General features: G+C 42.0%; 3 protein-coding genes across 3 annotated transcripts; all 3 read right to left on the reverse strand.

The window, feature by feature from the left end:
• Positions 1–4,405: 4,405 nt before the first annotated feature.
• col15a1b (collagen, type XV, alpha 1b) lies at positions 4,406–32,712 on the reverse strand (the record flags this gene model as incomplete). The annotated part of the gene is made up of 44 exons (XM_079228913.1): positions 4,406–4,628; positions 5,505–5,620; positions 6,164–6,361; positions 6,513–6,587; positions 8,372–8,476; positions 8,575–8,706; positions 8,920–8,984; positions 9,074–9,218; positions 10,110–10,208; positions 10,403–10,425; positions 10,705–10,786; positions 12,588–12,632; positions 13,099–13,158; positions 13,457–13,513; positions 14,261–14,314; positions 14,406–14,441; positions 14,647–14,736; positions 14,880–14,942; positions 15,295–15,330; positions 15,742–15,804; positions 15,905–15,988; positions 16,666–16,701; positions 17,611–17,673; positions 17,943–17,984; positions 18,118–18,153; positions 18,277–18,336; positions 18,455–18,583; positions 18,713–18,748; positions 18,880–18,933; positions 20,478–20,642; positions 21,709–21,858; positions 21,948–22,010; positions 22,095–22,172; positions 22,293–22,355; positions 22,446–22,472; positions 22,658–22,840; positions 22,943–22,983; positions 23,433–23,547; positions 24,138–24,230; positions 24,832–24,906; positions 27,151–27,303; positions 27,675–27,884; positions 28,579–28,766; positions 32,313–32,712. The coding sequence occupies 44 exons, from the start codon at positions 32,710–32,712 to the stop codon at positions 4,406–4,408; spliced, it is 4,311 nt and encodes a 1,436-aa protein (XP_079085039.1).
• A 23,756-nt stretch (positions 32,713–56,468) lies between these two features.
• On the reverse strand, positions 56,469–91,973 carry LOC306740034 (solute carrier family 12 member 7-like; the record flags this gene model as incomplete). Its single annotated transcript, XM_079222136.1, has 27 exons — positions 56,469–59,847; positions 60,687–60,820; positions 61,114–61,128; positions 63,458–63,627; positions 64,845–64,940; positions 66,389–66,496; positions 66,682–66,813; positions 67,478–67,647; positions 67,826–68,021; positions 69,684–69,852; positions 70,237–70,341; positions 70,492–70,611; positions 70,728–70,826; positions 70,935–71,053; positions 75,326–75,500; positions 75,751–75,808; positions 75,924–76,022; positions 76,216–76,383; positions 76,539–76,750; positions 77,112–77,216; positions 77,326–77,450; positions 77,549–77,679; positions 78,209–78,263; positions 79,527–79,673; positions 84,310–84,441; positions 85,113–85,204; positions 91,808–91,973. The coding sequence occupies 27 exons, from the start codon at positions 91,971–91,973 to the stop codon at positions 59,756–59,758; spliced, it is 3,390 nt and encodes a 1,129-aa protein (XP_079078262.1). The 3' UTR covers positions 56,469–59,755.
• A 19,181-nt stretch (positions 91,974–111,154) lies between these two features.
• Positions 111,155–121,623, reverse strand: LOC306749667 (cysteine-rich secretory protein LCCL domain-containing 1-like; the record flags this gene model as incomplete). The annotated part of the gene is made up of 14 exons (XM_079232984.1): positions 111,155–111,206; positions 111,470–111,603; positions 111,817–111,886; positions 112,337–112,409; positions 112,520–112,563; positions 112,654–112,784; positions 113,074–113,140; positions 113,363–113,423; positions 113,541–113,708; positions 113,964–114,064; positions 114,405–114,520; positions 114,969–115,101; positions 117,341–117,459; positions 121,363–121,623. The coding sequence occupies 14 exons, from the start codon at positions 121,621–121,623 to the stop codon at positions 111,155–111,157; spliced, it is 1,530 nt and encodes a 509-aa protein (XP_079089110.1).
• Positions 121,624–121,896: the final 273 nt, after the last annotated feature.

The raw sequence follows: 121,896 nt of genomic DNA on the forward strand, positions 1-121,896 counted from the left end.
ATACTTCTGTTTCTCTTGCCAGATGGCAGCAGTGGGAGCAGGCTATGGTGGGCTTTCTCTGTTAAAATCTCTTCTCTTCTTGTCACCAATATCACAGATGCTCAGTAGATGGTACCAATGATGTTGTGGGCGGTTTTAATCACCATTCATTACCATACCAACACTCACTATTCATCTATGTACAGTATTAATTCAGCTGTTTAATATCAATGGTTCCTATGATCATAATGTGAATTCAACCATTCAGTTATTGAATTATTGATTATAGATCTATCTTGTATTTTTTGAACTGAGGCTTCTACCGTGGAATAGAGTATTATGTCATCTTAAACATGTACTGTACACGCTGTGGAAAATTATTACTTCTTTACATAAATTGGAAGTGAAATGAAAAAAAATGTATATCGGCTTCCAGTCGCGAAGGTAAATATGATGATTCATGAGCTAATTCTCTGAGTTATAGAGGAGTATATGTGTATTTATTCTGCTTTTTTAACACGTAATACTTAATCATTCAAGTTGTTTATTGACTGTTTTCTATGTCACAGTTTATTTTACATTTATTAGTTATTTTTTTACTTGTCTGGAACATGTTTGAAGTAAATTAATAAATACGGATACAATAATACAAAATGGTTTTCACTGTCCATTCGTACTTATGGATTCATGTTAATAAATACACGACCATGAAAAATAATTCTTAAATCTGTCCAAGATGGGCATATCAATCGTTTTCATGTCTTTTGATATAAAATGTTCATGGCATACTACATTATGACTTTATTTTGTAATTACCCACCATGCTCTGATGGATAGAGTGAAGGAAACTGAAGGAGTCACCAAATTAAAAAACAAACACAAAATAAGACATTTATTCAGTCAGTACAAACGTTCTCGTTCCTCAGTAGCTCAAGTCTCGTTTGAACAGTAATCATAATCAGGAAAACTACTCGGCCTCGTCATCATCTCTACAGGCCGAGCTGGAACTGCATCTCTATCAATGCTTGGTGAGAGAAAAATGATTTAGTGTGTCATACAAAACCTACCTCTACAGTGTAAAAACAAAAACATCTCAAAAATAACAATAACAACAAAAACAAACACACACACACACACATATATATATATATATATATATATATATATATATATATATATATATATATATATATATATATATATATACACACACACACATCCCAATTTCATCAAACAATGTGAAAGTGAATTTGCTAGATTGTCACTATGCTACGGTATAAATTAATTAAAAATCACACATTGATTCAAACTCTAATACTAATGCACTTTTGTTAATGTTGATACTTATTTAATCATTTATTGCAAGCAGCAGGGCTAAAGTTCAGCAAACAATTGTAGATTTTTTTTCAATCTCTAATGTTGGATTATGGGATGCCAATTAGTGATGAGCAAATACAAACGAAACAGTGTTTTCTGCAGCGGGCACCATACTGCGTTTCTTTTTTCTTTTCTCCATCTTGTGTGACTAATTTCTTTCATATTCATATAATATCTGTAACTTCAACAGTTAGAGAGAATATCTTACTGGTAAAATGTTTTTGGTAAAAATCCAGCCAGTTCTTTTTTTTGGCTTTTTTTAAAAAAAAAGACAAAATGGAGGAAATGTGAGTGATGCTGTGATTGTTTTGCTTAGCTGGGAGCAAGTCATTTACATAGATTGTATTTAGATCTAAAAGATTACAAGAAGACGGACACCAAATAAAAAAAACTCTCACATATACAGTCTGTGTTTCTGTCAGGTAATAGTTTATATAGTCCAAAAGCAACAAATAACTGATCCAACTCTAAGTATTTTGTGTGTATCCGTCGCCTGATATTGTTTTAAACCAATAAAAACATATCAATGAGCACATGTTCTTTTGTTACATTGACCATGCACACTGAAGTTTATTTTGACACCTTCCTGCTGCCAGTAGAGCACTGGCTGTGTATGAATCCGCCACTCAAATAGTCCCCAAAACCAATGCACTGTTACTTCCTGTGTCCTATACTAGCTAACAGGAAGTAACCATTGGTTCTGGGAACTATTTTGCTATAAACTTAATAGCAAACAGGTAGTATATATTTAAGGTATAAACTACAGTGCACAGCTGTTTTGGGAAATTACTGAAATATCGTATTAATTTAGATTTTCTAAGATCTTCAGTAGCAACGTATTGCCACGGACAGGCTAGGACAGTTGTGGAGTATCACGTGATGACTAACACAGTGTTGGTTTTGATCTTTTCATGGGGTTTGATGACAATATTAGAAATATAGAAATTGTATTTCCTAAAAACTCTGTAGAGTAAATGCCATCTCTTCACAACAGCTTCGATGTGCAACACTTGGGCCGAAACTAAAATACTGTAATGTTCTGAAACAGGTTCAAACAAACGACAAACATATCATGCAGCTTGATGCTGTAAAAACCAATAGCTGCATGGAACTGAACTTTTAAAAAAAAATTTTAATCTAAAATTACGGGATGCATTTGAAAATTATCAGCAAATATGTAAAGAATAACTTCAGAATCCCTGAGAGGCAAGTGAGAATTTTTTTTTTTTTTCTGTTGATCCATTTTCAAAATCTGATCTAAATAATGTATGTTTAGAACAGGGCCCTATTTCTCGTACCTGGCTTAGCCGCGGACATTGATCACCACAGGCGCAGCTGATCGCCCGTCTCAGACACAGACTATCAGCCGCTGCATGCCGCTGTTCTTAAGTTTATTTAGCTCTTAAGAAACTTATGGATGTGTTGATAGCACTCATAATTATATGACAGTGTTATTTAGTTAATTTATTTTCATTGCTTCAATTGATTGAATTTCTGATTATGAATAATACATACATACTGATCCGCCCATACACATATCATCATCATACATACATCAGTATGTATGTATTATTCATAATCAGAAATTCAATCAATTGAAGCAGTGAAAATAAATTATGTGTGATTATCTGTATTCTCATCACGATCACCTTAATCATGTTCTACAATAATGATATGTATGGTGTACTAATAACACTGTCATATAATTATGTGTGCTTTCAACACATCCATAAGTTTCTGAAGCGCTAAATAAACTTAAGAACAGCGGCATGCAGCGGCTGATAGTCTGTGTCTGAGACGGGCGATCAGCTGCGCCTGTGGTGATCAATGTCCGCGGCTCGAGAAGCTTTCGTAAATAAATTATTTCTTGCCGGCAAAATCTATAGCGCCGCGTACAGGAAGTCATGATGATGTAAAGGATGGATCCTGGCGATCTGAAAGATCTCTCTCCCTATAAAACTAATATAACTAATATCGCTCCTTCATCAATGAGGAAGGGAGCTGCCTTTTTTGTCCATGGGAGTGGCCAGCTTATCCAGTGAATTTCAGTAAGCCTGCCCGGGAGCAGGTTTAAATTTTTGGATGTGTTGCTATGTTGCTATGGTGATTTATCTAAGCTTGCTTCGAGAAACCGAGAAAGCCAGACCTACGTCATCTTATCCTTACAATTAGCCCGCTAACTCAGTAAGCCAGGTGCGAGAAATAGGGCCCAGGTGAGACTGGGAGGACCAGTCATGATCATTTTCAGGATGAAGTTGTTGTTGTAATACTCATTTTGTCCACGGCAGTGCACCACTATCCAATGTTCTAAAAAGGACTTTTCAAAGAGTTTTACTTGCTAAAACACAATCTATGTACCTTGTGTTGAGCATGCATGGAGATTTTTCTTTCCTCAGGCAAAACCTTTTTCCACCTTTTCAGAAAACTATCTGAATCACACTTAGAAAATGCATCGCCATAATTTTATGTTCTTCTTTCTACCATTACTCGCCTCTCAGGTCTTCTGTATACAACAGATTTTCAGCTGAGGAGATGCCACTCGCACTGACTCAAGTCATTGAGCTTTACTCAGATCAGTTAGAGACGCTGTCTGATATCCCTTCATACCGAGTCATCTTTCACTTCAACAACACATACGTGTCCGTCCCAAATGTCCTGTGTGGTGATATGCTGTGCTGGAACATGTTCATAGTGGATACGAGTGATGGAGCTGTAGGCCGGGACCTGGATGCGTGCAGCATTACGCAGTGTTGGATCACGTGTAAAGGAACTCAAACGGGTGTTTTTTTTAATTTCCTTCTGCGCTCGAGTGTAAACGCCTGCTTCAGCTACGTTAACGTGAGTGTGTATTTTGTCTGCACTTATGAACAAAAGAGCCTTTTCGTCCGTGTGTATCTTCCATGGAATGTAGCTTCCATGCACGGACGCGTCACCGCGGTGTGTGTATGTGTGCGTCACATTTTCCACCCTGCACAAATATGCTTAGTGTATGTGTGTGTGTGTGTGTGTGTGTGTGTGTGTGTGTGTGTCTGTGTGTGTGCGTGTTTCCTCAGGTCCTCCTCTGATGGGCGTTCCCCACATACGTGTTCTCCACGCACAGCACGATGTAGTGGCTGGAGCAGGAGCGGGTGTGCTGTCCCAGCAGGCGTCCCGTCTGCAGCAGCGCGGCCTGGCCCGTCACCGCCACGTCAGCTGTCCTCCACGCCTCGCAGTAGTTGGTGGTCTGACGGATGCCCACCGAGTTGGAGCCGTGCCATACCAGCTTCTCTGACCTGGGGGGGGGTCAGAGGGAGAAAGACGTAATGAGGGGAGGTTACATGGGCCGCTGCTGTGCTAAATCAAGACTGAGCTGGGGGAGATTAGAGTGAGACAAAGATTCAACAAAAAAGGATGCTTCCGGTTTCTCCAGTGGTTAACCCTTTAAGCCATAGCCCGAGCCCTAACCCTAACCCTAACCCTAACCCCTAATCCTATTTATTGTTTGAGTTGTGTTTAGAGGTTGTACATCGGGATTAAATAGTATTGTAGCCCTGATTTTTATGTTTAACATGATACCTAACATGTTTATTTTTTTTTGGGGGGAGGGCTTTATACCATGATTTTTTCTTGATTTTACTGATATAAAAGGGTCCCCCAATTGGGAGACGCTAGGGCTTAACAGGTTTTTATACTGCTCTGGTCTGCTCCCACACGTCTCAAGACATGCAGATTATTGGTGTTTTGAGTCCTGTAAAGGCCTAAAACCGAGACCAGAGGCCAACCCACACCCATGTTATTAGGACCCCCACTGCCGGATGAAGCCAAGTCTGACGGGACCCGCCAGGCTCAGATCAGACGGCAGAACTATTGGAAGTGTCTCATTTCGATGTGTTTGAAAGTCTCTTTAGACCTGCGATGGATGAGTGTTTTTTACCCCGACTGATGCCAAATGCATGCTGGGACGGGCTCCAGCCCCTGCAATCCTGACCACGAAAAGGTGAAGGATGCCTGTAGGTGCTGGCATAAAGCTTTTCATCACCTCTTGCTGCAGCTTGTCACGTTTCCCCCCGTTTTTCTCCATCAACATGGACGACTGGCTTTCTTTTCTCGGCACAAACTAACAATTTCCCGTATTCTTGCTCAATGAGGTCCCACATGCTCTCACTCACCAGGCCGAGTCAGACATCACGTTGCGCCCGTCAAAGGAGTAGATGGGTGTGGAAGGGTTGAACGTGCCGCCGTTCCCAGAGAAGATGGACATCCAACTACTAAACAACACTTCCCCCTGAGAGGAGATAGAGGGCAGACATGGATATGTCTCAAGATGCAAACAGTAAACATACCATCTATTCTGAGAGTTCAGCGGGACTGTATCTGTATCTACTACAGGCAATACACTACATAAATACCACAAACTATAGTGTAGGAAATTAAATAAATATATATTTGGGGGACATTTGTATTGCCCTCAATATCTTAATGATGGGCATAAAAAATGGGGTCTCCTTAACAATTAAGTTAAAGTTGCCGTTTTTAATGTGAAATAGAGCCATTAAAAGACCAATAAACCCATGTTTAATGACGATACAATTTTTTTTTTATGGCATGCTGTATTATGACTTTTCTTTTTTTTTATGACAAACTAGACAGTGACTTTTTAAAATGATATACAATGATACAGAATCCAAACTATTCCTTTAACCCATGTAAACTATTAAAATGTCTAAAACAGTGAAACACATCATTGACCTGCTTCCATTTGTCCTTTGGATCTCTCTGTGTCATCTCTGAAATGAAATTGGAAACGCAGACAGAAATGTCTCCTCACCCTGAGGTTCACCACGGGCATGTCGGTGCGATCCGCCTTCCTCACGATTGTGGAAAGGTCCTGGAGGTGTGAGGAAAGAAAGGCTCTGTAGGTGCTGGTGAGCCCCATGGAGCGGGCCTGCTGGTAGCACTGGAAGTCCGCCCCCCGGATGCCGCGCATGTCCCCTTTCAGCGGGGCGTTCAACGCAACCAGGTGGAGCTGGGAGAGCGAGGAGCAATGGATGAGGAAACAGAGGCCAGGAGAAAGTCCACTTGGTCCAAACCTGACACAAGAAATTTGTCCCTGCGTGGTCTTATGTATGGGTAGGAGGGTGTGTGCAAGTGTGTGCATGTGTGTGTGTGACGCTCACCCCAGGTACAGCGTTGAAGGTCTGCGGTAGCACGTTATAGATGGGCTGATATCCTCTGCTGCCCTCTTGAAGCTCCTGTTCAACAAAAGCAGGAGTTGGAGGCTCTTTTAAAGTAGTTATGAATGTAAAGATAGGGTTAAAGTAGTTTCCATACATGTATTACTACATATATGGTGAGAAAAGCGAGAGCTAACTGAAGTCGGGGGGGGGGGGGAATAATGTGACGGCTAAATATAATACAACCATCCGCCTCAAGCTAAAACGTACTTCTGTTGAGGATTGGGTTACGTAAAGTAAGAGTTCTTTTCTTTTCTATGTCCTTTTCATGTTCTCTTTATGCATTATAACTACATATGCATTATAACTAAATTGTTTTGAGTGAAATAGTCTTTTATCACGCTGCATTATGCTAATTGTTTTGAGTGAAATTGTCTTCTATCAAGCTTAAATATGCTGTAGTACATTCCTGTTTTTTAAAATATTTTTATGACATTTATATATGGTCATAGTAGATGGTATCTTGTTGTAGACGGAAGACATGTCTAAATAAGGTCATAGTAGATAGTATCCTGTTATATACGGAAGACAGGTCTAAATATGGTCCTGCGGCTTATCAGCTGACCTTGAGTAGCTTTTGCAGCTGTAACCACAAACACGCTATTTAACGTGTGACTAAGGTCAAAGCATATTGTAATCACACGCACCTGTTACTCCCACTTTGTCTCGATAAAGATCTTCCCACGCACTTGCCTATAAATACAATGATAACTGTGCACTTCTTCAGTTCCTCTTGGGCTCTGTCCCTGAGAAGGAACCACTCTTATTCGAGAAATCAAATAAGAGATTTTCCCACAATGTAATTTTCTGGTAACTGCTTCTAAGCGCTGAGGGGATTCGCTCCAAGACAAAAAAGAAACGGTTGATGAATTACAATGTGACTTTTACTCTTGTAGCTTTTTAAAACATATGATACTGGTGAACTGACTCTTAGCTACTGAGGGGATTTCCTCAAAGTAAAGAAAAATACTCAGTTACGGTACTTTGTGTATAATAACTCTTGTTCAAATCAAATGTATACTCTCAAATAAGAGTGTAGAACTTTACTCAATGGGGACTCCCGTTTAATGGAATAAGATAACTTCCAGGTTTTTCGAGACGAAGAAGGTAACACCGGGCCATTGACCAGGGAACACAATCCAGCATGATCCTGCCTTGTTTCCAGATCCAGACAAATGTAAGTAATCGTTTGGGTTGCACTGTGTGTAAAACGATTCATCTTCCTTTCCTGTTAGAGGAAACAGTTTGGTGGATCACCGTGGCTCAATGAAATAGGTAGGCCACGGGGAAAAACTGAACGAATGTTTTTTTTAACATCCGTCATTGTAATCGAAAGCAAATTGAGAGGGAAACTTCAGGGTTCTAAAATGGGCCCTCCTTACACGGCTGGCGTAAGGAGTAGGCGCTCCCCCTAAATTCTGACCAGGTCAGAGCCGGTCCCGTTACACTACAATAAATAGGAAATTCCAACAGGGTATGGTGTAGCCAGCGTATGTATTATTTGTACAAGAAACATAAATGCACTCTTAACAAACAAGGTTATTTTAAGGCGGAACATGTTAAAATTACATCATGTAAGTTGCTGCGAGCGGTGTTTTCCGAAGCAGCCCGTCTAATGCGGACGTCTCCTGTAATATTTGTCACAGATAGATCGCAACTGGATCTGCTCCAGATGTGTGTGTGTGTGTGTGTGTGTGTGTGTGTGTGTGTGTGTGTGTGTGTGTGTGTGTGCGTGTGTATGTGTGTGCGTGCGTGATATAAGCTGAGGTCCACATCGTGCGTGCGTGTGTGTGTGTGTTTACCTGGCTGTGGCTCTGGCTCCTGTGCGGTCTGCTCAAGTCTCCATGTCTGCTGAGGGACTGAGACGTGGCCGAGGTGGTCGGACCGGATTGGATCAACTCCCCGAGCTGAAAGTGGAGGAGTGTGGTTAAAAGCTATGATCTCATGCTGATGGCCCCCGGGTCACGGCCACTTCGCTCTGCGCGTTAAATGGCACGGTACACACCTGGATCTTCCGCCAGCCGTTGCGTGCTCTAATGTACAGCTCTCCTCCCTTCTCAGACACGTAGGCCAGGGTTCCCTCCGCCGCCCGTTGACTCTCTCTGCTCAGAGCGTGGCTCGTCTTAAAGCTCGTCACCTGAAACAGGAACCAGTAAAAAAAAAAAATTCTCAACTGCTCTCCCCTACGGATACATTCTCACTGGACTGACAACCAGTGTCAACATTGGGGCAAATCATGAACTTATGGTCATAATAAAATGTTAGAATATACTGTATATTTCTTGAAATGTACAAGTCAAAATAAAGCAGATCGAGGGGAAAGTGCCTTGCTCAACGGCCGGTATCTTACAGAGTTGGCATTTCCTGGAGACCCTGTTGGGCCGGGAGGACCAGGAGGGCCAGGGATACTGGCGCCTGATAACGACACATCAGAAACACATTCAGCAGACATATTGAATGAGGTCTCTACGTTGTATTGATATAAGCTGAGGTCCACATCGTACCCGATCCATATGCAGGTGCAATTCCTGGGGGTCCAGCAGGGCCAGGGGGCCCTCTGGGACCGGATCGTCCGAACCCAGGGGCTCCAGGTTGACCCACGGGACCGACCGGTCCTGAAGGGCCAACAATGGACTCGCCTTTTGGACCCTGCAGGAACATACAGACCGACCTGTCATCAGTGTTGGGGGTAATGAGTTACAAAGTAACGGATTACAGTAACGATATTACTATTATAGGTAACTAAGTAAAGTAACGCATTACACTCAAAATATTGGTAACTACACTACTTTACTAGACCTCAGTAACGTGCTTTCCTGCATTACTCAAGCCATTTTTACCAGTCCGAAAATTTCTCTTTTAGTGTCACATGACACTTCCTGCATGAACAATAGCAACAAGCTGCTAGCTAGCACTGCTGCTGCTACTGCCCGCGTCCCCTCTGCCCAAGTCGGGTGTCGAGCCTGGTCCCGCTACCTTCGGTGGTTTTCGGGGAGCTAGCGGAAGTTAACGGAGAGCTAGCGGAAGTTAGCGGGGAAGTGACGGAGCGCTAGCAGGCGCCCCAGCTGGCTACAGGGGAGAGCTAACGGGGGCTCGTAACCCGACGTTTACGGTAGATTGTTCATGCAGGAAGTGTCGTGTGACTCGCGCGATTATTGTAATTGGAAATTATATTAATTTATAAGAATAATAAATTATTATTGAAAATTGAAAGTAAAGTGATGAAAGGGCCATGATGTTTGTCCATGTATCTTTGTAGTTCATTTAGACATTTGCTTAAAAAAATGAAAAGTAACGTAACTAGTAGTGAAGTTACTTTTTAAATGCAGTAACTAGTAAAGTAATCTAGTTCCAATTTTCAGAAGTAACTAGTAACGTTTTCTGAGTAACTACCCCAACACTGCCTGTCATTTACTGTGTGGGACTCAAAGGTATCCAACAGCACCGAACTCTCAGCGACAGGAACACTGAGGAATCTGCTGTGATCAGACGCATTGATAACAATTCATCATTTCAATACCTGATTACTTAGTAACTTACCACAAGACCTGACCTCCCGGGCAGTCCTGGAGGACCCGGCAGACCGCTGTCACCCTTCTCTCCCTTCTGACCTTGGTATCCCTGATCACCTCGAGCACCCTGAGAGATTCACAAAAACAAAGAAACAAACCCACTGAAGAAGTCCAGGAAGATTATGTCATTGTCAGCATTGCCTCACAAACGATGTTCCGTTTTGTTCGTAAATATCACAGTCAGTGATAATTCAATTTTGAACTGGACATTTGCAGTTTTTGTCCTGTTCGATCTACGGTGCATGATGAATCACTACTTACCACAATTTCATCTGGAAACTCAGCTGCTGAGAAGAAAAATGATGAGGCGTAAATTATACACGTTCCAGCAGTTATTTATAATTCAATATATATGTACTGTATATAGATCTAATTTTATATTTATAGATAATTTTTTTGAGGATGCTACTTTTACGTTCTTGCAATTAAATAATTTTTTCCCTCTCGCATCGATCCCCCCCTACATTATCTTTCCGGGGCTTCGTACAAACCGAACGGGGACCAAAGTGTGAGGTGAGAGTGAAAGTCAAAGGCAATCGAGATGTCTGTCGTAAAAGTCTTACCGGGTGTGCCCGGCTCTCCAGCTATTCCCACATCTCCTTTATCTCCTTTAGACCCGCCTGCATCTCCCCCTGTCACTGCGTCCTACACACACACACACACACACACACACACACACACACACACACACACACACACATACACACACACACACACACACACACACACACACACACACACACACACACACACACACACACACACACACACACATATTAACATTACATGCCGGCGCCTGCATGTGCACATGTAAACATGTAAACAATGTACAGACTGTTGAACACATAGCTTGAATTCAAACTTGTTATGAAAAACACCTGTTAAATACAAGGGACGCATGCTTGAGACAGCAGTACGTACAGCCCTCTCTTGGCTCTGGTGGTTAAAAAACAAAAGCTTGGGGAACACAGGGTTAAATCAGGTTGTTTCCATTAAACAGATCTGCATCATTAATTAAATGACAGTACGTATAAATGGTTCCTGTTTTTTCATGGGCGAATACGTTTTACAGTCAGTTGCTATCAAGGACTTCTTGGAGGCCCAGGAATATCCTTCCATATGGTTTATGTGACATGATTTACTAAATGAACATCATGTTGTGTTGAAGAAGACTTGAAACTAGTGATAGAGACCATAGACTTGTGTTTACAATCAAACCGGATAAAAGTCACTTAGTAACTTTAAAGTGTTTCAATCTGCAGGCTACAAAAAACAAGCTCTTTCTGTTTTTCTTTTTCTATCAAATTGGTTAAGATAAGATGATATATTCCTTTATTAGTCCGGGGGATGCGACCTGCTGCAAAGTCATAGGTCCAGTGTGTGGGATTTTGGCGGCATCTAGTGGTGAGTTTGCAGATTGCAACCAACTGAAACACCATGTGCCAAGCATGTACAGGGAAACATTAATCACCCTCTAGAGCCAGTGTTTGGTTTGCCTGTTATGGAGCAAGATACGACAACACAACAACTCTTATTATCAATTGATAATACACTGATGAAAACATACTTACTAGTATTGTATTCCATTTCTGACAATATATCCTCTTATATGCTACACACTGTTCCTTTTGTTTGATCATTATAGTGTCAGGATTGTGATTTAATTCACACTCATCAGTCAGGTGAAAGTTTAGAGATGGTCACACATGCATGGAGGAGCCCATCACCACACCTAAAACCTCTGTGTGTATCACCCCCCCCCCACACACACAGCCTTTCACCAGTTTACTACAGAGGCCACAGGAGGCAGAACCCACAAACCCAGCACCGTGAGAATAGAGAATCTGGAGAGTTTGATACATCTCAGTTTACAATACAATCTGTTGGATTGAGGCTTTTCTTTGGAATAAATCAAAATGGAAAAAAGCCTGTCATGGTCAACATTTTATAGCCTTTATAGAATCCTTCTTTGAATTGATTGAACTGAAAAGGGATCACCAGCTTTGATGAGCAGAGAATAATATCCATATTGTTTCTCCTCGTCATAGGGTTCACTCAGCTTCCTCTTTACCACTTTACCAGGATGATGAGGATGATGAGGACGGTAAGGACAGACAAGGAAAGCCCCTCCCACCCCTTTAACACCTGGCATCGACATTCGGCGTGGTTGATCAGATTAGATTTAACACACATAACATCTGATGAAATACATCACGAGATACAACCTGTTGGAATGTTAACGCCCGGTGAAATGGACCAAGAGACATTTAGTCGTTCTTTTTAAGGATCATTAGAACAGTTGGAGAGCCGGGAGGAAGGAGAGGAGAAAATGAAGCGGTTTGTAGCCCGGACCAGAGAGCTGCCATGCTGTTGCACCCACACACCAACAGAACAACAGATGATCCGATTTCAAGGTAAAACGGACCAATCGGGGGGTCCAACTTACTCGTCCCTTTTTGCAGTGCGGTCTGGGACGCACTGGAAACACTGTCTTTAGAATACAAAGAAGAGCAGCGTAGTCAGACTAAATGAGTCATGAGCTTCACAGACATGGTTTCAGGCAAGAATAATAAGGACACAAAGCAACTGGCTTCCAACACTTCATCACAGGGCATTTTGTGACGAAACCAAAACTTTCATGGGATTCATGAGACTACGGTATTTTTCTAATAATTCTAATGGCCTGCAGAAAAATGTGACAATCTCTCCTTGAAAATTGGAGCCGACGTCATAATTTTCTAAATTCTAGTACATATCCACATGTACATCTTTAGTAATGTTCAATGGAAGCCAAACCTGTTATATAATAATGCATTTCCTCAATAAAACAAAATTCCTATTTTTGTTATGCCCAACATATGTGTGTGAAACAAGACATATTGACAAGACAAGATATTGTCAGTCAAATGAAAATAACAAATTAGAGAAATACAAAGATTCCACAGATGAAAACTTACTCCTTTGAGCCCAATAACTCTTCCTGGGTGTCCCGGAGGGCCCGGAGGACCAGGAGGTCCCTGAGAGAGAAAATGTATATCACATTAGTGCCAGTGGCCTGTTTTTTTTTCTCTCAAACAGTCAGACAGTTTTGAAGTGAAGAGAAAACTAATTTAAGGGACAATCCGTGATCCTCATGTTAAAAAAAAGCCACTTCGCCATCAAAATTCTAATCTGAAGATTGAAACATCTCAAAGGTTTGTTTACATCAGCAATGCTCCTATGTTGTCTTATTTGTAGGTGTCTGAACACATCTGTCTCAATTCCTCAAATGCATAATTGATAGAATATTTTTACTTCCTTTCCTCTCGCTCTTACCGGTATGCTGTCAGAATCTCCTCTGTCACCTTTCCTCCCAGGCATTCCAGATCGTCCCTACAGGAAGAAGAAGAGCGAAGCACATTAGAATATTATATTAGAGACGAAGAAAGCGCTGGGCCCACAGTGTTAATAAAAGATCCTTAATAAAATGCTTTTAATTGCTCCCTTTAGTGTGCTGCCACTACCACAAACACTTGTGGATTCAATAATCACAATATGGTAAATTGACCCGTAAATGTATAGCGCTTTTCTAGTCTTCCGACCATTCAAAGCGCTTTAACACTGCATGACATCATTCACTTATTCACACACTGATGAGAGGAGCTACCATGCAAGGTGCCACATCAGAATTATCAACCATTCATACATCGTAGGCGCAGCTACGGGAGCAATTTAGGGTTAAGTGTCTTGCTCAAGGACACATGGGCTAGCAGAGCCGGGGATCAAACCGCTAGCCGATCCTCAGATTGAAGGACGACCCTGCTCACCACTGAGCCACAGTCGCCCATAATATGTAGTCAGTACAAGTGCAACATCTAATTTGACTGAAAAAACTGCACGATGGGGAAATCTATTAGTCGCGGCCATTTAATATTGTTTTGTTATTTTGACTGACAATCTTAATTTTGCGAATCCTTATCTCAGGTAATGAGTGACCAAAGCATCTGTTTATGAATAGGTGAAATTAGGATTTTTTTGCATTGAGTTTTTGGTACCAGTACCTAAGTAGGCTGTAAATATACAATGGGGATGCTCATTTCCGGACAATTTTTCAATATACAACAACTACTCGGTACTCACTGGACGACCAGGGAAGCCATATTCTCCTTTTTGTCCAGATGGTCCTATTGGGCCCTGAAATAAACAGAAACACAGTGGTGTACACAGCAATTATAACAAATGCGAGTTTGTAGATACTTATGTTCTATTCGACATTCAAACTCACCATAAGTCCGGCAGCTCCAGGGAACCCACGGTCACCCTGCAAATTACAACGATGTGGCGTTAGATTTATATCAATGGCAGCAATAGACATGTCTTCAAACAACACATCCAGACATTTGCTGCACTGCTGATGCATCAACACCAGAAGAGTTGGCAAGAAATATTGACTTCCACTCTTCAAATTCTCCTCTGGATAAGGTATGGTCAATTCTGATAGGGGTAAGGGGTAACTTGTATGGTACCTTGATGCCTTTGTGCCCCTGGGGGCCCTTTGGCGCTGATAAGAGGGATCCGTCAGCAGCAATGGTCACCCCCGGCTCTCCCTTCTCTCCCTGTTATTGCAAAGAAACCAAAAGTATTATTATTTCATATATTTTCCTGGATATACTTTGGGGGCTCCTTGTCTCAAACGTTACATCTTTGAACATCCTCAACATTTATTTGTTTTATATTCCATATCCTGTTGAGTTCTCACCTTGAACCCTGCTGGTCCCTGGACACCTGCAGGGCCGATGTCTCCCTTAGGTCCCCTGGGGCCCTGTGGAGTGATCAAAGGGCAGTGAGTGAGTTGGGACGTTTTGTGAGGGTGATAGCATTTTGTGAGGCAGTGGAGCTTTGTAAATTCTAGAGTTGATATTAAAATATAAATAATCATGGATCTTGGATTTATAAAGGGCTAAGTAACCTAAAAGGAAGAAAGAAATACTGAAATCCGAGGCAAAAACATACCTACCCTGTTTAGCTCAAAGACAGCAAAAGTACACACACCAAAAAAAGAAATGTTACATTGCTTTTAAATAACTGTTGCATATTCACTCACGAAGTCAAATTTTAGGGAACAGTTAACAGGTGATACAAATTGCTCAGCAAGTGTTGTGAAATGCTCTTACAGGAAATCCAGCTCTGCCAGCCAAGCCTTCAGGGCCCTGCAACACACCGACCACACACACACATTAGTGCCACACACACACATACACACACACACACACACACACACACACACACACACACACACACACACACACACGTAAGCATGCATGCATGTGCAGACAAAAATACACAGATGCACGCTAAAGCAGTAGTGCTGGGTTAATGATATTTTTCTTTCTTCTGATGAAGCCAAAGAGCGGCATGCTCACGCAGCATCATCGCACAACTGCAGCCGAAGCGCTTAAAAAATGCATTGGTGACGCTGCAGTAAAGTATTGGCACATCTACAGTATGTCCATCTTTCTGTTACATCCATCACATTCCTTCTGTCCTCATTATCAGCTGTTGTTGGCTCACAGTCAAACATTGGCAGAAGACATTGTGCTTAACAGCTCAGTGCTACGCACCACTGGGCCCGGTGGTCCTCTGATCTCTGTGAAGTTGAAGATCCCGTCCGTCACATTGAGCAGCAGCTGTAGGGGAACTAGGGAATGAGTAAATGTGGCCACTTTCAGCAGAGTACATGTTCAGAGATTTGCACGATTCACTAAATAGGGTGGGCGCACGTACGTCCGACAGATTGATGAAAGGTCCGGGAACTCCAGGAGGCCCAGGTGGTCCTAGGACACTGAGTCCATCAACGCCACAATCACCCTTCAGGACCCAAAATAGAAAGTCTGTTTATTTAAATAGAAATGTGAATAAAAGGGTAGATCATCTGGAAGGCAGTAGCAAACAGGAATATGAAAAAAAAGTAAATGCAGGATGTTAGCTGTTATATCTACATTTTTAGTTACCATTGCTTAGAAATTGCCACAGAGGTTTAATCCAAAATCCCTGAACAAACACAAGTCATGCTGACTTTCACGCTCACACATGCACACATGCATACACACACGCACACACAGACTTGACATGATTACATTATTTTTCTTTCTCTTCTTTCTTCCTATTGTTGTCTTTCTTATGCATATTTCAATTTATGTTTGTAATTTTGTAAAATTATTTATTATTATTATATAGGTGGAGGCTTCAAATAAGCCCAGTTGGCTTTTTGTCTCTTCCTGCACAGTGATATTCATTTTCTGTTATGATTTTTGTTTTATTGTTTGAATTGTGCAAAATAAAAGTAGCTCTTTCATCACCACCAGCGACCCCTTTTTTACTTTATCACATTCGTTTTCACATTATCATTTGGTTCATAGCGTTAATAAAAAATATAGATCATGGCCTCTAAACATCGAGCGTAATACAGCATGACAAAAAATGTGGAACAAACTGTGCACACAGCCCAGGCATCACTTAATATCCACATAGTATGGCAAGCCTACCTTGGGTCCTTGATGGCCCTTTTCTCCTTTGGCCCCCTGTTTGTAGAGAAAAGAAAAATAGCAAGTTATTTATGTGTTGCCAACCATCATCTAGAAACCATCAGTGTGATGGTTTCTAGATGATGGTTAGCAACACCACTTAACACCACATATACCACTCAGACTGGAATTCATATAATCTTCAGGTTAAGTTACCGACCAAAACTAGAAGCTCATGATTAGCTCAGGACAATCTAGCTTGTTCGCTACTACTAGCACTTTAGCTAACTTCCTGGCTACATTCAAGACGTGTTTGGGTGTTTGCATGTTGCTGATTGCTGACAAATGTGATCACTAAGCCAGTGTACTGTGCTGTAATGAATTATAATAATTATTCAACATGAGAAGTAATTATTCATCACACTCATTTCAGTCCTTGCTTCCCACTGTGGTTTGACAAGCACACACACACACACACACACACACACACACACACACACACACACACACACACACACACACACACACACACACACACACACCTACTACTAACTGACCATCACCAGCTAACAGTAACGTTAAGTTCTGCACACAAAGTAGTCACATCCATTTTAATGGACTTTCCTGGCGCACACTCTTTCCTCATGTCGGGGAGGCTAGCTGTTTGCATCTGCTTCTAGTTTTGTTACACTAAGCTAATGCTAAACACGTCCTGGACGTTTTATCGGAATGCACAGGAATTAAGCCAACGTCCTGCTGGAAAGACAGCAAAATTATTAGTTTACAAAATATTATTATATTATTTGTATCATATTTAATTACACAATTTGACACCTTAATCCCCAATTGTAAAGTGCACAGCAAAACTGTCATTCTCCCTATGAGTTAATCACACATGATGTTTCTACATCCGTCCACATCCGTTACATCATCAACACATTTGTTGGGGAGACACCCGCTACATACCCTAGCGCCTGGTAGTCCAGCAGGACCTTGAAGACCCTCTGGTCCCGGGTCCCCTGACTCACCCTGCAATCACACACAGCATGGACAGAGGTAACACAAAGGTATAGCGCAGAGCTGAAGGGACTTCACTGTTACATGTTTAAGGTAATATGTGGTTTGTTTCTTTGTGGGATTTAAAACCAACTACTATGTACTTTTATCCACATAATGATAAGAAACGCTTTTCAAGTGATACGCCTCACTATTAAAGTATCAGTACACTTTATAAAACCAGAAAAAGACTGAAAAATAGCACCATTTCTATTGCCAGTGCCCTTTCAGAATCATCTTACCTTGACAGAGAGCCCTGGAGCACCTGTGGCTCCGTCCTCACCCTACAGAAGACATGATGGAGCATCTTCAATCACTGAGCAATAACAAGTGGCAACGCTACTAACAGAGCAATCATACATTAAGTATCGTATTAAGCCACGTTTTGCAAGCAACGGATTTTCATAAATATATTACCTTGGTACCCTGCGGGCCAGGTATGCCGGGGATACCCTTGAAAGAAAAGAAAAAAACATTCACTGGATATGAAACAATGTGTACAGTCTATATAAACACACACACACACACACACACACACACACACACACACACACGCACGCACACTCTTGCACTGACCTGTGGGCCTCTGACTCCAGCTCCAATGAGCATGTCACTCTTCCCAGATCCCTCCATATCCTGAACACCAAAACACAGTCTGGTGTTACACATTGGACTGATCCTCATCCATTAAAATAGGTCTTACACAACAGCAGTGATATGTGTGCGTGGATCTTTTGGTATGAAAGTGGGTCACCTCGACAAAGAATTTGGTTCCTGGAGGGCCAGGGGGTCCCGGGGGACCCGATGGGCCTCTCTTCCCCTGAGGACCACTTGGCCCTCGTGGCCCTGGGGACCCTGCTGAACCTTCAAACCCACATTCACCCTGCAGATGATAAAAAAATGGAAAAGCTGCGTGGTTAACATTGACTAACTAACTACCAGAAACGGGATATAGAAATGCACACAAGCACATGGTGGGCAGTAGATATATTAGACTTGAGTTGTATATTACCTTTGGTCCGTGTGGCCCAGATAACCCTTGGTTACCCTGAGGATATTCAGAAGGAATAAAGAAAGAAGTGTTAGCAGGCGAAAAAGGGGATGACTACGACTATGTGACTTTGATAGAGTCCACTGAGCTGCCAGAACCAGGGCACAATCCATCTTGAGGATCCATACCTTCTCTCCCACAGCTCCTGGTAGACCTGGATCCCCATCTTTTCCTGCTGGACCCTGGACACGTGAACAGAGAGAGACACGAGTAGAGGCAGACGAACAAGAAAAAGTGATGAGTCACAGAAAATATGCTGAAATGAAGAAAATAAGATTCTTAGCTGTGCATTGACCCTTTAGCCATTCCAAAAGGTGACAGCGTGTCAGTCTAAAGGAATACCGGTCACAAGTCAGTTTCCTGAAGTGATAAGATCATCCATGCCGACGTTTGTCTGACTCATTACAGGAGCGTCAACCTCAATACATAATGCTCACACCGTTAAATGGTTAGTGTTACAGTCTCGTGAGACCAACTCCAATGCCATATGTACTCAAATGTCATATGTCATGTGGACTGCATTCAGCTCAAATGTAACATGAAGCAGTGGAGTCAGTGACTGTAAAAGGCAAGGATGATGTTGTCGTCTGTTTTCTCATCACTTAGCAGGAAAGTTGAAGTTATTCTTTTAAGAAAGCAGCATCAGACCAAAGTACACCAATGTCCCTGCACATTTATTTGTACAAAATGACAACATGGTGTACCAGAGGTCTCAGACTTTTTCAGTGAAACACTAAATTCCAAGGCACACTGACTCATTGGCTGCTAACGCGTGGCTCATTAGATTACTACTAAGAGTCTAAACTCGGACCCAACTACGAGATGGGGACTAAAGATGGAGATAAACCTGCCTGTTGTACCGTTGAGCACTTTAATCCAATGCAGGATATTTTGATAACTATTGACTAACCTGTTGTTGACTAATTCCTCCGTGTATATTCATGAGGATTAATGCTGCATCCAAACGGACTCAGGAAAAACAAACAAACAGTCTGCGGTTTTGAGCGAAATCTGAGCACATCAGTGTACCTTGGTGCTTTGCATTGACTGAAAACAGCCAATATATAGGAAAATGCAAAAAGAGAAAACAAAACAGATCCTTAAAAAGGCAGATTCATTCCTTTACCATGTCGTATGAAAAAAAAGGCAAAGTAGCAGCTCAAGCCAAGATTACAAGAAATGTTTGAGTTCACTTCCCCGTGAAAAGTTGCGCTTCATGTTAAAATGTTTAATTTGGAAATTACATTTGAACTCTAAGTAAGTAAACCAAAGCTTGTTCTTGACAAAGCAGCTCATGCAGTAAGCAGTAACATTGGCTGCCACCAGGAGGGATTAATAAAGGGGCAAAGAAAGCAGTGACACACACACACACACACACACACACACACACACACACACACACACACACACACACACACACACACACACACACAAACCCGTTGTGGCAGCCAGCCAGCAGATAAAACAACATGGTTGGAGATAATGTACGATCATTGTCCTGAGTATTGGGAAAGAGCTAAAATTGGTGTGTATCACAGATGTGATTGGTTTAACAAGATAAAAGAACAATAAAGCATCATGATTGTCTCAGATTAGATTATTATAATACAGATTATAATACAGATTATTGTTTCAGATTGTTGCTTCCTCAATACTCAGGCGTTTGACCGGAACACTGCCTTTTATTGTTTGCTGGTATCACCGAGCAAACTGGGAAAATGTATACCTCGCCCGAACCCCAAGCAGACCCAAAGTCAAGCCCAGAACCAAAGGCAAAGCTGGATTCGGGACTGAACCCAGAGCTGAAACCAGAGCCGAGGTCATAGGAGAGCCCCGAGCTCAAACCTGAATCATCGGGCCCAGAACCACTAAACCAATCCTCATCAAACATCTGAAACAGAGTGGGGAATACAGATTTGGTGGAGGAGATGAAGAAAGAAGAAATAGAGGGGGAAAATAGAGAGGGAGTTGGGGGGCACACAGAGGTAAAGGGAGAATCCAGAATGAAAGACAGACTGGTAATCGGCCATGACACACACAAATATGGATCACTACAATATGATTTGAAAGCAAGAGGTGACTTTGAATTGGAGGAGAAGGTGGAGGTGGAGGAGGAGAAGGACGGACAGTACACCATGATGATACAGACAGGAATACAACAACAACAAGTAAAAGGTAAAGGCAGAGGCAACATATTCACATGTCAGTAACGGAGTTGAAAAGATCGCAAATCTGAACATATTTTAGAGCCCATCTTCTCTTTTTGCTTCAATGGCATCTCCATGTCTTCAGTTTGTATTTATATCGTAACTTGATACCTGATAGATGCTAAAAACTGAAAGACTGAAGACATGTATAGCCAACACTGTGCTGGAGTTATATAAATTGTCATATAGACAATGTTTGATCAACATAAATAGCCCTTGCACCGCTTTTGTTGTCTAGTTAGTCATTGCATACTTATATACACTTCATATACACTGCACATACTTTACATGCATTTTTGCACTTTCTTTATTGTTTAATTTCCTAAATTAATACGCCCTACTTTTGTTTTTTGCATTTCTGATATTTTTTGTGTCTTTTTGTGTGTCTTCTGTGTAAGTTGCTGCTACTGTGACAAACTAATTTCCCCTTGGGGATAAATAAAGTATACATCTATCTATCTATCAAGTATTCAGTATCTTCCCTCCATGTCTTTTCCATTCGGAGTGGATCATTTGTTTGAAACAGCATTTGCAACAATCAATAGGTTTTGAAACAGTGTTCTTAAAAGGACCAGTGTGTAGGCATTAGGGGGAATTAATGTAATATTCATGACCATGTATTCATGAGTGCCTCTGCGTGACTCTATATGAAGAATGAATTCATGAAACAATACTTAGGGGCCGTCACATGGCCAGTTGTTTGCAGTTCCTCTGTTTATCTGGTGTTTGTCTTTCATGCGGGTGACTTACTGGTATTCCAGGTTTTCCTGGGAGCCCGTCTCTGCCGGGAGCCCCGGGTGGTCCAGCATGCCCTGAAGAGAGGCCTTCCCCTGTGTCCGATGATGACAGGGGTCCCGGGGGACCAGGAGGACCAGGAGGCCCCGGTAGACCAGGGTGACCCTGGTGGAAAGAGATGATTGATTATTTCCACTGTGCCAATTAAACTCAACTCCGACTATCCCGTCTCTCCTCTGCTGCCTCTCTCTCACCCTGATGAGATCAGCTTCGCTGTCCAGGTCTTCAAACCCAGAGCCCAGGGCATCCGCTCCATACTGTAACACACCAACACACGTTATACGTTTCACTCAGGTTGCCAACTAGGCTTAACCCTCATCTGCATTTACTGTGACACTCACAGGCACACTGCGTGATCTGGGGGGTCCAGGAGTCCCAGGGAGGCCAGGAGGGCCTGGTAGACCAAGTCCTCGGTCTCCCTGCAGAGATGGAATGCAAGAGTCTGTATTTTACAGTGCGTTTGGTGACATGCAGGTACAGTGATGTTAAATTAGGAGTCCACTCGTAATAAGTCATTAGTTGCAACTTGTGAGCTCTACCTTCTCTCCTTTAGGTCCTGCTTCTCCACCCAAACCTGTAAATCCCTGAGATCCTCTATGACCCTGGGTGGAAAAACACATTTGAGTTATTGCATGTGATATTTAATATTTAAAGCACAACAAAGGAGACAGAAGAAGAGAAAGATGACTCACTGGATCTCCTTTATCACCCTTGCTTCCCTGTGAAGGGAGAGAGAGAGAGATTTAGATCAGTATTGAATCTTAAGAACTCAGCCATACCTCTATCTCGTTTGCACACACACACACACACACACACACACGCACACACACAAACACACACACACACACACACACACACACACACACACACACACACACACACACACACACACACACACACACACCCGCTGTCCGTCTCTCCCTGACAGTCCAGGGGATCCAGGAGATCCTGGCGGTCCCTGTGTCCCTCTTGGACCAGGCTGAGCTTGCTCAGGTAGGGGGCTGGATCCTGGGCGACCGGGCAGGCCAGTTGGGCCTCTGAGTCCAGGCTCTCCACGCTCTCCCTTTGACCCATGTCTGATATGACCCTGGACAGTCAAATGAAATCAAGTTAGCATGTGGAGACAACATGGACAACAATAGAAGTAGGATGTTGATAGATTGGTGAGAAGGTCCCTGTCTGAACTCACATCTCGTGACCTCTCCCCCGGCTCCTCCGTCTGGTGCGGCCCTGTGCACAGGACGTGACATCATCAATGTTGCTGCTTTAATACATTTTCTCATCTGCTCCTATCATAAAAGGACAATGTGCATATCATAGGCCTCCTTACGGATTCTTGATCATAATTTAAGTATGCTCTTTTTATTTGATTGTTTGGCATCACTCACATATTCACATTCACATTAATATCACAGTACAGTTAGTGGCAGGACATTGGAGCAGTAATCGTCCTCAAAGAGAGGTTGAGAATGAAGGACAGAGTGCTACTCTTTCATTTCCCCAGCCCACGTTAGTCACGCTCGTCCCGGGATCAAGCGCCTGCTTCTCTCTCAGCTTATGGGCCACCACCGGCCCGGTTAAGGCTAGCAGTAAACTGGTACTAAAGTACATCGAAGGCTCCAGAGACCGTCATAGCGGTTACATTAAAAACAATACTGTACATCAAGGTTCATTCTGACCTCTGATCAGCATTTCTTCATTGGCCTCTGTTGGGGTCTGGTGACCCGAGTACTCGTCAAGCTCCACCTCTGGAGCCTCAGTGGGCGGAGCTCTTACTGGAACGCTGTCCTCTGCCTCCTCAGGGAAACCAAGAAGATGAGTGCACTTTAAAAGAATGTCCACCCACATCAAAAAATATTATTCCTGTCAGAGTGGGACATTGTTAGTCAAGGGAACTGAAAACCTTCAATTTAATTCAACTATTTGTCTGTTGCCAATCCATCTATCTATGATATATATATATATATATATATATATATATATATATATATATATATATATATATATATATATATATATATATATATATATATATATATATCTGGCAACAGTTATTCAACTTCTGAAGGACCATTTTCTTTGAAGCTTTAAAGTCAATACTGATTATGGGATGTTTGGGGTCAGACTGACTTCCTCGGCCGAGGGAGATACCGGAACAGAGCAGAAGCATACAGAACCCCCCCACCCCCACTCCAACAAACCAAATGCAATTTGTTGATGATCAGCATATTTTGGCAACTGTCATTACTGCATTCAGAGCCCTGGTCTACACCTATTTTGTGGTACAGAACATTTAAAAGATATGACATACGCAGAACACGTCTATGTTTCCATTTAATACAGTGATGCAACCAACCAAATCCAAGCCCCTCCCCCCAGTTTACCTGTCCTGTGCCATGTTTTTTCTCATGTGTTTTCTTCATCATCTCCTCCTCTCTGTCGTCCAGACCGTCATCTCCACTGGTGTACCCCGAGGCCTTTGACAAACATCACATCATGCGTTGGTTTACGAAAACAAGCTCAGAGCAACAACAGAAAAAAGAAAAAATATCTCAACCAAAGATGCAGTCACCAACGTTTTGCCAGTTATGCATATTGTTACAAATGAAATAATTAAGGAAATAATGAAAGAAGGAAAGAACGTTCAACTGAAAACATTACATTTCTGATTTTCTCTTCTGAAAATTCCAGCTGCTTGCTGAAATGAGGTTAAAAGTTCCTCTTACTAACTTTAATCATATAACGTATAAAGTACTTCCTATGCCGCTTACAGAGGGCAGGAAATACAGTTGTCAGAGTACAGCTACAGTTTATTCATTTCATCATTCAGTTGGAGAAGAGGACCAATCCTCAGCATCTAAGTTTTCTTGTTCAGTGAAATAATTTGACCACTAGAGGGTACTGTTGAGTGATGTGTATGATATTTGATCTTTGATCTCACCAGAGGAAAATCCTGTTTTTAACCTAAATAGGGATTTCCTGAAAGAGATAGAGAGAGAGAGAGAGAGAGAGAGAGAGAGAGAGAGAGAGAGAGAGAGAGAGAGTGTGTGTGTATGTGTGTGTGTGTGTGTTCCTCACATAAGGATCATCGTCTTCACACTGCTCCTCAGCTGCTCTAGGATCATCTTTTATCACCAGCTGCTGAATGGATCCCTGGACGAAAGAGAGAGGATTAGATAACTGACTAACTAGTCTAAACACCTGATATGGATTAGACAGGTGCAACAACTCAGGAAAAGTTGGGTGAGAACACAGGAGCGGCATTACAGGAGTCAGACTTTCACTCTTATTTCAAAATGTTGATCATTCATCATTACAACCAGGATCCTCCAGATCAACACACTTTACATAAAGCTAATCTTCTGTACAACATGAAGTACAACACAACACAAGTTAGCACAACATCTTGGAGAAAATGTGTTTTCTGCCACAAAGTAACAAACCTGAACATGGTCAGTGTTAGAGAATGTGTGGAAATGTGTCACATGCCAATAAAAAAAGCTAAACAAGGACTTTATGTGTATATATATATATATATATATATATATATATATATATATATATATATATATATATATATATATATATATATATATATATATATATACATCCTGGCTTTAAAAAGCAGAGGAACACACACACACACACACACACACACACACACACACACACACACACACACACACACACACACACACACACCATGGCAACGAGGGACCCGTCGCTTGCATTTATCCTTTGTGAGCGTCAATGAGTGGAAAACGGACCGGAGAGCAATTCAGGTAATAATGTCAGTGGGAAGAGAGGTGTCGTAGTTGAGTCTTTAATGTCTTTGGAATCTTCCTGCTGACAGACACCCCCCACACCTGGAACACTGCTTTGAGCTTAACCTACGACAGCCTCATACTTGACATGGCGGCAGACTCAAAGGCCCGAGTCAAGCCCTTGATCTGACCACAACTAAGGCTTGTTGACGTCTCGGACTTCCTCATCTGCCAGCCGCTTACTCCCCCCTGTCCCCAATCCCATACTCCCATACCCCCATCTCCATGTCTGGCCTTTCCTTACTTCCCCTCTCTTTCTCTCTCTCTCTCTCTCTCTCTCTCTCTCTCTCTCTCTCTCTCTCTCTCTCTCTGATCTTCTATTGCTTTGTAGAGTAAAACATGCTCCAGAGGAAACTCATGAAGTTGCACCGGAGGCGGTCATGACATTTTGACCCCGCATCTCCCAATGTGGATGGCATTTGATGCGTGTGGACTTTGGAAAGTTGGTTGCGCACCCTGGTCTCAGTGCTCCGTCAGCACTAGCTTGGGGATAGAGGCACCATTAGTGGTATTACTATTACTCTGCAGGTGATTGGTTCCAGTTCTTACATTTCAAGAAGAAGATGTTGTCCCGCCCCCTCAAAAAAATCCTCAGTAAATATGAACGAAAAGTAGTCCATAAGTTGCAGAATCATGCTTCATTTTACGACCTATGTTAACAAGTGGAGGCAATGTAGACAAGACGTGAGGATAAAGCACTCAGGCGCCACACTCAAGTGTTTGTCAGTTTGTGTATCATTATTTATTTTATTCATTTTAAAAGTGTATCACTGCCACTGTGCAGAGGCTGGGAGAGGTGATGTCTTTCTGCTGTGCACTGTTCCCACTTCAATTTTGTATATGACCCACTTAACCATGAGCCGGGACGAACAGGGCTGCCTCAGGTGTAGCGCTATGAAGAGATACACTAAGTGCACTTAGGGAGGTGGAGTCACAACGACTTAGTTTAACTGACTTTTCTGACACAACGTACGTATTTAATAACCGCAACGTACGTACATTTAACCCAAACTACGATATCTTTCTCAACCCTAATCCAATAATTTTGTTGCCCTCACAGGTTCACGGACATTCATACGAGAACGTATGAAAAATGTATTTGTTGTATCATCAATTCATTTCTGTTCACTTTCTGGTGGTTGTCTGGCACTTCAATACCCACAACCCAATACATTTGAAATGGTGAAAACATTCACATGCAGCATTATCTTTTTGTATCTACTTTTTGCATACGCAACAGGATACTGAAAATAAAAGTAAAATTGTCAGTATTTTGCATAAATGTCAGAGTATAACTTGTGTCAGTATAGCCTGGATGCTGAGAAGCTTCCAGAGGAGACAGACTGAGGGCAGACTCTGTTTCGTGGTAATGAGAAGCCAGAACACACACACACACGCACACGCACACGCACATGCACACGCACACGCACACACACACAATCCTGAGGCCAACCTCACACACTGATATTGACACAGGCCTCATTCTTTCTCCCTCTCCTTTGCCCTTTCTGCAGAGTAAAACTCCTTGACCTCCTTGACCTCCACTACGTTCAGTGGATCTTTATTCGCTTACTACAAACTTGTCAAGTCCCGTGCTGCCTGCATTGGCTACGAAGACGCCCGAGTTGTGAGAGAAGTTGAGACTATCGGGCCTCCGGTGGAAGGTGGTCCTCTCGGCCTCGCCGCAGTCCATGTAGAGACGCACCTCTTCATGCTCCACCACCACCTGATGGGCGGGACACATACAGTTACTTGATGTCTAGTTTTGTCATGGAGCTTCTCATGGTTGTCAATAAAATTAAGTTTTTGTCCTTGTATTTTTGAAAACTGATAATGTGAAGATGACATGGTCCTTCTTTGAGATAAAATTATCTTTTTTTCTTCTTCTTTTTTTGCTTATTATGTCAGTCTTTGCAACATGATATACCCTCAAAGGTTCAATACCTATGCCTTTTTTAACGTGAATAAAATAATTAAATGCAAAGGTTACAAATATAACACATTTGCCTTTTTCTTCACTGAGGTGGAGCATGAAAATATTGAATACAAATGTCTGTATCAGCTGAATGTCTCTCATGTGCAGAACGTAATCGTCACCGTGAACCGTGTCCACTGGTCGGTCATGTCCGGGACACTGAAGGTCGCGGCCTTGTGGCTGTGGGAGGCCTGCTCCCTGTCAGTGTAGTAGAGTAAGATGCTCTGGAGGCCCCCGCGCACCGGAGTGAGGGCCAGACCCAGCTCCACCACCCTCTGACGGGCGTCGGTGATGGCGAAAAGGACGCCTCCCCTCTGAGTGGCCGGACGCACCTGGAGCAAAGGCAGAAGACATCTGAGTGTCACCAAAGGGTTTTGCTTTGGCATCTCTCTCCATATGATTATACCATTGGGCATATTAATACGCAAGGCAGAGAGCCTAAGAAGTCCCAGGGGCATTTGGAATGGGTATCACAGAAGGCATTTACAGATCTAAATGGTTATTAATTATGTCTGAGTATGCAAGTTAAAGACAAAATAAAAATAAAAATCTGAAAATAGAGAAGGTTCCTGGATATGGATTCTTGCTGTAGGATAAAAATGTAGTGGAGACATAACATGACCTTAACCATAAAGATTAGTGTAAAGATACCGATGTGACTATAGTGTACATACATAATACATATATGGCTGTGACTAAAGCATGTTACCTGTGTCCCTAATAAATTGATGAGAAAATACCACAGAATTGTGAGGAAAATGACTTTAGTCTTTGATCTTTGGCTGCTGTCAACAAAATAATAATAGTTCCTGACAATGGCCGATACATTTGAGTTGAAGACTTCTCTTATAGATACAAAATCTCGCGATAACAACATAAAAAAGTTGCGTGAATAATGTCCCTTTAGGGCTTCTGTACTTTCAACTTTTTAAACACCCTGTTAAATAATAATAAAAAGGGTTAACATGGCTTTATATGCAGCATGCTATCACATTTTAACTCAGTATACTATAAAGTACAGCATACCGTGACGATGATGGCGAAGTCCCTGTAGAAGGACCCTGGCACGAAGGTCTTGGTGAGGCGGCCGATGTTGGCGTTGGGCCCGAAGCTGTAGGCCGGCAGGCCCTCATAGCCGGGAGCGAAGGAGACGGAGGGAGGGAGGGGAACGCCAATCAACTCCGTCAGGTCCAGGTGACCTCCTGAGCCTTGCTCTGACGCACACAGAGATAACCATATGTTGGAAACAATGAACAATGAAGGAGTAACAGATACACATCTTTTTTCCCTTCTTTTCTTGACCCAAACATCCACCCATGAGTGAACCGTGCGCCCGAGATGCACAGCAGCCGTTCCAGCTGACGTCAGTGGGAACCGGCTCCTTTTCGCATGCTACCTTCGTGTCTTTAAATCCACGAGACACAGAAGAGAGGCTCCCGGGAATCATCTTGACACGGCTTTAATTTGACTTGATTTGATCCGGACTCGCGCACACTTGGCTGCTCTGCCCCGCATGGACATAATCCTCCGAAAACAGAAGTGCACACACTATGGCCGGCAATTAGGAGTATTCAGTGTGTAAGTGAAAAGATGGCTTCACATTCCCCTGATTCCCTCACTAAGGAGTCCGTCCCCCGTGGCTCTGACTCTCACCTTCAGCATTCCAGCCAGGATCACTCCTGCTACATATATCTGTCACGTACACACACACCTGCACACACACATATAAAAATGCATTTGTATGCATTGGGCACACATCAAACACACATCTCGCCCACGTGAACGCACAAACCCCAGACCAGAACAGACATGCCAACATTTGGGGGTCTTTAATTTGTCCGTCCGACAACTGGAAGCGTACCTGATTAGAGGGTTGAAGGAGTGTGTCTGTGTGAGGGCATTTGGCTTCTGGCGCGCCAATCACGCCCCTAGAAGTGAAGTTTTGCACATTTACACGTTTAACGTCGCAAACAGGTGGGCACTCAAGATGTGCAAACCAAATACGCTCACACAAAAGAAACACACCAAAGTTGCCCCCTCTATCGGTCCAGATGAAAAGTCATTAGTGGTCCATAAATACTGAAAAGGAACAGACGCCATTGCTCTGAGAGAGCTCATGATGCAACCAGCGTGCTGTCCGATTGGCCGGCGTCTACAGGAGTTTGACTTTTCATTCCTGCACCGTGAGAGACACAAGTTTGAAAATATAGCAGCCGACGTGTTGCCGTTGGAACATGTTCTGAGAAGGACTTGGCAGCAGCAGCGACCTGGTGGAGATTACCGGTCATGACTTGGATGGATGCCATTTCAAGACAGAGATCCATGTCCACGTTGATCCTGCTGTCCAGAGTTCTCAAGGTCCACGTTGGCCAGAAAAAGCGAGGGGGGGGGGGGTCAAATATATGGGTTTGTGAGAAAGGGTAACTCCAAATCTCTCAATAATCTAGTCCTGTTTGAGGCCTACCTCGTGGTCAAACGTTTTCGCATTTTGTAAAAACGATATCTACAAATCTACAAAGCGTTTAAAGCATTAAAGTAACCTGTAGAAAAACTTTAGTTGGTAGTTTAGTAGCTTTCCATGAATCATTTGTTAATAAATACCTCAGAAATCAATCTTATTAATCAATTTGCAATATAAAGAAGTAGCTTAATCACAGCAAATCAGGAATTCCACGACCATGACAGCAACGAAAGTGTGACGCTTTGCCATGAGCTGGTGAACATTGTGGATCATTGAGCGGCTCTAGAGCCATACGTTTCCCCCGGGAGTTGGTGGAGACCAGACCAGAGCTCAAAGGAGAGTCAATCATGGACACACATTCATCAGGTATCGACAAACAGAACTCCAAATAAATGCTTATGGTGCTCGGACTAGAAGTCTCATAGACGTGTAAATAGACAACCGTTTGCGAGGAATCAAATTGACTTTACAAGATGTCAGTAATCTATTAATGTAGCATTCTGGAGCTGGTCCCACTGCCCCAGAATAGCCCCAAACCTGTTTTTTAACAATACCAACACGTTAAAATGCATCAATTTAAGTGAAAGTCCAGATTCATGTCAGAACATGTTACAAAGGTACTTTCAGTCAAATGTATCTTAACATTTACTGAGCATATTTATCTAAAATGCACCACGATTGAAAATCTTGTGTGCATAAAATCTTATTCCACTAAGTGAAATTAAGTGGGGTGGATGGAAGTAGTAGTAGTAGAAGTAATGGAAGTACTCAAGTTAAGTACAATACCTAAAACAACGGGAGATAAGTGCAATTCTTGAGTAAACGTTGCTTTTCGCCACTGGAGACGCGCACAAAACACACGCACACACACACACACACACACACACACACACACACACACACACACACACACACACACACACACACACACACACACACGCACATGCCTATAGAAAGGCCGGTGGTCTAATTCCACTCTAATGACATCATGTGGTATGGTTTTAAGAGTAAATGCTTCAACTTCATTTACACTGTCATGAAAAAGATTTCACATAAACATCTTGTAAAAACGTATTTCTGATCAATATGTTTCTGAGGATTTATTGATCACTGAATCGAATCGGCACTCTTTGGCTCGTTCTTGAGTCAGGCTATCAATACGACAGCCCGGTGGTCAGTCAGGCTTCAAACTGTATGGGTCTCTAAGCCCATTGCATTCATGTCGCCAAATCAAACAGTCCGTCGGTCATCTGATCTCCATCTGAGTCATTTCGCGTCACATTTTTCCACACTAACTCCATCCTCCTGAACCTAATCCTCGTCATGTTGGCCGCATAGATGCTTGATCAGCTTGCGGGGACTTACAAGACCAATATTAACAACACCCCCCTATAGCTTTGCTACATATAACCTTTTAAACCCACCTTGACCCTGTTGCGACACACAAAAGGCTTCCCGCTGCCCACGGATTTAATGTGTGTCACATTACCAGCACACGCTGCAGAAATAACCACTTTTGTTCCGATTTGCGTGACATGATGGCTTGATGACTTATCTGAGGCTCAAAAATATGCTGGATTGATGGTTAAAAAGCTCACTCACTTTCTCTTGAATAATGTGTTGACGCAAAGCACTATTTTCTTTACAGATAGGATTTATGTGTGACAGTGTCTTGGGTGCACTAATCAATATTTCCACATTTACAATGGATCAAATCCCTAAGTGTCCTGCAAAGGTGGGTTGCTTGTAGTGGCAAACCCACCTTTGCAGGACACTTAGGGATTTGATCCATTGTAAATGTGGAAATATTGATTCAGTCATCAAAGAGCGCCACTTTTCACTTATTTCATCAGGTGTTGCATTGTGTATATACATGTGTAGTTTATAAGGTGCTACTATGTTGGGTTTACTTGTTTCTGCTGCCTCTAAGTGGAAAACAAAAAATGTATTGATGGGAACAGGTTAAAGAATATTTTTGACGTTTTCTTTTCTGCAAACTGGCCCTTGCTTGGACAGGTTGTGTGATTGTGTTGTTACAGAATAGTCAAATCCAGTCAGTTCCCAACCTGGGAGATGATGAACAAGATAGGAAAACATTTCTACTACACAAATTACAAACTAATTTTCCTGAATCTTTGTTTTTTAAAGTAATGAAATACTGTGTAGTTTACATCTGAGGCTTTCTGATTTAATGTCTTGCAACTCATAGGCACTTTTTACCTCAAGTTATGGTGGCTGGCAGACATCGCTTCTCTTAAAACTACACTTTTTAAAAAGTCTCTCCTCTCTTAACACTCACCGCTCTTCCAGTGTTTCAGTGCTTTGTATCGGGCCCTGGCTTTGCTGCCTTTGCCCGCGTCCCCCTCCGGACGCAGCGGCCCGGGTTCTGCAGTGCTGCGGCCGAGGATCGACGCCCTTGGGCTGGGCGTAGGGGTCAGAAGCAAACCCTCCGCCAGAGTGCTGCCCGCCGAAGCCTTCCCGGTCACCCCTTCATCCCTCACTGCCACCCACTCAGTTGCCCCTGGGGTGCCAGGAGGGCCCAGGGAAGTGATGGATGGAGAAGGGATGGAAGGAAGTATGAAGGGAGGAGCAGAGCTAGTGCTGGTTTTAGGGTTCGCCCAGAAGAAACTCCACCACTGGGCCCGCACGGGAGAGGAGAGGAGGAGGAAGAGCGCGAGAGAGAGGCGAGGGGCTCCCATCCTCCGACTATGGCTCGCATGAATGTACAAAAAACGCAGAGCTCGTCAACTGCAACACGTGCAAATGGGCATGTAGTCTCCTGCTCTGAGAGGATGCACATGCAAGTTAACCTCACTAGTCCAGCAGATCCAGTGGCGCAAGAAATAGTCAGCGGACGACCTGTTGAGCTTCTTGCTGTCTCGCTGTTTCTTCTCCCCTCTTCTTTTCTCTCTCTTTTCTTCTCTCCTCGTCAAGTCCTCCCTTTCTCCGTCCGTCTCTGGCCCCGTTTTTAACTGCCTGACATCTCACCCCCCCCTCCCTCCCCTCGTCTCTGCCTGTGTAATTACCGACTCCCCCTCCTCTGGCACTCCACTCCACAAAGCAGACTTGATTTTCTCTCCCCTTTTTTCTCTCAGACAGGCAGATTAGAGAGTTAGTTCACTACTCCCTCCCCCTCCTCCTCCCCCCATCTGTGTGGGTGTATGTTCTGTGTCGTATACTTGCGGCCTCTCGGCCTACCCCTCACCCCTAATGTATAGCGTGTCAGGTCTAATGAACAATAAAACACAGATTTAGGATAACCTTCACAGTGCTGTGTTGAGCAGCTAATACAGCAGATATGTCCAAATGAAAGCACCTTGAGGAAAACACTGCAACGTCTTGACGTCTCAACCTCTGTGTAGGTCTCTACTAATGATGAGGCATCAGGTGAGAAAACAAAGTACCATATAAAATCACAATAAATGGGTTCAGAGAACATTGAACAGGTATTAGCAGGGATTCACCTTCATAAGGACATGAGGTGAAGCATTACTCCCTCATCCCTAATCGGACAAAACACAACAACTTGGAAGTCAGCCATTTGTCTTAAGAGTAGACTGGAATTTGGAAAATGGGATGCAATTATGCTGTCCCATAAGCAATGGATTAACTGCACAATGATTTCACTATTAATACTAATTATACTGATTGTAGGTAACATATACTGAACATATTGGCCAAAAATATATTTAAAGCATGCACTGCCCATTCCTTCTTCCTGTTCTTTTTTTTTTTACAGCATTATAAACATGTACAGTAGAATAGGAAGAAGAGGGTCTATTCTTGCTCACTGACATGTGTGATTGTGGAGTTATGTTCAAACAGATCATTATGACCGTTGTATTATACTATTTCTCTTCTTCATGTTTCTAAGCCTCTATCCATTCTTTTTTTAATTTTAATTTTATATTTAGTGTCCACTGAATACACAATATTCTTCACGTGGAAAAATGGTAATATGTACCTTTTTGGACGCACTGAACTGTGAAGACCACGTCACTTCCTGAGAGAGCCAATTGGAGACGCGTGACCATGGTACCCTGTGGCACTGTGACCAAACACTCATTTGTTCGCTGATCTAATTAAAAAATAAAAATAATACAAAATATTACACCTTGAAAGTTCAAACTTATACTTACACTTACATTAAAGCGTTATTGACGTTACAGAGCTGTCAGCCATTGTCTGCTATAAACACTGGCATCACTACCGCATTGCATTGTGGGATCTTTATGACAATGTAGTGTTGTTGCTGTATTTTTCCCCAAATAGTTTTACCAGAAATATTGCAATCACTTCCATACTAAGGTTTTGGACATGCTTTAGCACAGCGGATCCCAACTACCGGGCTGCAGCCCAGTACCGGTCCGTGGGTCCCTTGGTACCGGGCCAGACAGAATGAATGAATGAAAAAAAAATGTATTGATTAGCAAGCCTCTTGACACATGTCAAGAGGCTCAGACGCAGAGGCAAAAAAGGCAGAATATCCTGAGATCGCCAAAAAAGCTCTGAAACGCTGCTTCCATTTCCAACTTCCTGTCTTTGTGAAGCGGGTTTTAAGTTACGGAGTAGACTGGACATAAAATAAACATACGTTGGGTGTCATATCTCCCATCACCCCGAGATGGGACCTCTCGTTGCAGAGAAACAAGCTCAGGGCTCCCACTAATTAGACGTAATGAGTTGTATTTTTATGAACTTTACATTTGTTTTTATGTCGGTCGTATAATTTCATCACGTCATATTTATGACGCTATATTTATGACGCTATATTTATCTCCCACACCATGAAGGCCGATCCGTGAAAATATTTTCATACACGAAACCAGACTTAAGTTTGGCATTTTGCCCGTCGCCATCTTGTTTTTTTTTTGCAACCTGAAAGGACGCGAGAGGGGGGAGCTAAGTACAACCGCACGCTGAATAAAACATTTTTAGGCGTCTAACATGTTACAATTAACTTTCATGAACTTGACTGTGAAAGGACACACAGGCAACTCCCAGACGGTGGTTGCGACCTGTCAATCACACGGTAGGTGACTCTAAATGGACCATAATTTACTAAATGAACATCATGCTGTATTGAAGAAGACTTGAAACTAAAGATTGAGACATAAACTCATGTTTACAATGTTTACTGAGGGAATAAATCAAGAGAGACGTAATTTCTCTACACAATCAGACTCTCTTTTTTTTGCAACGAGAGGAGTAGCCCCCTGGTTGCCAGTAGAGAGAACAATGCTTGACGTCTGTAAACCCATCTCAGCTGGTTGAATTGAATAAAATTAAACTTTACTGAACTGATGTAGAGTCACTTCATTTCTAGGTTCAGATTTATTTTTGTTAGAACACACGTTTATATCGAAAAGTTCAAATTATACTTTTAAGGGCAGATGCATAAAATAAATAATCGCAACCTGACTGAAATTAAGATCGAAGATTGGGGGAAAAAAAAAAAAAAAAGGTTGGATGGAAGCATTTATAAAGTGGACTTTCTCTCTGCTGCAGCTGACTGACCAGAGAGAGAGGGTCAGAGGCCCCATGTTGGGGATGACAAAGGGATGCCTTTCGGGATGCCATTCGAAAGAGTACAGAAAACAACCAAAACGCTTGACATGATTTTTTAATAGATACTGTTTCTTTTCAGATAATACTAAAAGGTTCACGTCACTCATGAGAATAAAAGATGGAACAGAGCAGCGTCTTGACTTGTGCCGCCGCAGAGATGCGATCAAAGCATCTCAGACGCTGAATGTGTAACACGCTATTCACACTGCGATTGGCTTGGTCATTGGGTTGGTATTTTCTGAGTGTGTGCAAAGAGGGACAATCTGATTGGCTGAGGCCAGCGAAAAGGTCCGCCATGGCCCACTTGTCTCAGCTGAAAGCTTGTTGACTGCACACACACATTGTTTTTCGCTGGTTGCTCAGCCCTATGGACAATAACCGTGACACGTTGGCTGTGTTGTTTATAAATCAGAATACATAACTGCGCATGAAACTAAAGGTATGCGTCCAAGGATATCAGCATATAGAGTGCATGTGGCGCTATAGGGCCCCTGGTTGGGAATCATTGTTTCACATACTTTTATGACTCCAAATGTGTCGCACTCCCACTTCTGATTCTTATCCCTGTGATATCACCTTCCACTCCATTGCTCTCTCTTCTACGCTGCCTTGCCTGGGGGGTTGTGGTTTCGAGCGCTATCTTGATCAGATCCTGGGGAGCCCGTGCTGGTCAGAGCACACTAACACATAAACAGCCGTGGGAGGAGAGGGTTGAGGTGGTCTCTAATGGAGCAGATGATAGGTTTAAGATTTAAAGAGCGGGTGAGGGAGGAGAGACCCCCCAGGGGGAGAGGCTTGATTAGTCATGGATTAGCAGGGATAAGGGGATGTGGAATGGGATGGGATGAGGATGGGTTGGAGGGGGTCAGGAGAAATTCCATGTATGTGTAAACTTACATGGCCATTAAAGCTGATTCTGATTCTGATCAATTGGTTCAATTTACACATAATTTTACCAAATAGGTATTTTGACCGAACTCTTGAGAGTTCGGTCAAAATAATTTAGCAATTTTATAATCTTCACGTGTGGCTAGTTTAAGTCAGCCACCTGCGTGTTTACTAAGAGCCACTTGCAGGGGTTGTACGGTTTAAAAGTTTGTTTGCAAGTTTGTTTATTAAATCCAAAGTGGTTGAAACGAGACAATGACTCATATTTTTGTTTCGTCCTCTCTGATGCCAGCCGCTGGAGAGCAGGTTGCTCTGGAGGCGGACCCTCAGATACTGGCTGTAGCAACTCTCATTCAGCCAGGTAACGCGAACCTGCATAACGGCAACATAGAAAGTGTGACGTGGCAGTCCTCAGGGATCAGATGGGGTTTGCACTGGCTGCATAGTGGAAGTTGCTCCAGTTTAACCGCCAACTGAAGGTCTGTCTCCTGGAGCCGCCTCCCAATCTCCTTCTGGCGAAGTACGTTACTATCCTCATGGCGGTGATGACGAAAATAAGTTGTTTGCTCGTTTCTGCCTCTTTGGATTGAATGAATTAACAAATTAACAAATCACCGAAACATATTGGGACTGAGGACAGACTGGACGTGACAGTGACTCACTATCGCCTCTCCAGGCACAAAATGGAATTACAAGACAGGATGGGGCGGGGTTACAGTAGATACTGTATATCTGCAACACAAATAGATGCATTTTTAACCTCTTCCCATTATGTTGATAATGTTAATACTTTTTCTAATGTTTCAAGCGAAAATCATGTCCAGATAATGTACTTTTTGGACAGCTACCCCCAAGTAAATGACGGTCACAAAATGCAAATACAAATCTAAAGTAAAAGTAAAGGATTAATTAAACCTTGTAATGTTTTAAAAGCTTTACATACAAAAAAAAGACTTGCAACCAATGGCTATATCCAAGGGCATGAATCAAGTGACAGGATGCAAGAGCGTTAGCTTCTATTAGGTGTCGCCAAATAACAAAAAAGGAAGTGGGCCCTTTCGTGTTCAGTTGCTGTTGAAAAGCTGCCATATTCTGTTTTGCGGTCCCTCTTTCTTTCTATACACGGTGACCCCATTTAGGGCCTCTGGATTCCAGGAAGAGTAACCCCATCACCCTTCACCTCTCTCTCTCTCACTTGCCGCTCTACCTAGCAACCACCCCAACAACACACTTTAATTGGTTTACTGTCACGGCCAATCACACGCAGATCATAGGAATTTATTTGGCCAAAAACAACCACTTAAGTGGCTTCGGGAGACAGAGGGAGACGCTAAATTCGTAAAAAAAACATTGTATAAACATGTCAAATTATTATATGAAATATGTCCTACAGGTTGTATTAATTAAAACATGCTTAGCCCATAAAAAGGATGTTATACATTTGGGTTCCATGCAGTTATTAGATGGACATTATCGGAACATAGAAATATGATTGCATATCAGCTTACTATTGTCAATAGCTACAAAACCAGCCCAACAAAGGAGACTACTTAAGTGGACACACAGGTCCTGTAACAAAACCTTGTTCACAAAGTATAGCACTCTGGCACCACCCAGTGGCCATAAATAGTACGACACACCATCTTGCGTAAAGACTAGGGCTGCAGTCAAATAGTCAAAAACGTACCTCCTTACGTCTAACCCTAAGCACTTTTATTTGACCTCTGTGTAAAACGTCACGGGGTCAAGGAAAGATAGGAAGGAGAATTCATGAGTTAGGAAAAGACAAACGCGGCGTTTAGCAAATCCAACTCCACTTTCACTAAGTGACGTAGTTATGATGCAACGGCAGGCTCCTGTTAGTGACGTCAGTCTGCAGCGGTGAAACTACAATGTTGTAGTCTATCTCGGACTACAATAAAGATCATCTTAAATACTTTGTCCGTGTGTTCTTACAGTGTTGCATCATGCAGACATTTTAAACAACCAGGTTCAAAGTATTACTTTATCAACGAGGTTGGAATAGAAATGAAAGAAGGAATATAAAAGTGAAACCAAATAATTTTTCACAGAGTACAAAGCGACTAAACTGTCTCTTTGTTCAGTTTCAAACATGTTGAATTAAATAGGTTTTCACACTAGCAATGTCTCATATCCCTTTATGTTGTTATGGTTTATATGCAGATTATAATCTGATCCTAAAAATATGCAGACAACAGTTGATGAAACATCACACAACTCGTGTTGACTTGATAGTGTTTTATTGTAATGTGACAAAATAGTTGATTAAAAAGATGATAATCAGAAACATGACTCAGACTCAAGAGCTCGCCGGTTTCACTCTTTCATTAAAGCTTCTATAACTGAAGTAAAATAAAATAAAAGAATGAGGGCTGAAGCTGCAGTTCAACACCAGAGAGAATTTCAAATACAGCGGTTTCATCACTTTACAGCAGTTTTCAGCAACGTAACGTCTGTAGTTTGCGAGCAAGTTTAACAGATTATTGATTCTGTTTATTCTGTTTATATTTATTTCCAAGTTATGCTAATGATTATATACATGATCTGTGTTTGTCAGTCATGATCGTTAGTTCTTGTGACTGGCCGAATGATACGTCACTTTAAATGTTGCCGCTGCAAGGAATTGTGGGTCGGCATTATCTCCTTTCCTTTCATAAAGGCACGTCCAGTGTTTCCTATGCTAAAGGAGCTAAGTTAGGAAGCATGCAGCTCCTTTGCGTTTAGAGAATTCGACCGGCACAGTTAGGAAGGCTCCTAACCAAAAAGGACTATTCGACTGCAGCCTCGATCAAACCAAGCTGCCTATGGTTTAAACTCCGTCATGTTATCTTTATAGAAACTACCAAATTAGAGTAAGTTATAAGAAAAAGTGCACCTAAATGCATTTAACTGATAAAGTGTGTTACATAACATCCACTTTGAAATCATTTAAAATGCACACTTTACATGATGGGTGGTGTTGATGAAGAGGTACTTAGGAGATAGGGATGTGTTGGGTACATCAGAGAAAAACACGGGGTGGGGTACCACTGCCTGAAAATATTTCACATGTTTAAAATAGTTCATTACAGTCACAATGATTTACCCATACTGTGCCAAATTATAAGGTGTATCGGCAATAAAGACAGCAAAGTGTTTCCGTAACAGCCAATTCAGACCCATCGTCCCGCTCAAAGATGCTTGTGACGGTCCAAAGCTGTTACATAAGAATGAGTTCATTCCTGTTTGTGTGTACAGAAGTCCTACGTGTGCGTTTGAGGGTGCAAGTTGGTGCGCTCTGCCAATTGGAGCGAGAGAGGTTTTTGGCCTACCGGCCAGTGATTTAGTGCCAGAACAACACAGGAACTCATTTATTGGGCGCTACAGATGCTAACAAAGTGGGGTTTCTCAAGACATTGGTTACTTGTTCTGTCGACCAAGCACAAGGTCATATGTGTCCCTTAAAGGGGCTTTTTGTGTTGGGTTTTCTTTTTCTGTTGTGGGATTACATTTGATTCCCCCCTGCCCCCTCCCAGTAGGTTTTTGATTGACACACCCTCTCAACCTACCCTATATGGCAAGACCGTGGGTGGGCGGGCTGCAGACGTCAACAGAGAAGACCTGTTCTCAGGTAACGGTAAACCACACACACATTTTCAGACGCTCGTGTACAGCTACTAGGCCGGCAGTCAATAAGGCCTGTGTTGTAACGCTGCTTTTCTCATGCACCCCCCCTTCTCTCTTCCGCTCCTCCTACAACATGTTTTCATTTCATTTTTCTAGGCCATGTCCAGTCAGGAAATGTTGTTAAGTGAGTACATTTATAAACTCTGATGGGAAAGCCCAGCCAAGAGGGGCTGTTCGGCCCACTAAAAGCTAGCGCCATCATCCTGTGGTGGTGTGTCGTTATGCCACTGAAGCCGCCGGTGTGACACGACCATTGAAGCCACAAACATCAGGCAATAGTAAAGAGTAAGTAAAGGGGTGTTTTATTTCATTTTTAAATTTTTGCTATTCAGAACTGTTTCAGGAAAATACTGGGTTGCGATCCGGATTTGATCTGTGATTGATGCTAAAAGTCACATATGAGGCACAAAAAATGAATAAAAGAACAAAAGAGGAGAATATCATCAAGTAAAATCAGAAGGGAGTAGTAAAATATAACATTCTCAACCCCTTTACACTGACACAAATCATGAAGACGTCAATTCATAGAGTATAGGAAAAATAACTCAGTATTATATATTTTTATTACTCATCTAAGTTGTCTTTGGGAGGAAAAAGTATTGGGAAAAATGTCATAACTTTCATAAAAAGTCTGTTGTTTTTTGCGTAGAGGTTTGTTCCCCCGACATGCAGTTTCCAGCTACGTCACTGAGGGGCAGCAGCACTGCTGCTCACAGTCAAGGTTCAGTGGGGATCTGGTGAGTGGGACAGGACCCGCCGGTCTGATCAGATCCCCTTTTGTGTACGTGACATGCCTGGAATGTCGGGGATGATGTTAAGACGTGCACAGATGCAGACATGCTCAATGACGCGCACACACACACACACACACACACACACACACGCACACACACACACACACACACACACACACACACACACACACACACACACACACACTCTCTCTCTCTCTCTCTCTCTCTCTCACCCTCACACTCTTTGAACCTCTCGCTTAACCTCCAACCCCTATGAAGACAAAGGGGACTACCTGCAGGCAAAGGGGCGGAGAAGCCTGGGAGAGATCAGCCTCCATCAGTTCTCCTCCGAGGAAGTTTAAACAACAGATTGCTACGGCCAAAGCACAAAAGTGTCAGTGATTATAATGAATATAACCACTAAGCCCTGATTGGAGGAACATCTCCATACACACCTGCTGTGATGGAGGAAGTATTCAGATAATTTACTTCAGTTAAAAAAAAGTACTAATACCACACTGTGAAAATACTCCACTACAAGTAAAAGTCCTGCATTCAAAACTTGAGTAAAGTAAACGTATCATGAGCATTAGATACTTAATATAAAAAGTAAAAGTCTGATGTTTCTGGATTATTATCACTGCTGCATTCAAGTTCATTTTGCATTTCCCAGAGGATCAAAATAGTTTTTTGAAAGATTTTATGCAGCTTGAGTGGCGGGATGTTTCTGCTAATGGTCACAGAAACATCAGTAAAAGCAGTGTGAAGCATTTTTATCTATGTCCTTTTTGTGATCATTTTAGTAGCGACCCTTGTGACAGTTGTTTTTTTTAGTATTCCTATTAAAATCTTTTTGTGACAAGTTAATCTGCAGCATGGGACAAGAGGGGGAGGATGTGCAGAGGAAGGGAGTGGGAAAGAAAAGAAGCAGGCACGGACAGGAGTTTCTTCAAGAGAAGAAAGGAGGAAAGATAAGTGGAGGAAAACAGGAGAAAATTGGGAGTCAGAGAGGTTATCAGAGGAAGAGAGCTTGACCCCTGTCGGTAGGATTAACCCAAAAAATTGACTTGCCCCCAAACACACACACACGGACACACCAACAGTCACCAGACGAGAACGCTGCAGGCCAAACGTTTGATACGCTTATCTGATCTCTCGAGAGACGGGTTTGTGTCTTGTATTGGAGGATACAAATGTGTGCACACGGCTATTTCATCTCTGGCAGTGGATCACCAGTTTGGGAAAAAAAAACTGAACATAAATCTATCTGAGGGGAAAGTGGCACTAACAAACTCCCCCGTTAATCTCTCAAACTGTTAAATTAATTTCCGACCTGCATGCTTTTGATGAAAACCCACATCGCCAAGATTAGGACATTTTTGGATAATGACCGGAGCAGACATCCAGTGAATCCCATTAGAGAAGTCACGGGGCCTCAGATAGACACACAGCCGACAAGTCCGGAATGTGACTTGCAAATTCAGTTTATCTAACCTTCATTATTTTAACAGATTACAACAGAGTATCTCAACGTTACCGAGTGGACAGTGTGTGCTTTAACTCGAGGTCTCAAACATTACATGGACCACTCATCCTGCTGAAGACACAAGACACAGTTATACAGCTATATCTATCTCGGTTAGCTAACTTTAGCGATACCGTAAACTACTCGTCACACCGCCAGGTAAGGCAGCAAAACATTGATTTATTGAACTGAGCGACAGTGCCTTTTATTGCTAATGGATTTAACTTTTCATTTGTAAAAGGAATATTTTTTTAGCTTCTGTCAAAAGTGATATAGTCTCTCTCTGTTTGGCAATTTACAGGCAAAGCAAAAAGCGAACGAAGCACGTTGACGTGTAGCAACATTTGCATATATTTGTAGTTGTGTTTCTGTCCACCTTGTTAATTTTAGACCCTGACCCTCACTCACCTCACTCACTCCTATTAACTCCGTTTTTGTCTCAACCAACTCCTGCGGTCAATATCTGCAAAATATCTATCTAGCTGCTAAGTGCTCCGCAAAGTTCAATAGCTAAAGTTGCTAACTTGATGAGAGCCGTGAGACTCAACCAAAACAGTAAGCTGAAAGATGCTAAAATCTCTTTAAAGCTGAGCGAAAACACAGAGTTGGCTGATCATTTTTACGTTAATTCGTCACTTGGCAATCTATTCTCATATAACACAAAGTCATTCAATTATTTCTAAAAATAAAAATATGGATAAGTGCAGCTTTAAGGTCAATTTAAATATCAAGATCTCAATCATGTTCTGATTGAATGGTTTAGTGGCTGTTGCAAAAAACTAATGTTTACTTCTGCCATAAAATGAAGTTAAAACCGTCTTACGGTAAGTGACGCGTGAGTGCAGCATGGACTCCGCAACATGAGGGCTAATTGGCTTAATGGCTCACAGGCTGCCTGCCGATCCACAGGTTATTAACACAGTAAGCTTTTGAGTCTGCTAACGTTGCGGATGAACTTCTGACTTTGAACACACACTCTCTCTCTCTCTCACTCTCACACTCACACTCACACACACACACACACACACACACGCACACGCACACACACACACACACACACACACACACACACACAGATGTTCGCTCTATGCCACACTGCAAGGCCTACACCATTATTGAGATAGAAGAATGCATTGTTTAGAGCGGTTAGGAGGTCGGGGATGGATCTGCAGAAGGGCAGTTTCCATTACATAAAGTGTCCTTGCTTTCACCCCAGACATTTCTTTTTTCTTTGTTTTGTGTAGCTGATCCCATTAGTATATGAAAACTAGTAAATGTGCCATGAAATGTAGCATTCTTCCTTAACCTCTAGAAAGGTTTTCTGTAATACTGTAAACTTTATTTCAGACAATGCCTTAAAACATTCTTTGAGATTACAGTAATGTTATGTTCATGCTTTCTGAGAGCAGACAGGGATCATTTGAGATGATCTGATTTGTACCCAACCAACCAAGCCGGTCAATCAAAAAAAAATCAAAAAAAGTGGTATCATAGATACAAGTTGCTACACTATTTACATCTGTTTATGACCTGATTATGCGTGTGTAGGGCACAGGGCATTGAATGTGAGACTCTGTGTGTGTGTATGCGTGTGGGGTGTTGGGGATGTTTGCTCAGCTGCAAGTGTTGTCGCGTAGTGCAAATAACCTCTCATTGCTTCCCGCATCGACTCTCTCCTCCTCCAAATACGAATGTTAATGAAACACATGGGAGGCACAGTGATTGGGGCAGGGGGATTCCTTCCCGGGTCTCAAGCCGGATGGCCCGGAATGAAAGACAAGCTTCAGAGAAATGTGACAGGAAAATATTATCTCATCGTGTTCCGTCCGCAGCCCCTCTGGCAGAGTTCCATCTATTGACGTGCGCCCACTGGAGTAGCACCACAAAATTCACTATTGTTCGGAACGGCAGGAGCAAAATGGTATTTTTCTGTGTTTGTGTGTCTGTTGCGACAGGACAATGCTTGAGAAGATATGGCAGCACTGAACTGAGGCGTAGCACTGATTGAATGCACAAAAAACTATCCTTGAAACACATATTCCTGTTCAGGCCCGAGGTTGGGTCGATTATTTACATGTGTTGCGGGCCGATTTCTCCAAAAGATGAGTTTACATAACTCGTCCGAATTTAGATTTCCCCCCTCTAGTCCCTAAAAAGGATCTGGGATATGTATCTTATATTGGTAAATTAGTCCCAAGTGTCCTGAGCACATTCTGTCCTCCTTCAGTCATAGAAGTAAAAACATCTCCATGGCTTTCTTAAGCTGCACAGCTCTCCGAGCCTGTGGAGAGTCCCTGAGGAATTGTAGATGATATGGAACGTACAGACAGAGTGAGCGATACAGACGTGAAAGGAGACTGAGAACGACTGAGAAGATTTAAAATCCTCGAACGATGTTTGACCAACGACGATGGCTGAACACAACCTGTGGAATGCTTCTGGCAAAATGCATAGTTTTTGAGAAAAGGTTGAAAGAAAAAAGAGATACGATCAAAAACGAGTGACGCTAATATCGCAATGAGATATGATTTTTGTAAATTTAAGTTGAGGTATTTCAGTAGTGTTTCACTTCCACCTGAACTTCTACTTAGAGGATCCCAACAGAGGTTTCTACCTCTAGCAGCACTATGGAGTCAGCTTTTTAAATGTATTATTATGAGCGGGTCCCCGTTTAGTTTGACTCACAAGGACAAGGTTAGAGGTTAGAGTTTAGGAGTCACAGTTTGGTGCAATTACTGCACAGTGGGAAAATAAACCCAAATGCAGACAATTACTGTCTGTTTGAACATAATAATGATATTTAAGGTATGTATTTTATTTTTTTATGTTGATGCAGTATTTGATATTGAGCCACTGCTCACTGCTCATGGTTTCACGGTATTGCATTGAGCTACAGGTGGCGGTAATACTCTGAGACACGCAGCAATGCACCAACAAAGAAGACGACACAGAAGAAGAAGAAGAAGAAGAAGAAGAAGAAGAAGAAGAAGAAGAAGAAGAAGAAGAAGAAGAAGAAGAAGAAGAAGAAGAAGAAGGCTGCAAGCCAGCAAACATAGATGGTAACAGTGACATGTTTAAAATATATATTTTTTAATCGGCTTTGCTAACCTTTTGTTGGAGTTCAAAGATACGCACAATGCATTTTGTTAAGAAACACTGACCTTTAACCCTCTGCAAAAGTATTCGAGTGGGATGTTTCTATTCCCTATGAATTACCATTAGAATAATAAGAAGGTTTGGAAGGTCAGAGTTCGGCCAAATTCGTTTTTCAAGATTATATTCCAGTTGAATTACCGAGGATTTGAGAATATATGCGACACGTTGCCGTATTGTTATTCCATAAAATTCCCCATAGAGGACGGAGCAAAGGCCACAACATCTGCTATGATGACGACGTTAGTAAGTTAGTGTCGTGACTGACCGATTTGTTTTAGCAAAGGGAAAGTGCATAATTTCAATAGCCACAGACTCGGACCAAAATATGCAAAAGCATAGCTAAGAAGACACACACACAGAAGAACCGTGTACTTTCACCATTTCCCTTAAAACCAGTTTCTGAAAGTGTCTTTCAAATGAAAAAAGAGAACAACCAAAGTAGCCAGCACAACAAACTCCTAGAAGACAGTGTGGTCTTTATGGGTGTCACAGATGAAGGAAACAAAGCGGTAGGAACAAACCAAAGTGAGAAAGGTAAAGTAACCGCCTTACATGACACAAAACTAATTGCAGGTCAGGTTATCATTGTCAGTGTGCCAACTATTTACTGGCTGATAGCATCTCATTAGCTCACTTTCGTCTCTGTAGGCCTACAGAGGAGTTTGGCTGGCATAGAGGTACTTCTACATTGTTATCAGTCTAGATACTGTGAGTGAGTCTCACATGACGGACAGCAGACGCAGGAGGCCGCCACTGAGGACAGGGGCAATGACACTGATGGGTAGCATAGAATGCTGTCCTGTTAGCTTCAGGCTGCATCAAACATTTAGGCCTTAAACATGTGACCTTTCTGAATTCCCTTGATCATTGTTGTCCCTTTAAAAAATCTTGAAAGACATTAAAGAACTGATATGACATGGTATCAACATGAGCATCGCTTCACTTTTTTACACTGAACAAAAAGGGAAAACTGTTGGTTAATTACCGGATGAGCTGAGCGCCAGAAAATAAATTGCCAAAAATTTCAATTCAAGATTTAAAAAGTTACTTTTCCTGTAAAACAATTTGCTGGATTTCACATCTCAAATGTGAGGCTATGCCTCATCTAAACAAGCCATTTGAAGACATCCCCTTTGGATCTGCATTTCTTCTCTATTTTCTAACATTTAAAGAAAAAGCTAATCAAATACTTAATTAACTGACAATGAAAACAACCAAAAAGTGTTGCAGCGCATAAGTGTTGCGAGTATTATGTATTCACATGTAATGCAATACTAATGCATGTAAAAGTCTCAAATAACAGCCATAAAGTGTGCACATAAACAGAATGTTAACACTCTCCTCGAGTAAATAGAGTTTTTAAATCTCTTAGTTGAAATACTTTCTTTGTACGTGTCTTGCCCCAACGACCAGATAGCATGGAACAGACGTACAATGATAATGATTCATGCTCCACTTTTTAGGCGGTAACTATGGAAACGGTGTACCCAAACACCAACAACAGAAAACATTCTGTTTCCTTTCTAAAAAGAAAAAGAAAAAGCATTACAGTAAAAGTTGTCGTTTTTAATTTCTTAAAAACACAATTTAACACATGCTTCTGATATCAGTTTAAAGTCCTCTGCAACAACACAGCAGCTTCTTCTCTCCCTCATCTTGGGAACGCCTCCTCTGTACAGGAATGGGAACCAAGGCTAAAGAACTACATCACCTCAGTGAGCATCACATCATGGAAAAACAGAGAGGCATGAGAACCAGAAAAGAAACACCCATTCTTATTTTCAAGTTTCCAGTGACTGATCCCCCCCCACCCTCTCATCCCATAGAGCTGACCGTTACACACATACAGCAATGACACCTTTTACAGTTGCCCCATTGTGCCCGACTCTGTTCGAATCAAAGTCACTCCGGCTGAGTGAGCACATTCCAGACAGGACGCCGCTGCAGCGAGGGCGTTCGGTTCCTCCAATATACTGAAGACATTTAGGTGCAGGCCCGTTCATACAGCTCTATGACATTCACGCTTGCCAGCTTTTTAGACTCATAAAACACTAAATGGAGCACGGTGGGAGTTTCATTCCCATAACATCAGAGACCAAATCGGGTCAAGAGGGTCAATTGAAAGGCTTTGTAGGTAAAGGCCGACACTAAAATATGTTTTTGACAGAAAATAAAATAATGTGAATTTGGTTTTCGCAGTACAGAGGCGCGTCTCGTCCAAAACAGACTCCTACTGGGCTCACCTCACAATCATTTATATTGGCTAAACATGGAATCCTTTCAGAGCAACTCAACCAACGGTAAATGGAAAGTGAAGGTTCCTGGAGGCAGGAAAAAGAGTGTTTTTTGGAGGGGGAGACAGGGTGAAGTTTGGAGTGAGGAAAACAATAAGTAAAAAGTTGCTCTTTCAGCTGGTTCTGTTTCTGGAAATGTAGACGCTGACAACGAAGCTCACCCTAAACCGAACACACTACAACTAAACTAAAAAGGTGTTTAAAATGTGTGGAACACTAGTGTTTTCAGATTTTCAGAAACTTTTGTATTTTGGATTAATACCAGAAAATGGTGGTAAAAACACCTTTGGAGCAGCAAAAGAGACAAAGAGGCCTTTTAATTGACCTTAACTGAGTGTAAAACCAACCTCTGTAACCACATAAGAACATTGTGAATGATTTTCAGTATGGTTGGGTGATGCAACGTGAGTTAAGACTGTGATCCCTATATTATGCAGCACTACAACATTACTTGTATATTTGCATGCGGGTTAGGCAACTTCGGTCTCCTGCATGAAAGTTGTTGCGCTAACATGCCCATCCACCACAAACTGGATACGCTGAAGGCGTCGTCAGTATGCTCCAGGCAAACTGCTTGTCGGACGGTCAAAACGTGCTAGAAAGCTCCTGCCGCCACAGTTGGATTATAAAGCGACACAAAAATTCATCTCAGGCTTCTAGCAAAGCGTCCAGATCAATCGGTATCCCGTGAGGAGCTATATCAGAACTGGAGAATATTTTTCTTCTTAGAATAGAATAGTAAAGAACGGCGCTGAAGGCTTTTTTTTAATGGAAAAAGTTGTTTTCGCGACTGGATTCTGCAATAGTTTGACAGACAGATGGTCACCTTTGTTGAAGATGCCTGGGGTAAGGGTGGGTCATCCAAATAACGTTTGTTGTTTTGGGCATAACCCCACTCTTACTTCTCATGTTGCTACATAAGGACACCAGACTTCTTGCATTGGCACTTATTGTTGACCACAAATCAACAACAGGATACTGGGCTGACTAAAACATACGTGACGTCTGAACCGATGTATGTTGAGTCTGAACCGATTATTAACACCACAGTCTCATATAGCAGGGCCCGATACTAAGGTACTACGGTGTTTTCAATTATGAGATTTGATTTATGCAAAGCTTAAACATTCATATGCCATTAAAGTTACCAGAATATGATAGTTAGAACTACCAAACACCAAATACAGTTGGAATAAACGTTGCATCCAGGATTCCAGGAGTTGTAGAGATGACATTTATTGTGTTTTGCCCAAGAGGCAAACGCTTGACTTGGAACATACGACTTTCTAATCACAAGACTATCTCTAACCGAGCCTGTGGCAGTCGGCAATGTGATAAACTGTGTCGCGTATGAGAATTGGCTTTCTGTAAATGTTCAAAATAGAAAATTCATTCCTTGATCCACTGCCAAAAACACCACCCACCTAACCTACACCTGCTGACATCCAACTGGCACGGGGACAAGTGTGTTTCCCGACGTGCCGCTTCAAAGCTCCGCCTGAACCAACCCACACTGGTCCTCTCTGATGTTCTCAAGCACACAACCAGCACCAGTGCAGTGCGGCCGAAACCCCTCACCTCATTACCATACACAATAAACACTTAATTTCTCACCCTGGTGTAGCGTTTGACTCGTCCTGCCACCTCCAGCAAACCTCATTGTACACACACACATACACACGCACACACACACACACACACACACACGCACACACACACGCACACACACACACACACACACGCACACACACACACACACACACACACACACACACACACACACACTGAGAGAGAGAGATTGTGGAGGCTATAGAGGGCAGAGAGAGCCTGTTCTATCGCCGAATAAACAAACTATCTCTCTCCAACAGAGCTGTATAAGAGGAGCCTCACAGCAGGGAGTAACTAAACAAAACCCACAGCTGCAGACAGAGGTGTGGAAATGGAAATATAAAGGGTCTCGTAATGGGTCTTGTGAGGGAGGAGTGGGTGAGTGAAGTTTCGAGTCCTGCCATTGTCCTTAAAGATGAATACGATTTTACCTTCGTTATTTGGCATGTCGTGGCCTAATTCACTGCAGCCTTTTGGCTATTCACCCACAAAAACGTCATGCTGGAAGCCTCCTCAGCCTCAAACCCTGATCAATTAATTTCATTTGAATGTGTAGGACTATGAGTCAAGATGACTTAAGTTGGGTTCTAGATTTTACATGTGTGTAGTCGTCAAAGTTGACTAAGTGAAATGGGTATTCAGTTTAGTGCTAGTGGGGCATTTTTAGGTTTTCTTGCAAATATGCAGGTTAGTGTAATAACGGTGGCAGATTTACCGAGCCAAATTATTCAGATATTTCGTAAAAAAATGTATTTAAAAATGTACAAGATTTGAGGGAGCGGTTAAATAAAGGATTCAATTTCCCTGTCTGCTGTAATGACCACTGTTGCGCGCAAATTTCATCCACCGCAGATTGGCAGTAAATAAGCAAGTTAGCATGTTTGGCTAACTAGCTTTTTACTACAGGACCTAAGCCGTCATTTCTTTCTAGAAAGGCTCATTTCATGCTTAATGAAATGTCTTTACACGGTTCAAAGTTCTCGTTTTAAGCTTGAAAACATTCCAAGTCAAAAGCCGAAGTCAACGTCAATTAGCCTAATTAGCTTTACGTTGAAAGTTTACATGAGAACAAACAAACACACGGATGAATCCATTCCCTATACTTTGACTCTGTTTGCTTTGAGAGAGGACGGTGAACGAAACCACCATCCAATCAGCCACCATAACAACTTTTTCACTTTGAACATTAAATATATTGAGGCTACATCTGCACTTCGAAAACTATAACAACTGAATTATTAACAAAGATCATTCTATATGGTCAACAATTTTGACTTTAACTTTGACTGGGAACAGGTTTTCCACAAAATGACAAATATTCTTAATTTTACCTGGTCAACTTTATAACATGACTGGCCCCTAATGTGATTCGTCTGAAGCGAGATCCAGTGCCATCAATGAAATGAAATAATTTTGAAATGGTAATCAACAACAAGACTGCTTTCCACGGTCATAACATTTTCTAATGGGATTAGAAGATAAATTGGAGCTTCATCAACATGAGGAAGAGCTCCTTTACTGTTGAGTCCATGACAAACAGTTTTAGCCCTCCTATTCTCCAGTGGTGGAGCCAACACATCTGTATATTGCCTGACAGTGCTGCAGCAACATACCTTCTATAACCTGCAGGGCAGCGGCCAGCCAACACAGCAGGACTGGATGCAGGGCAAGAGACCACCTGAGGAGACATATCAGTCACATAAGTTGCATTTCATGCAGACTTAAAACATTTAAAAAAATCAGGTGTAAAAAGTGTCAGAACAATAATTCAAGAGAGCTGAAGAAATGTTGCTACATTGTTGGTCCACCCTGAGGAGTAGCTGAAGTGAAGATACGAAATGGATGGTGAAGTCAGGTAAAGTCCACTCTGCTTTCTTTACACGCAGAACACTTTGGAGGTAACATTGAATTTGCTTACCCTTGAAACATTTTAGCGAGTAAAGGAAAAAAAATCCAGGTTTGGACGTGAACTCCAAGTGCATGTGTGTGATGGAATTCCAGCAAGCTCCGTGGTCCCTCTGCCTCACTGTGCAGACCTGAAGTCCCGCTGCTGCTGTTTCTCCCTCTCTCTCTCTCTCTCTCTCTCTCTCTCTCTCTTTCTCTCTCTCTCTCTCTCTCTCCCAGTACAAAGGCTCTCTCAGTTCTGAGCTGAGTGACTCTCAGACCCACTGAGTTGGGAAATTTGACTCTCTTGAAGGAAAACACTCCCCCTTACTCACTGAGTGGACCCTCTCTCTTAACCTGCTGCTGGACTCAAGTTCCTTTTACATAATGATATGATGTACATGTATGATTCATCTATCCACCTTTGTATCTATCTTAAATATGGGGGTGCCGTTCCAACTCTCTCCACCCCATTTTATTTCATGAGTGCAGCTAATATTAGACTAAGATTACATTTTCCAAAAACAACTTTATCAGTGAAATAAATGAATTGTGAATTAATAAATATCGCAAATAGCACGGCCAAATTATTCTGTAAAATGGCCATGGTGCGAATTTTTTTAAAATATAAATCGATGTTAGGGGTTTTGACAACCCACTTCCCACCTTCTATCTATGCACCCTGTGTCTAGCCTCTAAATTCACATTAGGTATGGTGCAAAGAGGAAATTACACATGGCAGCCTTATTATATGCTCTGAGAACCAGAAAACTACTCCTGTGGTGGAATAATACTACCTGATGCCAGGTACTGGTAGTTAATTAGTTGTTATTGGAACAATCCTAACTTTATTTGGAAATATGCAGCATTAGCGAAAATAAGTCAAATGTAACTTTATAGTCCAATATGACAACTTTGCATTAAGGGGCTTTACAATCTGTACAATGTACAACACCCTCTATTCATAAATGTATTCTAAAGAGAAAAAAAAAAAACTCCTCGGACAAATATACAATAGATTTACTGTTTGCCGTACGGACCAAAATAGCACAATTATTTATCTGAAATCAGATGACAATATCACGGATGGAATGTAAAAATTAAGAATATGGATCCTGAGGTGGGCGAGCCACTTCCAGGTGCCGCCCAATTATAGTGAATTCAACTAAAGTCTTGAAGCGAGACTACTTCACTCTTACAGAACAGTGGCCACGAGTGGGAGCCACATTTCACATTTCAAAGGACACACAGGCAGACTGTGGGACATGCTAAAAGGTAGTGTAACAATTGCAGTGAAGTCATAAAATCAGTGAACTGATGAAGTATCGTCAGTTTCATAGCCATAACTGTTTGAAGTTTACTAACAAAAGTTCAATTCAATTCAATTCCGTTTATTTTGTGTAGCCCAGAATTACAAATTACAAATTTGCCTCGGAGGGCTTTACAATCTGTACACATCGGATCAGGGCCCTATTTCTCGTACCTGGCTTACTGAGTTAGCGGGCTAATTGTCAGGATAAGATGACGTAGGTCAGGCTTATCGGTTTCTCGAAGCAAGCTTAGATAAATCACCACAGCAACACAGCCAAAAATGTAAACCTGCTCCCGGGCAGGCTTACTGAAATTCACTGGATAAACTGGCCACTCCCACCGGACAAAAAAGGCAGCTCACTTCCTCATTGATGAAGGAGCGATATTATATTAGTTTTATAGGGAGAGAGTTCTTTCAGATCGCCAAGATCCGTCCTCACATTATCATGACTTCCTGTTCGCAGCGCAAATCATTTATTCACGAGAGCTTCTGGAGTCGCGGACATTAATCACCACAGGCGCAGCTGATCGCCCGTCTCACAGACACAGACTATCAGCCGCTGCATGCCGCTGTTCTTAAGTTTATTTAGCGCTTAAGAAACTTATGGATGTGTTGAAAGCACTCATGATTATATGACAGTGTTATTAGTACACCATACATATCATTATAGAACATGATTAAGGTGATCGTGATAAGAATACAGAGAATCACACACAATTTATTTTCACTGCTTCAATTGATTGAATTTCTGATTATGAATAATACATACATACTGATCCGCCCATACACATATTCAAACTCATATACACATATATAGTACATGATTCATACGTGCATACAGTACATATATCCTCATAAGTATATATTAATTCGTAAATATAATCTGATTGATTTGGGTGATGAAGCACTTCAAATTAGCCGATACATTTTCTCAACACTGACGCATTTAACTTGTCTGATATTTTTGCGACGCTTATGTCTCGCAGCGGGGGCTGTTAAAGTTGCGTTCACGGCAACAACGTTGCAAAAACTTTGGAATATTCGCAATACGTTTGCTGTGAATGACTACGGTATTGACTTCCTCATATGCCTTCATCATCATCTCCTGCTTCTCAGCAGAGGAATAAAAAAGAGGTTCATTTGAGTTTATTTGCCATTGTACTGTTAGAACATCGTGGTGTCAGTGCTCGATTATTATCCCTTCTGAAGAGGAGCGGGCGCGCGCATTTATCCAGATGACTGACGTCTGGTTAGAATTAACGAGACCGTTTCAGCGCGGATCAGCCGTGAAGATACCCAGATAGTCAATCATCTCGTTAATTTAAGATGGAGATTAGGACATTTGCTTGACTTTGTTTAGCCAGGTACGAGAAACAGGGCCCAGGAAAAACTTCCCCCGGAAAAAAACCCCAAACCCTTTCACGGGTAAAAAAGGAAGAAACCCTCAGGATAGCAACAGAGGAGGATCCCTCTCCCCGGATGGACAGAAGCAATAGATGTCATGTGTACAGAATGAACAATGTAAAAGAGTTACAGCACATTCAATGAATATGACAGAAATTATTCATATACGGTCCTGGCTAAGCTGCCATTAGCCAGCGTAAGCCACTGGTCATACCAGACCAAGCCAGTCTGTAGCCACTAAGCCACTGTACGTATTGAACTGAGCAAAGGTTTGTGAATTCACCTTGTTACTTGAAAGAGGGTGATTGATTTAATGATTCATTTCAAAGGGTCATCATTCCACTTTAAAACTAGTCTTTGATGCAGGGCCCCGCCTTCGGGCCATCAGACAGAACCAATATTAACCTCGTTAGGAACACCGCCTGCCTCGGTGAGTAGAGATTAGTTTTTTTGGTCTTTTCTCCACATTCAACAAACTCAATTATTTTGGAGATACAAGGTTTCATATACACTACCTGCCAGCTCAAACAGTTCGGTCCAGAAGTCTACCAGTCATAGCATTGCTCTTGCTTGTTGCCTTCCCATTACATTTGATCTCACTCCCTGAGTGAAATACACTACTCTCCCAAACAGCAGTAGGTTTGCCTTTGACTGATGGCAATTGTTTGGTCTCCAAAACGACAAATTAATCAATATTTTAATTTTAAACAGAGACCATTTGCTCCAGAAATATATTTTAAATCAGACATGTAATGTATGCATCACCCAATTGTTTGGCGGAGATGAAAATATGTTCAGACCATATAGTCACACCCTGTGACACTCTGGCCATACTGATAACAAACACTGATTTTATTTGATTATTTTTACAATGCACAAATACCCATAAATTAAGTGTTCTGACTGTTATTTTACATTTCACATCAGGGTAAAGAAGTCCAGTTAAGTGCTGGACTTCTATCAGGGGTCAACAAGATCAGAGGGAGTCTCAGGGAAATGATCCATGTTGTGATGTTAACACCCCACCATTAGCACATGCTGGAATGATAATGGCTCAGAGAGAAAAGAAAAGGTACTCCTCCTCCATCCTCTGTCCTCACGGACTGCATTCCCTTCTTAAGCCACGTGTTGTCCCTCTTTAGCTCATCTCCCAGATTTAGCTCTCAGATATAAGTGGAAGAAAAGAAAACACTTTTTAGCCAAAGGTCTGTGTGTTACTAGAAGGTCAGTGCAAGCTGTGGGAAGATGATGACGAATGTCAATTTGCAGTATTTGGTCAGAAAACAAAACAAGTTTAACAATTAAAAATGATGACCGGAAAAGTTAAGGTGAGTTCAAATTCTGGTAGATTTTAGTTAATTTAATTTGAGTGAATTCATTTGTGTTTCTTAATTGCCAACATACTTATACCGGTAAACTAATTATACTGTTTTGTTTAATTGTAGTTTAGTTGGTATTGTATTTTTTTGTGATCAGTTTTTTGTGTCCGATTTTTTTCTTTGTCGGGTCATGTTATATGTATATATGTTATATATTTAAATACATATAAAGGGGTAATAAAACCCTCTCTACAGGACCAGTCTGTATTGGCTCGTCTTCCGTGTTCAGGCAGATCTCATCGAAATAAAACAATTTAATCTTTCATGAATTTAGAGGCCTGTCAGGTTGAGATAATCACCTGCCATACTACACAGTGGCAGGCCGTCAGGGCCTGCTAAGCCTTCTCTGCTGGCCTAAACAGAATCACAAAGTTATAGCTATTTTATAAAAAAACTACATGTATTATAATAATTTTCCCTATTAGCTTATTTTCTCATTGCACAGCTCCTGTCTTGTCTGTTCCTCAGCTTCTGGCCAGCTGCCAAGCTGGTGCAGCTTGGCAGCTGGTTAAGCAGAGCTCATCCAATCAGATTTCACCTCTGTTTCTCTCTACGGCAGAGAAGCTGGTTAAATACATGGTGACAGCCAGCTAGATGGGCTCAGCTGCAGCTGCAGACTTTCCGTGTGGACACTGTATAACACTTGGACCTGCTGTGGACCCTGCCTGGCCACCCGAGGCGCGATGGAAAGCAGGTCTGTGCTAGCTCGCGAGCTAACTAGCGCTCGCAGTTAGCAAAGGCTGTTAGCGAACAGCTGATCCACTGAAGGCCCAGGTAGAATATCCACGGCCCACCACTGATACTACACATATACAGTAGCACATAAATAATACAGATATATGCATGCTTGTGCCCTTCATGATCTCATAATATGCTCATCTGAGCCACGGCAAGTAGAGGGCATCTCTCATGCTTGCTGCACGTCTGTTGAGCTGAACTCACGACAGAAGCAAGATCGTGCAAATCTTTGGATGTTAAAACCAAATTTACACAAAGTAAGATACAAATACATAATTGTTTTATTTTTTATGTGCATCCACCACACAAGATTCCCATCAGGGAAACAATACAGTTTGATTAACTGTCCTGAATCTGAGCAGAAGACAGCCTGTGCTTTACAGTGAGGAGGACAGACACAGCACAGCATGTAGCAGAGACGTAGCTCAGACAGTGATCAGAGCATCCGACCTAGGTTGTTGTTGTTGTTGCTGTTCTCTGCGTGCTGACCCAGCTAACCGCTCAAACAGGAAGCCATTTATCCAAGGCCAAGCTTCTTACTGCAGCTCCAAGATTGCCTTTGTTCTTTTGTGCGACGGCAGACAATGATGATTTTGGGATGAGATTGATTTTTGGAGACTGAGTCCTGGTCCGGTTACGTAAAGGGCGATCCAGCTTGGACAAAAAACACAAACAAACACATTCTGGTATATGTCACAATAGGAAATCTGCAATTTTTTATGACGGATACAAACATAGAAATAGAAAACAAAAAGCATCAAAATTGATTCAGGTTTTGACGCATTACATCTCAGTTACCAGAATTAATGTTTCTTATACAACACAGACGATAGCAATCAGAGAAATCACAGTGATCAAAATACGACCAAACACTCATTCAGCTTCATTTCCTTTTTCATTTCCTTTGTCTAATGACTTCCTGCTTTGACGTTTTTCCTCCTCTTTTACGTGTGTGTCTGTATCTTTCATGTCATGTTATGGGAGTTTGTCTGCATAAACATATTTAATTCTTTATAGGCACAAATGGTACCTAAGGTTGTGGGCTGTACGGTGGTGTAGTGGCTAGCACCCTCGCCACACAGCAAGAGGGCCTGGGGTTTGGATCCCGGTCTGGCAGGTCCCACTGTGTGGAGCCTGCATGTTCTCTCCGTGCCAGCGTGGGTTCCCTCTGGGTTCTCTGGCTTCCTCCCTCAGTCCAAAGACATGCAGCTCAGGTTATTTGGACTCTAAACCCTGTGACCCTAAACAGGATAAGTGGTTTGGAGAATGGATGTTACCTAAAGTACAGATGGACATGGTGTCTAACCCGTTGTCAGAATGTGTTCTTGATGCCGAATAACTAACGGCAGAATACAGAATCTCATTATATGGTGAAAACACCAGCTTCCTAGTTAGACGAAGCTCACTCTGCATTTCAGTTTATAGTCCATCAGTTTAAAAGAGTAAAGAAACAAGTAAGTTCTATGCACACAGGAACAAACAGAACTAGAATATAACCAAGGAGTTTTACTTGCCTAAAGTACTGCTGAGCTTGCATGTTTGTCTTTACATTCAAGGGTGTGTGACAGATCAGCTGCAAACCTCTTTTTAATATACTGGAGGTATGCAGACCTACAGGTTGTCTGGAGACATAGTGTCAGCATATCACCCAGAAGATGGAATTAAAAAGAGCAGACTTCTCGTGTTAGGTCCAAAGCATCAACAAGTTTTGTTGACATCGTCCTTTTACGGGGACACAGGAAATGTACGAAAAACAACTCGATACGCGAGTGTTTCTGTCTTTTACAGACTAAAGACTCGAGGGGCGAATTTATAAAAGGATTCCGCAGCTTTTACGGCAGCTAAACCGGCACAAATAAGAAAAAAGAAACGATAAATTCTCAGATCCACCCCTTACTATGCTGACAAGCAAATAGCATCTCAGTGCTACGTTCACACATTTTAATTAGGTAATATGCATATATTTGGGCACAGAAATCATAAAAGTGGTGGTCACCATTAGTGGTGAAAGATTATCTTGCCAAACTAAAAAGTGTAAGTATCATAAACTTGTGTTTGCAACATAGTCTATTTTCTGCAAAAATCTAAATTTTCAATGGAAAAATCCCAGGAATCAGTGAGAAGCTAACAAACATACGTCATACTCACAGTTACAGTGAAATTATTAGCGACCTCAGAGAGTTGGCAGCAAATGAAGCGCATTTCTAAGGGGTGTCATGCCCAGACTTTCCACTTTCCATCTCATTTTACAGCCTGAAGGTATGCATTTTGAAAACACCATCAGCACTGACAGCCTGGGGATATTATATCCCAAATTAGGGTTTTCTCTCCACCACGTTTAGATTCCCTGTCTGAGGTTTAAAGGAATGCCTCTGCCCCTTGGCGGTCGGGTCCTCTAGCTCGTGGCCTGAACATTTCGTTTGTCTCTCTGCCATTGTTCTACCTGCAAGTTAATTGTCGCAAAGGCAACATTTATACTTTGCCAAATGGATAATTGCAATCAGATGCAAAGAAAAGGGCTAATAGCACTCAACTGCAAAACTTGATGGGCGTGTTTGAACTGTGACATCATGAGCCGATATCGTTTGCGAATTAAACCGTAGATATCGGTTGCAAGTGATTGAATTGATGGTGCTATCAGCGGCCGCAATCCTCTCTTTGTCAATTCGCTTGTCAGAATTCTGGACTTTCTTGTTTTGTTTGTGTCCTTTTTTGTTGAACAAACACGTGACACATTGTACTTTAAAACAATAGCAATGTTAAATGAAATATAGGCTCCACGTTGCTCAGTTTTCCTCATCAGCGCACACTAGCTTGTTATGTACTCACAAACATTTTGCGCCAATACAAACACACGTCAGATACATTGTTAACTCAACTAAAAATTTACTAAAATGCTAAAATCATAAAAGTTGCATTTCTTCTTGCATTCTCACTTCCGATCAGAAGACAAACAGTTGATAAGCAATGTCCAAGCCAATCTATGGATTACAATCAGTTAAGTTTGCCCTTGAACTGTCCTCGTGGTGATCAATGGCATTTTGGCTTTGATTATAATGACTCTAAAGTCGGCTATTGTTATACATTGATAAAAGTTTCATCAACGGTACTGAGATAAATAAAGACACTATGTTTGCAACCTTTGCTGGACCCAATAAGCCTGTAGCCAGGTACAACAATCAGTGGAATACTAAAAAGGACAACAGACTTCACAGTTCAACTGAGGAAAGGGTATCTCCGCAGTGCAACCACACAGTAGTCATTTTACAGTGTACAGATGAGTCGGAGTTAGGGAGCCCCAGGAACAAGGGGTGCTCAGAGCCCTCTGTGGTCCCAGACGATGCACTGAGCTCAGGCTGTGGTGCACATAGAACCTCCCCTGTCCTCCAAAGAGATCACAGTCCCCCCCCCCAACAGAGTGAGAGGCAATGTACTGTACATCCTCCAACATCTTTGCCAATGATGCATCTCAAAGTCATGAGTTTTCCCTCCGCCAACACCCTGTCCTCTGGGGTTCCACTGCCCAACAGTGTTTCCATCCAAAAGGATTCGGAACCTCTTGGCGCTACGAGTAGATGGTGATGACCTCCCGGCCACCTCCACGAACCAACAGGACGCGGTCCAGGCCGTCCATCAGGACCTCCAGGAACTCCATATCTTTGAGGCACATTCTGGTTAAGGACATACTGCACATCACAGCAACACATCAACACATGCAGCTATTTTCTGATTTATTCATTTTTTACAGTTTTAAAAACCACAAATTTTGTGTGTGAAAAATGCTCCTGTCAGTGAAGGAAGTTACTCAAGAACTGTACTTAGACACACATTTGATGTGCTTGTACTCTACTTAAGTATCTCCATTTTATGTTTCTTTAAACTTGCACTTCACTGCACAGTAAATTATTACAGAAACATACCTTATTTTTGTATTAATTTATTTTATGATTAACCTAAATAAAATAGTTAGTCATTTTCGGAAATACACTTATTCACTGAAGAGAGAATATCGATAGCACTCTAATGTATACTTTGTGTGAAGCTATAGCTTTGTGGGTAGTTAGCTTAGCATAGCATTAAGCATGGCTGTGTCCAAAGTGAGAAACAAATGGCTACATTTTAATTGATAAGATGACTGGCATTGGAAGGACTTTAAGACGCTCATGACCTCTGGCTACTCCATTAGCTTCGCTTAGCAATAAAGACAGAAAACAATGGGAAACAGCTGGCCTTTGTAAAAATATCTGCCTTTTTCTGTTTTGGTTTTGGTTTGTCGCACATAACCAACAATATAGATTCAACAAAAAAGATATCCCATGTATCGTGTACTTATATGATGAATAATTTGTACTGGATTTCGGGTTACATAAAGATTAGCTGGTGCCATTGATATACACTCTTGTTCAACTAGTCCTTTAACACGTCAAACTTTCTCTGAATGACTGATCGACTTGTTCACTAAACGAATGGATGATATGCTGAAAACACAAGGATACAGTTGTCGTCCCCTTTCTTGTTCTTCGGCGGGCCCGGCATGTTGAGCAAGACCAGCTGCGAGTCGCGAGACTTCTTGAGCACCACCTCGTTCAGCTTCACAGCAGTGTGCATCCTCCGCACGTTGGACTGGTTGCTACGTCGGAACACAAACATTAACGAGAGCATCGGTTATCCTGCCATTCTTTTTCAGGACGATAATCTTATGATCAATCTACAGGAAGCACAGCATGAGTGGCCGGGGATATGATGATCTTGGAGGCAAATGCACATGCAGCTTTCATATTTTTCACCATGCAGCAACATACAAACAGAACCGGTGATCTACTTTCACACAAACATGCCAGCACGGACATTGTTTTCGCACATTATGTATGCATAGAGAATGAATGTACAAGCAAACAAAAAGCAAAAGATAAAGTGACTTACAGATTCTCCCACTCGCTGGAGGAATGGATAAAAAAAGAAAAACATATTCAACATTAACACAATCATAAGGGTTGCTTCTGTATTTATTTTTAGATGATTTAGATGCAGGTAGGTCTTGGATAATTAGCGCTCCTCCGCCATCAAACAGTATGAGCAAATTACATTATAAACTACAAGTCAAAAACAAAATTATTGAATGGGATATGTTCATTTTACTAAGCCCTGCCCCTCTCTCCTACTCCGTCAAGCACGGTTGGAGCGAACCGATGGAATGCTTCAGGCCAGTTTGAGGGGCGGGACTCAGCGAAGATGGCATGAAGCCTTTTTGATAACTTCAGTGGTGGCAGGCCGTGTATTTCCTACCTACGCCTTCAGTGGATCAGCTGTTTAACAGCGCCCTCCGCACGAGCTAGAACGTGTCCCAGGAGTTACTGTCAGACACTCTATACACGGCGCATTCATACAGTCCACCATGTGTGGACAGCAGACGCCCACTCCGCCACACGACACCACCACGAGCAAGGGAGGTCACACGGGACGTGGGGTCTGACCCGCCTCCACAACTTTGAGAAGAAAAAAAAAAAAGAGAGGCAGCGCACACTCCCGTTGAGCAATGCACGTTTACAGAGTGCCATTCTGGACTCGGGGAGAGCTCACGCAGCACCTCTCGGTCGGACGCACAACCTCGCCGAGTCCTGACCAGCCCACCGACCAGCCCAGGGGTCAGCAACCTTTCCTATCCTAAGAGCCATTTTGCCCTTTTTTCCACCAAAACAAATTGTCTGGTGCCGCAAAAGCTATTTCATATCACAGCTTCTGAAGTTTTATATAGTCCTATTATATATACCAAAAAAAATATAGTTTGTTGTATTTATGAAATTATAGAGCAAGAATAAAGACAATGTTTGACATATGTATTGCTATTTTACCTGTTTATAACTATCAAACAAAAAATAGTAATTTGTTGGCTACATTGAGATCCATTAAAAGCACAACTATGCTGATCTTTATTACTGTCTATATATGTGGCTCATGTGATAGAGGGTTCACCCTGTAACCACAAGGTAGCAGGTCCAATACCTGTCCTCCTCATGTGAGTTTTACATTTTAAACGCATATCTTTTGCTTCGCGGGGCTCTGAATCACGAGTAGCCACCTGCAGGGGAATGGATGTGATGCACATTTTAGTTAAAGAAATATTTAAACATATATTTTTATTTTCAATGACCCACTATCACCTAAAACTCCAAGATAAGAGGAGTTCCCTTAGAATTTTTTTCCACTCGGCAAAAAAAAAAGAATTAAATAAAAACATATTTTTTTGTTTTTTTTTGTTTTTGTTTAGTTTGTCAAAGCCTCAGTGAGCCACAACAGACGGGCTAAAGAGCCGCATGCGTCTCCGGAGCCGCGGGTTGCCGACCCCTGGACCAGCCCAACCCCGTCCGCCCACCGGGGATTTCCTCGCATCAACAAGAACCACACTTAGTTATAACTTGACAAAACAATCCATGATAAAAAAAAGGCAGCATAGACACATCAACAAAAAAAAAGCAGCTTACCAGATGATGTTCACTTAAGAAAAAGTCCACCCGCGTCACCTTGTTAACAAAAAGTTCAGAGACGCTCAACAGCAGCAGTCGACACCGGGTTTATCATCGCAAACATGCGTTGTCATTAAATCCGCCACCAAGCGCCAAAACAAGCAAAACACTTAACATGTCACTAAACTTCTCTCCTTCAGCCCTCCAGCTCCCACTGAGCTGTGCCCTGTTGACACACTGACCAATCACAGCGCACGTTAATGGTCACGCCGGGCCCTGTGACGAATCAACCGTCCAGACTCTCTAGAAGGCTGTTTCATATAGTTTAACCAGATAGAAAGAGAGGTGAAATGTGATTGGATAAAATGCTGTTAACCAGCTCCCAAGCCGAGCCATACCAGAGGCCTGATGGAGCAGAGGAACAGATGAAGACAGCTGTGCAATGAGAAAATAAGCTAATAGGGAAACATAATGATAATACATGTAGGTATTTGTGAAAAACAATTACATTATAAAATAGCTATAACTTTCAATTATAAAAAAAATAAAATAATAAAACTTTGTGATTCTGTTTAGGCCAGCAGAGAAGGCTTAGTTAGGAGGCCTGACGGCCCGCCACTGGATAACTTCAATTACAAATTGCAACATATTAAAATACATACAACACGTGTAATAACATTCATATAAAAAAGGCAATACATAAAGATAATAATAAAAACATTTAACCCAACAAATGAATCATAGTGTTTAGTGTAGCGTTGCATCTGAACATAATGTTTTGCGGCTCAGCTAGAGCTACTCACGGCCTCATGTTGAAGATGTCTTTAACCCCCATGCCTTCCCTGTGTCTGTTCCTCTCGTTGACCAGTTTGTCTTTGGTCCAGGTCATGTGGACGCGATCCGGTGGGGCACCTGCTTCTCTGTCATTCGCTGTGGAATGAGACGCTGTGTTCCGGTCGTGGATCAGTTGGGCCTAAACCAAGGACAGGTCAGGTGATGAAAAAGTACATTTTGTGTTTTTTTTCGTTTCAGTTCAGCAGCATTCTGTATTTGTATACTTTGCATTTTTGTAAATTTTAACCACAAAGCATATTGCCATTGCAAATATGTCATTATGCGGGATGAAGAGGATATGAGGACAAACAATGTAGATGTAGAGGTAGTTATTAGACAGGTGCATGGTGATAACAGCACATGCGAGAAAAGTACACAGAAACACACACTGTCTTTTACAGTGAACACGATAAAATTCCTCCTACTTAAGTTCACAGTGACTTAATGAGGTTCTAGTTCTGCCTATCTGTGACAATTGCGAACTCTTGTTAAATTCAAAAACATGTTTATATCAAACCCTCTCTTTTCTCTTGTTAAAGATCAGAATACTTTTGAGGGCTCATATAACTGGACCTTGAGATGCTCTAACTTTCCCTTTTTGACGGTACCTTTAAACGTCTGATGGCAAAGACACTGGAAAAATGGAAAGACCATGTGATGTTTTCACCCACGTGAGCCCTCACCTTCCCTAGCTGCTTTTGCGTCTCTTTTTGAAAACATTTTTAAAAGTTCCAAAGAGCCATTTAAAAATAATCATGTGAAATCTTCAGAAACACTTGTAACAGCAATAAAAGCAAAATCCAGTGAGCCTCATCCAGGAAACTGTGTATATTTCCTCTTACCGAGTTGTTTGTGGATTGTATAAAAGCACGACAATAAAATAATGTATATTTTGTAATGCTGACCTTCTAGTATCAAACATCACATTACTCCTCAACTTAACCAAGGAAAAAACGTCAACCAAATGAGTATTATGTTGTTAGGATGGGGATGCTGAATGGTAAATGGTAAATGGTAACCCATTTGTGTGTGTTAGATACTGTGGGATGTAATGGTTAGTAGTAACTGGCTTGAGTCTCATTAAGACCCCAGTACTGCAAGCAGTCTGATGCACATTTAAAAGGCACTAAGTGAGGAATGTGTCTCCCTCCAGTGGCAGCTTCTGATCCCTGCGTCTCTTCCCACTCAGCATCGACAGAATATGTTATCCCTGAGTTCAGCTTCTAAAGACCTCACTGTCTGCAGCATAGCAGGTGTTATGAATGGATTATGATGCTAGGAAGAGATAGCATGATAAATGGATGGACCAGTGGCAACGTGGTTGGATACTCCGGGCCATTTGTTCGCTGTGGCTACCTCATCCTCCGGTATGCACAGGGCGTTGAAGGAACGGAAACCTGGTGGCTTCTTCCTCTTTATGGAGCCGCGCGATACATCTGTGATGCTCTGAATCTGAGGCCGTTGTGAAATCACAGAGGGGGGAGGGTTCAAAGGTCAAAAACAGCAAATCACAGGAGGAGTTATGCTAAGCCTTTGGGTTGAGGATAGCTGTATCAGTTTAGTATTTTATATTAGTTTCGAGTTTGTGTTCTACATTGTGTTTACGTGTAAACGTTACACCTAAATATAAACAAAAAATAATATATAAGTTTATAAGGCCCTATATATAAGGCTCTATTTATAGTGTAGTTTTGCATCCAAGTTTAGGACGTTTTTTAGTCTGGTTTCCAGTGTTGTGGATAGCACTTATGTTCATTTTGGTGCCACTTTCATGGGACCCTTTGCCAAGTCCCGCCCTTCAAACGCAGACTGGCCAATCATAGCGTAGCATTGGCCAGCTCCGACCAGTGTTAAACAAATATGCTCCATTGATTCTCATGCAAAGGTTTTAGATTTTCTTTATCTTAAGGCTGATTTTGTTGATTTAGAGTTGGCCATGATTAAACACTGTGTAATAGAGATACTCGTTACCCGGAGAGGTTGTAAGGAGATATATTGTAGCGTCCACACTCACGACTCGTAGACCGCTGGTTTTCTTGCAATGCAGGTTTATTCATGTAACTGTCAACAACGCTGGCGAGACTCATGTATATCCACACCGAAGCTACAGAACAGCTAACAAGCACCGTTGCTACTTGACTACTTGTCTCACACACTTGACCGTCCCGTTTCTCCGACAGGTCAACACCTCGCCTCCCCTCTGCTCCACCAATCACAGGGCCGCAACCTGACCATCATGCACACTGCCTCCCCATGATTGGCCGGAGAGAGCGAGAGGTGATCGAGCAACCCCTCCCTACTGCCAGGCACCAGTACAGGGTCGCTACAATACATTTCTAAAAAAACTAGCCAGCTAACATTAGCACATCATTAACTAGCGTTAGCACTTCTATGCTACGCTAGCTACTGAAGGTATTCCGAATGTGTACAGGAAATCACAGTGTTGTTCTTTAATGTCATTGTCTTCAGGTGATGTGGTGTTTCACCTTTACACTCTGATCTGTAGGATTTCACTTCTACCTTCATCTTTTTAACCAGTTTTTTTGTTTTACAACTGAATCAGTTTGAAACCCTGATATAGCCTTCAAACACATATTGTTTGGTTTGCTTCTCTCTAAGATCGCTTTTTTGTATAAAAAATATTTATTCGGGGAGTGCAGTTAGTGACAGTGTGGGCTCCACGGCCACTCTGACGGAGTAGCAGCGGGGGGCGGGGCTTACGAAGGCTCAGTCAAATTAAAGTAAGTTACCATTACCTTACGCCAACAATGTAGATGTGCCACTCCTACCTCTTAATGCTGTTGGTTAGAACACATCCTTATGTTGTTTATAAGAGACGTCAATGTCAAAACCTGACGTTTTCCCCACACTTATTACAGTGTAGAACGAGTGTCACGTACCTCTCTCTCCCTCTCGGTGCGGGACAGCTGCATCTGTTTGAGCATTTGAGACCTCTGCTCCATCACCAGCGTTTTCTCATAGGTGAAGGCTGAGATGTCGCTTTCGTGCTGTAGGGACACATAGAATAGATTTGTAGTCACTCTGGTGAGACCAATGTTCTCATTAAGGGCAGTTCAGAGAAAGAGGTAGCCTTTGTGTATGTTGCCATAGGGGCAGGTAGGACTACCACCACCATCTGGCTCATCCATCATTGGATACCAAAATGAAATGACTGAATATTAAATCTTCCCACCATTTCCACCACCTCCACCACAGCATCCAGACGTAGATGGTAGAGAAACATCTGGAGGTCTTTCTTCATCTGGATGGAGTTGTCCTCCATATGGGCCACCGTGAAGATTCGCATTTTACACTTCCTCCACACCTGCAGAGATAAGCGATGGATCCGCTGCTGGTTACACAGTTAATCTGACGATTCAAGAGCACTAACTCCTAACTGTGACCTTACTTCAGGGGGAAACTCTCAGCAATAAAGCCATCTCAAAGCAGCTACATGTAATATAACATTAACATATTTTTTTATAATTAATATTAATGAAGACCGGCAGCCTCTACACACAAATTTAATTGTGCAACACCAGGCTGCATTTGGTTAAAAATACATACATTTAAGATACTTTACAGAACAAGAAAGCAGCTATTCAAGTGCAAATAGAGTATGACAATGAAAAGCTGGTGAAATAAATCAATACTAGAATGTTAAACCATCTGTACAGTAGAGGAAATGTTCGGGGAATGAGGAATGTTAATTTAATCTCAATAAAACAATTGAGTCTGTATTGTTTCATAAAAGAATAATTAATAATGATTTTAATTATGCACACAGTAAAATATGTTTAAAACGCTTCTATGTAGGATGTAGTTTTTACATGATTACTTTTTAGTAACATTAGGGATGTTATTTGTACAGATTGTAAAGCCCTCCGAGGCAAACTTGTATTTGTGATGTTGGGCTGTATAAAATAAACTGAATTGAATTGAATTAAGTAAATAATCTAAAAGGGAAAAGACAATTTACACAAACATACCTTGTGTTGACTAAGTAGAAACGGCAGCAGCATGAGCAGTCCACCATCGTGTACGATCCACCACACATCGATGGTTCCCTCCTTCAGACGATCCTGGTTGCCAGGGAAATGGTCGATGTTCTTGGCAACCAGCAGAGCCTGATGGGCCGCCGTCGTCTCTCTCACTGTTTCTGCAGAGAGAGAGAAAGAGAGAGAGAGAGAGAGAGAGAGAGAGAGAGAGAGAGAGAGAGAGAGAGAGAGAGAGAGAGAGAGAGAGAGAGAGAGAGAGAGAGAGAGAGGTCAGGGTTCTGTGTCCTCTTTCCATGATTGATTTAATTTCTTCCTTCAAGGCGTTCCGGTGCATTTTACCGATGAAGTTCCTTCTCGCGGCGGAGTCCCGGGCCTGACCCCAACCCGCCGGCCAGGCCATCAGGACGGCGTTGTGTTTCATTCCTCCGAGTCCCGCTGACTGGATGAGCAGGGAGAAGCCGTCTCGCAGGTTGGAAGACACCACCACGTGGGAGAAACCCTTCATCTTCTCTGCCGCCATGGCCGTTTTCAAGTTCTGAAGGGGGCCGAGAGGCGGGAAGAGCGGGAGAAGGGAACGGTCGGGGAAAGGAGTGACGAATCAGGTGAATTGGGTGGAAGGATTTGGGGATTTAGATGTGAGTTGAAGGTAAATAGAATCATCAGGGTTATAACCGATGCTGGTCTTTAACATGACTGACTCTCTGAAACTTGAGTTTGTAATAATTTTTTTCACGTAAAACCTTTAATGAGACATATAAACACACTCAAGCAGGACCAACAATGACTTGATTGTAATTGTGGTGGGGCGTTACATAAAAAAATACAAAATAAAACATCCATCAGCCACTTGCTGGCACCTTAACAACTTGATAATTTGTTCATATACGTTGTGTTTTCAGCTTGTTTTGCTGCCCCCAAGTGTCCAAAGAGAATATTTTAATGAAGCTTAAAAAACTATTACCATTTTAGAGTGTATGTAAAAGATAAGAAAACAAATAAAACACCTCCACAATCAGCTCGTTGGATTTAAAAAAGATTGTAGCTGCATGCTAAATCATACATTATAATACGGGTAGATCAAATCAAGCATTCTGATTGGTCGAGAGTGAGTCACGGGGTGTACTTTATTCAGCCATAAAGTACTATACAGCCTGTTTACATTTAGAGCGTTCCATATCAGTGCGCACTTAAAATAACAGGTAGATTTAAATTGCACGACCGTTAGTTGTCATTTCAAGCTTGACTGTTACCAAACATGTTTTGTGTAAACTTTGATATTTTGGGGGGAATGACTTTTGATGAGAATGTCAGTGGTGAATTTGTGGTTCCTGTTCCTGCTGTACAGTCAAACGTTGATACGGCTCACAATCAGGAGAGCAGAGCAGGTAACACTCTGAGAGCAGACTAGTTAGCGGGGAGCGAGTGCATAAAACCGGAAACTAAGATGATGAATGAAAAGGGTTTGATCACAAAATCGTGATAATTTCCAGTGAGAGATAATTACGTCGGTAATTTCCCGACGCGAGGCAAGTTCTCTAAAAATCAGGAGGAGAAAAATGACGGAGAAAAGACGGACAGAAGCAGCGAGAGCACTTCTTTACATCGGTAGCTGAGTGTCATCCTCCACCCTGCTTTCAACCGGCAGTCAGTTCTATAGTCCCGTATGTGTATGGCGGCAACCGCCTACACATACGGGACTATTTTCTCTGTCGCTGAAATGCGATACACAACGTTTGGTGGCTACAACTATTTTGTGCTGAAAGGGAGCTTACTATTACTATTCATAAAATCGCAGGTAACCGTATTATAAAAGCAATGAGGTACTCGAGGCAGTACTGTATCTACAATAATGTACTGTTTAAGGGTTTGCCAGCATTCTGCTGCGCGTCGGGCCTAACAACACCCTTGAACAGTACATTATTGACGATACAGTACTGCCTCGAGTACCTTATTGCTTAAACATACACTCAGTGGCAACTTCATAAGGTACACTTGTCAGCATGTGATTCAATTACAGCTTAATTTACACATTTACAAAAACAGAACTTCGTAAAAGGTAGAATTTAGTTAGCTAATTTCAGTTTGCTGCTGTGTTGAATTGCAGTGTATTGCACCGGTGTGCCTAATATAGTGGCCACTAAGTGTATAGGTTTAACATGTACAGGGTGCACGCAGAGGACTGAACAGACCTACAAACCTTCTCTCCCGTCTTGGCTTCGTTCCCCCGGGTCATGTAGGTTCCCTCCAGGACCGAGCTGACAATGGTCAGTCCCTTTCCCGCTTTGAGCTGCGTCGTGAAGGACAGGAGGCGAGGGTGCTTCACCCCCAGGTCAGAGTCCAGCTTACACAACACCAGCAGCTGGGGCCTAGAGAGAGAGAGAGAGAGAGAGAGAGAGAGAGAGAGAGAGAGAGAGAGAGAGAGAGAGAGAGTCAGTAGTAGAATACTAGGAGAAAAAAATAAACCAGGTTTTGACAGGGAAGACAAATATGTGGAACACATTATTGATCCTTTTATTTTCAGCTATCCATCGCATGCCGCAATTTAGTATTTCTTTACTGCATTTGGGATCCAAAATGTTGTCCCATTTGCCCCTTTGTTTGTTTGGATTATATTTTGCAAAGATTTTTATTTTAGATTTAAAGAGAAAGTTACTTCAGAAGAAATCCAGACATGACAAGCAATAAAGATCCTGAAAGATCCCCTCACCCTGGCTTCTTTAGGATTAAAGCAAATCACAACGCACTCTCACCTCCAGTTTTTGGTGTGGAGCGGCACTTCCTCCAGCCGGATGAGAGCGTAGCGTGCTGCATTCAGGGACAGACCCCTGATCCCATCTCCCCATTCCTTCACTGCCCTGCAATCCAAAAAAAGTCCAAAGCGGGTCGTGTTTCACACCGTTCACAAACGCGACAAAATAAAATGAGACATTCACATGTTTCGCCGGCTGGAAAGCTTCCTCCACTGCCGGAGGATAGATCTCTTGACCTGAAGGCGACAGACTCACCCTCTGTACTCAATGTACTTGTAGAGACAACCTGCTATCACCATGGCGACCAGGGCGTAGTACCAGGAGGAGATGAACATGAGGGAGAGACACAGGCTCATCCCTAAGAAGGACAGGGTCCTACAAGGACACTGCATATTAATACATGTGCAAGGACCAAAATCTGTGGTTTTAATCACAGCTCTGGAAAGCTTATATCTCACATTTTCTTGCGTTTAGTCAGAAGCTGTTCTTACCAGTGATAGAACTTGAAGCGAGGTCTCCAGTTGGGGGTGCGGAGCAACGTCTGAACAGCACAGGCCAGGTTAACAAACAGGTAGCACATGAGAAAAAACCTGAGCGGAGAGCAAAAACAGAAAGAAAATATATTATTGAAGAGAGAAAGGACAGTAATTAAAAGGTAATGCGGGCTGATGGGATGTTCTATGGGGTGAGCCACGTACATGGAGAGGATGGGGGCCACGGCATCCAGAGAAGCAATGAGGATTCCTATCTCACAGATCCCCACTGTCAGCAACAGAGCCCAGGTCGGCTCCCCGTTAGCCTTCCCATGACCGAACACCTGAGAGAGAGACACAAACACGTCTTATCGTCCGGGTCAAACATTTTGAAATTTCATATACGTGTCAAAGGAAGCATGACATGTTTGGTTGCTTTTTGGGGGGTTTGAATCTTACTTTGAATCTTACTGCAATGTAGCGTAGTTAGAATATTATTATTTCAGCCAGTTATCAAGCAAAAACACCAGAGAAAGTTTAAAGGCATCACATTGAGCTCGAGGAAATTTTCGATACATCAACATGGGGTGATGTGTGTTGTTGCTTTCAGATTTGTCCTTGTCCTCTCATCTGCTTCATTTTCGTTGTATTCATTATCGTCAGAATTTCTGTAAAAATAAATAAAAATAAAGCCCCTGCTGTGGCTTTCAGCTTGTGAATCTGCCGTTGGGGCCCAGCAACTTGGAACCTCCCAAATGATAAGATAACGTTCTCTCCACAATAGCAATTATACAGGGAATTCACCTCTCCTTACACACGTCTGTGCATGTTCGTGTGCTACCCAACCCGTCGGAAGGAAGGTTATAACCGATGTGCATTTGTGCTTCTCTGCTGAGCGTTCATCGTCCTGCAGACTTGTTCCTTCTTGCAATAATAAATACTCAGAAGCTTTAGGGTTGTTTGTTGGATCTCATCATTTTAAGCATCTCATCCGAAGCTTCTCAATGGGAGTTACAAATAATTCCACCACATGATGATTCTCTCTCTTTTAAACCTCACATTCAGCAACTTGTGAAGAAGTTGAAGGTGTGAAGAAGTTGAAGGTGAGGCTGGGTTTCTATTTCAGAAATAAGTCTTGCTTTTCTTTTGATGCTAAAAAGAGACTTGCTGCTGCTACTTGTATGTCTGTGATTGATTATGGTGATGTTTTATACATGCATGCATCTTCTCAATGTCTTCACTCTGTGGATACTGTCTACCATGGAGCACTGAGGTTCATAACAAATCTTAAGGCCCTTACTCACCATTGCTCCCTGTTGGGTTGGTTGGCCTGCATTGTCCATCCGTAGACTAAGTCATTGGCATGTCATTATTTATAAGACAATTCTTAATGTACCATCTTATCTGTGCAAGTTAATTTATCAGAAAAATGCTGGTAGCTACCGTCTTCGCTCTGTGACATATGCGCAAGGCCTACTCTTGCTATCTGTCCCCAACATCCATCTCGAAATGGGAAAAAGGAGCTTTAGGTTTGCTACTCCTGCGGCTTGGAATTTGCTGCAGACTGATTTGGGTCTACGGGAGCTGGTGTTTTTAGGTGTTTTTAAAAATAGATTGAAAGACTTGGAGGAAGGTTCATCTGGTTGTAGATGTTTTTGACTGAGGGTGTGCACCTGTGTGAACTAGGATACGATGACTTAAGTCTTGAGTCTTAGTTTTGGTTTTACTCATGCCGTGATCTAAAAGTGTTCTGTCACTGTTTTATGTTGTATGTCTGAAACTTTGTTTTAATGTGCTACTGCTGTCTTGGCCAGGACACTCTTGTAAAAGAGATTTTTAAATCTCAATGAAGCTTTTCCTGGTTAAATACATTTTAAATAAAATAAAATAAAATAAACAACAGAGCTGGACCAAAGCAAAAATTTCAAGAACGTAAAAATTGAGGAATGCCACAATTTCTTTAATTGGATATTGTGCTTTTCTTCAATTTGTCAGTTGTGTAATATAGGATTTAAATGAATATTATTTTGTTGCTATTTATAATTTGACCAATAATTAATTATCGTCTTTTAAAATAAATACAAAATATATAATTTATATGCGGCATGCGGCCCTGCAGTCTATTGCCCTTTTTTGAAGATTGCCGTGGCTTTTACCGGCTAATTAGAATCGACTGGCATGCACATTCACTTGGTAGGAACCATTCTGCGGTTTAAGAATGCGTCCTGAATCTGAATCAGATTGAATCAGATTCAGGAAGCTACAATTTATAATGAGATACAGTTAAACAATGATGAGTCCAGAGGACATTCCTGAAGTACCTTTTTTTGCTAAGGACCTTTCTCAGGAGCCCATTAAATAAACTCAGCAAGATATTGCTGAATGAGGCTAATTTTCTTGAGCTATCATCACTCAGTGGCTTAGTCCAGAGGCTGGTCTAAATTTGAGAGTAACAGAGCTGCCAACTTTTCAAAAAACCTTGGAGTGAGATTTTGTCGGGGGTGACCAAAATTTTGCCGCGCACGCAGCCACACACGTTGGTGGCTCAAATATCAGGAAATTTGAATTATTTTGGCATTGTACTCATGTTGTACCCTACATTCTGGTGGTTTGTGGGGCCTAAAGTCGTTGATAGGGGCGGCCTACTGGAGATGGACAACATTGGTTACATTCTGTGAAGCAAAGACATAGCTGATGGTCCACCCCCAGGACATTTTGGTTTAAGTAGATGTTAAGTAGATGTTGCATGTTATTTCATGCATTCTAGTGGATTTTTGGGTGGTATGCTAAAGATGTAGCCTGGTACCAGCTGAACTTAGCCCCGCCAACAACATTTGAGGTCTGGAAGTTCGGTCTGGCACTGCTCCGTTGGGGAGAAATTATCCAAAATAAAAAATTGTTCGGACCAATCAAATTGTCAGGGCGGGCTTTATATGATGATGGACAGATGACAGTAACGTAATCAACCACGTCACCAAAAAGCGCTTGGGAACCACATGTCATTAACATACCTTAGTCCAGGGGTGGGCAATCCATTTTCCCAAGGGGCCACATGAGAAATTTGGACTGTTGTGGAGGGCCGAACCAATAGTCTGAACTTAATTCAATTAACTCAATATGAATGTTATTACTTTATTAAAAAACTGTAAATTATATGGTTTTGAGCTGCTACTGGTAAGAATACATGTTACAATAAGGCTATGAAAATAAGTTAAAAAAAAGTAAACCGTACCTTAAATATGTATGTATATATGTATAAGACCAGCAATTTATTAACTTTAAACAAAAGCAATAAGTGCTTTTGATGTTTTCCAGTTCAGTTGTTCTTACTCAGTGAGAAAAGTCCAGTCTGTGTTGCTTGAACAAGAGCATGAAGTCTGGTTGAATGAGGTGGAGATGAAGGACAGTTGACAGGTGTCAGTGAGAGAGGATCTGATCTGTTGAACTTCATCACTAGAATGTTTGTTCTCATGTAGGTAGATCCAAAGAGAACCAACATCTTCTGAGCAGGCCTCCTCATGTGAGGAACGTTCTCCTCTTTGAGGGAAGAGTGAAGAAGATCCTGACTTAAAGTGCTCTGCCATAGTGGATCAGACCGCAGGTCAGATCCGCGGCGGCTTTGCGCGATTCATTTTCAATCTGGAGGCGGAGACTGCAGCACGAGGCTCCTTGGGAGGCTTTCACTCCAGTCTCCAAGTCGGCAACACTGCCCGTAGTGAGGCTGCATAAGTAAAAGCAGTGCTGTTTGTATTGCATTCATGGCGTGCACCATATTTATTTATTTTTCATTTTTGATTGACCTCACGCGGGCCAGACTGGGAGAGCTGCGGGCCGTAAGATGCCCAGGTCTGCCTTAGTCTCTGCTCCTCCTGAGTTTCTCCCGCGGTTGTGTCTGTTTGAAAATCTTCTTCTGTTGCTAACTTCGGGACTCTTTGGGGTAAATAGGATGTCTATGCAGCGAATAGGTTTACAGATGCGCTCCTTAGCGCCATCTATCGTCGGGGAGTTTGAAAAGGAACGAACGCACCTCGGCCCAAAATCTGAATTTTTTTTTTGCCTTGAGAAATTGGTTTTGTGGCGTGAGTGCGTGTGAAAATATGCAAACGTGTGTGTCACACGGCGAAACCGTGAGAGTTGGTAGCTCTGGAGTAGTAACCTGCTTTACTGCGACAGAAGTGAGCCGGATCAGCCCTCCAGCGCGTAAAATAAAAGGTAAGTGTAGCGTTTGACATCCCTGCAGCTATCTTCGTTATCCTCAGTCACCAAAGTGGTTAGCTAGTAGCTCCTTGTAGCTAGCATTCACGGGAGAAAAGATGATAGACGACCATAGTCTTGTTGGTCTGGGAACTCACAGGGACCATTTATTTTAGAGCATTTAGAACATGGCTTTGCTATTCAAAGGAATATGCTCAACAGTGAGCAAAACCTTTAAACACGGCGTTACTGTGTAATGTAATTGCAACGACACACGCCGGTGTCATTTGGCATTTGAGGAAGCTGAAAAGAGCCTTTCAAAACCAGATCAAATAGTGACACAAACTAACAGTCATTTTGTGTCTAGGTGACGCTTAACTGTAAAAGCACACAGGACTGTAACATGTTTTTCTAACACTGACCTGCAAGAACGGGATGATGCCATCCCGAGCGATGGCCTGCAAGAGCCGGGGGGCGCCAGTGAGGCTCTGAAGCCCCGCCCCACAGCAGGAGAAAAAAGAGCCAATCACAATAACCCAGGGCGACGGCCAGGCCAGAACACCAATCACTGGGGTCTTCTTCACGGAGTAACCAAACCTGCAACGACCACATCCATCAGAGGCAGTTCAGAAATCAGATGACCCACTGAGAGTCATGGCCACACCCACTTAGGAAACAGGAAGTGTGCGTCATCTTCGTTATAGAGCATATTTGATACAATATACTCTGTACCTGTGTGACCTACGTCAAAGACACATTTCCATGCCATTATTTACCATCAATATTACCTGTAAAATATCAATGTTGCCAACATTTATTTATTCTGCAGAGGTAAAAATACTCTTACTTGTCTCTCAGCACCACTCCTTCAATACAAGCTCCAAACAAGACCACGAAGGAGATGTCTGAGCGCCAAGTTAAGATGGAAATACTCGCCGTATTTACTTTGCAAGCCTAAGCTGAAACACCTCTTACACATGCTGGCTTGTACTCTAGTGTGTCTATTTGTCTCAAGGATACAGATGAACGAGGTGGTGAGAATGGCCATTATGGTTCCTACTGGGATGGACCTCTGGGCGTCTCTGAGATCACCAGACCTATTGGAACCGGCCATTATACCTGAAATCAAAATCACACACACACAACGTAAGAGTTAGAGACGGCTTTGGAGGAAGTATTGTCATCCTACTTATGTCTACCTGCGTCTCTTTTCAAAGTGTTTCAATACACAGTATAACATCATCATCATCATAATTTCGTACCGATATAATCTTAGACTCACCTATTCATATTTGTTTGGTATTTGATCTACCTGTGACGGAGGGGAAGTATATTCCCACCAGCAAAGTGAAGTAGGTGGCGATGTCATTGAAGACGTAGGGCATGTCCATATCATCGGACGAGTCCTGGGCTGGGACTGAAGGCTGGCTTTTCTTCTCTATGTTGGTACCAGCTGGACCATATTCGCCCCACAGGTTGTCTAGCGGAAAGAGGCGGAGGGAAAAGCAGCCCGGTGAACATGAGGATGTCTTGTGGACGCAGCTGATACTTGAGCCTCGTGGCGCGAGAGAGAAACAATACTGTATCTCAGTTTCATGAGGGGGCATTACTTCCTCCTCCTCCTCACCTCCTCACCTTTGATAACTCCGCTCATGAGCCCAGGTATGGCCTTCATCTCCGTCAGGTTGTTGAGGGTGAAGTACTCATCACAGGTTGCGTTGGGATAGTTGCTGTCACAGAAGGCGTCCCACAGGTGCGTGAACACGGTGACGTTCTTCACAAGCTTCGTCTTGGCACATGTATCAAACTTGACGTTCTTCAGAGATCGGTTCCCCAACAGACAGACGCTGTGGAGGACGGGAACATGTTTTCTTTCTTACAGTGGTTGAGTTAAGGCTCGGGAGTGGTCGCCACAATACTTCTATCAGATATGAGAGATTCCCCACCACACACTGGGAGTCAAGCTGTAGCTTCAATACAGCCATTTCTATTCACTGCGCACACACATCCTCTGCATGCCGTTACTGCCACACGTATTATGAATTACAGCCGTGACCATAACAGCCACAATCAATGAAGGCAATGAAGGACATCCCATTTTCCCTTTTGCATAAATATCGACACTTAAAAGGAGTTTAATTACATTTCCGTCCTGAAAAACACGTCAGCGCTAAATGAGAAGTTATTATTCAGCTCTGAGAAACTCACTTAATATCTGGTTGTTCGATGATCGTCTTGATGACTCCCGCGTAAGTGGCCAGAATTGAGAGAACCACACAGGCCAGAAACACCAGGGCCAGTTTGTTCACATACCTGCAGAAAGAACAGGAATACATGAGAGTCTGCTTGCTGGTGTGTGTGTGTGTGTGTGTGTGTGTGTGTGTGTGTGTGTGTGTGTATGTGTGTGTGTGTGTATACTTACTTCACCCCTACAAACACTACCAGAGCCATCAGGAGCAGGCAGCATGTGCCATAGACGCGCATATTGTTGGACATAGTCGCCGTTTCGCCTTCTTTAAATAGTGTTGCGTCCGGAACGATGTAGATCTGGTCGTGGGGAGAAAGCATCCGAAGGAGAGCGAGGGGGTCATTAATGTGTAGCAGACGTGACGCGGCCGACCTCTTAACGGTCAGTGGTAACATACCAGCAGAATCTCTATGGTGCCCAGTATGTACATGGATCCAGCGAAGGTGGTTCCCAGGTAGAAACAGAGACCCACCGCTCCTCCAAACTCAGGCCCCAGAGATCTGGAGATCATGTAGTACGAGCCGCCAGCTTCGGAGAAATGGAACCACAGTTAGTTGGACGGCTGGTTCATGTATTTCTTGGTATTTCAAAAAAACTGTTGGGTTTTCCATTTTTCCCTGCAAGAAGCTTTGATCTGATCAAAATGTTAATATGTTAAATGTTAAATTATTTATTTAATGCTCACAGCAATTAAGTGTCAGTGGAGGGGAGTAAGTGAGTTTTTTGGGATTAGGAATAGTGAGGAAAAGTATTTTTTTAAAGACTTGAGCACTGATCATCAATCAAAAGGTAATGCATTAAAAAAAACATTTAATTATTTATTGAGTTTAAAGGTTCACTGTTGACAATAGAAGTAGTCGTTAGAAATTCTAGTAAAACACTTTATTTAACATTATGCCCGAATCACTATAATATATCTTGAGCATGTCACACAAGGTTCTGCCGGTGAAAAATGAAAACACTGTATAACTTTATCCAAGCCGTTCATTGCCTTTGAATATTTCAAGTGAAAAAACAAACAAAAAAATACTAATGGACGCAACGTTTCATAACGTACCTGGGACAACTCCGTTGGTTGCTATGGCGCTCATTGAGATGGCTGTGAGCAAGGTCTGTGTAGAGACGAAGAGGACAGATGTTAGGTTTTGGATGCAAGAAAATACAGATGATTGCCATCTGCAGTTAATGTATCAGTGTCAAAAGGTTTCACAGGATGAACCGTCATGAAATACTGCCAGGTTTGGTTGTAGCAACAACTCATTACCGTGGAGGGCTGTGGATCAATTACATTTCATTTTTATGTGCATGCAACAAAACAAAAGAATCTTTTTGGGATCTTTTGGATCTTGTGTACTTCCACTATGGTGGAATATATATATATATATATATATATATATATATATATATATATATATATATATATATATATATATATATATAAACAAGCACGACAATAAGTACATGTCATACAGAGTAACATATACACGTAAATACAGTAAGTAAAAAGCATAAGTCCAAAGAGACCTCCTTTTATAGTCCAGATCGCGTATTCTCCCCAATTGGAAAGAAACAAGGAGAACTGTTGACCTTGAATAGCATTTCCTTGAGGAGAAAAAAAGACGCCAAAATCAATGTATTCATTTAAATGCCTCATCTGGGGTCATGTCTAACAGATGTCCGAGTTCAAGTGTTGTGGTTTAATGCTGGTTTAATGTTCAGGACAACTCGAAACATGTCTGACCTCCTAGAAAAAGAACAATGACTCAAAGTCAGAGTTTCTACTTGGAAACTTGGAGCCAAAACCGCGGCCGCCACCATCGCATCCTCTGTCAACTGAAGCAGCGGAGCCTGACAGACTGGGTGCGTACTGCAGGAGGGCGCTGAGCGCCGGCTGCTCCCATCACATGAGCACTGAGCATTTTGAGTTCAAACTTTTCAAACAGTCAGCTCTCTGTTTGGCCGCAGAGTCGCTGACGTATGAGCTGGAAATGAGACACAAATGTTCTGCTCGTTTTTTGTGTTTTTTGTGTGTGTGTGTTTCTCTCGCGGACGTTGTGTTTGAGCTAGGGCATGAATCAACATCACAGGCCCAGAGGAGGGCGTGCTGATTGGCTTACAGTCTTGTCTTCCATGCTCTAAATCTCAGCCTGAAGCTCAAGCAAGCCATTGTTCCGTTTCAGCATTCATAGCATTACGAGAGGGGACCTCGCTTGTTTGTCTTTCCTTCATTCACAGTGTCATTGGTGCCACCAGTCCCATTTTGACCCCACCACCCAAAAAACCCCTCAGTTTGACACCCCATTTCCCCCTGCTGACTGTCTGCATTTAGCAAAAAGCGAGCATTGGTTCGGCAGTCGGTTTTGTGAATCACTCACGCAGATGCAGCACATGGAGACGATAGCGAAAGACCCCAGGATTCCCGCTGTACCGACGATCCAGGTGAGACGCAGGAAGAGGATTACGCCCAGGATGTTCTGCATGCAGGGCAGGTACACGCCGATGAAGGTTCCCATCTGGGGTACCTGGGGACGGATAAAGGAGCACACAGCGTGCACAGAGGTGAGGTGAGGCGGGGGAAACAGATGAGAGGGAGACTCCTAAAATACAGCCTTCAAAATAAGTATGTGACCTCTGGAGTCCTTCATGCACGGACAGTTCAATACATGTCATTCATAGTAACAAAGATGTGCTTTTGACATGTTTTGAGGTATTACATAAACATTTCATATTTTAAAACTGGTTAATAACACTCAATATACTCAATAATGGTTAATAATACTCAATATTCCAACTGTCTTTTTTTATTTGCACATGACTTGCAAGGGGGCATTTCCTTTTACAGGCTATACGTAGTGGAAGAGTCATATTGTGCACGATGACATTGATGCATTTCATTTTTATAAACTGCTCCGTGAGAAAAAAAATTCAAAATGTTTTAAGATTCATACAATTCTAAAGTTTTAATGTTAAACAACCTGCTTTGCATCTATTCCGTCACCATGAATGAAAAGTCCTACGAATATGAAAATTATGGCACATAATCAAAAATTACACAAAAAAGAAAAAGACCATACATTCTAGTTGCCATCCTAAATCTGCAGATTTTGACTCCTTTTTACTCCAAATACATTACTTGACAGTCAGGATTTTCTTACAATAATAATAATATGCTATTATACCATATACCATACATGCAAAATCCCAAACATCCACACTGAGTATCTTTAAACTCTCCAAAAGCTAAATATTGTAAACATATTATAAATTACAGCTTCAGGTACAAAGTAATATTATTATGTATTGTTATGTTATTTCCCATATGTTCCATGATATTTATCGTATGCATCATATATATACCTCCTTCTCTCCTCTACAAGCAAGTGTACGTACCATTTTCCCAGTTACAAACACTTTGTCCTGCGCTTTCTCCACTGCACTCAGCTGTCGGCCTAAATACTGTGAGGGGCCTGACGTTGATCTCCAGATGTCCCACATCGTGCCTCTCGTGTTAGTCCGTCTTTCTTCCCCTGTCTGCTGCTCTGCCCCTCACTCTCCTTTTGCATGTATGTCTTATTCTGCTTAAGTCTCCAAACCTCCGCTCTTAAAGGAAAAGCACAGATCCTCAGATCCTTCAGAGGGTGGGGCATTTCCCGGAGACGTCGTCAGTGCCTCCAACACAAAGCTATACAGTCCAAGGTCGCCCGAAGAGAGCTAGGCGACCGAGTGGTGCTGAGGATATTTTTAACACATTTTCACGTGGAGTTTTATCCGTCAGTAATGTGGAAAATGAGAGGAATTTGGGGTTTTCCCTTTTTTTCTATGAATTTGGAGGGATTTGTGGGGAAGTTTAAATACAATTGGAATGTATACATGTTAAGCATTTTAAAAGGCTTATTCTGGTCTTCTTTTTTTAAACTCAATATATAAAAATGTAACGGCCTCAAGCTACTTTTACAAAGGGAAAATACTGGGTCCAGTATTTCCCCGACAGACTTGTATTTCTAGCAGTGTGGAGAACACTTTGAAAAAGCATTTAGGCTTTCACGTGAGGCAGTACAATTTTAAAGAAAACGGAATCTACTGATAGTTGTTTTTTAAGTGCCTGGTGAAAATCCTGGCTGCGGTCCAGCCTATAGCTGACATTGAGAAGATGAAGATGTCTCAGGGTTCCGTCTGCTCAACTTTTGTAAGTCTTTTAAGGCTAAAATAAATAAATGGCACTTTGTATTTAAAGTAAGTGACAAACAGATTATGAATCGATTATGAAAATTTGCCATTCTGTGAAAAGCTGCTGTTATATTCCTCGACTGTCGACTGCAGTCCTGAAAACAAAACAAAAAAACAGTCCGCTGTGCAAAAATAAAAAATCTCTTTTTCAGGCACTTTTCAATTTTGAGATTTTGCTTCCATAACATGTCTTCTTTTAGACTCGTGGAAATAAAACATCTCAAATACACTGTTTGCGTCTGCAAATTTCTCATAAATTCACCAGATAAAGATAAAGTGTCTCATTTGTAGATATGTACCACTTGAGAGAATGTGTAATACAAAAAAAATCAACTGAGTAAGTTTAATGGTAATATGTATACACAAAATGATTACCTTAACGTTAATAATCAACAGGGAATAATTTGATGGTGAAATCTAGTGAAACTTTTCTACTCTATTCACCGGGGGTCATTCCTATAATCGTTTTATTACTTTTACAGACACAACCAGATTTTACTGATGATGCTCAAATCACACATAGACTCTTTGCACATCACCTTAGACGACAGGGAAATTGGCAGAAATCTTTCTGCATGTCAGTTTAAACACCATCAAAAGCTGTGTGCCACAAAAGGAAGGAACCCCCCTCCTTCCCCCTTATCTCCACCTTCGGCCGGCGCCCGAACACCCACAGCACGAACGTGGCTTTCCTCTCTGTGAGGGTTGAGACGTTTACCTGCCCAACTAAATGCTGTTTTTCAATCCAGCGAGAAGGTCGCTGCCGGTCGCCTGGATACACTACGGCCTCTACTTTTGAACGTCACTAGTCAAGTGTTGGTGATTTGAAGCCAGGTACGCTGTTTACACACAGGGCTACGCGCGAAGGAGGGGATCTTGTGACTTTGCTCAAAGGTTGATAACAACTGCAGTTATCAAGGTACTACAGAAACAGCATTTGGGTTGTTTGGAAACCAGTAATGTATCCATACTGCTCAGATCCTCAGTGTGTCAGATCAGACTGTCTCTCACTTTCGGCCTCAAAATACCTCTGTTCTCCCCTTCACCCATGGTATCTGACCCACGTCCACTTCTCGTAGCTCTGTTTTGGTGCCAGCAAACCTCTCTCAGTCAAGTCGGGTTAAGGGCTGGGTTAACACCCTGACATTGGGTGTTAGAAAGCTACCGGACCTGTCGGACTCATAAAGGGTGTACAACGTTAAAAGCAGGATTTGGACATTCTGAAGTGCAACAAGGACTCAGAGGGGGATGTTGTTGCTTATTTGTGCAGAATTCAACATACTAATCGAGAACATGTGAGCGCAATGAGGAGGTTTCTCTCAGACAGGAAAAGGAACAAGCAGTTTATGTGTCTCTCTAGAGCTGAGACACTCACCCACCACTTTCACCGTCGATAAATTGGTCATTTCTGAAAGCAAAAGAAGCTTCTCAAATGTGAATATTTAGTAGTTTTCATTGACTTCTGTTATCAAATTGAATATCTCTGGTTGTTTTTTGCTGGTTGGACCAAAGGATATATCAGAAATATCAAGCCCATCCAGCTGTGATTGATTTATCGAGAGCCAAGCCAGCAATTTAAATCGAGCATGAAAATGCTGATGAGTTGTAGCTTTACTTCTGTCCATCACGGGACCAGGACCAGAGGTGGATTCTTGCACTGTGCAAATTTCAAGCTCTGAAATTGTTTTATGTAAATAGTGAACTAATGTCTAATTACGTTCTATCCCCAAAAATCGTGTGTCTGTGCACAAGAGGGGTTACACTTCCTACACTGTTCATCAGATGTAAACAGTCTCAAATGAAAGCCAGCCCTTTATCATCATAGTTATTGCGTAATCAGACGCTGTATATCATAAAGCGTGACCTAATAATACAGGGTCAAAATATAAATCATAGGGGAACAAATCTGATGAGAAAAGGTAATCAAAGAAAGTATCTCCTTATAGTTGATATACCCATGTCAGAACATACAGTGGATATTTGCCATACAGCGATTCCAGTCCCTGGAGCCCAGATCTGCACCCCAGAGATTTTCCCAGCCACTGTGCGTCTTTTGTTTGACAGCCAGGCAATGTAAAATCCACAAATTACATATCAAAATCCCACAAGATGGAAGACTTAAAGATCATGGCACGTCTTTCTCACAATACAGCCCATTCTTTGGCGATTTTTATGAGCTGCTTGCTCTATCTCCTCGTGATATTTTCCCAAACATCAAAGCCTACAGTAAACTGTACCAAAACTGCATTTAAAGCATTTAAAGAAGGGATTTTATTTTCCTTTTTGCAGAAACTAATTTAATCTGAAATCAGAAGATCATACACTGACGTTTGTCTTCATGCCCTTTTCTCTTGAATTTAACAACTAATCAGCTCATCGCTATCTCTTTTGCAATGTGGTTTCACTAAATCATTTTGGACTTCAGAAAGACAGGTGGTAATTGTGCCCTCAAAGTGCTATGATGATGTGTGGTGTTGTGTAATAACAACACAGTGGGCTGCTTTATGTGGGGGTCAATGAGACGATGAAATACTCTCCAGAAAATCTGGTTGGAGTAACAGAATGCATTCAGAGGCCCAAAAACAGCAAAGCTTTTTTTGTTTAAAAAATATGCAATATACAGCGCTGTGCCATCAGTGTTGGATTTAATATTCAATATACTGTATAAAATTCAGTTTATGAACATACACTTATATTTGATTAAATATTGATAAAAGAACTATTTTTAAATGGATGTCTACTTTTAAATATATTTTTAAAACATTAGCACGTAATCCCTGGAGGGCCTTCACGCACCCCCATTTGAGAACCACTGCTTTAGGGGACAAGAAAGCTGCCAGGTTTTGTTTGCTCCACGTTGGCTGCTTAAAACAAATAACAAAATCAAAACTGACGATCCCTACTAAACATAAATACAAATTTGGTCCGCACCATGACAGTGACCCTCCTGACCCCATCCTCGTACTCGGCCTCCTCGTGCTCTCGAACGCCCTGTGTCAGGTTGGTGTAGTTGGCCAGCTTGTTGAGGAGAGATGATACCATCGGGTTACTCTCCATTTCCTCCTGCAAGGAGACAGAGAAAAAAATATGCACGAATAAAAAAAAAAGGTCAGAGGTCTTATATCGGTTCCACAGTCCCGGCTTAAACCTAAAGGGGACCGCGCGTTTACAGTCAGGGTCCTGATCTATTTTACAAACTTCCATCAGAATGCTATTTCTGATTCTACTTGGGTCTTTAATTTTACTTGAGTTGTCTTGTTTTCTTAATCAAGCTTCTATTTGCTACTATCTTTCATTTCAATCTCACATTACTGGAAATGTTCTGCTGCCATGTGTGAAGCACTTTGCCTCTTGAACTCTATTCAATGAATATTTTTGGTCTATTATCATTACTATTATTCCCCACATCTGAAGGTTTGGAGCCAGAAACCTTCTGATCATAGGAACTCTCGTGAATCTCTCGTGTAAGAAAACGTTCAAAAACCTACCGGTTATTAAATATCCATAAATCTTAAATCCCAATTTGCTTTAAAAATGTCACCTTAGATTTTTATTTTATTTTTACATGTGCATCAAATTGTTAAACATTCATAAACATTCTGTCCTGGGACAGGGATGTCGTATGTGTACAGATTGTAAAGCCCTCCGAGGCAAATTTTAATTTGTGATTTTGGGCTATACAAAATAAACTGAATTTAATTGAATAAAGAGTGGACATTGGGACATTGTCTTACCTCAAACAAGGCCATGTTCTTGCCTTCATAATAATGTTCTCTGTCATCGTCTGTGTTGATGAAGGGACTGGACTCTCTCTGACTGTCCTCTCCTAGTGGGAAACACGGGACCAATACACACACTGTGAGACGCAGCCAGAGAACATTACTTTGCAAGTTGTAACAATTCTATTACAAAAAAAGGACACAATAAGGCTCCGTCCACTGCTAGCATTTTTCTACGATTAGCTTATATAAAGAGAAAGCAGCATAAGAGAAACGGTTTCAAACGGCTACGCAATTTTCTCTTTCGCTCTTTCAGTTTATTAGGATCGGTATGTAATCACACAAGATCACACTGATGTCGACCCGTCTTTATTGCCTTGAAAGACCCCGAGGCCTGGCGGTGTTTCATAGATCACTGAAGAGCATTTAATAAGAAGAACAGTGTACTATTGCACATGACTTAGTGAGGATTGTAACAACATCGAGCATGCAAAGATGAGATGGGAAGTCCCTCAGAGGGCTCCGAGCCAAAAACATCAGTCCTTAAAACAAACTGAGGGGATCTTCATGGAAATCTAAAACCCCAGTGCAGAGGTCACAGTCAGGGTTTAGATCTGGGCCCTATTTCTCGTACCTGGTTTACTGAGTTAGCGGGCTAATTGTCAGGATAAGATGACGTAGGTCAGGCTTTCTCGGTTTCTCGAAGCAAGCTTAGATAAATCACCATAGCAACACATCCAAAAATTTAAACCTGCTCCCGGACAGGCTTACTGAAATTCACTGGATAAACTGGACACTCCCACCGGACAAAAAGGCAGCTCCCTTCCTCATTGATGAAGGAGCGGTATTAGTTATATTAGTTTTATAGGGAGAGAGATCTTTCAGATCGCCAGGATCCATCCTTTACATCCTCATGACTTCCTGTACGCGGCGATATAGATTTTGCCGGCAAGAAATAATTTATTTACGAGAGCTTCTGGAGCCGCGGACATTGATCACCACAGGCGCAGCTGATCGCCCGTCTCAGACACAGACTATCAGCCGCTGCATGCCGCGCTGTTCTTAAGTTTATTTAGCTCTTAAGAAACTTATGGATGTGTTGAAAGCACTCATAATTATATGACAGTGCGATTAGTACACCATGCATATCATTATTGTAGAACATGATTAAGGTGATCGTGATGAGAATACAGAGAATCACACATAATTTATTTTCACTGCGTCAATTGATTGGATTTCTGATTATGAATAATACATACATACTGATCCGCCCATACACATATTCAAACTCATATACACATATATAGTACATGATTCATACGTGCATATATCCTCAGTCTTCTGGATAAATGCGCGCACCCGCTCCTCTTCAGAAGAGATAATAATGGAGCACTGACACCACGATGTTCTAACAGTACAATGGAAAATAAACTCAGAGGAACCTCTTTTTATTTCTCTAATGAGAAGCAGGAGATGATCATCAAGGCATATGAGGAAGTCAATACCGTAGTCATTCACAGCAAACGCGTTATATTCCAACGTTTTTGCAACATTGTTTTCGTGAACGCAACTTTAACAGCCCGGCTGCGAAACATAAGCGTCGCAAAAATATCAGACAAGTTAAATGCGTAAGTGTTGAGAAAATGTATCGGCTAATTTGAAGTGCTTCATCACCCAAATCAATCAGATTATATTTACGAATAAATATATGCTTATGAGGATATATGTACTGTATGCACGTATGAATCATGTACCATATATGTGTATATGAGTTTGAATATGTGTATGGGCGCATCAGTATGTATGTATTATTCATAATCAGAAATTCAATCAATTGAAGCAGTGAAAATAAATTGTGTGTGATTCTCTGTATTCTCATCACGATCACCTTAATCATGTTCTACAATAATGATATGTATGGTTTACTAATAGCACTGTCATATAATTATGAGTGCTTTCAACACATACATAAGTTTTTTAAGAGCTAAATAAACTTAAGAACAGCGGCATGCAGCGGCTGATAGTCTGTGTCTGAGACGGGCGATCAGCTGCGCCTGTGGTGATCAATGTCCGCGGCTCGAGAAGCTCTCGTAAATAAATTATTTCTTGCCGGCAAAATCTATATCGCCGCGTACAGGAAGTCATGATGATGTAAAGGATGGATCCTGGCGATCTGAAAGAACACTCTCCCTATAAAACTAATATAACTAATATCGCTCCTTCATCAATGAGGAAGGGAGCTGCCTTTTTTGTCCGGTGGGAGTGGCCAGCATATCCAGTGAATTTCAGTAAGCCTGCCCGGGAGCAGGTCTAAATTTTTGGATGTGTTGCAATGGTGATTTATCTAAGCTTGCTTCGAGAAACCGAGAAAGCCTGACCTACGTCATCTTATCCTGACAATTAGCCCGCTAACTCAGTAAGCCAGGTACGAGAAATAGGGCCCTGCATACTGTCTCTTTCATGGCATATTTAACAATATGCACAAGTGCAGTAAAGTGCACACGCAGCTCCTCTAGCATGTTCCTTTGAAACAATGTCACAGTATTGCTGCGCTGTCTGCTGGAATTTGGAGTCAAACGAACATACGCATCCCTTTGTTGAACATTCACGCCCTGGCATTAATATTGACCTTCAAAACAAACTACTTAACTTAAACTCTCACAGTGACAAAATCAAAATCTGATTCCCAATTTTGAAATGCTTCACTAAAAGAAAGTCATCTTTTTTTATCAATGAATGTAGAAGTTAAATGAATGCACGGTAAATTGAAAAGGTTTGAGAATCTATGCCTGCTGCTTGCACATAAATTTGCTTACACAAAAGCTAACATGAGGAAAAGCTTCCCATGCAGTAATTGTATTTTCCAGCAGACGTCCATATTTCTTTATATTAAACAGCAGGGTAGTGGATCAGTTCATCAAGTGCCTCACAGCATGTACAATCTGCTGCTAAATGATTAACAACCAGGATACTAAGATAACTGTGGTTGTGATAAATCAAATTTAACAGTACTATCATAGCACTCTGCTAAATGCACGGAGGGTGTTTATCTTTCAGAGAAAGCTGAGACATAGTGGTTAGTTCTCTTCTATTTTATTTTGGGTTTCCTCTGGTATGAAGCACGGAAGACCCATTGACCCTTCGCTAAGCCCCGCTCCCTGCTGCTACGCCATTAAGCTGTCAGAGCTGCCATGGAGCCCACACTGTCACTAAGTGCACTCTTCATCATAAAGAAGCTCGAAGGATCTACAATATGAGTTTGAAGGATGTATCAAAGATTTTAAACTGATTCAGCAGTGACAAACCGGTTAAAAAGGTAAAATAAAAAAGGTAGAAGCTAAAGTTACAGATCACTGTTTAAAACTGAACCACCTCATCACCTGGCGATGGAGTCAGAAGACAATGACATAAGGAACAATATTGTTCCTGTGAAACTGGGTAGGTCTTTATTCACTGATATAATCATTAAAAAGCAAAAGCAGCATGTGTTTACGTTCAGTATACCTGTAGTAGCTCTACTAATGTTAGCTCCACAGGTTTTTACTTAGAAGTGTAACATTTGTGAGGTTTGTTTTTTACTAGTGGGGTGTCTGTTTTCTTGGTTCATTTTTTAATCCATGAATACATTAATAAATGTTTCTGCTAGACCTGCAAAATGCAAAAGAGTGTGTGTTGTGTTCAGCCTAAGGAACAATACTTCAAGCAGAAAGTGGAACAACAGCAAAGACGACAGACATATGATAGCTTTGGAAAATGATTGTACTGAGATGCTATTGTTTGTACAGATAACATTGTGCAATCAGCACTGAGCGCTTAACGTTCCGTGACTTCTGGCTTTGTGATGAAACACATGTACAAGTACGGTAGCACCCACTGTACTGCCACTAATATAGGGTGATAATGGGAGCCCTGCTGATAGTGCAGGGCTCCAAATATTGTTTGCATCAGGTTCAGTTCAGATCTCTGCTCGAAGCTAGATGCTCAGCCTAAAGATAGCATGCTACTCAGTTGCATTCTGGGAAATATAGGATCCAGTGCTGTTGAAGCTAAACCCATAGGGGCTAAACGCCCAGATATCTTGGCCTCTGCTGCATTAAGTACCCTCTGCAAGGACAACCTTTTAAGATGTGTTGAGAATCAAAAGTAGCCTAGCTTAGCATAGCCACTAGATGTCTATGGGGTCAGTGTGTGTGCCTGTGTGTCTTTTTGTGTGCGTGTGAGTGAGAGAGATTCTGAAAATGTCACTGCTTCAAACTGAATGTCGAGAGATGAACAAATGCATCCATGATTGATTTGTTTATTGGTGAGGTAAAGATACAATAAAGCTGTCGTACATTTCCCCACAAATTGAGCCATACAGGGAGAGGTTGTGGAATACCTGTATACTTGTATGACTATGTGGAAGAACATGCTTTTCTGTCAATGTCCTAGTAATAACTAATTTGTACTTTAATTTCCAGGTGTTACCACACTCAGCTAAACAATCCACATTGTTTGAATTACCCAAAAACTCAGTGAACAACTAACTGATATAAGTTAGGGAGGGTAGGCCATAGCTTCCTGCTAAACAGGAATTGCCTTGCATGTGGAAATTGTTCAGCCTTCAAACAAAGGCATGTTGTCATCGTAGCGTGAAATTCACCAGCTGCAGACCCTTGGCAATGGAGCACACTGCATTCTGTCAAGTTGCATACAAGTAGTTACTGAAGTAGATCGCTCCGAAAGCGGTGTGGATTAGTCTTGCTAAAAAGAAACAGCAAACACAAGGAAATCTGACCTGAACCCATCAACACGCACAGACAGAAATATTAGAAAAAAAGGCAAGGAGACAAGACCAACCCCAATGTCAATATTTGAATTTTCGGTTTGATCTCGTTGCTTCACCTTAAATGCTTATTACCCCGAGAGAAGAAACCGAGGACAACTTGGTCACTCATTGGCAGATTTCTTCATCCTTGTCATAGACATGGCCAACTAGACAGCTCAAGAAAGAGAGCTAATAACAAGTTTAAAGCTTTGTTGGTAAAATTTGAAGTTGAAATGTTATTATACACAACACGGAATGATCGATGTTGAAGGAAAGCATGATTGTTGGAGACAAAACTTGAAAGGTTTTGGTCTATACTTGGTTTAGGAGCAATCGAGTTAGTGTGCCTTCGCTGGGCCCAAATTCACTATAAGTAGTGTGGGAAGTTAATGAGTGAACAAATGAAGAAACCGTCCAATAGCACAAAATGACCAGAACACATCTGCCGAGTTTAAACAAAGAGACAAAATGACCACAAGAAAAGGCCGAACAGGGCATAAAGCAACTGAAACGACCATAGAGAGATGCCAAACAACCACAAAGAGAAACAAAACGGCCACAAAGAAATGCAAAACAAATGCTAAAAGATGGTGCGATGCCCTTGTTTTGGTCTTTTTTGCATCTCTTTCTGTCGGTGTGTCTTGCTGCCTGTGTCCATCTTTTGCCTCATAATCTGTCCATGGCTGTAGGCTGTCTGGTGTAAAAATAGCAGCAATGTATTCATCAAAGAGACAGTGTCTTGATCCAAATGAGAGAAAACAAAGTTAGCTAAATTGCTGCTCGGGTAAAACTACCTTAGCCGATTTCTGTAGCTGCCATCTCAGCTTTTGACTTGCAGTATAATAATAATAATAATAATAATAATAATAATAATAATAATAATAATGATAATAATAATTTATACGATTTGGTGAAGTTAAGCTAAATCACATATTTAAATGTATGGAATCGGGACTGACTTATTTTGGTCTAAATATAAGCCGGGATTGTGTGCAGATGGCAGCTAGCAAAACAGAAATATACGGTCCGTAAATAATAAATCTTAAAGTAGCTAAACATGAGATTGGAAGTATTTCTATTGCCTGTCAGTGGGTCTCAACATGGAGACGGCTGAGCCGGTGGCTAACGGGGGGAACAGTGCTAAAAGCGGTGCTGTCAGCTTTGACCAATGTACGAGCACGGTGCATACTCACATGCACGACAACCATGCGCCATCGGCCCACATATGTCAACAAAGCAAGGAGGAACTCAGATTACATCACACACACAGAGAGCTTCATTCTCTGCTCGGGTGGACATGAATTCATTATATCTACCTAGCAAATAGTTAGTAGCTGCGATATTAATGTTTAGAATCCCGTATATTGGAAGTTTATGTTCTCAAGCAAAGTAGTTCAAAATGAACGAGAGAGCTGAATTTTCTGTCGGCAGACGGATGCTACATTTTCCGTGGAGATGATCGAGAGGCAGTGGGCATTTTTGGAGATAACATCAGCTTTAAAATGGATGAAATATTAAAAAAAAAAATGTTTTGATCTATAAAAACATTTAAAATATATATTTTTTGACTATTTAAGTAACAACAACATACCCCCCCTACTACATTAACCAAGCTGCCCTGCAAGTTCTAGCTAGCTAGCTGTGAGTGTGTGTGTGTGTATGTGTGTGTGTGTGTGTGTGTGTGCATGTGTGCCTGCCTGCTTGCTATAACCTGTCAGTGTGCCTCCCTTTGTACGTGTTCAATTGCACACTGACGCATAGTTGATCAAGCATGCACATTACAACAGCCAGTGCATGATGGGATAGGTTCCAGGAATAACAGGGTCTTAAAAGTGGGCCTACACAGCTGTCTGAGCATGTCTACGGGCCAAAGTAGAGTTTTTGTCTTACACCGTGTCCTTACCTGAGTGAGGACCTTGTGAGTTGTCGTCATCATCTTTCGCCCTGAAAATTTTACCCAAACTGACAGGTCTGCTGCCTCCAGCCGCCGCCGCACTGCTGCTGTTGCTGCCACCACCACCGCTGCCCTCTGCATCCTCCACTGGCACTACTGTGAAGTTGGTAGGCATCTTGGCTCCTCAGTTGTCTGGAAGAAAGTGGGTCTCCGGAGGTGGCACTTTGTGTTGTGCAACGTTCACCTCCACAAGGAAGAGACAAAAAAACTAACAAAAAAAACCCCATCCAAAGTAGTAAGTGAAATCAAAGCCTTGGTGCGGTAGTTAGAGCTTTGGTTTGACCTCAACATGGCACCCGCTCTGAATCTTTGGTTCCATTCCTCTTTGTAATGAGTTCCAGTGTCCTCTAAACTCAGGGGGGAAGTGCCGCTGCCTCCTGCGCATGTGGCAGGCCAAAGTCCTGCAGCAAGTATATCTCTTCACTCTCCTTGTTCCCTTTCCTCCCTCCTCCCCCCCTTAACCCCACAGATCCCAAGACTATTGCCCCATGTGACCCTCTTTTTACCATATGAATAGAGTTGGAGTCCATACATGGAGACCACTGCAGCTCCTCCCAGTGCTCTGACCGTCCCACTTCTCTGACTCACACCTTTGTCATGCCAAAAGACAGAGAAACAAACTCTGAAGTATTTGTAAGTGTTTCCAGAGTATCTATCAAATCCACTTTGACTGAAAACAGCTGGCTCATGTTTGAGAAGGGGCAATCCAAGCGCAAGCTCCTTTTCTTTCTCCGTTCCACTGGCTCTCCTTTTGCTTCCTCTTTCCAGTCTGGTAGAAGTCTCTGTCTGGCTTCCTCCAGGTAAACAAAAGGGGCGTTACATTTTTTTTCTCCCACAGTGCATTATGGGTAGCGGTGCTAAATACCGCATGCTCGCAGGCATTGTGCAGGCAGAGGAAACACCTTGGGAAACTTGGACACAAACTGTGCTCCAGCATAGGTGACAATAGACAGTCTCAAGGGGAACAGGACTGACCTTGGTAACAATGGACATACGTAAACATGAATTGTTTTCAGTTTGTGGGAATAGTTTTATTGGCACTCTCATGCAAGGTTTTCTCAAGAAGTAGGGACATTTCTTAGCATTGTTTTTATCATTTACCAACACTTTACAAATTATCTTATTAATCATCTATAAGTCCTGAATACTTCATTTACAAATGGGGAATTCATCATTTATAAAGTATGAAACCCAAGCGTATTATTCAAGAATGAAACATGTATAACTGTGTTTATGAATGAGTTACTAATGAGTATTCATGTTGGAATAATGCTTTATAAAATATGAATTCAGTGTTTATTCATGCTGTACTAATGCTAAAAAGTGTGTAGTTATTATATTATTAAGTGCTGATCAATCCCCCCAAATTCTCTGACTAAACTTAATTAAACTCAACGGTGTAGAGTGATCTTGTATTTTTTTAAAGCAGGCCGCCCAGATGTTTGACCAGATGTTTGTCTTTGAAGAATGATAATTCGTCCCCAGGCCTATTTCAAAAGTGCTGAGCCATGTGATGGACGGAACTGGATTGGAACAGCACTGAAAGCAAACATGGCTAAAGTTTAACCTACAGACACCCCTTCTACTGCTGGCCTGATGCCAGATAATCTCCAGGATATGAAAGCCACACTAAACCACAAAAGAAAACTGCTATTTGTTCAGCTTTGTTGAGAGAAGTGGTGTACGATGGAGCTTTTCATACTGCGTTTCCTTCCTCGGCCTTATGCTAAGTGATAAAGAGCTGAGCTGTAGAATATTTAAAGTCTGCATTCGCTTTTCAATCTTGGTAGCCTTCACTTTCAGCGTACATTTTTGTCTGTAAGTGACTACTGTTGTTATAACTCTTGTTCTAAATCAGCTCTTTAGGTTTTTAAAAGAAATGAAAAATGTTATTCATCAAACACGAACAGTATCAAGTGCTAGTGAAAATGTCTGCCTGTTTAATGCCAGCAGAGGGGGCTGTGGGTTCATGGAGGGCCAAAAATCTAAGTTGCCAGTGAATAGTAGAGGCCGAGAGACATTCGGTCAATGTCCAACTCAGAGGGAAGGACATTTATAGCTTTGTGACCACCAGTGGGGGAACGAGTGCAAATAGGTTTTAGCAATGGTTCACAGCAGGAGGTAGTAATGAGCAGAAATACATACTTCAGTGGCTTGAGGACTTGTGACAACAAGTATCAGCACTGTTGAAGGCACTCAATCAATGTTTTACGCTGACCCTGCCCTCTAACATCCGGGTGATATGCATGTATGTCTACGAGTGTGCATGCTTGCTTATAGATACCTTCTGAAAGATGCAGGACCTCCAACCACCTTGAAAATGCCAAACATTCATTTTCAGGAATTGGTTTATCATTGACGTGATTTCACTTGGCCCACGACTGAACTACCCTAGCTTTTTTCTCCGTGGACAAAACTGCCATTTTATACCTCTCAGATGGCTTAAGTGTAAATATTGGGGGGAGCGAGAGAGGTCGAGCTGAAATCAAATCCCTTTAGCAAACAGCAAAAAGGTCAGTGCTGACGCAGACACGGGAACAGGCTGCCCTCCCTCAAGACTATATTATTAAGTGGCTAGGTTCTATTTGTAGCATTTTTACCTGTTTACTGACCCCCCCCCCCCCCCCCCCCCCCCCTCCACCCCCACCCCCCTCAGTCCAAAACCAGGTAGCTGAGCAAACATACTGGAGGGTTTGGACGACCTCTTGTGTCATCACACAGGGAATACATTTCAACTGCCTCCACTGTGCTGTCGGACCGCAAAACGCAATATCAGGGCGAACGGACACATGATTATCAGGGCCTGGTGCACTTTTTTTTCACTCTGTGGATTTACCCCAGGATCTTCATTCCTCCTGATCATCTAATACGAGAATCCATCTTTGAATTAATAATACTAATAGCAAATTAATTGTAGTTTCCTTCTAGATAAAGCAATATTGCAGAGTTTTGTTGAGCTGTGCATAACTTACAAATTATAAAAACAAGTGGTTCTGTACTAAACCTTTTTTAATTTGGGTTCTTTATGGTTGTTTATAATAACCCTAAGGATTCTTTATACTCATTCATAGATTTTAGTTTTATGTATTCCCCCATTTGGTTTCTTTTTAGAAATGGTGTTTGTGATGAAGTGATTAAATGGACAGGAAGTACAGGCTCCGTTCTCTCTCTCTCAACAACACTGGTTGAAGAGTAATATTACTATGAGGATATAAGAAACAGGAACAATAGTTTTCTCGCTATCTGACTAAAAACTTTAGCCAGTTCTTTGTTGACACGTTTTTTAAAGGCGCTCTAAGAAGTAGTAGGGGTCGCGGGGTCGCAGATGATGTGGTCCTGTTTGCCTCCTCGGACCATAACCTCCAGCATTCACTGGGCGGTTTGCAGCTGTGTGAAGCGGCGGGGATGAGAGTCAACACATCCAAATCTGAGGCCATGGTGCTCTGCTGGAAACCGGTGGGTTGCTCCCCCCTGGTGGGGACAGAACGCCTAGCCCACACGAAGGAGTTCAAGTATCTCGAGATCTTGTTCACGAGTGAGGGTAAGATGGAGCGGGAGATCGACAGACGGATCTTGGTGAAGCTCTCAATTTACTGGTCGGTCTACGTTCCAACCCTCACCTATGGTCACAAACTCGGACTCTGTCTCGGATACCAGCGTCCAAAATGAGTTTCCTTCGTAGGCGCATTTTCGGCGCAATGCATGCTCAGCAGTATCATCAGTTCTGCTACTTTTTGTCATCTCAGCCTCAAATTTGAGATTAAAAGAGAGATCAAACATATAAAAAAATGTAGTAAGAAGTATTCAATATAACAAAAACACCAACCATGTTTTCCGTTGCGTTCGGGATGTTAAACGTTACACAACAACAAAAATCAGAATGGCATAGTCCATTCCCTATTTTTGTGGTGTAAAAAACCTGCATTTTCACGCAAATTTGAATGGAAAGAGGAGTTATAGGGCAGCGTTACCCAACCTTTTTTGCGCCACGAACCGGTTTTGTGTAAGAAAATATTTTCACGGACTGGCCTTCACGGTGTGGGCGATAAATATGACCTCATAAATATCGCGTAATAAAATTATACAATCGGCATAAAAACAACTCACCATTAGGCCAAATTAGTCGGATCCCTTAGCTTATTTCTCTGCAACGAGCCGTTCCCATCTCGGGGTGATGGGAGATAACGACACCCAACGTGTGTTCTTTATGTCCAGTCTACTCCGTAATTTAAAACCCTCTTCACAAAGACAGGATGTTGGAAATGGAAGCAGAGTTTTCAGAGCTTTTTGGCATTTCTTTGTGACATTTTTTTCATTCATTCTTTTTGTGCGGCACAGTACCAAGGGACCCACGGCCGCAGCCCGGTGGTTGGGGACCGCTGTTAAAGGGAACCAATCTCAATATCGATAATGTAATATTTCGATAGCCATTCCATTGTGCAACCAACATTTATTTCATGATGATAAGGGCGGCTGTAGCTCATGGGGATGAGTGGTCGTCCTGCACCCACAAAGTAGCCGGCTCGATCCCCAGTCTCCCCATAGTTCACATCTCGAAGTGTCCCCGAGCAAGACACTTAACCCTAAATTGCTCCCCGGGCGCTTCACTAGGGGCAGTCCACTGATCCTTGAAATAGTAAGGATGGGTCAAATGCAGAGAATGAATTTCCCCACTGTGGGACTAATAAGGGATTATTCTATTCTAAATTTAAGGGGGGGGGGGGAATATTGATCGACAGTTATACAGCCAACACAATCAAAATCAAAGCACATGTTTGCAGCGGAAGTGGCGCTTGAGCCCCAACCATTCAGATGAGTTAGCAGCATCCAAAGGTCTGGTTCTCTTATTTTGATTTCGATTGTCGGAACAGGTGTTCCAGTTTCACTAGCGTCCGTGGTTGCGTCCGTGGTTGCGTCCGTGTATTTTAAATTGGCTTTCAAGAGAACTCCTACATGTTCTGTCCGTGTTGTCAACAACTACTGACACACTATCATGACACACTCCAAATCAATTAACACGGTCAGTCGAACTGAAACAACTTTATGACTGCAAATTAATAAATGTGTTAACTGCCACTGGACTGATAAATAAAATCAAAATCTGATATTGACGCACATGGCCACATATAACTTTAGCATCTAGTGACTGTGTGCTTGTAATTTCTTGCCGATGTAAAGGGATTTGCAACCAAATACCCAATAGTATATATCTGGCCACTAAATATAAGGACTTTTGTAATGGCTTCTACCGACTCACTAACACATGGATCTGGAAGTCGGTCACTCTTTGTCAAATTATATTTGTTTAGGTTGCATTCACGATCTTTGGCGGTTAACCCTCTTGCAAGAAGAAGAAAGTATCCTTTATTAATCCCCTTGGGGAGATTCTTCTCTGTATTTGGCCCATTCCTGGATGGGGGGCGGCCCTGGGGGGCGCCCGGGGGTTGGATGTCTTGCTCAGGGACACTTCGACATGTGAGCTATCGGGGGACTGGGGATCGAGCCGGCTACTCATCCCCCTGAGCTACAGCCGCCCCCAAATAGCTTGACAAGCTATTGCACACCCTTGGTGATAATTCTACATCGCTTACCATATACTGCTTGGTGACCCGCTTAGTTCAGTTACTTTGTTAAGTTAAGTATCTGACAGGGAGCTTGAATTTGTATTTTATGGTAATTATTGGTTCGCAAGCAGTTAGCTAGCTAATTGGCTACCTAACAGTTGAACAGAAAAGGCTCTGTTTTCTCTACAAATCAAAGATTGAAAGTTTTTGTGGCAAAATATTATTTGATTTTGGGACTAGGACCCATGGTGGAAGGTTTTATGAGAGCATTTATAAGAGTGTAATATTTGCCAAGAGTGCTGTAAAGACACCAATGTGGGCATCCTTCAACCATATTATTCTAAAATTCTAGCTTTTCATTTAATAATAAATTTGGTCTTTGGACCAAAGTAGTGTATAGTAGCATTGAAGATCATATACAGTGCCTACCTTGTCCTCGCCCTTCATCTTTTTTTAGGGACATGCCCACTCTACATACAGCAATGCCCAGAACACCCAGTAGTATTTTCATGTATTTCATCTCCCTCTTTCTAAAACGTTTTACAAAAACTGGATGTTCATTCGTCATAGTGAAAAAAAACTAACACAATAAATGTATGAATTTCATAATTATTAAGATGAAAATCTGGTCGTCGGTCTGTGTGCTCAACCTGCCATAAGCGACAGGAGGGCACCAGGCGAGCGTGGCCAGCAGTCAGACAACTATTTTTGGTGCGAGTGGAAAATTTCTACGGGGATTCTTTGGTGGTGGGGACCAACAGCAGAGGATCAGGGGGTAAGAAGAAAGTCTGTGAAACCTGTGGGACTGTGGGAAACAGTGACCCTCTGCCACACTCTGTTGGCACTGGAGGTCTGCGTGTGGGTTACCAACAAAACGGGAGGACAGGGAGAACTGCCAAGCCCAAAATTTGAGTGTGTGTGTGTGTGTGTGTGTGTGTGTGTGTGTGTGTGTGTGTGTGTGTGTGTGTGTGTGTGTGTGTGTGTGTGTGTGTGTGTGTGCTAGTATGTGTTTGGTGGGTAGTAGGTGTGGAACTTTGGGAAAGCCAAAATTCACCATCCTTAAAAAAAACGCTTCCAAAATGCTTTTTATTTTTATGAAATAAGTAATACAATCTGCAACGGGTGACATTGTGTCAATTATCTTCTTCATGTCAGCATCTTGAAATAAAACAGACAAGCTAGACCATTTGTACCAAACACTGTGCCTTGAGAACTGTAGAAGGCTTAATGGGGAAGAAAAGACAGAGGCAGCTGGCAAATTAAATGAAAGATGGAGGCAAAGGAAGGTCTGTAGGTGAAAAATTAAGAATAAGGAGTATACAGAGTATTTGAACAAGGTGGGTGAGCTTACTTCCAGTTCTTCCTATAGCCTAAGACAAACAAGCACTATGACTACAAATGACAGAATGGGAGAGCAGGCTTTAAAACTTTTTACAACTCAACCTTCTATTTGGGATTAGTCAGCTCAGACTTATTAGATGGGCACTATTAAGTGCCATAGGATAGGAAAGGAGAAGACAATGGGTGGCAAGGATGCTGGATTCACATCCTGGTGGGTAAAGGGAAGTCTTTTTGTGCAGGAGGGAAGATTAGAGGCCAAAGAAGAAGCCCGGCAGTTTTTGCTTCAAGCGAGACAAGCAGAACAGGGAGATTGTGCCAAGCGGTAGACAAGGTTTAAGATGTACTGACCTGACCTGCATTGAACTGTAACCGGCTACTGTATGCAGTCCAACAGAAATGTTTGCCGAGGGAGTTTAGAAAACGTACGACTGAGTAAGATATCTGTCTTGCATATATTTCTGTCAACTGTCATCACCCACTCACTTGCAGAGTGGGCAGAGCATTGGCAGCAACCATGTTTCCCACTGGGACAACGTGTAGGCGCGAAAAAGGAAAAAACATTTGGAAACTGATTTGAACTGAAGTAAGGAGGTGTCTCAATAGGGCTTCCCCCAGGTATACACTGTTAGCTCTGTCAGCACTGTTGCCGTTGTTTGCACTGATAGCTGTGTTAGCGCGTTGCTTGCACCGTCAGCGCCATTTGGTACGGTAAACTGTGATCCGCGGGCTTAGCTGTAGCCATGTTGAGAGCTGTGTGGAGACAATAGATATGCTCTGATTTTTTTTTTATTCAGCACCTTTATGCCTGTATAATAGCAGGTTTAACTAAATTAATTTCAATATAGGATGTAGATTTGTAGGTGTATGCCTTGTATTGCAATTACTGGGTGCATTGCTAAGATATTTTTGTACAGACTCTGCATCTACCACCATCAAATTTCAATTTGTCCATTACTATAGTTACCACATCAGCCTCAACTGTACTTTGTGTTTAGTGCTAATTAGCAATGCCCATGCGTTAAACTGTTACCTATGAGCATGTTAGCATGCTGCAGATAGCATGTAGATCAAAGCACCCTTGTTCCAAAATACAGCCTCACAGAGCCGTTTACAGGGCTGTGAACTTGTAGCCTTGTTTAATCATGAGAAGATTTGAATTACCTATATTTTCATGTTTTCTCAAAACTGCACCAGCATATAGCTGCAGAGTTGTATTCTGGTTTGTGAGTTTCAGGTTTAAACAGTGTTTCTTTGACTTTCCATTTTGTTCTTTCTATCAGAGAGTAAATTCATAAAATCCCTCAATAGATCTCGTCATTCAAACAGAAGGGGTTATGCCGTATGTTTCAATAAGGGCCTATAAAGTCTGACCAAATGACATTTTGTGATTTTGAAAATCCCCATCTGTGTTGTGTCATGAGAAATTGAAACAGTCCACAGTTATAAATACACCTCAACCCGATAGAAAAGGCAGCAGTGGGGGAGATGATTACCATGTTTCGCCACCAAAACACAGCTGCTAACTATGTTGAAATAATAACGTCTAAATCTATGAGTGGTGGAGGGCTGAGAGGAGGAAGTCCAACCACACATTCAAACACTAGCATACACACACACACACACACACACACACACACATTGCTTCTCATCCTGTCCGCAGTGATTGTTCGCCCACATGCACGGTGTGTGTCCGCCCAGGAGTTAACCGCCTGAGGAGCCGACTACATAGCACGAGAGTGATTGCATATATAGAGAGTGCCTCACTTCAACACATGCCAGACAAATGCAAAACTACACATTCATCCACATGGGTGTTCATACATAAACACACACACACACACACACACACACACACACACACACACACACACACACACACACACCCACACACACACACAGACAAACACACATAAAGGCACGCACAAGCCGGTGTGTTTCAGGCACGGCCAGCTGTGGCCAAATTTCAAACACATCTCAAAAACCCTCATAATTGCTACGTCCATTGGACGTTTCTGTATTTCACTGACCAATGCACACAATCAAAAAGGTTTTAATGCTAAAACTGGCATCACATGAATCTGTTGTTAGGCTTACACAAATACCAGCCGTGATTTGCTATGTAAAGACTCATACTTTCACCTACAGCTTAATGTTATGGATTAAGCGTGCAAGGCCTGTAACTAGCATTATTTAAAGAGTCATGAAATGACAGTTATGCGTATGGTTGGAAAAAATAGAGCCAAAGTGGGGTGACTCAGTTTAGTTTGGTTTGTGAGTGAACATTTTGAAGGGTTTGCCTAACCCTTACGCAGATTTACTGAAGCATTCAACATACGGCTTGCTGAGCAGTATGGCTCACGGACAGTGTTGGGGGTAACGAGTTACAAAGTAACGGATTACAGTAACGATATTACTATTATAGGTAACGAAGTAAAGTAACGCATTACACTCAAAATATTGGTAACTACACTACTTTACTAGACCTCAGGAACGCGCTTTCCTGCGTTACTCAAGCCATTACTCAAGCCGAAAAGTTCTCTTTTAGTGGCGCGCGAGTCACACGACACTTCCTGCATGAACAATAGCAACAAGCTGCTAGCTAGCGCTGCTGCTGCTACTGGCCGCGACCCCTCTGCCCAAGTCGGGTGTCGAGCCTGGTCCTGCTACCTTCGGTGGTTTTCGGGGAGCTAGCGGAAGTAGGATGACGGGGCAGGAGCCCCAGCTGGCTACAGCGGGGAGCTAACAGGGACTCTGACCAAAGGTAGTAGCAGCTCGTAACCCGACGTTTACGGTAGATTGTTCATGCATGAAGTGTCGTGTGACTCGCGCAATTATTATTATTGGAAATTATATTAATTAATAATAATATATTATTATTGAAAATTGAAAATAAAGTGATGAAAGGGCCATGATGTTTGTCCATGTATCTTTGCGATTAATTTGGACATTTGCTTAAAAAAATGAAAAGTAAAGTAACTAGTAAGTAACTAGTAAGTAATCTAGTTAAAATTTTCAGAAGTAACTAGTAACGTGTAACTAGTTACTTTTTCTGAGTAACTACCCCAACACTGCTCACGGAGGGGAGCGTATGTCCTCGAACTCCAAATGCCAGGTTCTACTCTGCTAAGTTCAACGCATCAAGATCAAGGGGCCATGTTTCCTTTCTTGTCAGGGGGCTCAGAATTCCAGTGCACCTGGGCTCCTTCGAATACTGCACACTCTGCCATGTTTCACATGAACGCAGAAACCTCTTGGAAGTGTTACGCATAGTTTGATACTGCTTTACAATAGAGTGCTGCAGGGACGAAGAATCTTTGTTGTCCAACTCGGGAGTTGCAGAAAACTAACTGTGGAAAACTGACTTTTATGATACTTAAATGATTTGTTCAGCAAGATAACTTTCACAAATGAACACCACTTGTAAGATATTTAAAGGGGAAATTAAATTGCCCAATCTCTGTTGTCTCATTTAGCCACTTGTTAGCAACCGTCTTTTGTAAGATTCAAAATTCACTCAATTTACTGACGTATTTTATATCGTAGAACAATATTATTAAGCTTGTGTTAACTGCAGAACTTTTATCAGCCATCACCAAAAACCCATGTTGTGCTCTCATCTCCAAGAATGAACACACTAGGTGGGACAATGTTCAAGGATCGAGGCCCTTTACTCTTCAGTCTCGACACCAATAACCTCCACTCTGTCAGTTATTCAGTGAATGTACAAACGTATGCTGATGACATTGCTATCTGCACTCATGGAAATAGTGCAGAGGAAGTGGCAAACAAACTCACATCAGTAATAGAGAATGTTGCAGAATGACTTAAACATCGAAAAATGTGATGCCATGCTTTTTTTCAGATATAATATCCAATGCTGTCCTTACATTGAAAGGCAAAACAATTTGGAACTCTCAATACAAATACTGTATGTGGGATTTACTTTAGATTCAACCTCAACTTTTAAAAATACATAAAAAGAAATTCACAAACTCTAAAAATCTGAATTTCTAACTTAGGACACTTTTTACTTTTCTCTGCAAGAAAGACAATTATTGTTTCTATTATGCTAAAAAGGTAGTTGAAGGAGAATCAAGAATTAATTTCAATCTTAACTAATCAAACAACTACAACTGTTCTGTCAATGCCATATTCATGTATGAACAGTATGTCATAGTGCTTGTTTTATGTACTGTCCATACTATCTGTATTATTTTTCACTGCCATCATCTCTACCGCTCTTACTCCCGGTAAGAAAAAGGAGTAGGCGGGTTTACAGAAATGTCAAATTATTCCTTTAAGAAACCAGTATCCCGAAAAGCCTGAAAAGCCTTGTAATGGACTTTTTGGCTGAGTGGGTGACTATTTGTCTGACCAAACTAGCTGCCTGGCTGACTGAGAGTTATGATGTACAAACTACATTTCACATTGATGAAGTGCTGCCTGCCAACTCTAAATGCTCGGAAAAAAACTTGAATTGGCTCGCATGCTGGCAGACTGACTGTTTTCTAACTAACAGGCTGGCTAACTGACTGCAGCAGATCACACAGGTCCATCGCCAATGGTCGCCTTTGTAACAGGGTTGTGTGAATTTTGACAGCGCTGCAATGCTTGCCCATTTTCTCCAGGAGACTCGTCCCAAACCCAGCATATTTCATCTTTGCTCATTATTTTTTATGTGATGTAAATTCAGGGAAAAGGTTCATGTCCATTTCAGAGCCATATTACTTAGTAAATTAAATGCGGGTTCAGAAGATACTCTATCTTGTTTAAAGCAAATTCCTGATAAAATGTTCCCAGTTGCGTATAGTCTTTAAAATGGTCATACTTTTGAATATTAGCACAAAAAATATCAATAGCTACATAAGGAAATTATTTATTTTGGTAACACTTTACAAAGTCGGATTTCAATAAACGACACCTCTTTGTAACCTTAGGAGCTTGAAGGAGTCTAATAATGCAAATATATTCATTCATCTCTGTATATTATTCCCTGAAAAATCGGTGTACACCCGGACTGTTTTTTTTTTCTACTTCCTTGTTGCGTTTTCGACTCTAGAGGCTTCTGTGAAGGTGGAAGGTTTCTTAGATTGCGCCACACATCTTCGTCAGAGCTTCCTGGAAATTATATTACCCAGCATGCCCCAAACATATGGTGATGTTAATGCGTGCTAATTATTGGATGCCTGGTGTAGCCTCCGAAAGAACTTAGTTCAACAACTTCTCTCGTTCTCTATATTTATTTACTAAATGATCACAAGCAAAGTAGAAAGCGCTGCAATTGTAAAAGCAGTGAGTGGAACAGCCAACACGCAGGTTGGTTGTACCACTTCCGACCAGTCTGCTTCCCTAATGTCAATATACTGATAAACAGTTGTGGGTGTTGAAGTGCGCAGGTGTGTGACTAACTTCCCTTGAGAACTGGACATTTCATAGACACAACCAACTCCAGCTGCATAGCTGTGTTATACTGACCTCGCTAACCTGAACTTTAATAGACATGAAGAGTAATGGAGAATATCTGTAGAATATAAAGATTTATATTATCAGTGAGAAGGCATAAAGCTTATAACCTTTACATTTTTTAACTGAACAACACAGTTTTTTTATTAAAACTCCATGGTAACTCCCCAATGCTTCGTTTTATTGTGATCTTTCTTTAGGTCATTATCTTTACAAAGAGGGGTCTGCAGGTTGTTGTTTAGGCCTTGAACCATAGAGTTGGAACAACTTGGGAATGTCTCGACCAGGCATTTTTGGGGAATCTTGATAAAAGTATGCTCAGATCATGCTGGATTGAACATCCAGTAGTTATGATAAAAATCTGTTATAAAAGTGAGTTATTTGAAAAAAATAAAATAAATCCCAACTAAATTCTGAAAAAAATTATATAAAATAACACAACTATAATGTGGCGTTCACACCAAAAGAGTTTCGCATTTTCGCAACGCTTTTTCGCCTTAGTTTACCCGCTCGACTTTATGTGGTTAATTCGCTTTTTCGCAACCATTCGCCAAGGAAAGGGGGCGCGGCTTATCTCCACGGCTTTACTTCGTGAAAACATTTACCATTTCCGCCATTCACCATTGAAATAACCACTAGTTCTGCTGTATACTTGTTGAGGAGGTCCCACTAACATCGGAAAATCAAACGCCCCCGTGTCTGTGTTCATAATATTATCCGTAGTCGCACACAGCTCCGACTCCTCCAGCAAGAGTGTCTGAATGAAGCCGCTTCCAGCGCTCCTTCAGCGGACCAGCTGCAGTTTGATTCAGCGACGGCAGGACGGCAGGACGGCAGGACGGCAGGACGGCGGTGACGACGGCGGAGCTTCTCAACGCTGATTGGCTTTTGCAACTTTGCAACTTTCAGAGTTGAAATCTTTCAACTCTGGTGAGAAAGCGAAAAAGCGAATATTCGCAACGTTTTATCACAGTTGAGAAGGATATAACTCTGGTCCAACAAATAGTTGTGAGCTGCTAAGAACATGTGTAACAAATGTGATCTGGGGCACACCTGCTCACTTACACACATTGTATTCCTTCATCACCGACACTGCCTCATACAGAGAAGACTTACCGGTTTTCCTCCTTGAAGCACAAACATATATTTGCTTTCCCATCTTCTTAAAATGGCCTTCTCTCTTTTTTTTTGGGTAGGGTTAGCCAATCAATTTCAGCAAACATCCTAGTATGATTCAATGCAAAAAAAGGTATCAAAAACGGATTACTACTTTGCAGTTTTTATCACTTATATAATTTATTCCAACACTGACATAATAAAGACATATTGTTAATACAATTCAGTATATCAATATATATATATATATATATATATATATATAAATATATATATATATATATATATATATCATATAATAATATTCACTATAATATGATATATAAATACGCGCCGTCCTGAACCCCCCCCCCCCCCAAGTGCCAACTGCTTCGCCCAGATGTTAGAATTCCGACCACCGCATGCTTCCCTTTCATGCTGGTCTGTTGTCTGCTGAGTTCAGGAGCTGATCTGGGACCAGAGTTTCTCCGCCATAGTTCTTCTCTCAAACGGGTCTTGGAGGAGAGATTTGATCTCGTTAGGGTTGAGTCTTCTTGAAAAGTAGCGCTCGTGCTGGGCTGTTCTATAGTCATGACGTTAAAATGTCGCTGCGAGAGAAGAGAAGCCGGCGAGAACACAAGAGACCGGCGTGACAAGAACACGCGAGATTTGAACGAGACACAAGCCCTGAGAGAACAGAGACACGGGAACGCGCACCGTTGGGCAAAATGAGAATTGCCCTCCCGGAAGTCGTTTTTTAGGGTGCTGATTGGATAAATTGTATGTCATTCATTTATTTCTTTAAACTGTGATTGGCTAAACAGCGTATTAGACCCGTCTTCCTTGGGCAGAATCGATCGAGCCCCCTGATGTGCACTAGCAGCACAGACATCCTCAAAGCTGGATGAGCAGAGGAGGACAAACAGGAAAAGCATATATTTGGCGCAGATATCCTGTTTTACAAATATTACTGGGTATATTCCATAGCTCAAAAACACAAATATTGACAATTTGAATAATTTATTAATATTGTTATAATTAATTTAAAAAAATGGTGGCACAAGGTGGGTGGGGCCAAGCCCCGTTGCCCTCTATTGGCCGACGCCACTGATTGTGGGAGATGTAGTCTATGGTGACCGTACACTGAAAAGCACCATAGACTTTCATTTTAAGATGATCATATGCCTTTCAAGCTGTCTTGGGACCCGTGCTGTTAGCTGGGCTACAGACGGTAGCCCATCAATGATTGGGAGAAAAACCGGCGTTGTGACGAAATTCAGGGAGAAAGTACAAGCTGCAAATGGAGGATAACGTGTTTGGACATTTCACTGTATTTTGCACCAGGAGGCATTGTGTTGCAAGTCGTTAAAAATGGATCACGTCATGAAAGTGGCGTTACAAATGCGTCACAAAGCGAGGGAATCTGCAGAGGAGATCCCAGGCAGATAAATAGTAGACTGATTTTTTTGGCTTTATGTTTCTAGTTTATTGTAGAAAGACCTTAAAATAGGGTTCATCATCCAAAAACCTTCACCAATGATTTAAACATAGAGAAATATTGTCGTTATGTATGCGTTATTATGCTATGATTTCAATGATCTGGCCCACTTGAGATCACAATAGGCAATATGTGGCTAAAATGAGTTTGACACCCCTGGTCTATAGCTTTAGGGCAGACCTGGGCATCTTACGGCCCGCGGGCCACATCTGGCCCTCCCAGTCTGGTCCGCGTGAGGTCAATCAAAAATGAAAAATAAATAAATAAGGCTCACGCCATGAATGCAATACAAACGGTATTTTTGCAATTGTTCGCCTTTATTTGCGTTTATACTTACTTACTTACTAACTCCTACAATTTTTATGCGATCGACTTCAATTCTGTTCAAGGATGATCTCAATACCCATATGAGCATAGATTGTGCTTTGTTCGCATTTTTGGTCAACCGCCTCGACATGGCGTGGACCTAAAGACGCACCCATTTTGTACGGTTCGCTATGTGAGAGAAACCTGTTGTAACTTCTAGATACATGATGCAATTTGCCCAAAACTCCTCATCCATGATGCCGGTCAAGGCCTGAGCACATGTACATGAAGAAATGTTCGGATTTTCATAGCACCACCTACAGGCAAAAGGAAATCAGCCAAACGGCATCGGATTTACATGTAATTTACATGACCTGGTCTACACTTCTAAAGATTACGGCCTGAGGATATTGACAAGCCTATTTTAACTCGCAGTCAAAGCGTCGCCTACTGGCGAAAGGAAATCAGCGTTAGGTGACAAAAGGCATCGGATTGAGATGACATTTGCACAACGGGGGTCAAAGCTTCACGTGGAGGGACTTGACGCACATTGTCGAGTGTGCCGTCTAGCGCCACAGGGCGGATGCGGGAACCGGTGAAGTGTTTGCAAAGCGCAATTTCCCGCGTCACACGCTCCACAACGGAAAAAGATCGTCCGACCGGCGGGCAGATGATCTCGGCTGGGATAGCCGGCGCCCCCGATGGGCTGGAGCGAGGACCCACCCAAGGCTGCTCGCAGATTTAATTGGAGTTTGTAATTAATGCAAGACTCTTTTATTCCCAGAAGGTCAAATGTTGTGAATCTTGAATTGAAGTGATATTATTGTAGGCATTTGAGTTTTAACAAAAACTAAATTTTAAAAGATACAATTTACCCCAAAATCTGAAGAAAAAAAAAATCTCTTACCTGTATTGCAAATTATCTTTAGGTTTGTTCGAGATGAACCAGTTCTGCGCAGAATCGATTGCCGGCGATCAGCGCACAATGCAGCTGAAACTTTTACCAGCTCAGCAGTGCTTGGTGAGCTTGCAGTACTGGTTATCTACAAACACAAACCTCTCGTCCATGCACGTGTCCTTGTGTGCAGTGGTTCGGTTGGCGGGTGTAGTACAGTAGAAAGAAAACAGTTCCTACATCAAACTGCTCAAAAAAAGGTGTAGGAGCCAAATGTGCGCTGTTCTGTGTTCCTGTCATTATCTATAAATACAATTGGAGCATGATTGACAGCAGGTGTTGGACCCCGGAAAGGGCAAAAGGTTTTGACCGCTTCTACTGTTGTGTTGGGCTTGGGGCAACAAGCGTTATTAGTCGGCATCCAGGGGCCAAATGAACATTTATCCACGGCAGAAAGAATAAACACGATTGATTCATCCCAACGTCTTCGTGGATTACTAAGTCAAATCAAAGGAACGCAAAGGGTTCGAGACACAGAAACAGCGCGTCAGCCAGATCTATCCGGGTCATGGCACCAGCACCTCAGTAGCCCAGGTAAGGAACCGGGCTCCTTTAACAAAAGGTATTGATCATCTGTAACCAGGTCACGATTTCTGGAAAGAGACTTTGCTGTTGAGTTTTACAAAACTTGTCATAGAGCTTCATTATATTTGATTGTTTTTGAAAGGCCAAAAGATATTGAATAAAACAAAATATTTTGCAAGATAAAATATTACTTTTGGAAAAGTTAATACTTGTATCTTCTTTAAATAGATGTTGGCTTTTAGACTTTACAACACACTGGAATCATTGGAAATGTTTGTGTTACATGAGTCAGAATTAATCCTCCAACTGCCGTACGATAGGTAAATAGCACTATAAGGTCATTTTTTATTTAGATGTAAACTGTTTCTTTAAGTTGGACGGGTAGGGTGTAATGACATATCTCCTGTTTCGACTGCACTGACAACTTTTTTTCCCGTTACTTGAAAAATGCGAAGCCAACTTGTAGATAAGATCTCTTCCCTGGACCTGAAACATGCAGCTTTCTCTTCCTCTGTGTTCCCTACAGTTCCTGGAAACACCCGCAGCTTTCTAAAAAGAAAGTTAACATGAAAGTTTTGATCCGCAGCTGAATTTGAGACGTTGTTGAAATGGTAATGCCCAGATTCCTAAGGCTATCTGGACGCTTTAGGGACCGATATTAAAATAATGTGGCCACTCAACCATATGTCTGTAACCATATGTCCGCAAAAAAATGAAAACAAGTGTATTATAATACAATGTAAACTGAGGAGCAGAGCCTGTAACTTGGTGTTTGTATTTTCAGATACATCCTGAACCGGAGAATATAGTTTATTGATTTTATAACACTGACTCTTTAAAACAAAAAGAAATTACACAAAAACCCATCTGAATTTAATCTCCAAGTAATTTAATTGTAGTTTTGCCATGCACATTCCTGGCCAGCCAGGGTCCATTTATATAAATCTATTAACAAAAGCTGGGAAATGCAGCATCAAATAAAACAATATGTTACATACACAATATTTACAAACCTATGAATATAATGATTGTCCTTTATAAAAAATAAAAGCTTGAGTGACAAATATATGATTTGCATGCAGAATCTGTTTCAGCATCTACTGTATTGCTTTGTATGGCTGGCAATGTGTTAGAAATGTTAATAAAAAAAGCAACAGTAGCAAGCATTGCATAGCAAAGTGTTCAATATTATTTACAACATTATTACGTACAAAAATATACAATCTGTATTGTACTGCCTGCATTGTTGATATAGTATATAGCCACTGTGAAAAAAAGGGAAATATGGAGGTCAAAACCGGCCTTTGAAAAATCCCTCTCCTTGTGTGCATTGCCTGATTTATGGCGGCACAGATTTAATAGCTGAACAAAAGTATGATATGATGAATTAAATCTTCAATATGCTACATTTGAAATAAAGCCACATGGATCGTTCCCAACACCCACGATTCTGCGAGACAGCTCAGGTAAACTGTGCATACTAGCAAAGTATGTTGACGTGACGTGATTGATGGATATGCGTGGCGCCTGACTACCAGAGACCGGGGTTCGCTTCCATTCCAGACCAACATCAATTAGTTCATGTTAGCTTTTGAAAACTTTCTCTCTCGGCAGCCTTTGAGTTGCCTAACCATAACCTCCCCATAGCCAGAGTTTGTGGACAATATATTGAACATGTACTGTAGTTGCTATGCATGGATAATCCCCAAAAAATTTAATTTTAGAGTTGAACTTTAAAACATGTGGTCAGTGAACATAAAAATAATCATCCAATTGCAACTTCTGCAATAAGATTTGCAACAATACATTCTGCTGATGGACAGAGAAATCCTGTTCACACAAAGAAAAGAAAAAAAAACTGCAATTTTATTTAATAATCTCTCTGTTTTGGTCCTCCTTAGAATATACAAGACAGTGTTTTGGGCTAGTGTGATGGGCATAAAATACCCCAGGAGTTAATTTTAGCCCCGGTGGTTTGACTAAATAGCCGTCTAATCTTGTTCCCACAAGACGCCAGGACATATTTTATGACTGTATCTGACTGCCCCATTATTTAGCTGCTGTGTGTCTACATGGAGATGAGACATACTACATCTAAAATTACTTTGGTCAAATGTCTGAGGTTATAGTTTGACCTTCACGTTCTGAAATTGTGGTGGGCATTTGGAGCGGCGCTAAGTCTGGTGGTGTATGTTCTGCTTTAAGTGATAAAAAAAACATGAAGTCATGAGATCACGTCAGAAAGATGCATGGCCGTGCTGACCGTGGTTATTACGGTCAGCACTAGAGATGTAGGAGCGACGTAATGCTAAAGACATCCTGAATCATCATTCACCAAACAGCCTTTGCTAAAATATAATTTGACCCAGATTCGCTCATGACCAGACTTAAAGGGGAAACCTTGAGTAAAGCCATGTTACACTTTAAGTATCAAACACCAAATTATTTACCGTAAGAATAACTGTAATTACAGGTTGCAAGATGATAATGAGTGGGTTTGTTGGATCTGAATTGGCCATGTTGGATGGCACCTTTGAGAGTGTTTTTTTTCAGATGACTGCAAACACTCTGAAGGCTTTTCCACTTGTCGGGTTCAGTAGGCTGGAAGAAGAAAGGCAGGCAGACAGCAGAGTGGTGGTAAAAAAACAAAATCAATGGCATGTTGTTTTCCACAGCAATAAAAGGTTCTGACATAAAGATGTATTCTAAAATTGATTGAAATGTTCTCTTCCTACTGACATATGTAGTTGCAGGTTCAAATCTGAACTCAAAACAACGTCCAACTCCATATCAAATAAAATACACTTTAGTTCTTCTCCATATACACTGAACATAATATACTTCATATACTTAGTTAATCATACCTCTCTGAGGTGATGCCATTCTGGTAGCTGCCACTGTACTGCTTCCTTTTATCCACAGGCATCACATCGAGGTACCCTCCTGACTCATTCTGGATCACTCCAGCATGAACAGCTGCTCGGCAGATACTGGATTTCTGAAAAAAAAAAAGGTTGTTACATCAAATCAGGGCTGAAGCCGTCTGGTGTGATCTAGGCCCTTGCACTTGAATAAAGCCATCGTGAATGTTGTTAGTTACACATGTGCCACCTAAGTCAAAATGTCTGCTGTGAATAGGCTCTAGTTTTTCGGACAAATCATTGAAAGACTTGAAAGGTAAACTTATGAAAACTGAGTGACAAGAACTTACATCTGAGTAGTATTTTGTCCCAATGACTCGGGCCTGACTGTCATGCAGACAGTTCCTGGGACAATATGACCTAAGGGAAAAAGCCAGAGATCACATTAGGTCTTAGAATATTTTCAGGACATACACTGGAACTACTATATGATTTCACTGTGTTAAAGGCAGAGTTATCTGAAGGCCAAAATAATCTCATTGATTGAGTTAACACTATTAAGGCAGAGTTGAAGACCTATGGGTTGTTGGATACAGGATTCTAAATTGCAAACTAAGAAACATTTGTCAAGATCAAAGCTAAAACACTGCAAATGCTAATTTTACTTCACTGATGATGTTGTAAGGTTAGCAGATGAGCTAATGGTATCTTAGCTTACTCTGCCTTTAGGTTAGTTTTCCTACTTTTCTTTGAATTTGGCAGGTTACATGTGCCAAACAGTGAACCACTACTACTGAAAAGGACTGTGACTCATTGGCTCAGCCGATTGTGGTTTAATTCAAAGTGAATACATTTAAAGCAGAATGTTACCTGGGACAGTGTCGTACAGGTTTCTTGAAAGGGCAGAAAAGGGCAACGGTGGTGTCGCATGATAGTGCCTTGACTGGGAGAAAAGGAAAAAGAAGCACAGCAAAATGACAGTGTTTCTGTAGACAGACGACATTTTACTTTATCTGTGTCCTCAAAGTGAAAAAAATATTGCAAGCTCCTTACCAGGCACCGACTCTATTTTGAAGGAATTTGCGCTTCTGTTTTTCCTATGAGTTTAAAGAAAGCGGCATTAAGTTTTGGTCTGTTTTGCTTAATACTATAATAGATAAAGACTAAACAGAGAGAATGATTCTTACCCAATTGATTGAATACCATTCTTGTATGACTTAGTGAATTGTTGCTTTCTGCCTAGTCTGGTCACATCCAGCCATCCTCCATCATTGTCAATAACACCAGAGTGTAACCCAGCTCCACATACGCTGGATTGCTGCAGTAAGAGACAATAGACAATTCTCTATATTTTTGTGTTTCCTTTAAAAACAGAACGTTTCGGAGGAGCTTGTCACGGATTATGATTGGTGTTTACAGTAGCCAATGGCGCCGAATGTACAATTATAAATAATAAAAACACAAAAATTAAGAAGTGGCGACCAGCGTAATACATATAATGAAACTACTTAAAATATCTATTTTGATTTCATGGCAACTTTAAAAGAAACATGAATTAGTTTTTGGGGATACATAGTTCAATGCCTGTTTCTCTGGTGATCCCTTACCATGTCATAATATTCAGCCCCAACAACTCTTCCAGGACTGTCGAGGCAGCCTGGCGGACACTCATATCTGTGGACAGGAAACAGTGAAGTGAACACGTCTGGTGCTTTGTTTTTAATACAAGCACATACTATTGTACTAATAATAGTATAATTCCGCGTTTGATCAGATTCTATCTGTCCTGATAATTACCAACTAATCTTAGTCCATCAGATGTTTTCCAGAATGTGCATGCACAGCATTATTTTGGCATCTGTCCGTTGCAGTGTCACCACGTTCCTGAGCACTTACCTGTTACAGGTCGTCCCCTTGCACTGATCTCTCAGCTTGGTCTCACAGTCGACCTGTTGACCTAAAACAACAAACAAACGAGGGCTTTTCACAATCTCATTTTAATACTATTTAAATAATGTACACTCTCAAAGCTGCACCATTCAGACAGGTGTGGTATGGCGAGAGCCGTCCTTACACATCTGCTCTGTGCTGACAACCTGGTTTCTCTCGAGGTTGTCATTGGGCGAGGGGCTTGGTGTCTGGGCCCTGGGTTGAGGCTCCCTGTCCCTCACTGGTTCCGGCTCTGGTTCAATGTAGTTGGTCTCCTCAATCTCAGGAGCCGGGCGCCTGTCAACGCCGCCATCTAAAAAAACATGCACTAGATTTGATCCTTTTCTTTCTTTTACATTGATACAAGTTACACTTTAAACATTAACATTAAAAACGATATTGCCGTGACAAAATCCCGGCAGGAGGGGGACCGTGGGGTTGGCAAATGTTGTGAACTACTAAGAACAACCCATGTTCTTTCAGTGAAACTATTGCTAACAATGTTGGGTAGATCCAAAGGTAAAGAGATAAAACATAAAGAAAACCAAAACTCGAGACCGAGACCCACCTTTGTAGCAGAGATTGTTCCTGCAGCCTCCAGCATAGCTAGCTGGACAGGCAGAACAGGAAGCTCCATATTTGTATGGAGCATGACCCCACCAGTTGCCTCTGGAAAAAAATCCAATCAATTATGGAAAATAAAAAAAAGACAAAAGTGTTCAAGGATTTTGAGGAATAATCTGATTTATTTTTATGTTTGTTATAAGCAAGAGATGGACTTCAGACTTAGCCACAAAAGCATTTGAACAACCTTCCCCACATGTATACGGGTGCTTCCCAAGACACATAAACAGACTTTGGTGCTGTTCATATCTTGTTTGTATCTCTTGTTTTGAGTTATTACCAAAAAAAAAACCAGAATCTCAGAACTCCATTAATGATTTTAGTTTTGATCTCTGTCATTTGATGGAAGTTGTATATCATGGTATTGAAACAAGCAAACACGTACGGTGGAGAGTAGTTGCAGACCAGGTAGACGGCTTTAGTCCAGATCATCCCCCACACGTTCATGTTGTAACACACGTTAATGGCACAGCCAATGCGATTGCTAGTCGCCCACACCAACTGAAAATATAAATATGCGCAAATACACACACACACACACACACACACACGCACACACACACACACACACACACACACACACACACACACACACACACACACACACACACACACACACACACACAAAACCAGAGTTCAGTGGTCCTCTCACATTTGTTGGGGCTCGCAGCTCACGGGTAGGCAACCTCAGGCACACGTAGCACCATTGTCACGCAATAGCTTCACCAATGGTACATTAGCATTTGGTGTGTACGTTTTTTTTGGGAAATGTTGAAGTGCCCTCTTATCTGAATGCCAAATTCAGATAAGAGGGCACTCTTAAAGGAAATAATAAAGGAAATACTTAATTTATTCACAAAAGAATATTTCACACAGGTGTTTGTATTAATTTTCAAAGATTGAATCTCTTCTAAGAAGTCTAATTAAAAACTAAAAAAGCAGATCTTACCTGAGTGTAATGAGTGCAAACAGGTCCTGAACATCTGAATGGGCAGTGTGGGTTGCATTCCTGGGAGTAGGGATAGCTGTAGTGCCTCACCTCATCATACCAGGCTTGGACATGGTAGGTAGGGGGGCGGTCCCTAACGTCACACATAACGTGTTATCCTTTATATTATAACAACAAAACATTTCTATAAATCCAATATTGTTTGTTTAGTTATGTTATGAGGAGCTAAAGTCTCAAATCTCCCCACAGACCAGTAAAAGCAAAAAGTTTTTTAATAGATAATAATAACGCGTCATAGCAGGAAAAGCACATGTGTCATGGTAAGTTGAGCTATTTCCAGGCATGGCTTCATAGGGCACTCATTGTAACTCAGTCATCATTATTGTCATTAGTTGCATGCATGAGCAGAACACACCCCCATTTTTAATTATACCTTTTCATAGTTCTAATGCGGCGTTCACACCAAACGCAACGTGATAATCCGCGTTGCGTTTACCGTGGCAGGTTACTCACTCGACAATAAAAGTCTGTTCACACCAAACGCGGTGTGAATATTCCGCCGAGTCAAAGGGGGCGTGGCTCATCTCCGTGAAAAAGAGCCATCCGTAGCCACACACAGCTTGGTGAATTTCACCGACTCCTCCAGGAACTGCAGGGCTCTCAAGTGTCACGCATTGAGCGTGACTGTCACGCATTTCGGTCTTAAGTCACGCCCTCCCGCCACACATCGTATTTCTCACGCTGAAAAAAAACTCGACTATTAATGTGCCGCAGCGCACAAACATGACCTGGTCGCGCTGCCCTCACCATGGAGGAATCAAGCACGTCTCCCCCGAATCCCCTGCCAATCAAAAAAAAGAAATGGGCTACACGAATAGCCAATCAGAAAAAACATATCTGTTGTATCTGGGTGAAATGTAATCCAGCAACCAATGAAAATAAAGCTAATAATAATATGGGGGCAGGGGGAGGGAGGGAATATGTCACTCTTACCTGTCTTAAAAACTTGAGAGCCCTGGAACTGCGTCTGGCTTATCTCCGTAAAAACAGTTGCCATTTCCGCCATCCACCATGGAAATAACCACTAGTTCTGCTTTATACTTGTCGTGTAAATTTTACATATGTCGGAACATCAAACTCCATCGTGTCTGGGTTCATAATATTATCCGTAGTCCCACAATAGCGTCTGAATGACGGCCGCTACCAGTACTACTTCAGCAGCAGACCAGCAGCAGTTTGATTCAGCAACAGCAAGACGGCGGTGACGACGGGCGGAACTTCTCAACGTTGATTCTCAACGCTGATTGGCTGACGCAACTTTGCGTCACGCGATTATTTTTTTTGCAAATTCGTGCCGTGTCAAACGCTCTGTTCGCCCCGTGTCAAATGCGCTATTTGCGCCGCGTCAAATGCGCTACTACGTCAAATGCGCTATTACTATTTTATTTTAAGACACAACCTGGGTGAGATAGTCAATTTTGGAATCATACAGTCATGAATTAATTTAATTCTTAATGAAAATATATCTACCGTGGTCATTATTTTTATTTTAGCCACTTGGAGACAGCATTGCAAGCTGCAAAGAAAACATGCTAACACTGACATGTTTTGACCTTCGAAAGCCAAACGTGTAAGCAAACAGTAGCTTATTTACACACTTAGCAGACCTGGAGCAACACTAGCATACAATAGGAGTCATGTTTCTGACTGCATGACAAATATAAGTCAAATATTTACTCTCCTTTTTAGCTCTGTTTTTGGTCTCCAGAAGAAAGTTGCTTTTCGGCTGCTTAATGGTCCACTATTTTCACCAGCTATGAGTTAACTGTGTCTGTCAACATGAAAGAAAAGACTGTGAAATACTTAGTTAGGTTTACACAACAAACCTACTTTTCTAAATTTAGGAAAATATAACCACAGATGTGCCATATCTACAGTACCCGAGTTTAACTCAACATTGACTTCTCGTTTCACGTGGGGGACAAACAGCGGTCTCCTGGCTAGTGTGTTGGACCCATCCGCCTCCCCAACCTTTGTAGTCTTTATACTTCCTTGTTCATTATTAAATGGATAACATACAAAATCATTTCGTGAGATTTCTAGGAAATTGCGGCATATTCTTTTTTACGTAGGTGTAGCTACGAATGCTGGATGAGACCGACCTTCCCGGCTCAATTACACCAGGCTGGTCGTCTGTTGTTTGGCTTTGGACTAGCATCATAGTGTGTTTTGTTTTTTCCCTGATCAGAGCTGTGATCAGAAACAATTTTAAAAAAAAACATTAATTAGAGCAGGGTGGTCTTCTTATGATAACACATGGTGTATCATAGTTTAACCAACACAACTCCCTCCACTTCTTTGTACATACACACCTGCCCCAATGCGCTCCAAGGTTTTGGCCTATTTGTGTCAACATGTGGCTTGGTCCGTGTTCCCATCGGCAGGTATGTGCCCAGTGCTCCGCGCTCCTCTCGAGCTCGTAATCCCATACCTGGGGAGACACACACAGAACATCACACAGGTTATTTGCCTCTGGAGAGATGAAAAAAAAAAATCAGCTGGTACCCAAAGCATTAGGTATGGTAATATTAGTTTTCTCTTGGGCTCCAGGTTAAACTCAGCTTTGCCTCCAGCAGATGTTTGCAGACCTGAAACCCCACTGTGGACTACCCTCAGGATTTAAGTGGGCTAAGTGGCCACTTACCGTAGTTGTGGCCTTAATTGCTACTCATTGCGTCTTTTCAGATATTTCATCGTCCTCTTTGAGTAAACGTAAGTACCATAAATTCCACTGAAACCCATCTGAAAGTAACCTTAAATACACGAGGCAAAGTAAACCTGCACTTTCCTTTCGGGTACAGTGGCTGTACGCATGGCTCTTGCAAATTTAACACAGTATAGTCAAAACTAGGCCTCTCCTATTAAGCACACACATTCACTCACACACACACACAGACACATACATGGGAGAGAAGGGAAACAGAGAGGTATCACCACCACCACATCAACTTGCATCTTTGTGCTACTATTCAATGTGGTTGTTTCATAGCTTGTTTCCAGTAAGTTTTGCTCTCGTAAAACAAAAAGCTGACAAATAAAAGCTAGCTTGTTTTTTTTACTCACTTGAAGTCAAAATACCTGAAACCTATTTTGAACAAAGAAGACCGTCGGTATATCATTAAGCAAATCAAATGTTGCAGCAAGATTTAATTTACTGTTGACTTTGTTGAGGAGGGAGAAGAATTGGTGCAGTGTGCTCCGCCACTGGCATGCTGTTTGGTTGCATTACGGCTATCACGCGTCAAAAACCAATAGGATAATGCCTGAGTGTGGAGTTGTAACTGCTCTGATTGACCACAATAATGTGTTCCATATGTTTGGTAGGGCTTACACACTGTGCACACTGTTGCCCATTCACTGGGGCGCTGCTTACTGTTCAGGCCTGATTGGAGAAGGGATATTGTGGCCCTTTACTTCTCTGGCCCCAATTCAAATGTGGCTGCGATATCAACACTAGGGTGATTTTCTGCTCTAACCTCCTGCAAGGTTGCCATGTGATGCTACATGTATTCCATGATTATAATATTATATTGTCACTGTTGGACAATCATTCCAATTTTTGTGAACGTATTTTCAGTAAAATTCAGTTGCATTAGGCTTTGGAAAATGTATTGATGGTAATCACTAGAAAAAGAATACCAGAAACGGTTGTCTGTTAAAAAATTTAAAACAGGAAATATGTTTGAATTCGCCTGTTGTGTGGGTTTCAGTCGAAGTGAATGGCAGACAGAATGAACATTTGCAGGGTATACAAGTGAAATGTTGCCTTCACTGAGCAGTCTGACTGAAAGCAGCACTGTGTTGACATTGCATGGGACTGCATTGGTAAAGGCCTGTTGCAACAGATGCCAAGAGAAGCTAATGCGGAAGTGTCTTAAACCTGCATTCTTTCTGATGGCCAGCAGAGGACGACTCCTCCGGTTGCAAAAAGAAGTCTGATTGTATAGAAGTGTGAGAAGATAACCCTGCTTCTCACTTGATTCAATACCTCAGTAAACATTGTAAACTTGAGTAAATGTGATGTCAATGCTAGTTTCAAGTCTTCTTCAATACAGCATGATTGCTGCCCCCCTCCTAGACACCTTTCTGAAATTAGGGTAAACTGTGTCTAACAATTTCTGTATCTTTCTGGAATCAACAAAACGACAAGCACTTCCACTTCAACGGATGGCCATGGAGGGTGAGGTAGGAAAGTATGTAGAAATTGAAACTTTTCTCTCAAGATTTTCTTGCGTCCTATTTGTAGACTTTATCATATCTTGGTCTTCTCTGGGACTTTGGATTTATTCCCCCCGAGTTTGAGTTCTTCACTTTGTAGAGCCTAGTTTGTTTCAACACACTGAACGCTTAAGGCCACTTATAAGGCAACACTGCCCAGCCATGTGTCACAACTCTTGGAGGTTATGATGAAGCTCAACTTCAACACGAAGGTTTCACTGCTACCAACCTACAGTGGAGACTAATGATCTCCACCGGCTCATTATTCTCTCTGTGTTCTTGTTATTCATCACCCTCAATTATCCAGCAAGAGGAAGATGGACTGCCGGGCGGCCTTAGGGAGAAAGGTCACGGAAACAATCTTGTTTTGCATTCCAAAGAGCATTAAGTTCCTAAAATACAGAACTGTTTCCAACCATCTGCCAGGACCACCTCTACTGCAAGAACACGTGCAAGATGTGCAGTGTTTCAGCAGCAGATTTCAGACGAATGTTTTGGGAATTTAACGTACGCAGAATGTTTCACGTACGTAAATGCTTGTAATTCAACCTGCAAGTGGTTTTGATTGTCAGAAAAAAAGGTCTCAGGAAGAAAAAAATCTGCTGGGCAAGAGATGACATGCTTTAGATTAAACGGACGTAACAGCACTTTAAAGGTATTTGCCGAACGGCTTTTGTATGAAATTAAGAAGTCAGAGCTGCAAGGAAAGTGCAGCCCCTTTGGCCTCCAAAATCCTGCAATATGAAAACCAAATCCTTGGCCCTCATCAGCCCCTGGCCTTACCACATCATTATCATCAGTAATAGTATCCCTTGTTGAAGAAACACTGGATTAGTGTACATAACATACATTTACGCTCCCATGCCCCGCACTTCAAACGGCATAGCTTGACGTGTTTGAAATAGATTCACCGCGGCGGAGCACATAATGAGATGCGTGGAGGATCAAACAAAAGATAACATCGGCCGTGGCCAGAGTTTGAGTGAGTCGGGTGAAGAAAAGCAAAAAAGACGAAGATCAGGACGGCAAAACAGTGAGGCATGGAGAAAGAGAGTCAGTGTGAAGAGGATTGGAGCGACAGAGTAAGGAGACGCAGGGCAGGAAGGAAGGGAGGGAGAGAAGGAGGGAAGGTTGGTTGGTTGAGGTAGAGGGCAGGACAACACTGCGGGGGGGGGGAAGCTGGAAATGGGCCAGGGTCAACGAGGCCGTGCAAGCAGGAGGCAGATGCTATAGCAAGCCAGATGGTGGCTTTGGATTGCAGATTGTTCTCTCCGTCTTTCCTCCCCTACTCCACTGTCTTTAGCTGGCAGAGCTACACTGGTAGTTGGAGTCAGGAAAGTTCTTCAAGAAAGGGGTCCAATAAGCAACAGAAAAAAATCTGCATCCTTACCATGATGATGTGTAAAAAACATGGAAATAAATAAAACAGAGCTGTTGTTGTTGTTGTTGTTGTTGTTGTTGTATTGCACTGTAGAGCTAGTAAGTTTGAGTATTAACTTGTTTCATTGCTCAGCTTACATAGAATGTGGACAAGCCGATGTGTTTGGCAAATGTGTGAGTGTAAACTTCGTCAAATCCAATAAGGAGCAGGACAGAGCTCCTAACCTTAGCCTATACTTTGATAGCATCCAGGACCGGCTTACACACAGTGGTTCTTTATTATGTTTTTTTTACCAGCAACCCAACAAACAAATACAACAAAGTTACTAATGGATGTGCTCTTTGGCCTTGGAAGTAGCGCTGGGTTATGACTGTGTGGGTAAGCTAGTTAGCCAAACATGCTAACGATTAGAGCTTACGCTAGGGCAGAAAACACACTGTGCAACCCACTCTCATACATTTTTACATTTTTGGTTTACTTGAAAGGGCTAAAAAAGACACCATTCTCCAAAGTATTTTTAAACGCGCTCTTTTCCGAGAGTAAAATGCACACCACCAACATGGTGAGGGCATGAACCGCCCTTCTGTGCCTTGGATTGGCTTACCCTAATGTTTTTCCCTAGCCAAAATTGAATGTTAAATCAAAAATTAATGCAGGATCGTATTTTTGATAATTGATGATACGTATCCCGGTGTGATGAGATTTACTGACAGTATATGTGTCCTCAGCACCTACCATGTACTCCATGTTTGAGGCGGGCGGGTGGACCTGGCCTCGCAGCTTGTTGTGCAAGTCCAGGATGAGGTGCATGTCCCCCTCGCTGATGGCCCTCCTCCCCCTCGACCTGGCCCTCCACCACTCCTCGTCCCTGTATTTGTCCAGGATGGACTCCAGCTGCGTGGAGTTGTTGAGGACCATGGCCAGGACAGTCTGGGTCAAACACAGGAACAAGCTCGCCGCTCCGACCCAGCCCGGGAAAGGAAGAGACCTCTTCATAACGGGCAGAATGCTGCTGAATTTGATGTCTGCAAAATAGAGAGAGAGGGAATGTTTGAGCAGAATAGCATGAGTTTGGATTCCCGCGCAGCTGTTGTTGCACCAACGAGGCCATTATAGTAGCTCATTATTTGGCCACCTTCTCTTTTTGGACTGCAGGCTAAATGTACATTGATTTGTGCACACATTCATTTCTCCCCTTCTTAGCAAGCTGACCTGCACTACAGCATCTTCATAAAAGCCCAAAGGCACCTTGAATCTGTCCTCTGTCTC

Source organism: Taurulus bubalis (genome assembly GCF_910589615.1).
Source record: "Taurulus bubalis genome assembly, chromosome: 1".
NCBI classification, from domain to species: domain Eukaryota; kingdom Metazoa; phylum Chordata; class Actinopteri; order Perciformes; family Cottidae; genus Taurulus; species Taurulus bubalis.